Genomic DNA, 144,179 nt, shown 5'->3' on the forward strand with positions numbered 1-144,179 from the left:
CCCAATAATATCCAAAGTGGTATATCTGTTAGAAAGGATGATGGCCACAAGGGCCTCCTGCACTACCTGCCTTCCTCTATCCTGCCTGATGGACACCTATTCCCTTTCTGCCTTTGCAGCATTTGCCTGCAGTGTGACCACCTCATTAAACTTGCTATCCACGACGATCTCAGCATTGTGGATGCTCCACAGTGAATCCACCCACAGTTCCAGCTCTGTAATGCGGGTAGACAGTAGCTGCATATGTATACACTTACTGCACACATGGTCGTCAGGGACACTGGAAGCGACCCTGATTTCCCACATAGCGCAGGAGGAGCATATCACGGGTGCGAGCTCTCCTGCCATGACTAACCTTTAGATTAATATTGATGACCCCTTCCATTACTTTGCTGATTATTGAGAATGAACGGTTATCAAACAGAAATGTTAACTCTGTTTCTCTCTCCACAGATGCTGCCTGATCTGCTGAGCATTCTAGCATTTTCTGTTTTTATTCAGGCCTTACTGTTATCTCCCTAATTAGACTCCATTTTGAGAGCCTTACCTTGCTGAATTTACCTTATAATATTCATTGTCCATATTCCATTATATATAAATAAAAAATCACTGTTTTTCTGTCTTCTGGGAAAGTCTTCTTCTTGTTAAACTCTTCTACAACTCCGCATATACACACACCTGCTACATCATTTCCGTTGAAACAATGATAATACTTATAAATTTCAAAGAGGCATCAAAGATGTAAAAGGTGGCGAGAAATTGGTGATGAGGAACACACAAGGATAAAGGCTGTGATGTTAACTAAGAGATGCTTTGGGGTATGGGGGGATGGGGGAACGCAGCCACATCATTAACATTTTACTTTCGATATTAGCATCAATTGTGCAGTAGTGGGCGTGATGAGGATCCCTATGATGCAATCTCAACTTCAGTATTACGGGACCGATCCAAAGTTGGAACTTGCAGGAGCTTGCATTTGGAAGCAGTGGAGAAAAAACTCTCAGTATGAAATAAGAATGATCAACAGTTGCATTCCATATTAATGACACCTTGCTTGATTTGCTGCTGGGAGCAGTGAGGAGCTGCAGAAAGATACACTTCCTCAGAAATAGGAGGAAGCAACCTGCTGCTGACATGCTATGGGCATGGCTAGACATGGCCCAGGAGATCAGTAGCAAGAACGTAGTGCCACACTACTGGATTCAGTGCAGGAAGCACTTTAATGAGCTAAGCAGGTCAGGAAGGGTGAACACAGCTGCACATTCACTTAAATTCTTATCTCCAACAGGGCCTTCATGCATGCAGCAGCAGATGATGAACATTGTGGATGATGATTCCTCAGAGGAGCTGATTCTTTCTGAAGGGACACAGGACTCATGCTGCACCAATTCAGATACTCACACTTTTGTGAGACTAGTTAGACAAATATTTGGGTTTTCATCTGGTGACTCACACTACACAAGTGAACAGGGCAGGTGGTGATGACGGGGACAGCAGTGGACTGTCCGCATTGGAAGGCACAGCCTGTTCTAAGCTCTGTTTAGCTGGACACATATGCTGTACCCTGGTGGCCATTGATGAAAGGGAGAATCTTTGAGCAGCAATGGAGAATGTGTGAAGGCCTTCCAAACTCACTGACTATGATTGCAGAGAGAGAGGGAGAATCTGCCTCAGGCATGGGTGACTTGATGTCACAGGGGATTGTGATAAAGTTTTTCTCGATGGTTAGAGTGGTCTACTCTGTGGAACATAAAATGTGGCAATCAGATGAGTCCAGGAAGGCTTTGAGCATAGTCATGCACACTCTGGATACCAATATGTCTGCCACCTTAAATAAGACGACAGACACCTTAACCTTTAGCCTTACAGCACAATACCAATCTGCACCAAAGTACTCTCCAGCAAAGTGATAGCCATGAAGTACAATTAGGCCATGAGGGGGATGATGGCGAAAGGGGACATGGAAATGTGAACAGTACTCTAAGCGCTTCTACTTCACACCCATTGTGTACCCCCTCCCCCTCCCCGTTTTTGTAGGACAACCTGAAGAGCGGACCACCTTAAGGAGCTGCAAGTGAAGGTCACCGGAGGAAATGATGTCACGACACACATAACCATTAGTTGTGGGTGGAGCCTGACAGAGCAAGACGTGTTTAGATGTAGCTCATGCAGTAACTGTTTTTTTATACTTTAACTGGAATATATCTTACAAACACATTTTCTTTGGATATAACTTGTCCTGTGAGTCTTACAATAGATCTCACACCAAAAGGATCAAGTAATATTATAGAGTGGCAATGTTTGGGATATAATTTTTCTGAAGACCACTGAAAATTGCATCATGGCAACATTTGATTTTTTTTTTCCTGAAGAACATACCAACAAAGAGAGAACAAAGAACAGCAGGCTGCCTACCTGGAGTGGCTGACGATCCTGGATAGCAGTCAGCAGGAAACTGCACAACAATGCAGAAAGCTAGACTACAGACAGGACCCTGGGAGGTGTTGAAACTCTGTGAGTACAGTGGGCAATTTGCCAGGAGACCAGAGATTTCACCTATCTGGCAGTGGGTCGAATAATTTGAAAAGCAGCAGCTGAAGCCATTAATGTTTTAGTTTTCTGGGGGTTTTTTGCTCTGTGGTTGGGGTCTGAGCCAAAAAGGGCAGGAAAAACCCAACAGTGCCACTGGAGGTCCAGCACAAAATAAAAGGCTGGCTGTGACAGCTGCTGGTACTGCAAGCTCCAGCCCCCTTAACAAAACTGTTCTTTTTTTCAAAAAAAAGGCAGCTCACAGTTGAAAGAAAATGAACCAGCCTGTGTAAACACAGTAGTCTATCTTTTTAAAAGAAAAACAATGCAGTCTCTCACTCCTAAAAGGGGCAGGTCTGCAATAACACTAACCTGTCTTAAAAAGGAAACAGAAAGAAGTGTGACAGTGAAAAAGCCTGTACTTATAAAACAAAATCATTAGGACAATGGCTTTCAGATATTGTTATAGATTGCAATTCGTCGGACATAACATCTGAATTTAAATGGTTTTCACAGTGAATGGAGCTATGTTTTCTAGATAAAGAAGTGAGCAAACCAGAGAAACAAGCTACGAAAATTAAGATCACACTGGGCAATGAGGGCCTGAAACCTTGAAAAATCAGGTGTCCTCAGAGGCGGATGGAGCATAAAATGGCAAGTGATGACGTCAGGTTGAGTCCCTGACGTCCTGACGCAAGAACACCATTTTACGCTCATCGGATGGCAGGCAAGATGGGAACCTTGCTTGCCATCCGATTAAAGCCAATTAAACGCTCTCCATAAGAGTTGCCAATCTCTCAATGGAGGAAGCCAGACGCGCAGATGAGAGGGACATGGCAGCACCCATGGCCTGGATGGATTCCTCCACATTCCCTCTGGTATCTCCACTAGATCTTCATCAGCTCACACTGCACCTGCAGAATCTGCCACCTAATGGTTGACTCCAGAGGCTCGTCATCAGCCTGGGGTTCAGCATTGGCCTGGTCTCCCACAGTCCTCCTAGTATAAGAGACCTCAGCTGAAATTGCCTCCGACAGCTGGTCCGGTATTTGTGCCATGCTAGAACCAAGTCGTGACCACGACCCTCAACGCGCAATTTGCCCAACTGAGGAGACTCTATCTGAGCTGGTGATCAGTGCGGGGCAAGGATGTGTTGCTGCACCCTCTGAGGTCTCCTCCTCCTCCTCAGAGGTGGTCAGGTGCCCCAAGAGATGTCATCTGGCAATAGTTGGGATTCACCTGCAGTAGAAAAGAGAAAGATCACGTCTGTGTGACACTCCAGACTGAAGGGTGTATCATTGGCTGTAGTTTGGCCACATGTCTGTGACTTTGAACGGGCATCCAACCTTCATGATAGTTTGTTACTCCTCCCATGCCCGTAATCTGTGGTGCTCACCCTCCTGGCCAGGTGCTCTGGCCTCACCATCCGCGATTGACTGGGATCCATGGTCACCAGCCAGTAGCATTGCTTCCTCCTCCATAGGTGTAAGAATTGCCAGCATTGGAACGCTGCCACCGGTCCATGCCCTTTCACGGGTATTCTGGGCCCTCTTATCCTTGTAGAGATACATAAGAATCATTTCAGTTATTGGACCCAAAAGACCATCCACTCATCGCTCTTGCTGCATGCTGCCTTTGGGGCCATTACTGGCACACATCTGCATCCTTGTGCGGGTCAGATGTGCCAGGCATATGTCTCATGACAAAGCTGCGGCTATTCACTCCATCTGGAGGGTTTCCACTTTCCAACATCAACACCTGCATATCCACCCATCTGAGTACAAAGCAACGAGGACTGAGGTTGGCCACGCACACTGGCAGAGTGGAGAAGGTTGTTGATCTGCTTGCAGTATTGCATCCATGTTTTCCTTACAACCCCCCCCCCCCCCCCCATGGCTGCTGACCTCCGCTGCAGCCTCCTCCAGGAGGCAAGCTGAGGAGGTCTCCTCCTTCTGTCATGTGAGAAGAGCCCTTCTGCCTTGCTTCAACCGCCTGGAGGAGGACATGCAGGGAGTCATCGGTGAACCATGGGACCACCTGGGCTGTTCTCTCTGTCATGACTACAAGCGGGTACTGGTCCTCCAAAGGGGTCAGAGTGGGATGCCTTACGGTCTGGTGGGTTGCCCATATGGTCAAAAGCAATTTTGGTAATGATCAGATTGGTTCAGAATGCCCATTCCTTTGCTTCTTGTTGCTCTTATTTTCCTCCGAGGAGCCTACAGTGTTCTCAGAGCCACTGAAGGTGCTAGCAGCCCCCACTCCAAGCCAACGTCGACCCTCCCGACCACATGCACCTTTTTTTTCAGAACTCCACCAGCGGGCCACTAATTGGATAGTTAGCGCGCAATCAAGGCGACAGTTGAGGTCAGAGTGGGAGCACCTTCGCCACCCGCTTCCACTTCCTAGACTGCGAACCAGCTGGATCCCATAAAATTCCGGCCCAAGTTTCCGATCATTAGGCAGCAAAGAGATATGTCAAGTGCAGTGGTTGCTGATACAGTCAGTGCCCTGTTCAGCCTATTTAGCGTGCCGGAAGAAATCATTTCTGATAATAGGCCGCAATATGCAGGAATACCATTCCAAGACATGTGTGCCAGATGGGGAGTCCGTCACATGGCATAGTTGCCACACTATCCAAAGTCCAACGGCATGACTGAATGCAAGGTGTGCACCATCAAATCACTAATTTTAAAGGCAAACAGGACAAGGTCTCAAGATTGCAATGCTGCATCTCTCAGTTACTCCATCGGACATGGGCTTACCATTGCCTGCAGCGTTGGTGTTTGGCAGACAGGTAAAAACTACCCTGCCTAGTCATCATCTCTCTAAGTTTTCCGCAGCAAAGAATATACTTCTGTCTAGACAATAGAAGAGGAAGGCATTGCACAACAGGCACACAGGACCAGAATTAGCTCAACTGTGAGTAGGACGGAAGGTCAGAATCCTCAATTATGCATCAGGAATGTGGTATCCTGCAGAGGTTGCGAGGATACGCGACCAGTACAGATTGTATGAGGTCCAGACACCCAATGGTGCGACTCTCAGATGGAACCAAAGTCAACTCAGAGAGATGTATGACAAAACTATATATGTGACAATGCTTAAGACAAAGTCTTAAGGTGAATGTAGAGAGGCTACGGGCACAGAGGAAGGACATGCTAACCAGAGTTCTGAGTCTCAGAGGAGTGGTCAAGACAAGCTCAGCTCTGGGAAGAGGTTCACGATGACAAGATCAGGACGAATACGCAAACCTCTTCTACCTGTAAATAACATTCTGTTTTAATCATGTATAGTTAGTCCAAACCGCATCATCATTGTATATGGTACACATGTTTTTATCTTTGGAAAAAAGCGGATATTGTGGGACTGCCTTAACAGCAGACCACCTGAAGGAGATGCAAGCAAAGGATCACTGGAAGAAGTGACTTCCCGACACACATAACATGTGAGGATCCTGACAGAGCAGGGTGTGTTTAGATGTAGTTTATGGAGTAGCTGTTTATATATATATATGTTCCAGTTAAAGTATATTAAAACCCACATTTTCTTTGGATATTACTTGTAGTCCTTACAATAGATCACACATTAAAGGAAAAATTAATATGTCACCATCCCAATGCCTCGGTCAGTACCGACTTGCTGCATCGTGTCCCGATAGCTGAGTCTGCCCCTGCACAAGTGCAGGTGGAGCAGTCTTTGGCAGGACCTTCATGGGCTCCAAAACCCAGAGGATGTTACCCAGAGCATCTCAGAAGTCAGCGTAAGGATCTGAGCAGCCTGCCTCTACCTCTGCTGAAGCCACAGTGTTTGCACCACATAGAAGAGATAGGAAAAGGGAGAATAAATAATTGTAGTGTAAGGAAAGGGTTAATTTGCTCAAAGGCTTGGCAAAAGCATTTATAACTAACTAACATTGTTTGCTGCTATTGTGCAGAGGCTAGCAACGTCAGCAAACTGTATCCTGATGGAAGCCGGAACAAACCTCAGCTATATCGCTAGGAAGACAGGACATGATCAGGAATTTGATTGTTGCAGGCATGTATGCACAGTGGTAGTGTAGTCAGAGCAGGAATTTTAAGTAAAGTAAGTGTGGTACATGCTGATTGGATTAGGCTTTTGTGTAGTTCCATTTTCTAGTGTGTAAAGGACGAGCACTCAGACTATTTAGTGTAGAAGAGTGTAAAGGCATGAAGAGAAACATCCAGAAGGAAGGGAACAGACCTATTGCATAACATCAAGCAACACATTCAGGTTGGAGTGGGTAATATATTTTCTGCTTGGTTCTGTAAACTATCCCTCAAGTACTGTAATGCACTAAGTTTTACAAGTCTTATATAAAGTATCATTGTATCCAATTGGAGTTCAATTGAATTCCCACAGTAGTTGCACAAGCATGGGTTTATGTTGTGTTGTGAAGTGTCTCTTCTTTAGTTCAATCACATACATTTTGTTCTTTTGCACCACTCTTCTGTCTTTCCCAATCTTGGTTGCTAAGTGGCAAGTTGCCTTTTAAGTTGCTTGATGTTGAATAGGAAAACATGAATTGACAGCGACCAATGGTGAATGTGCGAAGAGTGGTTGCAGGACTGCTTTGTGTCAGTGGCAATGGGAGGATGAGGTGGGAAGAGTGGTCATTGTTTGTGCTTCTGACATTGGTCCACTGGTACAACCTAAGTGAACCTTGAATTAACAGGGACATTCCTGGCATCCAGGGCAGCAATGTGAGCAGCTGGTGGTGCATTGTCTTCATCACCCTCCTCCCTCTCATCTTCGTCCTCTTCAGAATCGTTCAAAGAAAATTTGCGCTCTGCGTTTGTTCCTCCTGCAGGTCCAACGTCACTGCTGAGTAATGTTGTGCAGAGTTTGGCACACCATGACATTTCTGGAGACCCTGGCTGGAGCATACTGAGATGCGCTTCCAGATCTGTCTAGGCATCTGAAGCACATCTTCAGCATGTCGATGGCTTGTTTGATTGCACATCTAGTGGTCATATGGCATTTGTTTCATCATTATTGAACTTCATTGTTCTCTTTCTGATGGATTACATCAGTCAAATTTGAAGTGAGTCTCCCTGATCTGCTAGCAATCACCTCATCAGTGTGTTTGCAGGTCCAAAGAGTTCAGGAAGCTTGGACTGCTGCAAGACAATCATCATTACAGCTCCCCAAGAATCTTGTGTACACCTGGAGAAATCTATTTCTATTGTTATACATTAGCTGCACATTGGGGAGGCGGTGGCATAGTGGTAATATCACAGAACAAGTAATCCAGAGGCCCAGGCTAGTGCTCAGAGGACATGGGTTCGAATCCCACCATGGCAGATGGTGACATTTAAATTCAATTAATAAATTAAAAAAGCTAGTCTAATGGTGACCATGAAACCATCGTCAATTGTTGTAAAAACCCATCTGATTCACTAATGTCCTTTAGAGAACGAAATCTGCCATCCTTACCTACATGTGACTCCAGACCACAGCAATGTGGTTGACTCTTAAATGCCCTCTGAAATGGCTTAACAAGCCATTCAGTTCAAGGCCAATTAGGGATGAGCACTAAATGCTGGTCTAGCCAGCGACACCCGCATCCCACGAACGAATAAAAAAAAATTCTTCCTTCTCAGATAACAATCCAATTCCCACTTGAAGGTCTCAATTGAAACTGCCTCTCCAACACTCTCAGGCAGTGCATTCCAGATCCTAATCACTCGCTGCATGAAAAAGATTTTCCTCTTGACACTGTTGCTTCTTTTGCCAATTTCCTTAAATTTGTGCCCTTTGGCTCTTGATCCTTCCACCAGTGGGAACAGTTTTTCCCTATCTACTCTGTCCAGACCCCTGGGCCGGAATTTTACGCCGCCCCAGCGGGTCAGATGGTGGCGTGGGGGTGGCATAAAATTGAGCAGCAAGCTCCGGTAGGCCTAACCACCCCGATTCCGCCTCCGACCAAGTTTACGGAGGTCTGGTGGGGGGTGAGAAGCAGCCCGCCCGCCCGAGGCCAATCAAAATCCTTAAGTGGCCACTTAAAGGCCAATTAAGGGCCCTTGCCCGCCTCCACGGGTATTTTACCCGTGGCAAGCGGCTGTGCCGGGGATGTGAAAGGCCGCCCAGCTATAGATGCCGGCCTTTTCGCACCCCGGGGGGGGCCTGGCAATTGGGCACAGGGTGCCCGACTGAGGGCTGCCCCCACCTCCCAATCCAACCCCGGGATCCAAGACGCCCTCCTCCCCCCAAACGACCACCCTAGCCTCACCAGGGCATGACCGATTTCCCTGGTGAGGCAACCCAAACTTACCTTCAGTCCCGGCTCCTTGGTATCCTCCTCGTTCAGCTGGGCTGCAGTCCCAGCAGTGGCCACCACTCCTGGTGGCGTTGCTGAAACTAAGAGCTGCCGGCCTGCTGATTGGCTGGTAGCTTACTGAGGCAGGACCTTCTCCCTCAAGTGGGTGGAAGTCCCACCTTGGGCCAATTAAAGCCTGGGAATCCGTAAAATACGGGACAGATCCCCAGGCTGGGCAGAAGTGGGTTCGGCACCGACATTTACGTCGGAGTCCGGCTCCCGTCCGCCCACTGTAAAATTCCGGCCCTCGTGATTTTGAATACCTTCATCAAATCTCCTCTCAACCTTCTCCGAGGAAAACAGTCCCAGCTTCAGCAATCTATTGACGTAACTGAAGTTCATAATCCCTGGAACAATTCCCATGAAACCTTTCTGTACCCTCTCTAATGCCTTCGCATTCTTCCTAAAATGTGGTTCCCAGAATCGGACACAATACTCCTGTTGAGGCCAAAACAATTTATTTGGGTCAGGTCCATTCTTTCCCATTGAAGTTGGCTTTCCCCCCGTTGATTATTCTTACTCTGGTTTGTTCCTTGTCCTTTTCCATAGCCAACCTAAACCTTATGATATAACGAAGACTGTCCCTTAAATTTTCTCCGACTGACACTTGACCTACTTTGCCCACCTCATTCCCAAGAACCAGGTCAAGCAATGCCTTCTTTCTCTTTGGACTGGAAACATACTGCTGTAGAAAATTCTCCTGAACACACCCTTGCCCCTCACTGCCCTTTACAGTACTACTATCCCAGTCTATAGTCAGATAATTAAAGTCCCCCATTGTAATTCTTGTACCTTTATGTAATTTCCTTGCAAATTTGTTCAACTACATCCTTCCCACTAGTTGGTGGCCTATAGACTATACTGAGCAATGTAATTGCACCTTTTTGTCCCTTAGATCTAGCCATATAGATTCTGCCCTTGACCCCTCTGAGACATCCTCTCTCTCCAGAATTGCAATGTTCTCCTTAATCAATGCTGCCACCCCTCCCACTTTCCTATCTTTCCTGAACACCTTGTATCAGGAATATTTAATACCCAGTCCTACTTTTCTTTGAGTCAGGTCTCCATTATAGCTACAACTTCATATTTCCACGTGGCTATCTGCACCTGCATTATTATTTATTTATCACACTCCATGCATTCTTATTCATGTACAGTAAACCTAACTTAGACATTATTACTTCCTCATTTACTCTGAACCTAACTAATAACTTACTATTTCGTACTCTATTGCTATCTGCCTCTCTCAGTATTCTGTGCACCTTGGTAATCCTTTCTAGTATTACATTCTGGTTTCCACACCCCTGGCAAGTTAGTTTGCACTGTCCCAAATAGTATGAGTAAACCACCCACTCCCCCATTCTTTCTCCATAGCCCAGCAAATTTTCCTTTGCAAATATCACTGGTGTTGCCATGTGGTAGACTGCAAAGTATACAAATGTTGATCCAACCCAACCGTATCATCTTCTTCTTGAATGGAGGTAAATGACTGTTCATCAATGACTCGGTCCTAACAGCCACCAATGTGACACAGACTCATTGTGGTACCTTGACCTCCACCCTGTCGCAGCTGCCTCATCAACTCCAATACTGCTACTCATTCACCATTCTCTCTTTCCTACTCCATATCACTTTACTTTCTCTTAGTGAGTATATGTGTGCAGTGTGCAAGTATTTGTTTCAGGTAGGTAAGGGAGAGCTAGTCTATAGGTGAACACTGCTTTTCAAATGTTCTTTGTAGACCATTGGGATAGTCTTTCTTTGTTAAAAAAGTAGGTGGGGCATGAAAAGATAAGCATAAGTATCTATTTGAGTGCTGTATTGTCAATACATACACTATTATGCACATGCATAATATTATTTATTAATTATTAATAATATTTTGCACCTTAAGTAGACAAAATGAGCAAACATTTTGTACATATCATAGATTATATGATTGACATTGTAAATACTAGTAGTTCCCCACAGCCCTCCAAACTATGCAGTATCAACAACTCCCAAAGTACTCAGCTATTATTTCCTCAGATTTAGTGATCTGTTGCTGGTCTTGGAGATCACCATGTCTTTGAAATCATGCCTAGCTATTATACATGAGGTTTTCCTTTAAACAATATAGAAGACTAGACTGAGACAGGGTTATTTGGTCCAAGGAAATTCCTTCTGCAATACATTCCATTTCCCATCATGGCATGAAAGACACAATTTATACCTTTACATAACAAAAGCAAAATACTGCAGATGCTGGAAATCTGAAATTAAAAAAAAAGTGCTGGAAAATACTCAGCAGGTCTGGCAGCATCTGTGGAGAGAGAAGCAAAGTTAACATTTCAGGTCAGTAACCTTTCATCAGAACTGGCAAAGGTTAGAATTGTATTAGGATTTATGCAAATAAAGTGGGAGTGGGGCAAAAGAGAACAAAAGGGAAGGTATTGAAAAGACATAGGGTCACAGAGAATAATTGACAAGGAGGTCATGGGGCAAAGGGTAAGAGTGTGTTAACAGTGTGGTGAAAAACAAAGCGTTAGTGTGGAGAGGGTGTTAAATGACAGAATAATGAAAGCCCGAGTCAAAAGCACAAACATGAAAAAAAACAGTGGGCAGGCACATGGTTAAAAAAAATTTAATGATGAAACAAACTAAAATAAAATGAAATAAAAATAAAATATAAAAAGTAAAGCTAAACATAAAAAAGGGGGCAGTCATGCTCTGAAATTATTGAACTCAATGTTCAGTCCGGCAGGCTGTCGTGTGCCTAATCGATAAATGAGGTACTGTTCCTTGAGCTTGCATTGGTGTTCACTGGAACACTGCAGCAAGCCGAGGACAGAGATGTGGGCATGAGAGCAGTGGTGTGTGTTGAAATGGCAAGCGACAGGAAGCTCGGGGTCATGTTTTCAGACTGAGCAAAGGTGCTCCGCAAAGCGATCACCCAATCTGCATTTGGTCTCCCCAATGTAGAAGAGACTGCAATTGTGAGCAGCGAATACAGTATACTAAATTGAAAGAAGTACAAGTAAGTTGCTGTTTCACCTGAAAGGAGTGTTTTGGGCCTTGGATAGTGAGGAGTCAGGACGTAAAAGTGCAGGTATTGCACCTACTGTGATTGCATGGGAAGGTGCCGTGGGAAGGGGACGAGGTGTCGGGGGTAATGGAGGAGTGGACCGGGGTGTCGCGAAGGAAACAATCCCTTCGGAATGCTAACAGGGAGGAAAGGGGAAGATGCATTTGGTAGCGGCATCACGCTGGACGTGACGGAAATATCCATGCTACTTTTACTTCCATTACCTAATAAATTAAAAAAACTTAATAATAATGGATAATAAAGAAATGTCAGACTTTTTATTTAGAGATACAGCACTCAAACAGGCCCTTCGGCCCACCGAGTCTGTACCGACCATCAACCACCCATTTATACTAATCCTACAGTCATCCCATATTCCTACCACATCCCCACATTCCCCTATCACCTACTTATAGCAGGGGCAATTTATAATGGCCAATTTACCTATCAACCTGCAAGTCTTTGGCTGTGGGAGGAAACCGGAGCACCCAGCGAAAACCCACGCGGTCACAGGGAGAACTTGCAAACTCCACACAGGCAGTACCCAGAATTGAACCTGGGTCGCTGGAGCTGTGAGGCTGCAGTGCTAACCACTGCGCCACTGTGCCACCCACTTGTTAAATTAGTACTCTGCATCAATTTTCACAATGAAGCAAGAGGACACAAAAAAGCCATACAAGGGATCGTAAAAATAAGTCAAGAAGAGGAAACTAATGGATTTAATGGCTAGAATTTTACGCCCCCACAGGAACAGGCTGGAGGTGGGGGGTGGGGGGGTGCGTAAAATTGAGTGGGAGGTGGGGGATGCTGTTCCTGTTGCCTTCCAGTCACCGCTGCAATTTTACAAGTGGCGGGAAAGATGACAAATGACCCGTCCTCCCCAGGCCAATTAAGGCCCTTAAGTGGCCAATTAATTGTGAATGGTGCTAAACATAGAAACATAGAAAATAGGAGCAGGAGCAGGCCATTCGGCCCTTCGGGCCTGCTCTGCCATTCAACAAAGATCATGGCTGATCGTCTAATTCAGTACCCTGTTCCCGCTTTCTCCCCATATCCCTTGATCCCTTTGGCATTAAGAAATATATCTATCCCCTTCTTGAATATATTTAATGACTTGGCCTCCATTGCCTTCTGCGGTAGAGAATTCCACAGGTTCACCAACCTCTGAGTGAAGAAATTTTCTCCTCATCTCAGTTCTAAATGGCATACCCCGTATCCTGAGACTATGACCCCTGGTTCTGGACTCCCCAGCCATCAGGAACATCCTCCCTGCATCTAGCCTGTCTAGTCCTGTTAGAATGTTATAGATTTCTATGAGATCCCCTCTCATTCTTCTAAACTCGAGTGAATATAGGCCTAGTCGACCCAATCTCTCCTCATACGTCAATTTTGCCATCCCCGGAATCAGCCTAGTAAATCTTTTTTGCACTCCCTCCAAGGCAAGAACATCCTTCCTCAGATAAGGAAAGCAAAACTGCACCCAATACTCCAGATGTGGTCTCACCAAGGCCCTGTATAACTGCAGTAAGACATCCTTGCTCCTGTACTCAAATCCACTTGCAATGAAGGCCAACATACCATTCATCTTCCTAATTGCTTGCTGCACCTGAATGCTTGCTTTCAGCGACTGATGTACAAGGACACCCAGGTCTCGTTGCACCTCCCCCTTTCCAATCTATCACCATTCAGATAATAATCTGCCTTTCTGTTTTTACAATCAAAGTGGATAACCTCACATTTATCCACGTTATACTGCATCTGCCATGCATTTGTCCACTCATCCAACATGTCCAAATCACATTGTGCAGTCATCAGCAAACATCCCCACTTCTGTCCTGATGGTGGAGGAAAGGTCATTGATGAAACAGCTGAAGAAGGTTGGGCCGAGGACACTACCCTGAGGAACCCCGGAAGTGATGTCCTGGGACTGAAATGATTGACCTCCAACAATTACAACCATCTTCCTTTGTGCTAGGTATGACTCTAAACAGTGGATGGTTTTTCACTGATTCCCATTGACTCCAGTTTTGCTCGGGCTCCCTGATGCCATACTCGAAAAATGCTGCCTTGATGTCAAGGGCAGTTACTCTCATCTCAGCAGTTCTTGGAGGTGGGACTTCCTGCCTCAGAGGTGCTGAAGTCCCACCCAAGGCCAATTCAGGGCCTGGACGACGTAAAATCACAGCTTGGCTTCCAGGCCTGGTGGAGGTGGCCTCGCCCCTGACATTTTCGCGTGTGGGCGGGGCCTCTACCCCGACGTAAAATCCCAGCCAATATGCATAAACAATTTTAATGGGGAAAATAATGAGACTTCAGATAAACAAATATCCAGGAACTGATGGTGTCCACCCTCGGGTACTAAAAGAAATAGGAGAGGTAATTGCAGGTGCTTTGGTTATGATTTCCGAAAGCTCTTTACATTCAGGAATGATGCCTTTGGATTGGAAAATTGTAAATGTCACTCCATATTTAAGAAGAGAGAGAGAAATCAGGTAATTACAGACCTGACATTTACTGGAATCAATTATCAGAGACAAAGTCAATCAGAACCTGAACAAGTATGAGCTGATTAAAGCATGAGGAATAGGTGATCTATGACTAACCTAGTTGTATTTTTCAAGGAGGTCTCTGGATTTGTGGAGTGTTTATGGATGTAGAAATAGACTTCCACGAGGTAAGATAAGACTCTGTACATAAATTCATTTGCAAAAGTGAGAGCAAACAAGAATTGGAGATAATCTTGTGACATGCGTTGGTAATTGATTGGGAGGTAGAAGGCAGAGATTCGTTATAAAGGGCCCATTCTCTAACTGGCAGGCTGTGACAATTGGTGCTCCCCAGGGATCTGTACTGGGACTTTAGCTTTTAATCATATTCATTAATGATTTGGATAGAGAGCTATACATTCACGTTTGCAGATGACACTAATTTAGGAGGTACTCAAATTCAGTGAATAGGAGCAAGAAGTTACAAAGGAACATGAACAGAATAAGTGAGTGGGAAAAGCTGTGGCAGATGGAGTTCAATGTGGGGAAGTATAAGATTAGACACTTTGGTGTGAGAAAAACAAATTGGAATATTTTCTTAATGGTGAAAGATTAGGATATGTGGAGAACCAAAGGGATTTAGGTGTCCATGTACATGAATCAATAAAAGCTAATATACAGGTACAAAAAGTAAACACAGAGGTCATTGGATTGTTGGCCTTTATCTCAAGGATGTTGGAATTCAAATGTGAATCCAGAACAAGAGGGCATAATCTTAAAATTGGAGCTGGGTCATTTAGGAGTGAAATTAGGAAGTACTTTTTTCACACAAAAAGTAGTGGAAATCTGGGACAACGGCCCACAAAAGACTGTGGATGCTGGGTTTATTGAAATTTTCCAGACTGAGTTGGATGCATTTTTGTTGGGTAAGGGTAACAAGAGATATGGAATAAACCCACACAAAATTGAATAACAGAAGTCTTGATGGGCTGAATGGCCTATTCCTGTTCCTTCTATGGGTGAGTTCAACTTTTTTTCCAATATTTTTAACAATTACAACTTTATTCCAATTAAAATCCTGAACTGCTGGTGTTAACTTGACTCAGTGGTCGCACTTGACTCTGAATCTGAAGATTACAGTTTCAAGCCTCACCCCTGGACTTGAGCACACAATTTTACCTGATACTTCAGTGTAATACTGTGGGAGAGCTGCATTGTCAGAGGTGCCTTCTTTCGGATGAGACATTAAATCACAATCAGTTTTGGTGAATGTAAAAGATCCTTTGGCATTATTTAAAGACAAGCAGGAATTTGTCCCAGTCATCTAACCCTCAACAAACACCACAAAATCAGTGTTACTGGTCATGTATTATATTTACTGTTTGTCGGATCTTGCTGTGTATAAATTGGCTGCCACATATGTTTTTTATTCACTTCATGGGATGTCGGCATCGCTGACAAGGCCAGAATTTGTTGCCAACCCTAATTGCCCTTGAGAAGGTGGTGGTGTTGCCTTCTTGAACCGCTGTAGTCCATCTGGTGCGGTACACCCTCAGTGCTGTTAAGGAGGGAGCTCCAGGATTTTGATCCAGCGACAGTGAAGGAATGGATATATTTCCAAGTCAGGATGGTATGTGGCTTGGAGGGGAACTTGCAGATGGTGGTGTTCCCATGCGTTTGCTGCTCTTGTCATTCTAGGTGGAAGAATTGTGGGTTTGGAAGGTGCTGTCGAAGGAGTCTTGGTGAGCTGCTGCAGTGCATCTTATGGATGGTACACACTGCTGCCACTGTTCGTTGGTGGTAAAGGGAGTGAATATTGAAGGTGGTGGATGGGTGCTGATAAAGCAGGTGGCTTTGTCCTGGATGATGTTGAGCTTCTTGAGCATTTTTGGAGCTGCACCCATCCAGACAAGTGGAGAGTATTCCTGACTTGTGCCATGTAAATGTGGACAGTCTTTGGGGAGTCAAGAGTTGGGTGACTTGCTGCAGAATTCCCAGTCTCTGACCTGCTCTTGTAGCCACAGTATCTATGTGGCTGGTCCAGTTCAGTTTTTGGTCAATGCGAACCCCCAGGATGTTGATAGTGGGGGATTCAGCAATCGTAATACCTTTGAATGTCAAGGGGAGACAGTTATTGGAGGTCATCATTGCCTGGCATTTGTGTGGCGTGAATGTTACTTGCCACTTATCAGCCCAAGCATGAATATTGTCCAGGTCCTGATGAATATGGACACGGACTGCTTGAGTAACTGAGGAGTTGCGAATGGCACTGAACACTGTGCCGTCATCAGTGAACATCCTCATTTCTGACCATATGATTGGAGGAAAGGTCATTGATGAAGCAGCTGAGGATGGTTGGACCTAGGACACTACCCTGAGGAACTCCTGCAGCGATGTCCTGGGGCTGAGATGATTGGCGCCCAACAACCACACCATCTTCCTTTGTGCTAGGTATGACTCCAACCAGTGGAGAGTTTTCCCCTTGATTCCCATTGACTTCAGTTTAGCTAGGGCTCCTTAATGGCACACTTGATCAAATGCTACCTTGACATCCAGGGTACTGACTCACCTCACCCCTTGAGTTCAGCTCTTTTGTCCATGTTTGAACCAAGGCTGTAATGAGGTCAGGAGCCGAGTGGCCCTGGCAGAACCAAGATTGAGCATCAGTGAGCAGGTTATTGCTGTTTAAGTGGTGCTTGATAGCACAGTCAATGACACCTTCCATAACTTCGCTGATAATCGAGAGTAGACTGATGGGATGATAATTGGCTGAGTTGTATTTGCCCTGCTTTCTGTGGAGAGGACATACCTGGGAAATTTTCCACATTGTTGGGTGGATGCCAGTGTTATCACTGTTACGGAACAGCTTGGCTAGGGGTGTGGCTAGTTCTGGAGCACAAGTCTTCAGTACTATTGTTGGAATGTTGTCGGGACCCATAGCCTTTGTGGTATCCTGTGCCTTCAGCCGTTTGTTGTCTCATGTGGAGTGTATCAGATTGGCTGAAGATTGGCATCTGTAATGCTGAGGATCTCAGGAAGAGGGCGAGATGGATCATACACTTGGCACTTATGTCTGAAGATGGTTGCGAATGCTACGGCCTTTTCTTTTGCACTGATGTGCTGAGCTCCCCAACCATTTAGAATGGGGATATTTGTGGAACCTTCTCCTCCTTTTCAGTGTATAATTATCCACCACTGTTCACGACTGGATGTGGCAGGACTGCAGAGCTTTGATCTGATCCGTTGGTTGTGGGATTGCTTAGCTCTGTCGATTGCATGCTGCTTCCACTGTTTGGCATGCAGGTAATCCTGTGTTGTTGCTTGACTGGGTTGACACCTCATTTTTAGGTATGACTGGTACTGCCCCTGGCATGCTCTCCTGCACTCTTCATTGAATCAGGGTTGTTCCTCTGGCTTGATAGTAATGGTAGAGTGAGGAATATGGCAGGCCATGAGGTTACAGATTGTGTTTGAATACAATTCTGTGTTTCTAATGGTTCGCAGTACCTCATGGATGCCCAGTTTTGAGCTGCCAGATCTGTTCTGAACCTTTCCCATTTAGCACAGTGGTAGTGCCACACCTTGCTCTACGGCAGCGAGGCCTGGACAACGTATGCCAGCCAAGAGCGACGTCTCAATTCATTCCATCTTCGCTGCCTTCGGAGAATACTTGGCATCAGGTGGCAGGACTATATCTCCAACACAGAAGTCCTTGAAGCGGCCAACACCCCCAGCTTATACACACTACTGAGTCAGCGGCGCTTGAGATGGCTTGGCCATGTGAGCCGCATGGAAGATGGCAGGATCCCCAAAGACACATTGTACAGCGTGCTCGCCACTGGTATCAGACCCACCGGCCGTCCATGTCTCCGTTATAAAGACGTCTGCAAACGTGACATGAAATCGTGTGACATTGATCACAAGTCGTGGGAGTCAGTTGCCAGCATTCGCCAGAGCTGGCGGGCAGCCATAAAGACAGGGCTAAATTGTGGCGAGTCGAAGAGACTTAGTAGTTGGCAGGAAAAAAGACAGAGGCGCAAGGGGAGAGCCAACTGTGCAACAGCCCCAACAAACAAATTTCTCTGCAGCACCTGTGGAAGAGCCTGTCACTCCAGAATTGGCCTTTATAGCCACTCCAGGCGCTGCTTCACAAACCACTGACCACCTCCAGGCGCGTATCCATTGTCTCTCGAGATAAGGAGGCCCAAAAGAAAGAAAAAGAAGTGCCACACAACATCTTCAGCATGAAGACGGGACTTCGTTTTGTGTGGTGGTCACTCCTACCAATACAGTGATGGACAGATGCATCTGCAACAGGTAGATTGGTGAGAACAAGGTCTAGCAGGTTTTTCCCTCTTGTTGGTTCCCTCACCACCTGCCACAGGCCCAGTCTGGCAGATATGTCCTTCAGAACCCAGTCCATTTGGTCAGTAGTGGTGCTCCAGAGCCACTGTTGGTGATGGACATTGAAGTCCTCCACAGAGAGTACATTCTCTGCCCTTGCCACCCTCAGTACTTCTTCTAAGCAATGTTAAACATGGAGGAGTACTGATTCATCAACTGAGGGAGGGCAGTATGTGGCAATCAGCAGGAGGATTCCTTGCCTTTGTTTGACCTGATGCCATGAGCCTTCATGGGGTCCGGAGTCACAAGACTGAATGTTATCTTTCACTGTCCTCTAGTGGTATTTAATTGAAACATGCGCCTACTTTCCTGTGAAAATATTGTTGTAAAGAAGATAATGGGGTCTTTTGCATTCACTGATGAATAATGACCTGGATTTAGCCCATTTAGATAATGTTCACAGAGGATGTCATGTAAACAATTCACTTGCAGCAATGTTGCTTTAAGGTGTCACTCATCAGACCTCTGGAATTTTTCACAAAGGTTTGAGAGACTTTGATGTACAAACAATTGCAGCTAATTTGTGAGGCACACTGTTGTATCTCAAAATTATCACAACATGCAGTAAATGCCCTTTTCCAGTCTGGGGCTTGAATTTTAATGTGCAGGAACATGTGAGTTTGGGAGCACATGGAGTGTGAAAACTGGCAAACTGACCAGCTGACTTCCGGATTTCACTGCACGGTGTTAGACTACATGCAAGCAACCCCTCAGACGATTGTTAAGATATGTTAATAGCTCAATTAAAACAGTGTTAACATGGATTTTCCACTTTAACTTTGGGTGCCTGTGTTTCCCGGGTTTCCTGGAACTCACCAGTGTAAGCAGGTGAGATCACAATGGCAAATGAGAGGACTGAAGCCACGACCGAGACACATGCTGCTTTCTTACGCGTTTGTGTGAAAGGAATTGTTCACAGTGCTTACGCTCAGAGGTTACTCTGCACACTTTGGAAGTTTCTTCAACACTTTGAAGGTATCAAAGAATCATAGGGCTGGAATCTGATGAAGGGTTGCAGACCTGAAACGTTAACTCTGTTTCTCTCTCCACAGATGCTGCCAGATCTTCTGAGTATTTTCAGCACTTGTTCTTAATCATAGGGCTGGATTTTGTTCTGCCCTTGGAGGTGGGCACGGAGGCGGGGGGCAAACAAAAAGGTAGGGGTTGCTGTTCCTGACGTTGCCTGGGCCCCCTGCCATTTTGTCCGGGGTGGGAAGGGCTGTGATCCTTAAGTAGCCAACTAATGGCTACTTGAGGACCCCTTCCTCCCTCCACCTCAATTTTACTGAAGGCAGACGGGCCTGTCACCGCATGGAGATGCCACCAAGTAAAACCTGCCTCCTAGTGGGGTTGTGTGGGGTTCCTCCTCCCCCTAGGCAGCAATCGCTGCCTCCTCCGCTCCCCTGCAGGAAGATTCCCCACACCCTCACCAAGCCCCGGCCCCCCCCCCACAACCTGTCGCCGGGGCCTGTCTGCCTAGCCGTGGCAACCCCAACTCCACTTACTACTCCTGTGGTCTTCTCCAGTCTTCATACGACAGGGCCTCCTGCAGTACTGGCAATGGTGACCACTCCAGTTGGCACAGCCAGTACTACAGAGCAGTGGCCTTCTGGTTGGCTGATAGCTCTGGAGGTGGGAGTTAGTCCCTTAAAGGGAGGGCATCTCCGACAAGGGGCAGTTAATTGCCTGCCCGCCATGAATAGCTACATGGGTTCAACGGAGGGCCGAGGCAGGTTCTCCCACCGACTTCCGGCTCATCGCTGAGACCCCTATCTCCGAAATAAAATTCAGCCCATACAGTCCTATAGAGTCATAGAGTCATCTACACTTTGGAGGTTTGGAGGTCTGATCTGCACTTTAGATATCCGAGCTATCAGATGAATTATATTGAACCTTGAAGATTATCAGCAGCAACAACCTGCTGCTCACAGACTTGTAGCTCTACAGCAGAGAAGGGAGTAGCAGAGAGGTGCAGCTTGCAGCAGGCCATTCCCAGCATTCCTCTACATGTCTGAACACCTGTGTCTCATGAGGATTAGGGTGTTGCGTTAGGTGGTGGCAGACATTTGCAGCTGTCTGGAACAAGACCTGCTGCCAGACGGACTGGTGGCCATGTTGTCAAAGCCACCACTGCCCCAATTAGCTGGTTTGACCATGTCCGTTTGTGTATTTGGCCATCTTAGCAGTCAATCTGGAATGCGAGCTCCCCCACCTTCAATGCCTGTTGATCAAATGTCCATTGTGGGTTCTAGTCAGGGTATGGCTACTTTGTTCTTCCAAACGCTGCCTGTTAATATGCAAATGTATTTTCCATCCGTAGATGTTCTGTTCAACAAGTCCTCCTCTCACTCCAGTAACAGTTTAAAATCAATGTTCATAACAAAATTAATGTGCCTCATTCTTGGCAGTTGGGGGCCTAGCATGACAACAAGTAGTCAATGTTTGCCTGCAAACTTGTGTAACAATGCAGAGGATTCCAGATGGTTGTTCATCTGTCAGTTTTGACCTTGATTGCTCTTTCTCCCTCCTTTCTCTCTGTCTGCCAGTCTGTCTCTCTTCCTCATCTGTGTTCCCCCCCTCTGTATTGTCCCACCCTCTCTGTGTTGTTCCTCCGTGCGTTACTCCCTCCCCTCTGTGTTGTTCCCTCCCCATGTCATCCCCTGCTCCCTCTGTCATCCCCCTCACTGTTGTCCCCCCGTGTCATCCCCCTCTCTCTCTGACCCCCACCTCTCACTCTCTTTCTGTCCCCCACCTCACCCTCTCTCTGCACCCTCCCCACTCTCTCTGTCTCCCCACCTCTCTCTCTCTCTCTCTGTCCCCCCACATTCTCTCTGTTCACCCCCCCCCCCCCGCTCTCTCTGTCCCCCGCTCCTTCTCTGTGCCCTGCTCCTTCTGTGCCCCCTTTCTCCCCATCCTCTTTCTCCCCCACTCTCTCTTTCCCCAACCTCTCTCTTTGCTGCACTCTCTCTCTCTCCTCCACTCTCTCTCCCCCCTCACTCTCTCTCTCTCTCTGTTCCCCTCTCTCTCTTTTCCACTCTCTTTCCTCCACTCTCTCTCTCTCTCTGCCACTCTCTTTCTGTTCGCCCTCTCCCACTCTCTCTCCCCCATCTCTCGCTTGCTCTCTGACTGTTGCTGAGAGCAGGAACAGTGCTTCCAAATTCCGGACAGATTTGGGGTTGTCTGGTGGAATTTAAAAAAAAAAAATCAGAAACTGCGAGAAAACTCCAAAGATGTCTGGAGTTCGGAACGTGCTGTCCTGCTTCAGCATCTGTCAGCTGTGAAACTGACATGTGATTTTCTTTTAAAAGCCGGTCTGAAAAAGCCAATTATCATTGAAATTACCAGTCACGGACGCCAAAATGGTTTACCATGGACACTGGTGTCAATGTACGAACACATTGCTGACCCCTGGCGATAATTGGACAGGTTGGGTTTATCCTACTTTTTGTGTGAAAGACATACTGGGTAGATGCCAGTGTTGTAGCAGTACAAGAATAGCTTGGCTAGGGACGCAGCCAGTTCTGGAGCACACGTCTTCAGTACTATTTCCGGAATGTTGTCAGGGCCCATTGCCTTTGCAGTATCCAGTGCTTCAGCACAATGCTGCCTGGGATGCCCTCATTCTTGCGAGGTTCACTTAGATTCTTCCAGTGCACCCATCTAACAACCATCAAGCCACTTTTGGACAAATATTCACTCCCTCCACCACCGATGCACAGTGGCAGCAGAGTGTACCATCTACAAGATGCACTGCAGCAATGCACCAAGTCTCCTCAGACAGCATCTTCCAAACCCGTGACCTCTACCAACTAGAAGGACAAGGGCAGCAAATACATGGGAACACCACCACCTGCAAGTTCCCCTCCAAGTCACACACCATCCTAACTTGGAACTATATCGCCGTTCCGTCACTGTCGCTGGGTCAAAATCCTGGAACTCCCTTCCTAACAGCACTGTGGGTCTACCTACCCCTAATGGACTGCAGCGGTTCAAGAAGGCAACTCACCAGCACCTTCTCAAGGGCAATTAGGGATGGGCAATAAATGCTGGCCTGGCCAGGGTCGCCCACATCCCATGAATGAATAAAAAAAAAAATAACAAAATGCCACACGCCTGTGCAGTTACAAATCTTTATTCTTCCTTTTCCTAGCATTTATACATGGTGCAACCCTGCGGTTTAAGCAAAATAGAGGCAAGCTGCTCAGTTCCCTTCTCTGACTGCTGAGATGCTCTTAGCCGATGTCCTCTGGGTTTTGGAGCCTGAGTAAATGTTCAATGTAAATGTTATTTTTCATTAGAACTGGATGCGCTGAACCAAAAATATATAAAGATTACATATCTCTGTAACAGGGACCATCACAGAATTATATTGCTGCATGATTGCTTCGAAGTTTTTTTTAAATTATTCTGATACAATAAATAATAATGGTTTTAGTAAAATGGTACATTGTTCCACTGATGGGGTTCAGTGATCAAAATAATAATCTGGTATTTGTCGAATCAATGATCGTGTGGTCTATTGATGGGAGAAAAGTAGGGTCAGCCATGGCTCAGTTGGCAGCTCTCTCGCCTTTGCTTCAGAAGGTTGTGGATACAAGCCCCAATCTAGGGGCTTGAGCACACAATCCAGTGCAGTACTGGGTCTTTCGGATACCCACTCAGCTAGACGTAAAAGATCCCACTTCATTATTTCAGAGAAGAGTTCTCCCTGGTGCCCTGGCAAAATTGATCTTTCTGGTCATTATCAATTTATTTTTTGTGGGATAAAAACAAGAAATGCTGGAACCACTCAGCAGGTCTGGCAGCATCTGTGGAAAGAGAAGCAGAGTTAACGTTTCGGGTCAGTGACACGGTTGAGGGCCCTGTCAACAACAGTGGGGGAGAATCCTCGGTTGAGGAAAGAGGAGGTCATATCAGAATCACCGTCATGGAAGGTAGCATCATCAGAGCAGATGCGTCGGAGACGGAGAAACTGGGAGAATGGAATGGAGTCCTTACAGGAGGTAGGGTGTGAAGAACTGTAGTCGAGGTAGCTGTGGGAGTCGGTGGGCTTATAATGGATATTAGTAGACAACCTATCCCCAGAGATGGAGACAGAGAAGTCGAGGAAGGGAAGGGAAGTGTCAGAGATGGACCATGTAAAGGTGAGAGAAGGGTGGAAATTGGAAGCAAAGTTGATAAAGTTTTCCAGTTCAGGGCGGGAGCAGGAAACGGCACCGATACAGTCATCAATGTACCGGAAAAAGAGTTGGGGGAGGGGGCCTGAGTAGGACTGGAACAAAGAATGCTCGACATATCCCACAAAAAGACAGGCATAACTAGGACCCATGCGGGTACCCATAGCGACACCTTTTTCTTTAAGGAAGTGCGTGGAGTTGAGGAGAAGTTGTTCAATGTGAGAACAAGTTCAGCCAGGCGGAGGAGGGTAGTGGTGGATGGGGACAGGTTAGGCCTCTGTTCCGGGAAGAAGTGGAGAGCCCTCAAACCATCCTTGTGGGGATTGAGATGTAGAGCGATTGGACCCTCAACCGTGTCCGACCCATTTCCCGCACCTCTACCCTCAACACTTCGCCTCCCTCCTAGAACTGTGACAGGGTTCCCCTTGTCCTCACTTTCCACCCCATCAGCCTCCATATCCAAAGGATCATCCTCTGCCATTTCCGCCACCTCCAGCGTGATGCCACTACCAAACGCATCTTCCCCTCCCTTCCCCTGTCAGCATTCCAAAGGGATCGTTCCCTCCGCGACACCCTGGTCCACTCCTCCATTACCCCCACCACCTCGTCCCCGTCCCATGGCACCTTCCCCTGCAATCGCAGGAGGTGTAATACCTGCCCATTTACCTCCTCTCTCCTCACTATCCCAGGCCCCAAACACTCCTTTCAGGTGAAGCAGCGATTTACTTGTACTTCTTTCAATGTAGTATACTGTATTCGCTGCTCACAATGTGGTCTCCTCTACATTGGGGAGACCAAGCGCAGACTAGGAGACCGCTTTGCGGAACACCTCCGCTCGGTCCGCAAGCAGGACCCTGAGCTTCCGGTTGCTTGCCATTTCAACACTCCCCCCTGCTCTCATGCTCACACCTCTGTCCTGGGATTGCTGCAGTGTTCCAGTGAACATCAACGCAAGCTCGAGGAACAGCATCTCATCTACCGATTAGGCACTCTACAGCCTGCTGGACTGAACATCGAGTTCAATAATTTCAGAGCATGACGGGCCCCCCATTTTACTTTCATTTTTAGTTATTTTTTTTCTTTTTTACATTTTTTACAATCTTTTTTTGGCATTTATTTCATTTCATCTTAGTTTGTTCAGTTTGCTTACCCACTGTTTTTTTTTCATGTTTGCACTTGCTGCTGTTCAATATTCAGTCCGTTAACACCTTATCTGTACTAATGCTTTGTCTTTCAACACACCATTAACATATTGTTTGCCTTTGCTCCATACCTTTTGGTCAGCTATGTGGCCTTGTCCAATCTACACCTTCTCCTTTGTTACCTCTTGCCCCACCCCCACCTCCCTTGCTTATAACCTGTGATATTTCTAATATTTGTCAGTTCCAAAGAAGGGTCACTGACCCGAAACGTTAACTCTGCTTCTCTTCCCACAGATGCTGTCAGACCTGCTGAGTGGTTTCAGCATTTCTTTTTTCTATTTCAGATTTCCAGCATCCGCAGTATTTTGCTTTTATTTTTTGTGGGACCTTACTATGCACAAAATGGCTGTTGCATTTCCTGCATTACAACAGAGCCTCCACTTCAAAAGTACTTCATTGGCTGTAAAATACTTTGGAACATCCTGAGGTTGTGAAAGGCATTATATAAATGCAAGTCTTTCTTTTGTTCTTTTACATACATTATGTCTTAACAGACAGCTGTCGTCAGAGAGGATTAAGTACTGTGCCGACTGGAGCCTCTAAAATTTCTCAATCTGTGGAGTTGGCTGTACATTGGCCAAAATATTCAGTCATTTCCCACTGTAAACAATGTTTTATTGTCCTTTTGGGCACCAGACTAGGAGTGTGACTCTGAAGAGAATCTGGTAGTAAGGTACGGGTGGGGACTTGCATCATTGAATGATGCTCATCTTTCAATGATGCTCATCTTTCATTGAATTCAGCAGTTCAGCTCACCAAGGATCTTTTGTTCTTAGTTGCACAGGTAATTCACTGGGTCCCTTGCTAAAATTAGCAGTCAAGGTGCAGTTTCATGGAATTAATTCTTATTGCAGCTTAAAACATCCCTGAGTCTTCACAATTACCATTCATAGAGGAGGCAAAAGCAATACTGGCCAATTTCTAAACCTCTTTTGGCTTTTCTTTTTTTTTGAAGCCAAGATATAGTTGATTAACTTAAAATATTCAGCAATTCTCCAAACCTAATGTACATCAGAGGGTGAAAACATGTTAGTTGCAAAAGGCAAGAATAATAAAATGCTGGAGGAAGTGAAAGTTGCTTATTGGCTTCAGGCTGTGACATTGCAGCAGTGTTGACTGTACCAACAACCTAAGCATCAAACATCACACCTCAGACACCTGGGGGACCACCACATACCCTGCATCTCCTCCCAGACCACCACCTGCTGACTACAGGTGGCCATGCTTGCCTGGTGATTCAATACCCTGCCGTTCACCAGTCTGGTCCTCTACAAGCATCTTTGTACCACTGACCATTGTACAGCATTAGACCATAAAGAAAGAAAAGATCTGTATTCAGAACATCCAAAAGCACTTTGCAGCCAATTGATTACTTTTGAAATGTAGTCACTTATTATTTATACATCAATTTGTTTTTCTTTTGATGGAACACCACCAAATACTCATCATCAGAGCACCAAACCAATGTGGGCTGCTAATCATCACACCAGCTTGGACCCCAATTTCAAGACAGGTTAGGATTCTTAAATACTCTTCTACCTCCATCTCTGGATGTCCCTCCAGAACATTCACTCACTAATATGCAAGGTCCTTCCCATTAAAAATTCATCCTCGCTGGTCAATTGTCATTGGATGTGATAGAAATCTTGTCCATGGACAGTGGCTCCTTTTCCCTCCCCAAAACCCATCCGTCCAAGCTGTAGCCTTCATAATGGCTCATTCCCAAACCACCATTAGCGGCAGGTTCCATCTTAGCCTCTCCCCTTACTCCTCTGGCAAGTTTGCCTTATTCAAACACGAAATGAATGCTCAACCTTAATGGTTTCAATCTTTCCTTGCCCCCTCTGCTGAACATTTTTAGCCCTCCCGACCTCAGTCAACCTTGCCTTGTACATCAACTTCGTCATTCACTCCAGTCATGCAATGACTCACCATCTATTTGATAACTGCACCTGTAGCTCATTGCACCTGATGCAGATTACCTCTTGGAGGGGGACAATGTTCAGGCACTTGGCTTCCTCCTGAGGTTTTCAGCCACTTCCATGTTGCTGTGTATCCTACAGCATTTACTTTAGTATGAAAGTGACAAAATAAATACAGCTCTCAACAAGAGCATCTTGCATTTATTTACCTCTCTGGTAAGGGTAAATATAAAAGAATGATTCCTTGTAAGGTAAACAACTAGGTCATTTTTAGAATTTGAGTTTCTGTGGAGAATGATCGGAAAAATCAAGTGCAACAATTACCTGACTTTCTGATACCTGGTAGCAGTGGGTAAAGCGTCTGCCAGCAATGTAAAGTTAAAATATGACTTTAAAGACAGACTGGATATTATACTGATACTTTAAAAAAACAACACTGTTCATTGTTTTGGAGCTTACTTTAAATATACCTCCAGTTCTAATGAAAGGTCACTGACCTGAAACGTTAACTCTGCTTCTCTCTCCACAGAAGCTGCTAGACCTGCTGAGTATTTCCAGCATTTCTTGTTTTTATTTAAATATACCTCCTTTTGAGACACATTGTTCTGAAATGGCTTCTCTTCCCACTCCTGCATTGTTGCTTCTGGTGTCCCACAAGAATCTATCCTCGGGCCCCCTCCTATTCCTCATCTACATGCTGTCCCTTGGACGTCATACAAAAACCCAGCGTTGTTTTCACATGTACGCTGATGACACCCAGCTCTTCCTCACCACCACTTCTCTCCACTGCTTCCAAATTAGTTGACTACTTGTTTGACAACCAGTACTGGATGAGCAATAATTTCCTCCAATTAAAATTGGGAAGATCAAAGCCATTTTCCTTGGTTCCCGCTATAAACACTGTTCCTCCTATTGATTCCCTCCCTCTCCCTGGCAACTATCTGAGGCTGAACCAGACTGTTTGCAAACTTAATGTCATATTTGATCCGAGATGAACTTCTAATCATATATTCATGTCATCCATCACTAAGACCGCCTATTTCCACTTCCATAATATCGCCTGACTCCATCTCTGCCTCAGCTCATCGGCTGCTGAAACCCTTATCAATGTTTTTGTTACCTCTACACTTGACTATTCTAATGCACCCCTGGCCAGCCTCCCACATTCTACCTTTTGTAATCTTGAGGTCATTCAAAACTTTGCTGCCCGTGTCCTTACTCGTGCCAAGACCCGTTTACTTATCACCCCTGTATTTGTTGACTTACATTGGGTCCCAGTCAAGCAAAACCTTGATTTTAAAATTCTCATCATTGTTTTCAAGTCTCTCCATAGCCTCGCCCCTCCCTATCTCTGCAATCTCCTCCAGCCTCACAACCTCTGAGCTATCTGCACTCCTCTGATTCTGGCCTCTTGAACATCCCCAATTTTAATTGTTCCAGCCTTCAGTTGCCTCGGCCCTAATCTCTGGAATTCCCTCCCTACACCTACACTACTCTACCTCTCTTTCCTCTTTTAAGAAGCTCCTTAAAACATACCTCTTTGACCAAACTTTTGACCATTTGACCTATCACCTTATGTGGCTCAGTGTCAAATTTTGCTTTACACTTTGCGATCTGGATACAGTGATCACAAATCAATAGGGCACAAAGACCAAATCCATGATCAGGGTCTCTTCACATAGAACAGTGGTCACAGGCAGAGTTGGTCAGGAAATTAATGGATGGAAAATCAGGCAAAGCAGAAGAACGCTTTCTCAACTAGTGCTCCCTGTGAGTTCCAATCCTCATATGAAGCTTCCACTTAGAGTGTCTGCCCTCAAATGTCATCTTTACCAAAAGATATTGTAGCACTTGTGCTGTTTTATTTTAATCAAAGATATTCCATTAACTAAGTAAAAATAAATCTGAGTGGCATGAAAAAAATGGCTTGGTAATTGTTATTAAATTACACGTGCCAGCACATTTTTACTCTGTCCTTATTTAAAGATAATCTGGACTGAGTAATTTATCAATCGCCAATAGATGGCACAGTACTCCTAAAGTTTTCGAAAACTATTTACATTCTGACACCACTTGGAGGTTTTATTTGCTCTGCATGTGAGATCTGATGCACAAATAGTTGTGCATTAAAGTACAGTAATTTTGAGATTTGACTTTAATTCAGTAGATGGCAACTTTTGCCCATTCTCCTTGGGGTAACTATTTCCAATGCATATTAGCACACATAGCTGGTGATAATGCTGTTTAGCTTGTTAACTGCTTGATTATCACCAATGAAAGTGGAATGTTAAGGCTCACTCAGGATTTACTGCATTTCCACACTGTGTTAATTTCTCCCATTTAAAGTTGGTGTTAAAGCAGGCAGAGTTCCTGTGATCCAGTACTCCCAGCAGGGAGTGACATTGCAGGTAATAAATTGTGTTCACATGAATTTTAATGGACAGAAAACCTCAGCCTGTGTGCCGGCAACTTCTTAAGGGATACAACCCACAATTGCTGGGAATGCCAGATTCCAGAATCATCCTTCTTTTGCCCCTCTCGAGCCCTTCTCTCCTATCTCTTTCCTCTTCCTGCCATGTAGCCATTCCACCTTTCATTTTTCCTTTCAGCTACTTTGCCTTCCAATCCTTACCCTAACCTATCATTACTCTTCTGCCACAGACCTTATTGTTCAACATACCTCCTGGTAGGTAGTCTCATCCTGCTAATCTCTGTATAACTGTGCCTTTGGACTCTGCTAGTGGAGCAACAATAACCACCACCACCCACCCCCACCACAGCACGTTTCTCTCCAGAATATCCATACAATAGTAAACAAAACTTTTGCCATCCACAACTTTATTGTGGACAATTGACATCATGACTTTGACTGAAACTTGCCTTACTGCTGGCAGCAACTTGCTGCCCCTTACTGAAGCCTTTTTGCCTGACTATGTTTTTCATTGCCTGCCCTGCCCAAACCCCTGAGGTGGCATGGCTGCATTCATCAAATCACCAATTGAACTCTCCCCCTACTTTACTGGCACCTTCTTCTTTGAACACCTCACCATATTCCATCCCTCTTGTCTCTCCTTTACGATCCATGTTTACAATCATCTCTGCAAACGCTATCTTAAGTTTCTCACCAAGATATCCTCGTACCATCATCCTTATCCTCAATGATTTTTAATCTCCATCTCAACTCACCTAATACTTTCTCTCTTCTGATTCCATTTTCTCCTGCCCTCCCTAAACCTTTCCCTCCATTTAAACACTCCTACAGATTTTTATAAAACGGGACAGGTGCTCTGTGACTTGTTCAATAGTCAGGGTACGTTCCTTAAATTTTCAAAAAAAAAGGGACCAGTCAAAGTGAGAACAGCAGGCCCATCAGTCAAACAACCATTATTGGCAAGATAATAGAAGGAATCATAAGAGAAACCCTATATGATCACTGGGAAAGGGAAGACACCATTAGAAATATATGGCATGGCTTCCAGAAAAACAGATTATGCCATACAAATTTGATTAAGTATTTTGAGGAAGTTATTGGGGTAGTAGATGAAGGAAATCACAGGTGACCTGGACTTTCAGAAAGCATTTGGTATGTTGCCTCACACAAGGTTACTTCACAAGATAGAATCTTGTGGTATCAGTAAGAATATGATATGCTAGTTTAGAAATTGGCACCAATCTCGCAATTTGGAGGTGCATTAAAAGTAGTTTCCCAAGAGATTGATCTGATGCCTGCTATTGTTTATTGTCTTCATTAATGTCCTGGACAGTCGTGTTGAGAGTACGTCCAGTAAGTTTGCAGAAGACTCCAAAATCGATAGAGTGGTTAACATGGTAGCGGAGTGCAATCAAATGCAATGAGATCTAGATGTGTTAATGGAGTTGCCCACACAATGACAAATTACATTTGACTTAGATAAATGTAGGGGGCAATTTTAACTTAGCCCACCTATTGGGAAACTGACGAGATCATGTGCAACACTGGTTTTACACCCCGCCCAATTTTACTCTCCATTAAGGAGTAAAACTGGTATTCCACCCAAACCCATGTTTTATTTAAACCAATCCCATAATTTGTCACCCAGAAAATTAGGTTAAAATTGATCTGGTAGTGTTGTGCATATTGTTAGAGCCAACACTGAATACATCTATCACTTGCAGGGTACTACATTTAGAGATTGAAAGTGAAAAAGATCTAGATGTTATTGTGCACAGAACACTGAAGGGTCGTGACCAATGTAGAGGAGCCATAGCTAAAGCGAACAGGATATTGACTTGTATTAAAAGAACCATTCAGTATAAATTAAAGAATAGCATTTTGTCACAATACATGTCATTGGTCAGACTAAAACTGGAGTATTGTGCCAGCTTTGGATCACATATATAGTGAGTAATATACTGGCTTTGGAAAAGGTCCAGAGGAGTGCAACAAAAATGATTCCTAACTGAAAGAACCTTAGCTACTTAGGTAGGCTTAAGGACCTGGGTTTATTTATTTAGAGCAGCATAGAATTAGAGGCGACATGTTTGGGGTCTATAAAATAATTAAAGGACTGGATAGCATGCCTATTTATAGTTTATTCCAGTTTAACAAATTAAGGAGGACCAGGGAACATGGCTTCAAACTATGTAAGAGTAGGAATAGACTGGATATTAAGACACCCTCGCCGAAAACACATCAGTTTTCACATGTGCGCTGATGACACCCAGCTCTATCTTACCTCCACCCCTCTCAACACCTCCACTGTCTCTAAATTGTCACATTTCTTGTCTGACATCCAGTACTGGATGAGCAGAAATTTCCTTTAATTAAATATCGGGAAGACCGAAGCCAAGATATTCGGTCCTCATAACAAACTCTGTTCCCTAGCCACCAATTCCATCCCTCTCTCTGGCAACTGTATGAGGCTGAATCAAATTGTTTGCAACTTTGGTGTCATATCTGACCCCGGGATGAGCTACCGACTACATATTTGTGCCATCACTAAGACCGCCTATTTTCACCTCGGTAACATTACCTGACTTCGCCCTTGCTTCAGCTCAACTGCTGCTGAAACCTTCACCTATGCTATGCCTTTGTTACCTCTAGACTTGGCTATTCCCATACACTCCCAGCTGGCCTCTCACATTCTCTGTAAACTTGAGGTAATCTAAACTCTGTTGCCCACGTTCTTACTCGCACCAAGTTCCATGCATGCATCACCCTTGTGCTCACTGAATTTCCTTGGCTCCCGGTTAAGCAACGCCTCCATTTTAACATTTTCATCCTTGTTTTCAAATTCCTCTATGACCTAACTCCTCCTTATCCCTGTAACCTCCTTCAGCCCCACAGCCCTCCAAGATACCGGCCCTCCTCGAATTCCAGCCTCTTGAGCGTTCCCCAATTTTAATTGCTCCACCATTGTTGGCCATGCCTTTAACTGCCAAGACCAGCTGGATGTTTGTGTGGCTATTGCTTTGACCTTGTCATCTCAGGTAGCTTCTCTACTCCCATGGTCACATTCATAAATGAAGTTATCTGAGCACTTCCCTCATCAAACAACTATTCTCCATTCCCTTCCAACTCCATTTTCTTCTGCATCCAGCCCAGGAAAAAAACCTCTCCTCCAATCACTCACAACTGCACTTTCAAATTCTGAACTGCCTATTCTTTGGCCTTTTATTCGCCACAACACTTTTGCAGCTGGTAATCTGCTCAAGATTTGCTCACCACCACCTTTGATACCCTTGTCAGCAGCAAAACCTTTACTCCATCCCATCCTGGTTGGTCCCCTGAGTATGGCCTCCCTCCCTTTGCTTCCTCAAATCCCAGGGACAGATTAAGTAAATCTGTTCCACAACTGGTTTAGTCATCCATCACCAGATCTGGCTGGACCACATCAGGTATTACCTGGACTCGTTCTCCTCTGCCAAAACAGTCTTTTATTCCAGGATCACCTGAGAGATCAAAGATAACTCACAGCTTCCTTTCTTTTCAAGTATCAACTGTCTCCTTAAAACCCTTCCACTACCTCCTCCCCTTATTCAAAAAGCCAAACTTCCCCACAAGCTTCCCCTGTCTATCCCTGAACCCATGGCTTTCCCTAGTTTCTATCCTATCTCTTTCATGCTCTCTTCAAGCTCATCTCATCCTTAAGATCCACCTCTACTCCACTGGCTAAATTCTCCCCAAACTGCTATGGAATGTTCTTTGCTGAGGTCATATACTAGCTGATATTAAAAATGGTTCCCTCTCCTCAGGAACTGTTTCCCTCCCTTCAAAAAACTCACCTTTGACTCGACTGACCTTGAAAACTATCACACCAATGCCAATCCCCCTTTCCTTTCTAAAGTCTTTGACTGTGTTGTCACCTCCCAAATTTATGCCCATCTTTCCTGCAACTACATGGTTTATATCTTTCCAATCAGGTTTGTACTTCTGCTCGGCACTTAAATAACCCGTTAATGTAAGAAAAGACATCCTCTGTGACTGTGATCATGGTGCATTTTCACTTCTCTTCCTCTTCAACTTCTCTGTAGACTTTAACATGTTCAGTCACCATCCTTCTCCAATGTCTCTCGTACATTGCCCAGTTGTTGCCAGAGCATTTCTAGAAATGGCTTCTTATTCCAGCCTGCACCATTACCTCTGGAATCTACCATGGATTTTTGCTTGGCCCCCTACTCTTCCTGGTCTACAAGCTTGCCTTCGGCTCCATCATCTAAAGACATGGGCTAGAATTTCATCCTGGACCCCACAGGAACAGGTTAGGAGGTGGGAGGGTGGGCATAAAATCCGCAGGGGGGGGGGGGGGGGGAATAGCGGAGGAGCACCATGCCCATTCACCTACCCACCCGCATTGCTCTTTCACCAGCGGCAGGGGAGGTGGCAGGCAGCCCACCCACTCTTAGGACAACTGAGGCCCTCAAGTGACCAAATAATGGGCACTTAAGTGCCAGTTCCCACTGCTGCTGGTATTTTACCAGCAGCGAATGGGAATCTCAGCACCTAGGAGGCTGCCTGGTATGACCTAGTGGCCTCCTTGCAGGCTGGGGGGGGGGGGGGGGGGGGAGGGGCCCTCCTGATCCCACCCCCATCTCCCCACCACCCCCCCCACCCCAAGCAGCACAGACCTCCCCCACTGACACAACTCCATCCCTTGTCGGGACCTAGCAAGGCCCGACCCCACTTCCTTTTCAGAGGCTGATGTCCATGGTTCCTCTTCCGGCTGGGTGCTGTGCCAGTAGGGGCCACCGCTCCAAGTCGTGCTGCTGGGACTGAAGACCTGTTGGCCCGCTTGGAGGCGGGATTTCCTGCCTTAGGAAAGTTCTGACTGCAGCCAGTTAAGGGCCTGAGCCACGCAAAAAAGCAGTGTCGTTTCTAGGCCCAGCAGGCTTTCCCACGGCTTTCTAGCCAGAGGGCACGTCCACTGCTTCATTGTTAAATTCCGGCCATGGGGTCAGTTTCCATATTTAAACTGACAATATTCAGCTCTAACTCTCCACCACATTTCGCGACCCCAGCACTGCCATTCTGCTATCAGACTGCTTGTCTGACATCCAATCTCCAGTTTCCATTCTGTTAAAATTTGGAAAGCCCAAAGTCATTGTCTTTAGCCCCTGGCATAACCACCATGTCTGTTCGCCAGGTAGGAGTTCCCATGTTTCAGAAAATAATTTGGGTTCAGGCCTGTCAAATTAGACATGACTAAAGATATTTGGATATATCAAATATAAGCTTTATTTATGATAGAATTCAAAATTAACAAGTTCAGAAACATTTCATAAAGTGAGGATTATCTTACTACTCATTGTTATGAGGCAACATTAACTAGCACTTTTCCCCCCCAAAAATATACTTTGTTCATAAAAATCTGTAAAAAAAAAAGCAGTACAAAACAGTTCAAAACAGCACCAAGTTGGCATTCCAAAAAGTGCAAATGAAATCAGTTTTCTTTGATACAGGAGTGAGTTGTTGCACAACCCTTCCATTCTACATGCCATGTACATTTTACTGCAAACCCATATCTGGTGTGTGCAGCCCGAGGGGTTTCCCATGGGTCCAGCCCCTCAGTTCACTTTGGTAGGAGGACCTTACACAGTGGTCTTTCCCCATTGAGCTTTTGCAGCGGCTGCCCCAAGCTTTAGTGCGTTCCTCAGCACGCAGTCCTGGAACTTGGAATGAGCCCGTCTGCAACACTCGGTCGTGGACAACTCTTTGCGCTGGAAGACCAAAGAGCATCTTTCACCGAATCGATGGTCTTCCAGCAGCAGTTGATGTTTATCTCGGTGTGCGTCCCTGGGAACAGCCTGTCGAGCAGACTCCTGTGTTACAGAGTTGCTTGGGATGAACCTCGACAAAAACCACTGCATCTCTTTCCACATCTGCTTTGCAAAGACACATTCCAGAAGGAGGTGGGCAATTGTCTCTTCCCCACCGCAGCCACTTCGAGGGCAGCGTGTGGAGGGGCCGAGACTCCGGGCATGCAGGAAGGATCTGACAGGGAGGGCCATTCTCACTGCCAGCCAAGCTACGTCTTGGTGCTTGTTTGAAAGTTCTACTGATGAGGCATTCTGCCAAATGACTTTGGCAGTCTGCTCGGGGAACCATCCGACAGGAAACACCATCTCCTTTTCCCACAGGGCCTTGAGAACATTCAGTGCAGACCACTGCCTGATGGTCAAAGGTATTTTCCCGCAGAAACTTTCCCACGAAGGTTAGATGGTACGGCACAGTCCAACTGGACAGAGCGTTCCGCGGAAAGTAACACTGCGGACAGCTAAAACCTCAGCATGTAATGATACTTGGTGTTTGCGTACTGGGGCTCTACGCACAGCTTGATGCAGCCACACAGAAAGTGGTCATCAGGATGAGGGCGACGTTGGGTACATTTCTCCCGCCCATATCCAGAGGTTTGAACATCGTGTCCCTCCGGACCCGGTCCATTTTAGATCTCCAGATAAAGCGGAAAATGTTTCGGGTGACCGCCACGGTGCAGGAGTGGGCTATGGGCCAGACTTGCGCCACATATAACAATAACGTGAGCGCCTCGCACCTGATGACCAGGTTGTTACCCACAATGGCGAGAGATCGCTGCCTTCACATGCTCAGTTTATGCTGTACCCTGGCTCCTCGCTCTTTCCAGTGTTTTAACATTACCTAGCATAGGATCCGAGGTTTAACCATGGAGGATTCCCACAATCCACCTTTGAGGTAGAAACTCACTATTTTATACTTTTCCTTATCATTGTTCCTCTTTATATGTGACTTAGTATTTCTCACCGGCTGCAACTCTTCCTGTTCCCACTCTTTGATTCACAGAAAGTGTCAAATCAGATGTGGCTCTTCCTGCAACCTAACCCCTCAGGCCCTGTTCTTTTTACTTTGACACCTCATTGCCCAGGGCATACTTTTGTGCAACTGGCCAATCATCCATCACAGGGAACTTGGCAGCTTTGACATCCCTTCCTTAATTGCATTACTCACTTGATACTCGTGTGTCTGTTCCTTGTTCTCTTTCCACCTTGATGTTCCCACACTACTGTGTAAAGATAATAAACAGGCTTGTTTGTATTCTGCTTTTTATCTGTTCTTTTGGGTCAGAAAGCTATTTGTTCCAAATATTCCCATTCCCCTCACATTGCAAGTGACTCTTTGTTCTGGTATTCTTTGATATGGAAGTTACACTATCATGTTGACAGGCAGGTGCTGAGAATTACCCTTCCTCCACTCATGCAGCTAATTGTCAATGAACTTTCATAAACCTACTCTAATTCAGCTACAGGATCCCTGCTGATGTTGCTGTTGTCCTAGCGAGTCCAACTATTACTTAACTTCATCAGGTTTTATTTTATCATAGTTTACTTAAATTCCCAATATATCCCAGCTACTGACTCCATTCCCTTCCCTGGTAAGTCTCTACCAACTCTTACTCTGAGCCTGTCAACTTTAACATCCAGTGATTCATTTATTAACCTCATTATCCTCGGCTCATCACCATTCTGTCAGTTTCAATACATGCTTCAATTAATTCCCTTAGTAATCTCTTCCGAAATGCTTCCACCATTCACAATGCCTGTAATGAAACAACAGTAATTAGTGCCAAAAGAAAAATTTTGTTACACCAACTACGCTAAATTGAAATAAACTCTTCAGATATCCAAGAACACTCAATTGAACACTTCTGTTCCACTCTATTCTGGCATGTCATTGTTCATTCCATCAGTTTTAACCATCCTATTTGGATGTGCTGTAGAAAGCCTGTGGATTTGAGCATTCCACACCTTTTTTTAAAGATCTGTATGTTGTCTCCCCTCAGATTTTCCTGCAGTGAAAGCAAGTTTAGTAACTTGACCCTTTCTTCATAACCTAGTCCTCCTCTAAGGGTGACAAAAACTATGCATCATATTCAAGATTTGGCCTGAACTTGGATCTGTACAGTGTCAGCATAATTTATTCCGACATACAGTCTAATAACCTACAGATGCGCCCCAGTACTCAATTTGCTTTGTTAACAACTACCTCACACTGACTAGGTATTTTGAGTATGATTAATTATTACTCCCAAAATTCTTGTTCCTTTTCAGCCTCTGCCAACAAAGGCTCTTTCAGGTAATACATAGGTTTCCTCTTACATATTCCTAAATGCATTACTTTAGATTTATCCACAGCAAAATCCATCTGCCATATCTCAATCCATCTAAATCACAGAATCATAGAATGATGCAACTCAGAGGAGGCCATTTGGCCCATCATGTCTATGCTGGGTCTTTGGTAGAGTTATTCAATTAATCCCAGTCCCGTGCTCTTTCCCCATAGCCCGGTCATGTTTTTCCCTACAAGTATTTATTTAATTCTCTTTTGAATGTTACAATTGAATCTGCTTCCACTAACTTTTCAGGCACTGCATTCCAGATCACAACTCGCTGTGTAAAAAAGTGTTTCCTCATCTAGCTTCTGGTTCTCACCTTAAATCTGTATTCTTTGGTTACTAACCTTCTGCCATTGAAAAGTTTCTCCTTATTTACTCCAGCAAAACGATTCATGATTTTAAACACCACTCTCAACCCTCCTTTTATCCTTCCTTGCCTATATCCTTAGAGCAGAGAAAGTTAAGAGGAGAACTAATAGAGGTAGTCAAGATTATGAGGTGCTTCGATAGAGAAAGTAGGGAGAAATAGTTTCCTCTGGCAAGGGCGGCACAGTGGTTAGCACCGCAGCCTCACAGCTCCAGCGACCCGGGTTCAATTCTGGGTACTGCCTGTGTGCAGTTTGCAAGTTCTCCCTGTGCCTGCGTGGGTTTTCGCCAGGTACTCCGGTTTCCTCCCACCACCAAAAGACTTGCAGGTTGATAGGTAAAATTGGCCATTATAAATTGCCCCTAGTATAGGTAGGTGGTAGGGGAATATAGGGACAGGTGGGGATGTGGTAGGAATATGGAATTAGTGTAGGATTAGTATAAATGGGTGGTTGATGGTCGGCACAGACTTGGTGGGCCGAAGGGCCTATTTCCGTGCTGTATCTCTCAATAAATAAATAAAATAAATAAATAAAGTGGGTCAGAAGCTAGAGGTCATAGATTTAAAATAATTGGCAAAAGAATTAGAGGAGAAATGATAATTGTTTTCATTCAGGGCTATTAAGATCTGGAACTCAACACCCGAAAGGGTGCTGGAAGTACAGTCCAAAGGAAATTTCAAAAGGCAATTGGACATGTACTTAAAGAAAACTAATTTGCAGGTGTATGGGGAGAAAGCTAGGAAGTGGAAATAAATTGGACAGCTCTTTCGAAGAGCTGACACAGGCACAATGCTCCGATTAGCCTCCTTCTGTACTGTAAGATTGTATAAAGCAATTCTAAATCATACAAGAAGCAAAAATATTGTTTAACTCGAATGCAGATTTTTTAATAGTACTTTGTAGCGGTGTTTACGAGGGAAATGGATGCTGACAAAATATTGGTAGAAGTGGAGATGGTAGAGGTAATGGATGGAGTGAAAATTGATAGGCAGAATGTATTGAAAAGGCTGGCTATGCTTAGGGTGAATAAGTCACCTGCTCCAGATGCCTTGCATCCCAGGTTGCTCAGGAAAGCCAGGGTGTTGATAGTGGAAGGGCTTGCCATAATCTTCCCTAAATACGGGGCAGGTGCCAGAAGATTGGAAAATGGCAAATGTGACACCCTTATTGAAGAAAGGGTGTAAGGATGTTCCTAGTAACTACAGCACTGGTCAGTTTAACATCAATAGTGGGTAAGGTTTTAGAAACAATAATTCAGGAAAAAATTAACAGGCACTTGGAGAGGTTTGAGTTAATCAAGGACAGCATGCGTGGATTTGTAAAAGTTGGATGATGCTTGACTGATCTAACTGAATTTTTTGATCAAGTAACAGAGAAGGTTGATGAAGGAAATGCAGTGGATGTTGTCCAAATGAGTTTTAAGAAAGCATTTGACAAACTACCAAATAAACGGTTGGTTAACAAAATTGACGTTCATGGAGTAGGAGGGTCAGTCAGCTTGGATAAATTGGCTTAAAGACAGAAAACAGGGAGTCATGGTAAATGATTATTTTTCAGATTGGAGGATGGTAGACAGTGCTATCAGTGCTATCTCCAAGGTTCAGTGCTAGGACCACTGCTTTTTTAATATATATAAATGACTTGAATATTGGAATATAGAGTAGAATTTCAAAATTGGCTGATACCAAATTTGGAGGTGTGACAAACAGTGAGGATGATACCAATCAACTACAACAGGACATAGATAGGCTAGCAGAATGGACAGACAAGTGGTAGATGGAATTTAATACTGATAAGTGTGAGGTGATGCATTTTGGCAGAAGGGACAGGGTGAGACAATATAGACTTAATAGCACAGTTCTAAAGAGTGTACAGGGACAGAGGGACCTGGGGGTTCATGTGCATAGATCTTTGTAAGTGGCAGGACACATTGATAGAGTAATTACCAAAGCATACGGAATCTTGGGCTTCATAAATAGTGTTATCGAATACAAAAGCAGGGAAGTTATGCTGAAACTTTATAAAGCTCTGCTTAGCCCACAACTAGAGTATTGCATCGAGTTCTGGTCACCACACTTTAGGAAGGATGTGAGGTACTTGAGAGAGTTTGGAGGAGATTTACCAGAATAGTTCTAGGGATGAGGGAATTTAGCTACAAGGGTAGGTTGGAGAAGCTGGGATTGCTTTCCTTTCAGCAAACAAGATTGAACGGAGATCTGATAGAAATGTACAAGATTATGACAGGCTTAGAGAAGGTAAACAAAGAAAAGCTGCTCCCATTAGATGATAAATCTGTGTCCCCTAGTCCTTGCACTAAATCCACTGAAGACACGTGAACCCCAAGAGAGAAAAGTCTCCTACAGCGACAAGGTGGATGTGAGCAAGAACGTTGTTATGTAGCAACTGGTAATAGTCTGGAACTCACTGCCTACATGGGTGCTGGAAGGGGAGATGATCAATGATTTCAAAAGGAAAGTGGATTGGCACTTGTGGGAAATAAACTTTGCAGAGCTACGGGGAGAGAGCGGGGGAATGGGACTGACTGGATTGCTCGAGAAAGCTGCCATTGGTTCGATGGGCCAAATAGCCTCCTTCTGTGTCATAATGACACAATAACAATTAGAACATAGAACAGTACAGCACAGTACAGGCCCTTTGGCCCACAATGTTGTGCCGAACCTTTAACCTACTCTAAGATCAAACTACCTACATACCTTTCATTCTACTATCATCCATGATTGTTTTCTTTACAAAGTTATGGTTTATGTATAAGGTTTCTTTAGACAAAACTGCCCATTAAGTTAAATATAAAATTAAATGTGTGAGGACAAAAAGGTGCTTTGCCAAGTTAAAGAATAACACCACATTGTGCCAGTTGCCCCACAATGTCTATGTACTGTTAGGACCAGGTGAGAAAGGTGTCTGGGTTCCCTTTCAGCTTTCACCTGGTCTTACGTAACAGGGTTTGATTTGTAAAATACTGTGTTTTTAGCTCCCCCTTGATGAATCCTTGTTCACCGCTTTCCAAATATAAGGCAAAGAAACCAGCACAAACAGGTTTTCTTAGGTTTAAAGAAGGAAGGTTGAAATTTATTAAACTTAAACTCTAATTCGGTTAATGCCTACGGATATACAACATGCCCACGCTAGCATGCATACGCGATACACACATGTAGATAGAGACAGAAAAGAGAAGAAAAATAAAGTGGAAAAGTTTGAAGCAATCTCTGAAGGGGGGTTTTGTTACGGTTCTTCGAGCTTACTGTAGAGTCTTTGATTGTAGGTAGATCTTGCTTTTCTTTGGGGCCCAGTATTCTTCTTAAACCTTGTCGCTGTAGGAGACTTTTCTCTCTTGGGGTTCACGTGTCTTCAGTGGATTTAGGGTTCTGTGAGAAAGAGATGGAGAGCCAGCCAGGAGAGATCTGTTTCAGTCCTGGAGCATTCTGCAATCTCTGAGTTCAAACTATACAATTCAGAAAAACTAGGTTGCCAAGCAAGCTAGCCACGTGATCAGCTGGTCTGACCACGTCTGGTTCTCTGGTATTAGCCGACCCTGGGACGTTTCTTCTTACACATAATACCTGGTTATCGAAGTCTATTGTGGGTTAAATTGGATAAAGGAAGTAACCCCTTTGTCTCCACAAGCGCTGTCTGTTAATATGCAGATGTCTTTCCAGGCAAGGGCCTGGTGATTTTTAAACAAGTCCTTTCTTCACTTCAGCAACAGTTTTCAAATCAATGTTCAATGAATATGCCTCATTCTTGGCAGGTGGGGGTCCAGTATGACACCTCCACACCCAGCGAATGAAACATGATTTGAGAAAAGTGCGTTTCATTCAAAGGGTTGAGAGAAAATATGATACAGAAACAAAACAGGCATTCCTCTCAGTCATTCCCATTCATTCATAAATCCTAAAACTTAATACAGCCTGTCTTTTTTTAGTGGCAGTGCTGCTTTAATTGCCCCTTTTTAGGCATCCCAATAAACAGGTGGCTTTTTTGGGGAAGTTTTTCTTCAGTTTGCCCATTTCAATGACTGCCTAGGGTGTTTGAGATGGTTAGGTTTAATTAGCCCCGTGTTGGAAATTTTTTTTTTCTGAAGAGTCAGTAGGGTCTATCCTGAACTCTCCTTCAGTGCTTTGCTGAGTCACGCAAAGGCTTTTGACTTCGGGGATGCGCGTTCTCTCTTCATCTGACTGTAGGGGTGGATTCTTTGCTAATCTCCCCTTTGTCCTCTGGGACACTACTGCCTGCAGGTATTTGTGCAAACTCTACTGCACTCCCCTGTGGCACTTTGACTAAGTGAGGTATTGCCCTCACAGTTTCACTACCCCCTAGGAGGAAATGGCGGAGGATGATCCTTTGGATGTGGAGGTTGGTGGGGTGGAAAGTGAAGACAAGGGGAACCCTGTCGCGGTTCTGGGAGGGGAGGGGGGGAGGGGTGACGGTAGACATGTGGGAAAGGGGCCGGACACGGTTGAGGGCCCTGTCAATCACAGTGGGGGGGAATCCTCGGTTGAGGAAAAAGGAGGACATATCAGAAGTGCTGTTGTGGAAGGTTGCATCAGAGCAGATGTGTCGGAGACAGAGAAACTGGGAGTAATCGGAGTCCTTACAGGAGGCAGGGTGTGAAGAAATATAGTCGAGGTAGCTGTGGGAGTCGGTGGGCTTATAATGAATATTAGTAGACAGCCCATCGTCCGAGATGGAGACAGAGAAGTCGGAAAAGGGAAGTGTCGGAGATAGACTATGTAAAAGGTGAAAGAAAGATGGAAATTGGAAGCAAAGTTGATAAAGTTTTCCAGTTTTCCAAAGTTTTAAGAATAATACTGGGCCCCAACGAAAAGTAAGACTACTTACAAAAGCACTACAGTGAGCTCGAAGCACAGTGACAAGAAACTGTACTGATATTGCCTCAAACCTCTTTTTTTTTTACCTTCAGCTCTTTTCTGTCTCTATTTGCATGTGCATATTGTGTATGCATGCTAGCGTGGGGCACGGCGTGTATCCGTAGACGTTAACCGAATTAGAGACTAAGGTTAAGTTTAATAAAATTTCACTTTTCTTCTTTAAACCCAAGAAAGCCTGTTTATGCTCACTTCTTTGCCTCATAATTGGAAAGTTACATCATCACCCTCGATAAAAACAAAGGTGACCGCGGTGACTGCAACAACTACCGTGGAATCTCCCTGCTCAGCATAGTGGGGAAAGTCTTTGCTTGAGTCGCTCTAAACAGGCTCCAGAAGCTGGCCGAGCGCGTCTACCCTGAGACAGTGTGGCTTTCGTGCAGAGAGATTGACCGTTGACATGCTGTTCTCCCTTCGTCAGATACAGGAGAAATGGTGCGAACATCAGATGCCCCTCTACATTGCTTTCATTGATCTCACCAAAGTCTTTGACCTCGTCAGCAGACGTGGTCTCTTCAGACTACTAGAAAAGATTGGATGTCCACCAAAGCTACTAAGTATCATCACCTCATTCCATGACAATATGAAAGGCACAATTCAACATGGTGGTTCCTCATCAGACCCTTTTCCTATCCTGAGTGGCGTGAAACAGGGCTGTGTTCTCGCACCCACACTGTTTGGGATTTTCTTCTCCCTGCTGCTTTCACATGCGTTCAAGTCCTCTGAAGAAGGAATTTTCCTCCACACAAGATCAGGGGGCAGGTTGTTCAACCTTGCCCATCTAAGAGCGAAGTCCAAAGTACGGAAAGTCCTCATCAGGGAACTCCTCTTTGCTGACGATGCTGCTTTAACATCTCACACTGAAAAGTGCCTGCAGAGTCTCATCGACAGGTTTGCGGCTGCCTGCAATGAATTTGGCCTAACCATCAGCCTCAAGAAAACGAACATAATGGGGCAGGACGTCAGAAATGCTCCATCCATCAATATTGGCGACCACGCTCTGGAAGTGGTTCAAGAGTTCACCTACCTAGGCTCAACTATCACCAGTAACCTGTCTCTAGATGCAGAAATCAACAAGCGCATGGGAAAGGATTCCACTGCTATGTCCAGACTGGCCAAGAGAGTGTGGGAAAATGGCGCACTGACACGGAACACAAAAGTCCGAGTGTATCACGCCTGTGTCCTCAGTACCTTGCTCTATGGCAGCGAGGCTTGGACAACGTATGTCAGCCAAGAGCGACGTCTCAATTCATTCCATCTTCGCTGCCTCCGGAGAATACTTGGCATCAGGTGGCAGGACCGTATCTCCAACACAGAAGTCCTCGAGGCGGCCAACATCCCCAGCTTATACACACTACTGAGTCAGCGGCGCTTGAGATGGCTTGGTCATGTGAGCCGCATGGAAGATGGCAGGATCCCCAAAGACACATTGTACAGCGAGCTCGCCACTGGTATCAGACCCACCGGCCGTCCATGTCTCCGTTTTAAAGACGTCTGCAAACACGACATGAAGTCCTGCAACATTGATCACAAGTCGTGGGAGTCAGTTGCCAGCGTTCGCCAGAGCTGGCGGACAGCCATAAAGGCGGGGCTAAAGTGTGGCGAGTCGAAGAGACTTAGCAGTTGGCAGGAAAAAAGACAGAGGCGCAAGGGGAGAGCCAACTGTGTAACAGCCCTGACAAACAAATTTTTCTGCAGCACCTGTGGAAGAGCCTGTCACTCTGGAATTGGCCTTTATAGCCACTCCAGGCGCTGCTCCACGCACCACTGACCACCTCCAGGCGCTTACCCATTGTCTCTCGAGATAAGGAGACCAAAGAAGAAGAATTGGAAAGTAGTGAACAAGGATTAACCAAGGGGGAGCTCAAAACACGGTTTGTTTAAAAATTAAACTCTGGTACAATAAGACCAGGTGAAGGCTGAGAAAGGCCCTTAGACACCTATCGCACCTGGGTTGTAACAACTTCAATGGCTGCAAAGCGCTTTGAAATATCATAATGTTGTGCAAGTGCAATGGAGATGCAAGATTTTTCTTTTCTGCAATTAGTAACAGATTTCACATTGATCCAGATCTTCTTTTACACTGTTCTGAAAAATATTCTCGTATTTCCTACATCTACAAAAAAACATAATACATAGCACAATTTGTAATGCAAAATAATTTCACAACTGTTTCAATAATTCAGTTGGAAAATTTTAACGAGGGATTAATATAAAAAAGTAATTCAGTACATTGTCACATTAAGGTCACATTAACATTTAAAGGAGTTAGGCTTTGTCTGTTAAACTGGAAGCAGTTCATCTGGTTCTAGGCTGAAATTATAAAAACTGAGTAACTGACTGAAAGCAGATTTATTCCTGTAGTTAGGGTCGCAATAAAGGTTGTTAGCCCTGCAACACCGGCCTGGATTTCACAGTGAGCAATGAAGCAACGCCACTCGCTGATGACCTTGAAGAAAGCTGCCCACAAAGAACTAGCAATCGCTGTGGTGTGGATTTCACCTTTCTGTTCGTTAGATTAAATCTGGTGCAAAGTCAAGGGTATTTCCAGATGTCCAGTGATGTAATAAAGCAAGGCAAGCAGTCGATCACATTGGACTAACAAGGCATAACATTTTAGGGGTTCTTAACAGCAATATTCAAGCATTAAGGGGAAGTTCTCTTCAGTTCATTGATTTAATTGCAGTCTGCTGGAACTTCAACAGCGCACCCTTTGAAGATGCATAGAATCACTCAAAGCAATTTCTGTGTTTAACAGCACGTCTGGACTCCAGAAATTGTTGTCTGTTTCAGAAGCGTAATGACAGTGAACTATTGGAAAGTCCAGGCTAATAACTTCCAAATTATTCTGGCCCAAGTAGTTTCAAACATGTATTGCCGAATAACAGTATGGTCCATATAAAACTGTTTTACAGTATTACATCACAGGACAAGCAATTAATGCAATCTGTTCTTCCCAGAATTTCAAAATAAACAGCCTTGACCTTCGTGGGCTGCCACAAGGCAAAGGGCTTATGACAGTCTTGAGAGCATTCGAAGTTTTGGGACAGATCAGGCTTTATATGTACAGTTCTGATGAAGGATCACTGACCTGAAACATTAACTCTGCTTCTCACTCTACAGATGCTGCCAGATCTGCTGAGTATTTCCAGGATTTCTTGTTTGTGTTACTATGTACACTATTTGGTTACCTTGCGCTGCATCTTTAGTCTCATCTCTTGGTCATTAATCCTATCCTCATGGTGACTTTATGTTAGCTGACTTCACAGGCCATGTCCTGCGGGTGGGGGCGGGGGTGCGTGGAAATGGTGTGGAGTATCGTGGGGACAAGCATTTCCCATAGAATGTGAAGCAGTACTGAATGAGGAGAAGCCAGGAAAGGGATATGTAAAACCTAGGGACCTTGCTGTGGATAAAGTGAAAGATTGTTTCCATTGATAGGCTAACGGGGAGTTAGGGAATGGAGACAAAAGATTCCAATTGAAAAAAACCAAGGGGGAAAAGAGAAGAGGAGGTTTCTTGAATTGAGGGCTATTAGACTGAGGAATCCTTCAACACATGTGCCAATTGAGTGATTGAGGTGGAAACTAAAATTTAATTTAAGGGGAAGTGGATAATTATTTCAAAAGGGAGAATATAAACAGTTCTGAGGGAAATGGAATTGTGGGGAGAGCTCCAGCATTTCTGGTCAAATGGCTTTTTGTGCTGTAATTTCTATAATTCTATGAACATTTTCCTTTGAGACTGAGCCCAGGGACTGGTTTAGAAAGATTGGTGCTGAGCTGAGTTTAAGATGATGTGTCCAATGAAAAGTGTCCCCAACACTGAGCCTATTGTCTTTTTGTGCATTACATATAGTTTGTTTTAAGTCAGTTTGTAACAGCCAGTTTAGACATGTGAAATTTAGGTACAGATCACTCAGACTAGGATTCCAGTTCACAGTTGTCACCTTCACACAAAATCACATCAACTGCACTACCCTCATCTATCTTCCTTGTTACTTCTTCAAAAAATTCAATCAAGTTGGTCAGACAAGATCTTCCCTTAACAAATCCACGCTGACTATCCTTGAATAATTTGTGCCTTTCTAAGTGACAGTTTATTCTGTCTCAGAATTGATTCTAAAAGTTTGTCCAGTGAAGTTAGACTGACTGGCATTTAATTATTCAGCCTATCCCCTGCTCCCTTTTTAAACAGAAGTACAATGTTAGCAGTCCTCCACACCTGGCATCACACCTGCATCAGTGAGGACTGAAAAATGATGATCAGACCTTCTGCTACTTCCTCTCTTATTTCTTTTAACAGCCTGGGATGCACTTCATCCAGCCCTGGTGATTTATCAACTTTCGAGGATGCTAATCCCATTAATACTTCCTCTCTCCCTATGTTTATCACATCCAATACTTAACACACCTCTTTCTTAACTACAATATCTGCATCGTCCCCCTCTTTTGTGAGCAAACTTACTTATAAAGTAATAGTAAGTTATTATATTACTGCTCTTCATAAAGCAACTTACTTTTACTTATCAGGGCAAGTTCAGTAATTTATCATTTGTTACTGATTGGAAACAATTATTCTCTCTTTGCCTGCTCATGAACGATTTCCTGGTTCTTGGAGCCATGGGCAAAGACAATGAACTACATATACCCAATCTTTATAAAGGTAAATGTAACCACATTTGTAGAAGTCAGGTGATCAGGCATCACTAGATCAGGTCATGCAGTCAGCACATCACAGCTCAAACCTCCAGCAAAGCCTCAAACAGTAGTTGACAACCCTATCTAAAGGATGGGCTGAACTCAAATACCAACTCCAACAGATCACGACAACCATTCCCGGTACTTGGACAGTTCTACATCCGTGCTCTGTAGTTCACAACACCCATTACCTGCTGAGATATCCGTAATTGGACTCCAACTTTAACCACAACACTAAACTCAACTGCCCGGTTGCCACCTGCGATCCGGGTCAGAGGTCGACCTCCCATGCCCGGATGTAAGTGATGTTAAAACGGCAATGTGCAAGCAGCGGCTTTGCTGTTATGGCTCGGTCTCATGAATATTAAGCGCATGGCCCCTCCCCCGGGCTTATTTACACTCAACGCATGGGCCCCCCCCCCCTAAACATATTAATATTCAGAAACGAGCTCCACCCCCTTTCCAGGCTTATTAATATTCAGTATTTTGCTCCCCGCCCCTCTCCAGATATCATGGCGGCTGTTGCGATGAGTGGGTTGCTGGGCTTGGTCGGTTTGAGAAGTGCAGCTGTGTGGCGGCGGGGACCCAGGTTTCCTCATTATGTGGGTAAGTTGGTGAAGATTTCTGTGGTTGTGCTTGGAAGCTATTCGACTATGGTAGCGGCATGGTTTATTTAAAGCAGGAACAGGAGGCGCAGCGGGGTCTGGCAGTTGGAGCTGAATTTGCTCTCCTTACACTTGTACCCACTGAACATTGTTCAGGAGGAAGCCGATTAGCCTGTATCGTAAGTGACAAATGGGGAGGGATTGATGTGCTGAGACATGCCCTGTTAACATTGTAGTGCCCATATTCTATCACCCAGCATCTGGTAAGACAACATTGTACAGGCCAGTTGTGAGGGGAAACAGCAAAGCCAGTTAGACCCAAACTTTTTGAGACGGAAAACTCTGTAAGCTATGAGAAAGTGGAGTGCTGACTTATACTAATTCGTTGAGTGCCCTGAGGAACTGGCACCTTATTTTGGTTGGGTAGCAGTTTTTACTTTGCTCTTAGTGCTCTGTCTTTGGCAAAAGTTAGCTCATCATGTAGATCTTAGTACATCTAGTGCTTCCTCACAGTAGATATTTAAATCCAGTTGTGGCCATTTTATTATTTGTGAATGTTCTCTGTCTGGCTTTCATGGTTGATTATTGGCTAAATATTCCTACATAAGGGGTGATGTAAGATCCTAAGAAATCGGAGCAGGAGGAGGCCATTTGGCTCCTTGAGCTTGCTTTGCCATTCAGTAAAATCATGGCTGATCTGATTGTGACCTTAACTCCACTTTCCTGCCTGCCCTCAGTAAACCTTGACTCCCTTGTAGATCAAAAATCTGTCCAACTCTGCACTGAACGTATTCAATGATCCAGCCTCCACTGCTCTCTGGGGAAGAGAATTCTAGTTGCTAGTGACATCAAAGAATATGGGAATAGTGTGGGAATTTGACTTTGAGGTAGACAATCAGACATGATCTAGAATGGCAGAGTAGGCTTGAAGGGCTGAATGGCCTACTACTCCTATGTTCAAAGATTAATGACCTTCTGCTAGAAAAAAATCCTAATTTCTGTCTTATACTGGAGACCCCTTCTTTTGAAACTGTGGCCCCTTATTCTACATTCCCCCACGAGGGGGAACATCCTCTCAGCATCTACCCTATCAAGCCCCCTCAGAATCTTTATATGTTTCAATAAGATCACCTGTCATTCTTCTAAACTCCAATTGGTTTTGGCCCAACTGCTCAACACTTCCTCATAAGACAACCCCTTCATCCCAGGAATCAACCCAGTGAACCTCCTCTGAACTGCTTCCTGGTTGGCATCCTACCATCTACAAAAGATGATGGGCATGCAGCAAACAATCCATTTCGGTGGGATTTCTTGGTGTACCTTTGCTGATAGCGGTGAAGGCCAATCCTTGAGAGGCAGGATCTGCCACAATTGCTGCACATGAAGCTGCCAAGTGACTCTGAGTTGTTTTTGGCATTGGCGCCTGTTGCCAAGCTGCTGTAGTCACTGGTTGTGGTGGTGGTGCATGCCCGGCCACAGGATGTGTTGCCATTTCCCTCTTTCGCCAGCTAGTGACTTCCAGTTGCGATAGCCAACATTTAGGGCCTTCATGTTACGCTTGCAAGCATCCTTGAAGCAGAGCTTTGGGCATCCCGTTGGTCGTCTGGTCCCGGCTACATCACCATACAGAGGGTCCTTGGGTGTGCCACCGTCTTCCATCCGGCGGATCTGTCTAGCGAAGCTGCCTCTGTTTGATGCCAACACATATGATAGCTCTGCCTTTGAGAGGCTTGTCGCATTTGTGATTTTTTTTTTTCCTCCTGCCAGGATATACACATAATGCGCTGCAGACAATGAAGATGGAAATTACTGAGTTTCTTTTCCTGGTAGCTGTTCATGTTTCACAGCCATACAGCAAGCTACTGAGATCACAGGCTTTCTAAACCATCAGCTTGGTCCAAAGGGTCAGTTTAGTGTTGTCCCATTGGTGTCTCGTGAGTCGGCCAAAGGTAGTCACTGCTCTGCAGTGTATCGAGCTCTGCATCAAGGGGCACCATGGACCCAAGGTAGCAGAAATTTCTAATCACTTCCAGTAGGGTGTTAGTGTGATCTGGGTGGAGATGCAACACCTTGTCCCATGACCACAGTTTACTTAATGCATATAGTAAAGGAGGACAAGTTACAGGCATGAGAGAGTCAGTCCATTAGTCTTTGTAGACGAGTTTCCGTGAGAGCATCTAGCACTGCATCATCAGCATAGAGGAGTTCTCTGATCAGGATGTGCATCAGGTGTGATGATGCAATATCAACAGAGTAACTCTGAAGAGTTATGAGAAAATTGACTTGATAAGAAAAAAATGAACTTTTATTTTTTTTAAAGTGAACAGTGGTCCAAAATGGCCAACGAAGAAAAAGGGGATTAACTTTTATATATTCAAACAGTCTGACAAAGACAAAGGACAAATCTTCAAAGCCAAAGAGTGTTAATGAAACCTATCTCACACCTATCCCAAAAACATTCCAGAGTTAAATCTCTACTTCACACCTCGTTTGTTTTAGAAGAAACAATGTCATGGGCCATTGTGCGATCACCATAGGAAAGAAACCAGAATGTCTCTTAACCTGAGATGAGAAGTGAGAGTTTTACCTTTTTTTGAAAAATCAGGCACAGAGAGGGACTGACCCAGAAGGTGAAACTACTTGTAATAGCTGGCATTCCAGCAATCCAGAAAGCACCTGCCCTGTGAAAAAAAAAATACAGCAGAGAGAGAGAGAGAGAGCTGGAACTGACCCGTCCTCTTCAACAGCACCTTCAATCAATAGAGAAATCTACAATTATCTTAGGCCTGCATCTATCTGGACTTCGCATCTCAAGAGAATTCAACAGGTTTATTGTAACCCTTCTCCCCCACAAAAACCCACCTAACTCTTTGTCTTCTCTGTCTGTTTCTTCGTGTGTGTACGCGGGCGTGTAGAGCGAATGAGGTGACAATTTTGGGATCAGGCATAGTGATCAATAAGCAATTGACTTTCTGTTTTTTAAAACCTACAAGAAGACCTGTCACTGTCTGTTTATTTGAAAAATAAAATCCCAAGGGGCTAAACACTTACTACAAATGCACTTGTTAGGGTCAGGGAGGGAGTTGAACAGTGGGAACCACCCACGTCGCACAACGTGGCCATAACAACGTGATGTGATTTTGTCTTCACTTTGAGCCTTGATAAATTGTAGAGCTTGCCATCTGACCTAATGTGCAAGTAGACCCCTTCCATATCTGTAGGGAAGGTGAAGGTCAGGAGCATGGAGAAGATGATGTCAGACAGAGTCGGGGCTAGGACACAACCCTGTTTCACGCCATTCTTCATTCCAGAATTGTCGGAAGTGGAGCCATCAAACTGTACGGTGCATGTTGTCATGGAAGGAGCGGATGAGGCTGAGGAGCTTCGGTGGACAGCCAATTTTTCCCAAAATCTTTTAGAGCTCTGCTCTGCTGACTTTGTTGAATGCCTTAGCAAGCGCTATGAAAGTAAGGCAAAGGGGTATACTGTGTTCTTTGCACTTCTCTTGTAGCTGGCATATGGAGAAGATCATGTCCACAGAAGATCTGTCAGCATAGAAATTGCACTGTCCATCAGGGTACACTTGATCTGCAAGTAAATGGAGTCTTTTAAATATGAGCCCTGCAAAGGCCTTCCTTAAGGACTGAGATGCCCTGTCGCTGCAGTCTCCTCTGTCATCTTTCTTATTGTATCGTGTGATGATTTTAACGTTCTGCATCTCCTGTGGAACAGAGCCTTCTTTGCAGCAGAGAAGGAGAAGGTCATAAAGATGCGACCATAGATGGGACTTTCCATGCTTGAGCAGTTTGGCTGGGATTCTGTCCTTGTCAGGTGCCCTTCTGTTCACTAGACGTTCAATGGCCATCTCGAGCTCCGTTGATGAGGATTCGTCATCTAAATCATCCATGACAGGAAGTTGCAGGAGAGTGTCAAGCGCAGACTGGGAGATTTCTGACTCTCAGGAGTACAGCTCATAGTGGTGTTCAGCCTAGCGGGACATCTGTTTACTTCTGTCGGTGGGTACATCACCATCTGCCAACTTCAGGGGAGCAACTTTAGTGATGGCAGGGCCAAGTGTCCTCTTGGTCCCTTTGTACATAGTTCATAGTTGAAACACTTCTGTTCTTGTAGAAACTATATTTAAAGTGCTAGAAACCTAAATACAGAAATGTCTGGATGCCAACTGTGGCTCAGTGGTGGCTTTCTACCTGAGTCAGAAGGCCTTGGGTTCAAGTCCTACTCCAGAAACAAGCAAATAATTTGGCTGTCATCTTATTTGCATCTTGTAGGCTGGGAGGAGGAGGAGGCCTGTGATTGGAACGGCTCAAGGCGTTGGTAGTGGAAGGTCGGGGGGTGGGGTATAGGCTGGAGATTAGGTCTGGGGCGAGCTGAAAGCTTCCTAGAGGGGTCCAGTTGGCACACTGCTGCATCTCCTGGCCCGCAAGGAGTGTTAAAAGAATCCGTTGCCTTTGGGGAGAGAATAGCTTTTGACTCTGTTTCACTGCCAAGTCTCCCGATTCCCCAGGAAAACCATACAGCACCAGTTAATTTTGAATTGGGCTCTCAATTGCATTATAGGATCCCGATTTAACTATGTTAATAAGTGTCCCATCTCTCTATGACAGGACACTTTGATATGCCGATGTGGTGGCATGCTTGCCGTGTTGGGCACGGGTTACACATTTTACCTTAAAAACCTCACCCCCAACCCTCCCTTACGGGTGGGGAGTTCATAGCAAGGGCATTATTTCTGTTGTATGCTAATGAACATTTTCTGCCATGTAAATGCTTGTTTTCCTTTGAGAAGGCCAGAGAATCTCTGGAAGGGTGTCAGTAACTGCAAGGATTCCCCACACAGTACTGCATTTTAAGTACTGTGAGCTAAGATTGTGTGCTCAAATGCTGAGTTAGACCTTGAACCTGCAAGCTTTTGACTCTGAGGCAAAAGTACTACCAACTGAGCCAAACAGTATGAACACCATGGACCCATTTTGAGGCAAGTGAGGGGAGCAGGGGACAATGCCTGAGCCTCCTCCGATATTTGACCTGGGGCCTAATTTCAACAAAGTGGATGAAATGTGGAGTGTAAGAGGCATCTGACCAGTGAAACATTACTGAAGGTCGGGCAATTGTCAAGGTCAAGTAAGTCAGAAAAAGGGACCAGTTGATGGCCACGGGTGGGGTGTTTGCTAGGTGGAGTGTAGATTGATGATTGGGTAAGGCTGATCAGTAGCTGAGTTGTGGGGAGTGACCTGCGTTCTTTTAATGTGGGGTCACGAGGAGCACTCCTGCCAGTTAGCATCACATTGTGCTGTGCAAGTGCAGCACAAGGCGAGTGAAACACTCGGCATTTCAGATGTGTAGATCCTTAATTTAAAGAAATTAGTTCCACCTTTGAATGTCCTAGATGTGCACTCATGATGCCAGCACAAGCACTTCACCCAATATAGTGGGTGGCACGCCTCCAATCAGAAATATGTGCATGTGTAACACGCGAAATGCAGATGCTGTACAGCTGAATTTCTCTGTCCATGATGTAAATTATGAGGAACACCAGGTTTTGGCAGGAGAAAAACATTTTCTTACTTTTTAAGCAGGTTTCATACAATTCTAGGTAATGCTGCAGGATACATAGATATAATATTTGTGTACCTCCGTAGCTATCAGTAAGTTTAAAGCAGACAGTTAAATATTGTTTGAGTAAGTTTGCTATGTTACTGTGCTTATTTAGGTTGCAACAAGACCATAGTGAATGCCAGAAATCATTGATCAGAGCACATGTTACTTGTGAGTAATGCCATAGGAAATCATGTGTGCATAAATACAGGCCTGTAATTTGCTGTTATAAAGATGGCAAAACTGTCATCGCTTGTTGGCATTACTGCGTAAAACTGACGGCAACTTCTGGCATCCGCACATGTACAGATAGACACGGAAATACGGAAGTGATACTATGCTTCTCCATAGGCAGTGTGCTGTTGTACTCTTCACAGATGCAGTCAACACAGAATTAACATGATTTCTAGCTGTTTATGCACTATTCATACTGTAAAGGTGTAACTGAGTTTTTAACGGCCCAATAAGTCAAAATTACTGCTGATTAGCCTCTCTAGCCCTGAAAAAACTAATTATACAGATGTGGAGTGTCATTCCCTCAAGAACATTCAAAAATTCCATTTTAAAAATAATTTTTTAATGTTTGTGATATTTCAGCTGCTTTCTTAATCCCATCTGTATGCCTCAATCATTATTTTGATTTCTGCAAAATGATCAATATGTGAATTATAAAACCTGCTTTTTGCTCCCTGTTTTCTCCCTCTCCTCTCCCTCTCCATTTAGAAACATAGAAAATAGGAGCAGAAGTAGGCCATTCGGCCCTTCGGGCCTGCTTCGCCATTCAAAAAAGATCATGGTTGATCATCTAATTCAGTACCCTGTTCGTGCTTTCTCCCCATATCCCTTGATCCCTTTGGCATGAAGAAATATATCTATCTCCTTCTTGAATATATTTAATGACTTGGCCTCCACTGCCTTCTGCGGTAGAGAATTCCACAGGTTCACCACCCTCTGAGTGAAGAACTTTCTCCTCATCTCGGTTCTAAATGGCACGCCCCGTATATGAGACTGTGACCCCTGGTTCTGGCCTCCCCATCCATCAGGAGCATCCTCCCTGCATCTAGCCTGTCTAGTCCTGTTAGAACTTTATAGGTTTCTATGAGATCCCCTCATTCTTCTAAACTCGAGTGAATACAGGCCTAGTCGACCCAGTCTCTTCTCATACGTCAATCCTGCCATCCCAGGAATCAGCTTAGTAACTCTTGCCCTCCATGGCAAGAACATCCTTCCTCAGATAAGGAGACCAAAACTGCACACAACACTCCAGATATGGTCTCACCAAGGCCCTGTATAACTGCAATAAGCCACCCTTGCTTCTGTACTCAAGTTGGCCTTCATTGCAAGAGGATTTACCATTCACCTTCCTAACTGCTTGCTGCACCTGAATGCTTGCTTTCAGCGACTGTTGTACAAGGACACCCAGGTCTCGGTGCACCTCCCCCTTTCCCAATCTATCACCGTTCAGATAATCCCCCTTTCTGCTTTTACAACCAAAGTAGATAACCTGACATTTATCCACATTATACTGCATCTGCCATGCATTTTCCCACTCACCCAACTTGTCCAAATCACTTTGGAGCCTCTTTGCATCCTCCTCACAGCTCACATTCCATGCCAGTATATTGCCCCTAATCCCATGTGCTTTAATTTTGCACACTAACCTCTTATGTGGGTCCTTATCAAAAGCCTTCTGAAAATCCAAATACACCACATCCACTGGTTCTCCCTTATCTATTCTACGAGTTACATCCTCAAAAAATTCCAGTTGATTTGTTAAGCATGATTTCCCTTTCATAAACCCATGCTGACTTTGTCCAATCCTGTTTATGCTTTCCAGGTGTTCTGCTATCACATCCTTTATAATAGATTCTAGCATTTTTCTCAGTACTGATGTAAGGCTAACTGGTCTGTAATTCCCTATTTTTTCTCTCCCTCCTTATTTAAATAGTGGCGTTACATTTGCCACCCTCCAATCCAGAGTCTATAGAATTTTGGAAGATTACCACCAATGCATCCACTATTTCCAGGGCCACTTCATTTAGTACTCTGGGATGTAGATTATTAGGCCCTGGGAATTTGTCAGCCTTTAACCCCATTAATTTCCCTGGCACTTTTTTTTTACTAATACTGATTCCCTTCAGTTCCTCCCTCTCATTAGACCCTTGGTTCCCTAACATTTCTGGGAGGTTATTGTGTCCTCCTTTGTGAAGACAGAACCAAAGTATCTGTTTAATTGTTCTACCATTTTTTTGTTCCCCATTATAATTCCCCCCTTTTCTGACTGTAAGGAACCTATATTTGTCTTCACTAATCTTTTTCTCTTCACAGTGGTGCAATGGTTAGTACCGCAGCCTCCGCTCCAGCTCCAGCTCCAGAAACCCGGGTTCAGTTCTGGATGCTGCCTGTGCAGAGTTTGCAAGTTCTCCCTGTGACCACGTGGGTTTCCGCCGGGTGCTCCGGTTTCCTCCCACAGCCAAAGACTTACAAGTTGATAGGTAAATTGGCCATTGTAAATTGCCCTTAGTGTAGGTAGGTGGTAGGAGAATTGAGGGAAGATGGGGATGTAGTAGGGAATATGGGATTAATGTAGGATTAGTATAAATGCATGGTTGATGGTCGGCACAGACTCGGTGGGCCGAAGGGCCTGTTTCAGTGCTGTAACTCTCTATGACTCTGTGACAGATTTACAGAAGCTTTTACAGTCAGTTTTTATGTTTCCTCCAAGTTTACTCTCATGCTCTATTTTCCCCTAATCAATCCCTTTGTCCTCCTTTGCTGAATTCTAAACTGCTCCCAATCCTCAGACTTGCTGCTTTTTCTGGCAATTTTATATGCCTGCTCTTTGGATCTAACACTGTCCCTAATTTCTTCTGTAAGCCACGGTTGAGCCACCTTTCCAGTTTTATTTTTGCGCCAGACAGGAATGAATAATTGTTGTAATTCATGCACACGTTCTTTAAATGTTATCCATTGCCTAGCCACCATCAACCCTTTTAGTAAAGTTCCCCAATCTACCATAGCCAACTCGCACCTCATACCTTCGTAGTTTCCTTTATTTAGATTCAGGACCCTAGTTTCAGATTCAACTGCTTCACTCTCCATCTTAACGAAAAATTCTAACATATTATGGTTGCTCCTCCCCAAGGGACGCTGCACAACAAGACCGTTAATTAATTCTTTCTCATTGCACAATACCCAGTCTAGGATAGACTGTTCTCTCATTGGTTCCTCAAAGTATTGGTCTAAAAAACAGTCACGTACACACTCCAGGAAATCCTCCTCCACGGTATTATTGCTAATTTGGTTTGACTGGTCTATTTGTAGATTAAAGTCACCCCTGATTATAGTTTTACCCTTGTTGGATGCATCTCTAATTTCCAGTTCAATGCCATCCCTTACATCTCCACTACTGTTTGGGAGCCTATTGACAACCCCCACCAATATTTTCTGCCCCTTGGTGTTTCTTAGCTCCACCCATACAGATTCCACATCATGATTTTCCGAACCAATATCCTTCCTCACTATTGCATTGATTTCCTCCTTAACTAGCAATGCTATCCCACCTCCTTTCCCTTTTTGCCTTTCCTTCCAAAATATTGAATACCCCTGGATGTTCAGTTCCCATCCTTGGTCTCCCTGCAGCCATGTCTCTGTAATCGCAACTATATCATAACCATATATATCTCTTTGCACTGTTAATTTATCTACCTTGTTGCGAATGCTCTGTGCATTAAGAGACACAATGCCTTTAGACTTGTCTTTTTAACATTGTTAGTCCTCTGAGCTTTATTTTGCACTGTGGCCCCATTTGTTTCTCGCTCTTGTTTTCTCTGCCTTTCACTTTTGTTCCTTACCTTTCTGTCCTTCATTTATATTCTTGTTTCCCCCTCCTCTGTCTCCCTGCTCAGATTCCCATCCTCCTGCCATTCTAGTTTAAACCCTCCCCGACAGCACTAACAAACACCACCACCCCCCCACCCCCAGAGGAAATTGGCCCCAATCCTACCCAGATGCAACCCGTCCAGCTTGTACTGGTCCCACCTTCCCCAGAACCAGTCCCAATGTCCCAGGAATCTGAATCCCTCCCCCCGACACCATTTGTCCAGCCACTTATTCATCTGATATATCCTGCTATTTCTGCTCTCACTGGCACGTGGCACAGGTAGTAATCCGGAGAATACTACCTTTGAGGTCCTACTTTTTAATTTATATCCGAACTCCCTATATTCAGCTTGTAGGACCTCTTCCCCCTTTTTTACCTATGTTGTTGGTAACGATATGTACCATGACAACTGGCTGCTCACCCTCCTCCCTCAGAATGCCCTGCAGCCGCTCCATTACATCCTTGACCCGAGCACCAGGGAGGCAACATACCATCCTGGAGTCTCTTTTTCCGGCCGCAGAAACACCTGCCTGTTACCCTTCCAATTGAATCCCCCATCACTCTTGCCCTGCCACTCTTCCTTCCCTCCTGTGCACCAGAGCCACCCATGGTGCCATGAACTTGGCTCTTGCCGCTTTCCCCTGAGCCATCTCCCCCAACAATATCCAAAGCAGTATATCTGTTAGAGAGGGGGATGGCCACAGGGGACTCCAGGCTTCCTGTACTCTGCCTGGTGGTCACCTATTCCCTTTCAGCCTTTGCAACATTTGCCTGCGGTGTGACCAGCTCGCTAAATGTGCTATCCACGACGATCTCAGCATCGCGGATGCTCCACAGTGAATCCACCCGCAGCTCCAGCTCCGTAATGCGGGTAGGCAGTAGCTGCAGATGGATACACTTCCTGCACACATGGTCGTCAGGGACACTGGAAGCATCCCTGATTTCCCACATAGCGCAGGAGGAGCATATCACGGTGCGAGCTGTCCTGCCATGATTTGCCTTTAGATTACTTAGTTACTCCCTTTAATTAAAAAATACTAATTACGCTTGGGGCCTTGTTGTACTCCAAACACTACCCACTACAATCTAAATTCCTTACCGTTACTTTTGAAGCTAATTTACTCCCTTCCTATGAAAATTCTTCACTCGGTTTAGCTGAGCAATCTGCCTGCTACTTACATAGAAACATAGAAAATAGGAGCAGGAGTAGGCCATTCGGCCTTTCGAGCCTGCTCCGCCATTCTTTATGATCGTGGCTGATCATCCAACTCAGTAACCTGTTCGCTCTTACTCCCCATATCCTTTGATCCCTTTACCCAAGAGCTATATCTAACTCCTTCTTGAAAACATAGTTTGGCATGAACTGCATTCTGTGGTAGTGAATTCCACAGGCTCACCACACTCTGGGTGAAGAAATTTCTCTTCTTCTCCATCCTGAAAGGTTTACCTCGTATCCTTAGACTATGACCCTTGGTTCTGGACTCCCCCACCATCGGGAACATCCTTCCTGCATCTACCCTGTCAACTACTGTTAGAATTTTATAGGTTTCTATGAGATTCCCCTTCTTCTGAACTCCAGCGAATATAATCCTAACTGACTCAATCTCTCCTCATACGTCAGTCCTGCCACCCCAGGAATCAGTCTGGTAAACCTTCACTGCACTCCCTCTATAGCAAGAACATCCTTCCTCAGATAAGGAGACCAAAACTGCATGCACTATTCCAGGTGTGGCCTCACCAAAGCCCTGTATAATTGCAGCAAGACATCCCTGCTCCTGTACTCTAATCCTCTCGCTATGAAGGCCAACATACCATTTGCCTTTTTTACCGCCTGTTGCACCTGCATGCTTACCTTCAGCGGCTGGTGTACGAGAACACCCAGGTCTCGTTGCATATTCCCCTCTCTCAGTTTATAGCTGTTCAGATAATAATCTGCCTTCCTGTTTTTGCTACCGAAGTGGATAACCTCACATTTATCCACATTATACTGCATCTGCCATGCATTTGCCCACTCACTTAACTTGTCCAAATCACCCTGAAGCCTCTCTGCATCCTCCTCACAACTCACCCTCCCACCCAGTTTTGTGTCGTCTGCAAATTTGAAGATATTACATTTCGTTCCCTCATCTAAATCATTAATATATATTGTGAATAGCTGGGACCCTAGCACCAATTCCTGCGGTACGCCATTGGTCACTGCCTGCCATTCGGAAAAAAACCCGTTTATCCCAACTCTTTGTTTCCTGTCTGCCAACCAATTTTCTGTTCATCACAATACACTACCCCCAATCCCATGTGCTTTAATTTTACACGCTAATCTCTTATGTGGGACTTTGTCGAAAGCCTTCTGAAAGTATAAATAAACCACATCCACTGGCTCCCCTCATCAACTCTACTAGTTACATCCTCAAAGAATTCTAGTAGATTTGTCCAGCATGATTTCCCTTTCGTAAATCCATGCTGACTTTGTCCGATCCTACCATTTTTCTCCAAGTGCTCTGCTATAAAAGCTTTGATAATGGACTCTAGAATTTTCCCCACTACTGACGTCAGGTTGACTGGTCTATAATTCCATGCTTTCTCTCTGCCTCCCTTTTTAAATAGTGGTGTTACATTAGCTACCCTCCAAACTGTAGGAACTGTTCCAGAGTCCATACAATCTTGGAAGATGACCACCAATGCATCCAGTATTTCTGGGGCCATTTCCTTAAGTACTCTGGGATGTAGATTATCAGGCCCTGGGGATTTATCAGCCTTCAATCCGATCAATTTCCCCAACACCATTTCTCTACTAATACTGATTTCCTTCAGTTCCTCCCAATCACTAAACCCTGTGTTCCCCAACATTTCTGGTATGATATTTGTGTCCTCCTTTGTGAAGACAGAACCAAAGTATGCATTTAGTTGGTCAGCCATTTCTTTGTTCCCCATAATAAATTCCCTTGTTTCTGACTGTAAGGGACCTGCATTTGTCTTCACCAATCTTTTTCTCTTCACATACCTATAGAAACTTTTACAGTCAGTTTTTATGTTCCCCGCAAGCTTACTCTCGTACTCTATTTTCCCCTTCTTAATGAGTCCTTTGGTCCTCCTTTGCTGAATTCTAAACTGCTCCCAATCCTCAGGTCTGTTGTTTTTTCTGGCAAATTTGTATGCCTCTTCCTTGGATCTAATACTATCTCTAATTTCCCTTGTAAGCCATGGTTTGGCTACCTTTCCCGTTTTACTTTTGCGCCAGACAGGAATAAACAATTGTTGCAGTTCATCCATGCGCTCCTTGAATGTTTGCCATTGCCTATCCACCGTCATCCCTTTAAGTAATATTTCCCAATCCATCATAGCCAACTCGTACCTCATACCTTCGTAGTTTCCTAAGATTCAGGACCCTAGTCTCAGAATCAACTACGTAACTCTCCATCTTGATGAAGAATTCTATCATATTATGGTCGCTTATCCCCAAGGGGTCTTGCACAACTGGATTGCCAATCACCAACGCAAGCTCGAGGAACAGCATCTCATCTACCGATTAGGCACACTACAGCCTGCCGGACTGAACATTGAGTTCAATAACTTCAGAGCCTAACAGCCCCCCATTTTACTTTCATTTTTAGTTATTTTTTCTTCCTTTTTTCTACATTCTTTTTTACAATCTTTTTTTGCATTTATTTCATTTCATCTTAGTTTGTTCAGTTTGCTTACCCACTGTTTTTTCCAGGTTTGCACTTGCTGCTGTTCAGTATTCAGTGTATTTACACCTAATCTGTACTAATGCTTTGTCTTTCAACACACCATTAACATATTGTTTGCCTTTGCTCCGTGACCTTTTGGTCAGCTATGTGGCCTGGTCCAATCTACACCTTCTCCTTTGTTATCTCTTGCCCCACCCCCACCTCACTTGCTTATAATCTGTGACTTTTCTTATATTTGTCAGTTCTGAAGAAGGGTCACTGACCCGAAACGTTAACTCTGCTTCTCTTTCCACAGATGCTGCCAGACCTGCTGAGTGATTCCAGCATTTCTTGTTTTTATTGCCAATTATTCCCCTCGCATTACACAATACCCAGTCTAGGATGGCCTCTTTAGTTGGTTCCTCAACATATTGGTCCAGAAAACCATCCCGTATACACTCCATGAATTCCTCCTTTACGGTATTGTGACTAATTTGATTTGCCCATTCTATATGCAAATTAAATTCACCCATAAATACAGATGTTCCTTTTTCGCATGCGTCTCTAATTTCCTGTTTAATGCCATTCCCAACATCACCACTACAGTTTGGGGTCTATATACAACCCTTGCTTATATTGTTGCTAGATGCCACAAATGTTGCCAAACTCAACGTCATGATGAATTAAAGGAAAATGATACTCTAGAGCCCACTAAATCTTTGTGGAGCTTTTCTCGGGGTCAGCGGTAAGCGCTGTCTCTTAGCTGCTGACTGCAAAATTCGGGCCCTTGTCTTCAATACAGTGAGAGAAGAAGAGACTTGTCGTCTCTAAGAGGGTAATAAGAGTTGGAGACAGACACAGAGAGAACACTGATAGAGACTGTGAAAGACATAAAGAAAGGAGGCTTGAAATGCAAACAAAAACCAAGCCAGAAGGAAACTTTACGGGAAGATACAGTTTTCTTTTCCCATTTTGTGCATAAGCAATGTCATGAGTGATCACGTAACAATAAATGTGGAAAATTCTGTTTTGAACTGCTGAAATGTAAGCCTTTCAAATGTGTTGCATATCAACAAGTTTGAGCCGATTTGTATCTAACCAGTGTGAAGATTGCTTGTATATGTTGATCCATGTTTTACTGTTCTAGAGTGCCGGAAGAAGTCAACCAAATACCTAACTCGTTCAAATCAACCAAAATTAGCATATAGGAAAATAAAAGGTAGAAGCCCAGGAATCATTTTCCTGCCTGGTTTTGCCTCGACTATGCAGGCACACAAGGCAGTGGCAGTTGAGGATTTCTGCAAATCAATTGGGCATTCGTTTGTAAGGTACTGTATGGAAAATGTACGATCGATGTCTCTTAGTGCACTTTAAGTACAATATTTGGTGTCATTGGATGCATATTATTCCAAAATTGAAGTGTGGTTAATCTCAATTTACAATACAATATATTTTCCCCTCTAGGATGTATTTTCCCTCTATTCCCTGTTGCAATGATTTAAATTAGAATTCATGTCTCGAATGTAAAAAAAAAAATCAACATTGTACAGTATAGTTCTGATGGTTTCATTTGTAGTTTGCTTTGCCAACTAGAAACAGTGAGCTTTATTTTGTGACCCTGCCCCGATGTGAGGAAAGGCAGTGGGGCCCATAGAATCGTAACAGGGCATGGCGGGCCCGTCGCCGCCCCACCACCAAGCGATGATAGGCTGACAACGGACTTCTTGCCGAGAGGCCACTTGTGGCCCTTAAGTGGCCTATTAATGGCCAGTTAAGGGCCTCTTCCCGTCGCCACTGGGATCTAACCAGTGATGGAAGGCATCTTGTAAAATGAGGCACCCTCCCTGTAGGCTTAGAGAGGGATGTGCCTCCTCTGGGCAATCTGTGGCCCATGGAGGGCTCTGGCTGGGAAACAATACACCTCCCAGAATTCCCCTCCCCCTGCGCTTTACAAACATCCCGCCCTCACCGGGGCCTTCCAGACTGGCCTCGGCGACCTCACCTCATTTACCTGAGGTCCGGGGTTCCATCGCTGGGCCTGGGTCCAAGGTCTCTAATACCGGCAGTGGCCACTGCTCCTGGTGGCACTGCCGATACCGCTGAGCTGCTAGCCCTGATTGGCCAGCAGCTTTTGGAGGTAGGATCCCTGCCCTTAAGGGGAAGGGATCCAAGCACGGGGCACTTGGGCAAAAAAAAATGGAGGATCACTCCGGGGTGTGGGGGGGGCGGGGGCATGGAAAGGCCAAAGTGGGGTTCCCCCTGTCTTCTTTGTCTGGTGCTGGGAGCCCCGCCTCCTACACAAAATCCAACCCAGTGTGTCAGAAACAGTAGGAATGTAGCAAGATGTGTGCTGTCTAGCTCTCCTTTCTGTATAATTCAGGATTCTTTTCCTCTTTTTCCAACCCCCACTACAAAAAAAAATGTAAGGATCACTTATTGCTTTATTGAAATTCTGAATGCATACAAGCCAATTTCTTGTATACCTCTAGAATATAAGTTGTAAATATTTTTTTCCTTTTGTATAGGATTGTTCCATTTATAAAGCATAGATAGTACAATTTTTTTTTTAAGATTTGTGTGTAGCATTGAAACAGCATTAAGTATATTGTTTGCTTTCACTCAAAAATCTTTACCACAGATTTGCTGGCAGCCAGTGCTAAGCCAATAAGAATCTGTTGCTATCAATTGAAGTTGCATAATACGCTTGCTTTGCACACTTGTGCTTGAGATACTTCTTTTTGTCCAATGCCCTATCGTTTTCGTTATTAACAATTTTTATTACTTGGGCTTTAATCCTATCCCCTGTTTTGTTATTGCTCATCTAAAATTCTAGTTGCCCATCTTCTCTCCCTTTTCCTCCAACCCCCAGTCCCCACAGTTATTCCTTGGTACACTTCTCATCAACTTCTTCATTCCCAAAAAGCCTTAACTTTTCTTGTGTTTCTGTTATTCTGTTACAAAGAGTTGTTCCTTGGTTACAACAATAACAACTTTTATTTATATAGCACCTTTAACATAATAAAACACAGGAGCATTATTAAACAAAATTTGACAGTGTACTACAGCAAGAGATGTTAGGGCAGATGACCTAAAGTTTGGTTAAAGATATAAGTTTTGAAGAATGTCTTTAAAGGAGGGAAGAGAAGTAGAGCGGCAGAGACATTTAAGTTGGGGCTAAAGAGCTTAGGGCTGAGGCAGCTGAAGGCACAACCAGCAATGCTGGAATGATTGAAATTGGGGATGTTCAAGAGGTCTGAATTAGCAGATATCTCAAAGGGTTATGGGGCTGGAGGAGATAAAGAAGGGGGAAGTCATGTAGTAATTTGAAAACCAGGATAAGAATTTTAAAATTAAGGCGTTGCTCAACCAGGAACCATTGTAGGATACGGGTGCAGGCTGAATGGGGCTTGGTGAGTCAGAGCATCAGAGTTTTTATGACATCAGGTATATGGAGGATAGCACAGCACAGGCTGGCAAGGAGTGTATTGGAATAGCCACATCTTAAGGTAACTAAGTCATGGATAAGGGTTTCAGCAGCCGATGAACTGAAGTAGAGGTGAAGTTGGCCAATATTATGGTGGTGGAAATGGGCTGTCTTAGTGCTGGCATGGATATGTGGTTGGCAGCTCATCTTGGGGTCAGATGTGACGCCAAGGTTGTGAACAGTCTGGTACATCTTCAGCCAGTTGCTAGGGAAAGGGATGGAATCAGTGTCTAGGGAACAGAGTTTGTGGAAGGGGATGAAGACAATGGGTTTGGTCTTCCCAATATTTAGCTGGAGGAAATTTCTGCTCATCTAGTAATTCATGACAGACCAGAAATCTGATAATTTAGAGACAGTAGAGGGGTAAAGCTGGGTGGCATCAGCGTACATGTGGATACTGACGCTGTGTTTTCAGATGACATGACTGAAGGACAGCATGTTGATGAGGAATAGAAGGGGGCCAAAGATAGATCCTTGGGGGACACCAGTGGTAACAGTGCAGGAGTGGAAAGAGAAACCATTGCAGCTGATTCTCTGGCTATGATTAGATAAGAATGGAGTCAGGTGAGTGCAGCCCCACCCAGCTGGACAACAGTGGAGCAGCATTGGAGAAGGATTGTGTGGTTAACCCTGTCAAAACCTGCAGACAGAACAGGAAGGAAAAGTTTACCTTTGTCACAGTCACTTGAATGTAATTTGCGAATTTGATAACCATTTCGGTACTGTGGCAGGGGCAGAAACCTGATTGGAGGGATTCAAATATGGAGTTCCGGGAAAGATGGGCATGGATTTTGGACGCAACGACCATTCAAGGACTTTGGGGAGGAAGAGAGTTGGAAATTGGCTTTCATGTGCAAGAATGGAGAGGTCAGTGCTTTTTTGAGGGGAGGGATAATGTTTTCAGATTTGCAGGAGAGGGTGATAGTGGAGAGAGAGCTGTTAACAAGAGCAGTTAACATGGGAGTCAAGTAGGGAAGTTATATGGTCAGCAGTTTAGTCAGAATAGGGTAGCGGGAGCATGAGGTGGGTCTCATGGACATGATGAGCTCAGAGAGGGCAAGAGGGGAGATAGGCGAGAAAGATGCAAGTTCAGGGTTAGGCCAGGGGAGAATGTTGGGTGAAGTTTGGCCCAGTAGGCTACGAGAAGGGAGGAAGTAGACAGAGACAGCTGATGGAATAGTCTCAGTCTTTGTGATGAAGAAATCTGTGAGCTCCTTGGACTTGTTCTTGGAGGTGTGGGTGGAGGAGATGGGAGATGTGTTTAAGAAGGTAGTGTGCAGCAGGGAAGATAATCTGGCAGTTATCTTTGCATTGCAAGATGATCCTGACAAGTGTAACAGAGGGCTCAAATGCCAAAGGATACAAATTAAAATGTTGAATTTTAAGAGTAAGAAACAATGTGAAGGGGCAACTTGTAAAATAAGTTTCCAGCATTGATCTGAACAGTTTAAATGGGTTTAAGAGGACCTTTGGGTGAGTGAAGAAATTGGGGGATTATGGTGATTAAAGTAGAATTGTGATCCATTAAAAAATATTGGGCTGGTTGAGTTAAATGGACTTTTCTTACTCCTTGTTCACCTGTTGTAAAATTCAATTTGTTCCAAAAAGAAATTCATGTTGCTGTCTTATGATGGAAAATTTGTTAGCCTCACTGCATATCATACTTTCTGTGCTCTGAGAACCTTCTGAAATGTTTTTGAATACTGAGCTGTGACTGTCCTTTTTAACAAATGGTCCAAAGTTTCTTTAAATTGTTCACCTTTATAAAGCTGCTGAATTTACTGGTAATGTACTCTTTGATATGTCGGGTCTTCAGTAATTCATTAAGCACCTTTTTAGAGGAAGTTGGTGAATCACACCTCTCGACCTTCAGAGAAGTTAACACTTAATTTGAATCACTGTTGTTATTGCCAGGTCAGTCATTTCCAAAAGATTTGAGGATTGATTCAAACAATAATCTTTTTTTCAATTTCACAGGTGTCCTAGGTAGTGGTTATACTTTTTTATTGCATCTATTCAAACAAATGCAATTACACCAAATACGGGATGGAATTTTATGCTCTTCCCCTGTGGCGGGTTTGGAGGCGGAGAAAGCATGAAATCAGGTGGGATGGTGGCATGGGGGAGAGTGGGGGGGTACCCCGAAACCACCAACCATCCTGCCTCCGCCGAAATTTAGTCTGGGCCGGAAGGCCTGTGTATTGCCTTCCTGCCTCATCATAATTGAGGCCCTTAACTGGGTAATTAACCCCTAATTAAGGGCCTGTTCCCACGTCAGTTGCAGTTACCTATGCAGTGGGTGGGACTGTCACCACACTGGAAGCACGGCATGAAAAACCATGTGGGCTGCTTCCCGGCTGCGGGGTTGGGTCGGGGGTGGGGGGAGGGCGGTGGTGGTCCCTCATTCAAAGGCACTTAGTGTTTGAACGAGGGACCCGGCATCGGGAAGGGAGGGGCCCTGCTGAGGGCCACTTCCCTGCCCTTTGTGCTGACCCCCCCCTACCCTCCTCCTCCGAGACCCCTCCCACCCTCAGCTGCCTTGAGCCTGGTTCCAGCGCCGTTCCTCGGTGTCTAGTGGCTGCAGCTACAGCAGCAGCCACCGCCTCTGGTGGGGCTGCAGCTGCCAGCCTCTGATAGGCTAGCAGCTCTGCAAGGCTGGGAATACTGGCGGCGGGGTCCTAAATCGTACGGAAGACCTGCCGCTGTCCAGTTAAGTGCCTCATGGGTACTAAATCTGACGGGCCTTCTGTACAAGAGCTGGCGCAGGGATCTCTGCGTTGGGTTCCCCCGACGTAGAGACCCCCAGCGCCAGCACAAAGTTCCACCCACTGTTTACGTAGAATTGCATGGAATTTACAGCACAGAAACAGTCAGCGCAACTGGTCTATGCAGGTGTTTGTGTTTTGCATGAGCCTCCTACCTGAATTCATCTAACCCTATCAGCAATTTCTTCTATTCCTTTTTCCCTCGTACTTTTCCAGTTTCTCCTTGAAAGCATCTATGCTATGCGATTCAACTGCTCCATGTCTTGGTAAGTTCCACATTCTCACCACTCACTGGGTAAAGAAGTTTCTCCTGAACAGCTTATTGGATTTACTGGTGGCTATCTTCTTTTTCTGACCTCTAGTTTTAGATTTTAGTGGAAACATCTTTACGTCTACCCTATCAAATCCCTTCATAATTTTAAAGATCTGTTATTGTCATCACTTGGTTTTCTCTTTCTCTGGAGTAAAAAGTCCCAACCTATCCTAATAAAGGCCTGCTACCTGACCTGAACCTGACGGGACCCGACGACATGTGTTGGGCTCGGGACGGGTCGCTCTTTCGGGTCTGGCTTTCGAGGTCGGGTCCAGGTAGGGCCGGGGCCAGGTCTGGATCGGACACGCACAGTACTACCTTTTGCTCTGCTGAGAGGAAAAGGGAAGTTGAGTAAGTTAGCGTCAAAATTTGAAAAGCCTGCCTGAGCTGGGAGTCCGGGACATCAAGGAAGGAAACGTGCATCTGGACTCCACAGACTCTGAGCCTGCACAGTGCGCGTCTCTATGACGTCATCGCGCTCAGGCTGCAGCTTCCTTCCATTCCATCCATCCAACAGTGGTAAGTACAGTGAGTGCGCTACGGATGTAAAATGAATGTTGTCAACTGGAGAAAGTGAACATTCTGGTGGTTGGGTCAGGCATGGGGAAAAAATGGAAGGACTTGGGCTGGGTTGGGCTCGGGTCTGATGTGGTTCGTTCGGATTGGGGTTTTTTTTTCCGGACTCGAGCAGGCCTTTATTTCCTAATAGTTGCAGTTCCGGTATTTTCCTTGTGATTTTTGATTTTTTTTTTTTTGCACCTTCTTCAGCGTCTCTGTACCATTTTTGTAATTCTGGAGACCAGAACTATACAGTTTCATCTAATTAAGGTTCTTTTATAAGTTCAACATAACTTCTCTGCTTTTCAATTCTGTTCCTCTAGAAATTAACCCAGTGCGTTGTTTGCATTTTTTTTGTGCCTGTGTTAACCTGGGTTGCTGCTTTTAATGATTTGTGAATCTGTACTCCAAGATTCTTTTGCTGCCCTCACATTTATCCATATTGATCTTCATTTGCCATTTACACACCCATTTTGCAAATTTATTAATGTTGTCTTGTATCTTGTTGCAGTCCTCCTTAGTATTAAGTATGCCCTCCAATTGTTAAGTATAATTTCAAAATTTGTTCTGATTCCTGAGACCAAATCATTTATATAAATGATATACAACTGTGGTCCCAGCATGGATCTCTGTGGAACTCCACTTCCACCTTCTACTGGACTGAGTGGTTACATTTAGCCCCAAATCTGTGTTCTATTTTGTAGCCAGCTTGTTATCCATTCTGCTACTTGTCCTTGGCATCAGGTGGCAGGACCGGATCTCCAACGCAGAAGGCCTTGAGGCAGCCAATAAGCCCAGCATATACTGAGCCAGCGGCGCATGTGATGTCTTGGCCATGTGAGCCAAGGAAGTATTGTACAGCGAGCTCGTCACTGGTATCAGACCCAACGGCCGTCCATGTCTCCGCTTTAAAGACGTTTGCAAACGTCCTGTGACATTGACCACAAGTCTTGGGAGCCGGTTGCCATTGATCGCCAGAGCTGGCGGACAGCTATAAAGGCGGGGCTGCAGAGAGGCGAGTCAAAGTGACTCAGCAGTTGAAAAGCGACAGAGGTGTAAGGAGAGAGCCAACTGTGTAACAGCCCCGACAACCAACTTCACCTGCAGTGCCTGTGGAAGAGTCTGTCACTCTAGAATTGGCCTTTATAGCCACTCCAGGCACTGCTCCACAAACCGCTGACCGCCTCTAAGCGCTTACCCATTGTCTCTCGAGACGAGGCAAAAAACGAAAGGAACTTGTCCCCTGAACTCCATATTCTGACCTTACTTGTGTCTACTTGAGGCCTTTTCATTCTCCAGATATATTACATCTACTGCATTACCCTTATCTGCTCTTTCTGTTACTACTTCAAAGGATTCAGTAAGGCTGGTCAAGCATGACCTTCCCTTTTGAAATCTGTACTGACATTTTTTATGTCTAGGTGTTTTCTGTTACATCTTTGAATAAAAATTCCATTGCCTGCCTTACCACCAACATAAAGCTAACTGGTCTGTAGACTTGTTCTAGTACCCTCTTTTTTAAACAAGGGAAATTTTGTCCGAATTTTAATTAACAGGGTTGACCATGCGATGCTTTGCATGTGTGGGTCTGACATAGATTTTTACAGTAGAACACGTGAGTTCCTGAAATGAAAACTTTTTTTAAATCTGAAAGATTATCTGAAACATAAATCAACAAACAAATGCAGTCTAATGTTATATGCAATTTGAACATGTTTCAATGAAACAAACTGCAGACAGAGAAATATAGATGGTTATTTTAAATTTCTCTTGTAATCATCATTCATGGTAGCTAAATTTTCAGATGACACAAAGATAGGTAGGAAGTTAAAAGCAAAATACTGCGGATGCTGGAAGTCTGAAGTAAAAACAAAGGCCAGAATTTTACACCCCCGCGAGATTGGGGTGGGGGCATAACATTGCGTGGGAAGCGGGGGTGCCATTCACGTTGCCTCCCCGCCCCCGCTGCAATTTGACAAACGGCTGCTGCTGCTACTGTTATTTTACCAGCAGCGTCCAGGACATTTCACCTGTACCAGGCGGCCTCCTTGCAGACCCGGCGTGGAGGGTAGGGCCCTCTTGATCAGGCACCCTGTGCCCCACAGAAGACCACCCCCCAGCAGCACAAGTTGCTCCCACTGGAGCACCTCCCCCTGCCCAAATGAACGACCCCCACATCCCTCGCCTGGGCCCAGCCGATTGTCTGGTGAGGCCCAAAACCCCACTCCCCTTTATGGAGGCTGATGCCACAGTCTTCTTCTGGTTGGGTGCTATCCCAGCCGTGGCCACCCGCTCTGGAACTGAGGAGCTGCCAGCTCATTGATTGGTCAGCAGCTCTTGGAGGTGGGATTTCCTACCTCAGAGGGGCAGACGTCCCACTGGGACCAGTTAAGGCTCTGGGCCACGCAAAATTGTGGAGTGGCATCCAGGCCTGGCAGAGGTGGGCTTGCCTCTGACTTTTTGGCCATTGAGCTGAGTCTTCACACCGACATAAAAATTCCGGCCAATCTGCTGGAAATGTGCAGCAGGTCTGGCAGCATACGTGGAGAGAGAAACAGAGTTAATGTTTCAGGTCAATGACCTTTCATCAGAACTGGCAAAGGTTGGAAATGTAATAGGTTTAGAACAAGTGAAAGGAGGAGGTGGGGAAAGGAGAGCAAAAGGGAAGGTCTGTGATTGGGCAGAGGGCAAGAGAGGTACGAAAGTAAGTTGTCAATAGGTGGTGAAGAGTCTACAAAGTGAGTAGGCAAAACTTTGGCAGATGGAGTATAATGTAGGGAAGTGTGAACTTGTCTACTTTGGCAGAAAGAATAGAAAGAATATTATATAAATGGAGAGAGAATGCAGAACTCTGTGGTACAGAGAGATCTGGGTGTCCTGGTACATGAATCACAAAAAAGTCAGTATGCAGATAGAGCAAGGAATTGGGAAGGCAAATATAGTGTTGTCATTTATTGTAAGGGGAATGGAATATAAAAGTAGGGAAGTTTTGCTACAGCTCTACAGGGCCTTGGTGAGACCATGTCTGGAGTGCTGTGTACAGTTTTGGTCTCCTTACTTAAGAAAGGAGAAAATTGCATTAGAAGCAGTTCAGAGAAGGTTCGTTCAACTGATTCCTGGGGTGAAGAGGTTATTTTATGAGGAAAAGTTGAACAGGTTGGGCCTATGCCCATTGGAGTTTAGAAGAACGAGAGGTGATCTTATTGAAACATTCAAGATCCTGAGGGGACTTGACAGGGTGGATACCAGAAGGATGTTTCTACTTGCGGGCGAGCCTAGAACTAGGGGACAGAGTTTAAAATAAGGTGTTAACTTTAAGAAGGAGATGAGGAGAATTTTTTTTTTTCAAGTTTGTTTGTCTATGGAATGTGCTTTCTCAGAGAGCAGTAGAGGCTGGGTAATTAAATATATTCAAGGCTGATTTAGATAGATTCTTGATTGACAAGGGAGTCAAATGTTATGGGGGACAGGGAGGAAAGTGAAATTGAGGCTGCAATCAGATCAACCATGATTTTATCAAATGGCAGGGCAGGCTCGAGGGGCCAAATGGCCTACTCCTGCTCCTAACTCGTATGTACATATTTTAGATGCAGACATGCCGAATCTTGCAAATTTATCCTGAGAGTTGTGACTTCTCCATAAAATTGAGCCTGCTCACAATCTCATGAGAGGGCTGTGAAATGTTGGAATTTTTGCCAGGGGTTGAAAAACCCACCTCTCCTAGCCTGCTGTGTACTGTTTTTTCCCCCAATGGATCGTGACCACTTCAGTGTGGACACAAGGGAAATGAGCTGCAGGTTCATGAATGCTGGAGCAAAAATTCCAGTTCACAGGCTGAGTGTGGCCATGTGAGTGACCGGGAATTGGGGGAAGGTAGCAGTCTGGAGTTTGGTGCTGTGTGGACAGGTATCTACTGGATCCTTGGTGTTAAACAACTGGTACTTTTATGGAGAAGTCACAACTCTCAGGATAAATTCGCAAGATTTGGCTTGTCTGCATCTAATACTAGCATACAAGTTGGGAGCAGGAATAAGCCATTTGGCCCCTCGAGCCTGCCCTGCCATTTGATCAGATCACGGCTGATCTGATTGTGGCCTTAACTCTACTTTCCTGCCTGCCGTCCATAACATTTGACTCCCTTGTCAATCAAGAATCTATCTAAATGGGCCTTGATTGTATTCAATGACCCAGCCTCTACTGCTCTCTGAGGAAGAAAATTCCACAGACCAGCAAACATCAGAGAAAATTTGTCCTCCGCTCCACCTTAAATGGGAGACACCTTATTTTTGAACTGTGTCCCCGAGTTCTAGTCTCCCCCATAAGTGGAAACATCATTCTAGCATCCACCCTGTCAAGTCCCCTCAGAATCTTGAATGTTTCTATAAGATCACCTCTCATTCTTCTAAACTCCGACTGTACACGCAGCATTGGCACCAAAGCTCTTTAAGAATAATCTGAATTTGCAGCTTTCTCTAGGAGTACATCAGGGACACAATGGCCAGTATCCTATTGCGTTTGAAATAAAAACTGAAAAGGAAAAGGAAAGGGAACAGTCAATTATAAATGCACTTTACTGAGACAATTTCAACAAGTTAACAAGGGAGGTAGACCAGATACATTGGAAAGAAAAGATGGCAAATAGCACAAACCCTGGGAAATGTTTAACTAGCGATAATTAGGAAATGAAGTTTCACAATTTCATTTACAACTGACAGAGATACACAAATGCACTGATCAATAACACATAGATTAGTACATTCATAAAACAACACGCATACAGGTGACATCAAATGCTTAAACTGAAACTGATACACACACATGCAGTTATAAATAACACACATAAAGTACATTCATAACTAAGAAAAGTGCTCAAAAGCTATAAAAGAATTAAGATTTTCAGCCCAATTCATCCAAGCATAAAAGAGATACATCGAACTAACTAACAGACTAATATATTTAAAGGATGAATCCTCTTCCTCAATGCAAAAGCAAAATAGTTTATGCTAGAAGTCTGAAATAAAAACAGAACATTCTGGAAGGACTCAACAGGTTTGGCAGCATCTGTGGAGAGTGAAACAGAGTTAACGTTTCAGATTAGTGACCTTTCATCAGAACTTATGAAGGGTCACAGACCTGAAATGTTAACCGATCTGGAACCATCTATAGAGACAGAAACAGAGTTAAGTATCTCCAGCATTTTGTTTTTATTCCTTTCCTCTCCCTGCCTGGCATCCAGCAGCTGTGAGGCCTGAGTTTTGCATCCGGTGTCTTTTGCTGCAGGCTCATTGGCCTCTGAGAAGAAAATGTGACACTGGACCTCTCTGCCTCTGGTGGCGCCATAATCATACGGGGTTAAGAGGTAGGATTTTTTTTATAAGATTTTTTTTTTTATAAAGCATTTTCAGATGCATTAATATAGTTTTTGTAAAGAGCTCTGACCTGTTGGAGATTAAATAAGTCATTATTGAGGTTTATAAATCAATTGTGAATCTGTATTGGTTTATGTTTGAAAAAGAGCAACCCATGATTTTTTTGACCAAATCGCTTGATTTTTAAGAGTTTGTCTCATGATTTATGAGATGGTGGTGCTGGCATCACTAGATGTAACTTGCTATAATTTTGTCTTTTAAAGTAATTTATAAAACTGGCAGTTTGAAGTCTTGTGTCTCAAAACATTTGGTTTCGCCTCTATAAGGTTTGATTATACGGGATGTGGTGCTTCTGGAGGAAACTTCAGTGAGTCTACAATAGGACAATGGAAGAAGGATGTTTTGACTGTGCTTGATGAGCTCACAGAAGGACCGCAAGTAAGATTTTACAGCCTAAGTAAATTATCGGGAACAGGCTTGCTTTCCAGTAAATTCAGAGGTATACAGGGGAGCTACCATTGGCTGTAACTGTAAAAGGCAAATGTTCATATTGCCAACCAATCCAGTTGGGGATGCAGGAACCGAATCTAACCACTTGTACTTTTGGAATGATAACTAGCAAATCTGTAAAAACTTCATCTGTTGAAGGGAAAAAATGCCTAATTAATTGGCTATTTAACAAATCCCTGCCTTGTACCATCACTGCACTCCTGTTCATAGATGTAGCTTTCCTATACCATATCCTGGGCACACGTTCTTGTTCTCAGCATATCTTGAACCAGACTGTTTGCAACTTAATGTTCTCTTCAATCCCGAGCTGTGATTCTACCCCCAAATCCGCTCCAACACAAAGACCACCTATTTCTACCTCAGTCTATCTGCTGCTGAAACCCTCATCCAAACATTTGTCACCTCTAAACTTGGCTATTCCAAGGCCTTTGTGACCTGCCTCCCATCCTGTAACTTTTGTAAACTTCAGCTCATCCAAAATTCTACTACTTGTATAAATAGAACAAAAGACTTGCATTCATATAGCACCTTTATTTTTTATTTATTTAGGGATACAGCACTGAAACAGGCCGTTTGGCCCACCAAGTCTGTGCCGACCAACAACCACCCATTTATACTAACCCTACAGTAATCCCATATTCCCTACCACCTACCTATGCTAGGGGCAATTTACAATGGCCAATTTACCTATCACCCGCAAATCTTTGGCTGTGGGAGGAAACCAGAGCATCCGGCAAAAACCCACGCGGTCACAGGGAGAACATGCAAACTCTGCACAGGCAGTACCCAGAATTGAACCCGGGTCCCTGGAGCTGTGAGGCTGCGGTGCTAACCACTGTGCCACCCTTCATGACCACTGGACACTCCAAAGCTCTTTATGTCCAATGAAGTGCTTTTGAAGTGTAGTCGGTGTTGTAGGAAACACAGTAGCCAATTTGCTCACAGCAAACCCCCACAAACAGCAGAGTTATACTGACCAAATAATCTCTCTTTGTGGTACTGATTGAGGGATAAATGTTGGCCAAAACACTGGGTATAACTTAGGATAAAGAGTTCTGATGAAAGGTCACAGACCTAAAATGTTAACTTTTTTTCTGTCTCCACAGATGCCGCCAGATCTGCTGAGTATTTCCAGCATTTTTAGTTTTTATACTGGGGATAACTCCCCTGCTCTTCTTTGAATTAGTGTCTTGGGATCTTTTTATGGCCACCTGAGCGAGCATACGGGCCTTGGTTTAACGTCTCATTCGAAGACAGCACCTCTGACAGTACAGCACTCTCACTTGAGTGCACTGGAGTGTCAGTGTAGATCATTGTGCTGAAGTCCTGGAATGGGAACTTGATCCCACAACCTATTGACTGAGGCGCGAGTGCAACTAACTGAGTCATGGCTGTATTCCATCCTGCACCAAGTCCCACTCAGTCTTCACCTCTGTCTCTCTGACCTATATTGGCTGACTGTCCCTCAAGCCTCCAGTTTAAAATTATATCACTGTTTTTATATTCCTTCATGTTCTTGTCCCTCTCTATCTCTCTAACCTCCTCCAGCACTACAATCCCTACTCACAAAGCTCTCCATTCCTCTGACTCTGGCCTTTTGTGCAACACCACCACCCGCCCACCCCCCACCCTTTGCTCCAGCATTGAAGGCAGTGAATTCAGCTACATATACAATCTGGAATGTCTCCCCTAAACCCTGCCACCTCTCTATTTTCCTCTCCTTTAAAATCATCTTAAAACCCACTTTTGACTAAACGTTAGGTCACGCTTCCCAATTTTTTTCCTTCTTTGGCTCTGCATCCATTTTTTTCCACCCTTACACCTCTGTGCAGCACCTTGGGACATTTTCTCTACGCTAATGACTATATAAATGCAAGTTGTTGTCAGCTCTTGCACAAGAAGAACTTTAAATTCCATTTCTCAGTTCATCTTTTTGGCGGGGGGTGGGGGTGGTGTTGGTGAATAAAGCCTTCCTGCAATAATCTTCACTTCTGGTGCATTTTTCAACTTTTTCTTTGTTACTTTGGAGATACAAAGTTTTATTGCTGGCATTTGGATATGAAACCACCACAACCTTCCCCAGTCAGCTATGTGGCACTACCTGATTATGGTTACCCAAGTAAAGGCAGAACAATCATTTAGAATAGGGGTGTCCAACCTTTTCACGTGAGGGGCCACGTTACTAATTTTATACTACAAAGGGGCCAGTGAGCAAATCTCAGAAGGACAAAGGCATGAGAAATTTATTTTAATATTAATCAGAATAACGAAAAAGTGCATTTTTGTGAACAAGCTTTAAATGAGAAGTAAAAACAAGAAATGCTGGAACCACTCAGCAGGTCTGGCAGCATCTGTGAAAAGAGAAGCAGAGTTAACGTTTCGGGTCAGTGACCCTTCTTTGGAACTGACAAATATTAGAAAAGTCACAGGTTATAAGCAAGTGAGGTGGGGGTGGGGCAAGAGATAACAAAGGAGGTCTAGATTGGACCAGGCCACATAGCTGACCAAAAGGTCACGGGGCAAAGGCAAACAATATGTTAATGGTGTGTTGAAAGACAAAGCATTAGTACAGATTAGGTATTAATACACTGAATATTGAACAGCAGCAAGTGCAAACCTGAAAAAAACAGTGGGTAAGCAAACTGAACAGACTAAGATGAAATGAAATAAATGCAAAAAAAAAAATTGTAAAAAAGAATGTTTTAAAAAAAAAAGGAAGAAAAAATGACTAAAAATGAAAGTAAAATGGGGGGCTGTCATGCTCTGAAATTATTGAACTAGACTGTGTTGAATGCTGATTTAGTGAGATACCTGGCATTGTTTTTTGCTGACAAGTAGATTATAGTGGCTGTTTGTTTGGGAACTGTCTTGCCACAGTTGACCTAAGCAAAGCATAATTCCATATCAGGATTGTAGATTTCTATAGGAAGTAATAATGTAAATATGGAATCAGAAAATGCCAGTTTCACCCATCGAGGTCGTTCCTTTCGTGGACCATGCAGACTGTACTCTGCCAAGCACTTTGCCCAATTTCTTTCATCTCCTTGTGGAAGGATCCTGCAGGATATCTTTTTGATACCCAAAGGTAAATTTGAAAATGCAAATAATGAATGGCTTTCATTTACCATCTTTGTGTTCATCCTTTCCACCTTTTGTACAGTGTACTTGCTGCATTTCTCAAAAGTTGCTGCAGAAGTGCTTGCTCTATCCAATAACTAAACAATGGAATTTGCATTCATGTACAGCTCCATAACCTAGCAGTAGAATGTATTTTCATTCAAAGTACTTTGAAGTGCATGTCATTTGGGATACTTGCTGTAGTCCTCTCCATAGACAATTAAACAACTAACTGGAGGAGGTGGCTCCACAAATATTCCCATCCTCAATGATGGAGGAGCCCAGCACATCAGTGCGAAAGATAAGGCTGAAGTATTTGCAACAATCTTCAGCCAGAAGTGCCGAGCTGATGATCCAACTCGGCCCCCTCCTGAAGTCCCCAGCATTACAGATGCCAGACTTCAGCCAATTCAATTCACTCCGCGTGATATCAAGAAATGACTGAAGGCACTGGATAGTGCAAAGGCTATGGGTCCTGACAATATTCCGGCAATAGTACTGAAGACCTGTGCTCCAGAATTTGCCGCACCCCTAGCCAAGCTGTTCCAGTATAGCTACAACACTGGCATCTACCCAGCAATGTAGAAAATTGCCCAGGTATGTCCTGTACACAAAAAGCAGGACAAGTCCAACCCGGCCAATTACCACCCCATCAGTCTACTCTCAAATCATCAGTAAAGTGATGGAAGGTGTCATCAACAGTGCCATCAAGCAGCACTTGCTTAGCAATAACCTGCTCAGTGATGCTCGGTTTGGGTTCCGCCAGGGCCACTCAGCTCCTGACCTCATTACAGCTTTGGTTCAAACGTGGACAAAAGAGCTGAACTCGAGAGGTGAGGTGAGAGTGACTGCCATTGACATCAAGGCAGCATATGACCAAGTATGGCATCAAGGAGCCCTAGCAAAACTGGAGTCAATGGGAATCGGGGAAAACTGCTGGTTGAAGTCATACCTAGCGCAAAGGAAGATGGCTGTGGTTGTTGGAGGTCAATCATCTGAGCTCCAGGACATCACTGCAGGAGTTCCTCAGGGTAGTGTCCTAGGCCTAACCATCTTCAGCTGCTTCATCAATGACTTTCATTCAATCATAAGGTCAGAAGTGGGGATGTTCGCTGATGATTGCGCAATATTCAGCACCATTCGCGACGACTCAAATACTGAAGCAGTCCATGTAGAAATGCAGCAAGACCTGGACAATATCCAGGCTTGGGCTGATAAATGGCAAGTAACATTTGGGCCACACAAGTGCCAGGCAATGACCATCTCCAACAAGAGAGAATCTAACCATCTCCCCTTAACATTCAATGGCATTACCATCACTGAATCCCCCACTATTAACATCCTAGAGGCTACCATTGATCAGAAACTGAACTGGAGTAGCCATATAAATACCATGGCTACAAGAGCAGGTCAGAGGCTAGGAATCCTGTGGCAAGTAACTCACCACCTGACTCCCCAAAGCCTGTCCGCCATCTACAAGGCACAAGTCAGGAGTGTGATAGAATACTCTCCACTTGCCTGGATGGGTGCAGCTCGAACAACACTCAAGAAGCTCGACAGCATCCAGGACAAAGCAGCCCACTTGATTGTCACCCCATCCACAAACATTTACTGCCTCCACCGCTGACGCATAGTGGCAGCAGTGTTGTACCATCTACAAGAAGCACTGCAGCAACGCACCAAGGCTCCTTAGACAGAACCTTCCAAACCTGCAACCTCTACCATCTCGAAGGACAAGAGCAGTAGATGCATGGGAACATCACCACCTGCAAGTTCCCGTCCAAGTCACACACCATCCTGACTTGGAACTATATCGCTGTTCCTTCACTGTCGCTGGGTCAAAATCCTGGAATTCCCTTCCTAACAGCACTGTGGGTGTACCTACCTCACAAGGACTGCAGCGGTTCAAGAAGGCAGTTCACCACCACCTTCTCAAGGGCAATTAGGGATGGGCAATAAATGCTGGCCTGGCCAGTGACGCCCACATCCCATGAATGAATAAAAAAAAAAGTCATTGCTAACGTAACCTGTGCATTAACCAATTTTCATCCAGCTCTTTCTTAGAAGTATAAATCAATGCAAGGGAAGAGAAGAAGCTGAAGTCTTGCTTGAGGCTTTATTAAAATGTTAAATTCTATATCAGGGATGTCCAAATTACAGCTTGTGTGCCCTGTCCAGACCAATATTGCAAAGCGCAATCATTTTTCCATCCATTAAAATTAATATGCAGAAAATGGCAGCGCCATGTGTGCAATGCCCTAACAGCATTGGATTGCTGAATCACCCTTCTATTATTAACTGCTTGTTTGTCCTGTTTGAATTTTGTATGGAGGTTTTGGAAGCATTTTTCCTTAATGCTCTAAGAAGAGGTGAGATTGAGAATATTATGCCAGTCTGGACAGATGATTTTATAAATTTGTCCAAGAACAAAGGTTCAGTAACTACACAGTAGAGTGGGATTCACCAAGGAAAGTTATTGTGTTCACGCTGAAAAATTGCCATTGTTGTGAAGTGATTTTCACTTTGTAATAACATTAAACATGTGTCATTTAACCAGTGTGTTGAGACTTATACTGCCAAAGTGAAGCAGTCTCCTTCTCCTGGGAATCTTACTCCCCTTTGATCCAGTATCAGATCAGGCTCTGATTCCAGATTCAGGCTGCATTTACCACAGTACTGGTACAGACCAGATGGGCCAATTGGCCTCCTCCTGCATTATTCCATGGTTTTATCCATGCAAAGCAAAACCATATCTGTTCTTCAGATGTACCATTAATATGACTTTTATACACTGAGACTACATTTGTAAAGTAACTACACTGAGTGCACCCTACTTGTGCACTCTGGCCAACATGCAGAGTAATCCTTTAAGCTTCTGGAAGGTAGTAACCTAGAACAATATTCATTTTCCTCACTAAGAATTGCTGTCCTGATTTAACTGCACAGGGTAATAAACATTTTCTGCTGTGATCCAAGCTGCTGAATATGTAGATCTTCAGGTTCTTATTGAAAGTGTTATTTTGTATTCCCCTCTTTGTAATTGAAGGTTAAGCAAATGGGCAAGAATGCTAGATTGCCTGTTTTATTTGTTATCGGAATTGTGAATGACTTTGGCAATTTATTGTCCAACCCTGGTTGCTACAGGGAGGTTGTGGTAGCCTCCTCCATGAAGCCTGCTGTAATCCTCATGGTGCTCCCATAATGTGTTAGACAAGAAATTCCATGTTGGTGACCTAGCAACAATGAAGGGATGGGTGCTGCTCTTGTCCTTTTTGCTGGTAAAGATCACTTGGGAGAAAGGTGCTGTCACATGGTGAGTTTTTGCACTGTGTTTTGTAGATAACCTATGCTGGAATTGCAGTTTTGGTCTCCTTGCTCAAGGAAGGATGTAAATGCATTGGAGGCGGTTCAGAGGAAGTTTACTAGATTGATGCCTGTAATGATGGAGTGGATGTTGAGTCTACTGGCAGGAGGGGGAAATAGGAACAGCAGTAGGCCACCTCTAACCTGCTCCGCCATTCAACCAGATCATGGTTGATCTTCTACTTCAACACCATTTTTCTGCATAATCCCCATATCCCTTGATAGCTTTAATATCCAGAAATCTACTGATCTCTGTCTTGAACATACTCCATGACTGAGCCTCCTCTGGGGTAGAGGATTTCAAAGATTCACCACCCTCTGAGTGAAGAAATTCCTCCTCATCTCGGTCCTAAATGGCCTACCTCTTATTCCGAGACTGTGTCTTCTGGTTCTAGACATCCCAGCCAGGGGAAACATCCTTCCTGCATCAACCCTGTCGAGCCCTGTAAGAATTTTGTGTGCTTCAATGAGATCACCTCTTGTTCTTCTAAACTCCAGAGAATACAGGCCCAGAATCCTCAATCTCTCGTCATAAGACAATCCTGCCATCCCAGGAATCGGTCTGGTGAAGATTTGTTGCACTCCCTCTATGGCAAGTATATCCTTCCTTAGGTAAGGAGACCAAAATTGCTCTCAATGCTCCAGGTGCAGTGTCACCAAGGCTCGAGATAATTGCAACAAGACTTCTTTACTAATGTACTTAAATCCTCTTGCAATAAAGGCCAACATACCATTTGCCTTTCTAATGTCTTGCTGCACCTACAATGTTAGCTTTCACTGGCTTATGAACAAGGACACCCTGGTCCCTTTTGGACATCAATACCTTTTACTTTTGTTATCTCTTACCCCACCCCGCTTTATTTGCTTAAAACCTATTACATTTCTAACCTTTGTCAGTTCTGATGAAGGGTCACTGACCTGAAACGTTAACTCTGCTCTCTCCACAGATGCTGCCAGACCTGCTGAGTATTTCTGGCATTTCTTGTTTTTATTTCAGATTTCCAGCATCTGCAGTATTTTGCTTTTATCAACAGTCTATATGTAAGTATTAGTACTCTTAGTTAAAACTGTTGATGTTCTAGGAAGTTAAGTCACTCAGTCACCAAAAAGAGAATAATACTTTGGTGGAAGATATTCTGCCACAATACAATGAATAACTATTCTAGACGCAGGGTTACTGCGGGGGTTAGTTTTGTATGTTGCATTGAAGGACACTTAAAGCTGAAGTAATGTCACACAAACTATTCACCAGCTTCTGTGAGGTTGCTGCAATCATCCATGTGACTACTGTTGGACACAGTAATTAGTTTTGATGTACTTGGCTTGAAACTGCCCTGCAGTGCAGGAGGTTTTGCCCATCACATCTGCTCAAATGAATGCTCAGCAAACCGCACCATTTAGATACTATGCAATTAAAGACATTTACATGTTGGTGATCGATTTAAAAACATCTAAAACAAGTTGATTGGTTTTGGGAAATGGAACTTTAGACACTCAATGTCTGCCTTAGGCATTTCTATATCTGGTATAGGGATCTATGCTGGGAGCTTCATCTTTTCAACATTTATTTGAATAACTTGGATAAAGGAATAGAAAGTTGTATGTCCAAGTTTTCAGATGACACTGTTAGGAGGCATAGTAGGTTGTGCAGATGAGAGAAGGAAGTTACGAAGGGACGTTGTCACGACAGAGGCAGGAGGAGTGCACGGTTTGTTCTAGTTCCACTTATCCACGGGCCACAATATATATATTTAAATTTTTCGCACTTACCGATACTTTTTACAATTTACATCAATGACTTAGATGAGGGGAGCGATGGCATGGTAGCTAAATTTGCAAATGACACAAAGATAGGTAGGAAGGTATGTTGTGAAGAGGACATAAAGAGCTTGCAGGAAGAATAAAAATGCAATTATTTAAATGGAGAATGAATGCAGAATTCCGAGGTGCAGAGGGATCTGTGTTCTAGTGCATGATTCACAAAACGTTAGTTTGCAAGTACAGCAAGTAATAAAGAAGGCTAATGGAATGCTATCCTTTTATTACGAGAGGAATTGAAAATAAAAGTAAGGATGTTATGCTTCAGTTATATAGGCATTGGTAAGACCACATCTCAAATACTGTGTGCAGTTTTAGTCTCCTTGCTCAAGGAAGGATGTAAATGCATTGGAGGCGGTTCAGAGGAAGTTTACTAGATTGATGCCTGGAATGAGTGGGTTGTCTTATGATGAAAAGTTGGACAGACTGGGCTTGTTTTTACTGGAGTTCAGAAGAGTGAGGGAGGTTTGACTGAAGTATATAAGATCCTGAACGGTTTTGACAAGGTGGATGTGGAAAGGATATTTCCTCTTGTGGGTGAGTCCAGAACTGTTTTAAAATTAGGGGTTGCCAGAAATTTTTTCTCTGGGAGTTGTGCGACTTTGGAACCCTCTACCTCTTACCTTCCGGGAGCGGAGAGGAGCGGAGCGGACCTGATCTGTGGGAAGAACGCTGAGAGCGGAGCCTTTAAATCGAACCCGAGGATTGAGGCCCAGTCTCTTGCCTTCCAGGAGCGGAGCAGTCCTGTGGGGAGAATGCCGAGAGCAGAGTCTATAAATCGAACCCGAGGATCGAGGCCCAGTCTCTTAACTTCTGGGAGCGGAGAGGAGAGGAGCTCTTCCAGCACGCCGGGGTTTTGAAAAAAAAAGCCAATAGTGACGTCACAGGAGAGCTGCAAGCAAGGTGATTGGTTGGTGAATCACTGCTGTTAGGGAATAGCTCTCAATAGCTGGGTAAGTTTCTCAGGTAAGAAAAGTTTTAAAGTTTCTTTCAAATATAGTAAGTAGTGTTTTTTTTTAGGGAGTTCTGTAGTAACGAGGACCAGGGAAGAAGGGCCTTAGAGTAACTGATACTATTGGACATTAAGATCTTCCAGAAGGTTTAATTTAATTTAAAGGGTTAAGTCATGGCAGGAGAGTTCAAAGCTGTGGTGTGCTTCTCATGCTCCATGTCGGAAGCCGGGAACATTTCCATGTGTGCAAGAAGTGTGTCCAGCTGCAGCTCCTGGAAGCCCGGGCTTCGGAGCTGGAGCAGCAGCTGGGGACAGTGTGGAGCATCCACGAGGTGGAGAGTATCGTGGATAGCCTGTATAGAGAGGTGGTCACACCGCAGGCTCAGACCCCACAGGCAGGAGGGGAATGGGTGACCACCAGGCAGAGCAAGAGGACTAGGCAGGCAGTTCAGGAATCTCCTGTGGCTATTCCCCTGCAAAACAGGTATACTACTTGGCATACTGTTGGGGGGAATGGCCTCTCGGGGGAAAGCAGCAACAGCCCAATTCGTTGCACCACGGTTGGCTCTACACAGGGGAGGAGCAAAAAGTGTGGGAATGCAATAATTATCGGGGATTCAATTGTAAGGGGAATAGATAGGCGTTTCTGTGGCTGCAAAAGAGACTCCAGGATGGTATGTTGCCTCCGTGGTGCTAGGGTCAAGGATGTCTCAGAACGGTTACAGGACATTCTGAAGGGGGAGGGTGAACAGCCAGTGGTCGTGGTACACATTGGTACAAACGACCTAGGTAAAAAAAAAAAAGGATGAGGTCCTAAAAGCAGAATATAGGGAGCTAGGAAGTAAGTTGAAAAGTAGGACCTCAAAGGTAGTGATCTTAGGATTACTACCAGTGCCACGTGCTAGTCAGAGTAGAAATAGCAGGATATATCAGATGAATACGTGGCTGAAGACATGGTGTGAGGGGAAGGGTTTTAGATTCCTGGGGCATTGGGACCGGTTCTGGGGGAGGTGGAAGCAGTACAAACTGGATGGGTTACACCAGGGCAGAACCGGGACTGATGTCCTTGGGAGAGTATTTGCCAGAGTGGTTGGGGAGGATTTAAACTAAAATGGCAGGGGGATGGGAATCTTTGCAAGGAGTCAGAGGAGGGGGCGATCAAAGACCAGAACAAAAGACAGTAAGGGGAATCAGAAAAGTGATAGGCAGAGAAATCAAGGGCCAGAATCAAACAGGACCACAGTGAAAAATAGTGGGCAGAGAACAAGTAATGTTAAATACAAGCCTTAAGGCTTTGTGCCTTAACGTGTGAAGCAGTCGCAATAAAGTGGATGAATTAATCACGCAAATAGATGTAAACGGGTATGATATAGTCGGGATTACGAAGACATGGCTGCAAGGTACCCAGGGATGGGAAATGAACATCCAGGGATATTCAGTATTTAGGAAGGACAGACAAAAAGCAAAAGGCGGTGGAGTTGCATTGCTGGTTAAAGAGGAAATTAACGCAATACTGAGGAAAGATATTAGCTTTGACGATGTAGAATCTGTATGGATAGAGCTGAGAAACGCTAAGAAGAAAAATATGTTGGTGGGAGTTGTATGTGGACCCCCAAACTGTAGTGGTGATGTTGGGAATGGCATTAAACAGGAAATTAGAGATGCATGCGATAAAGGAACATCTGTAATTATGGGTGATTTTAATCTGCATATAGATTGGGTAAATCAATACGTCACAATACTGCAGAGGAGGAATTCTTGAAGTGTATATGGGATGGTTTTCTGGACCAATACATTGAGGAACCAACTAGAGAGCAGGTCATCCTAGACTGGGTATTGTGTAATGAGAGGAATAATTGACAATCTAGTGGGACGAGCAACCATAATATGAAAGAATTCTTCATCAAGATGGAGAGTGACGTAGTTGATTCTGAGATAAGGGTCCTGAATCTTAGTAAAGGAAACTACGAAGGTATGAGGCGCGAGTTGGCCATGACGGATTGAGAAACGTTACATAAAGGGATGATGGCGAATGGCAAACATTTAAAGAGCGCATGGATGAACTGCAACAATTGTTTATCCCTGTCTGGCGCAAAAGTAAAACTGGAAAGGTAGCCAAACCATGGCTTACAAGGGAAATTAGAGATAGTATTAGATCCAAGGAAGAGGCATATAAATTTGCCATGAAAAACAACAGACCTGAGGATTGTGAGCAGTTTAGAATTCAGCAAAGGAAGACCAAGGGATTAAGAAGGGGAAAATTGAGTATGAGAGCAAGCTTGCGGGGAACATAATGACTGAGTGTAAAAGTTTCTATAGGTATATGAAGAGAAAAAGATTGGTGAAGACAAATGTAGGTCCCTTACAGTCAGAAACAGGGGAATTTATTATGGGGAATAAAGAAATGGCTGACCAACTAAATGCATACTTTGGTTCTGTCTTCACAAAGGAGGACACAAATATCATACCAGAAATGTTGGGGAACGCAGGGCTTAGTGAGAGAGAGGAACTGAAAGAAATCAGTATTAGTAGAGAAATGATGTTGAGGAAATTGATGGGATTGAAGGCCGATAATCCCCAGGGCCTGATGGTATGCATCCCAGAGTACTTAAGGAAGTGGCCCTAGTAATAGTGGATGCATTGGTGGTCATCTTCCAAGATTCTAAAGCAGTGAATTATAGACCAGTCAGCCTGACATCGGTAGTGGGGAAAATTGTAGAGTCCGTTATCAAAGATTTTATAGCAGAGCACTTGGTAGAATTGGGCAGAGTCAGTCTGGATTTATGAAGGGGAAATCATGCTTCACAAATCTGCTAGAATTCTTCAAGGATGTAACTAGTCGAGTTGATGAGGGGCAGCTAGTGGATGTGATTTATTTGAACTTTCAGGAGGCTTTCGATGAAGTCCCACATAAGAGATTAGCATGAAAAATGAGGAGAAATTTCTTCACACACAGAGCCTGTGGAATATGTTACCACAGAAAGCAGTTGAGGCCAAAACATTGATGATTTCAAAAAGGAGTTAGAATTAGCTCTTGGGTCAAAAGGGATCAAAGGGTATGTGGCGAATGCCGGAACAGGCTACTGAGTTGGATGATCAGCCATGATCATAATGAATGGCGGAAAAGTCTCGAAGGGCCGAATGGCCTACTCCTCCTATTTTCTGTGATGGAGGCAGGGTCATTGAATATTTTTAAGGCGGAGGTAGATAGATTCTTGTTAGGCAAGGGAATCAAAGGTTATCAGGGGTAGATGGGAGTATGGAATTCGAGACACAACCAGATCAGCCATTTTCTTATTGAATGGCGGAGCAGGCTCGAGGGGCCGAATGGCCTACTTCTGCTCCTAATTCATATGTTCAATACGATCAATCATAGACTCTATTTTTCCCAGAATAAAACACACGAACCAGGTTTCTTTAACAAACAGCAAAATTATCGGTTTATTATAAAACAAGTCTTAACCAGTAGTGAAGTAAAGCATAAACACAGATCGAAATATTAAAATTCCCTTTTTACCTTAGCCCCTCACACACACTCTCTCGCTCTCTCTCTCTCGCTCTCTCTCGCGCTCTCTCTCTCTCTCTCTCTCTCTCACACACACGCACAGATTAACCGGAACAATAAAGGGCATTTTAGAGCTCTAGTACAAAAAAAAAACTTGGGTTAAATACTTGCTATTTTTTGATGAAGAAGAAAGAGAAGATATGGGAAGATGTCCTTTGTTTTGGTTTGGCGTCCCTAATGCTTATAGACGACTGTCAGTGGGATCCTACTAGAACATAATAAATAAAAGCAAAATACTGCTGATGCTGGAAATCTAAAATTAAAGCAAGGGATGCTGGAAATACTCAGCAGGTCTGGCAGCGTCTATGGAGAGAGAAGCAGAGTTAACGTTTCAGGTCAGATCCTTCATCAGAACTCTTCCTAGAACAGTTCTTTTCAGGTGACGTTGAAGGTTAGTTTGAGTAGGCTTCCAGGAAATGCATCAACAGAAGTTTCAGACACAGGCTTTACAGGAGAAATGCAGCCACAGTTTCAGTCTGCTTCTTACACTTGCTTTTCAGCTCTTCGAGAGATGGAAAACTGGCTGGCTTTTTCCAAACTGCTGGAACAGACCGAGTTGGGGTGGTTTGTTTTTCTTGGCAAATTTTTTCCATTGTCCATATCCCAACTCACTGTCCAAAGTGAAACCATAAACAATGTCACAAGAGACAAGCCTCCTGACCCCTATAAATCTTGACCTGTCACTTCTCTGCAAACATCTTTCCCCAAGTCAAAACCAACCCCTGCTGGGTAATTGTCTGCACACAGGTGCCTTCCAATAATTGTTTGTTTTCAGGCTCAGTCCAAAATCCTTCTGGTGACCCCCCTTTTTAAAAAAAAACACACAAAGTTCCAGCATCTATGGAATCTTTTCAGTTTTGAAACACAAATCTTCAACATTTACCAAAAAGAATGGAAGTAATTGGAACAACATAGACAGACTAAGTGGACTAAAGAATAGCAGTAGTTCAGTGTAGGGAAGTGTAAAGTCACCCAGTTTGGATCTAAGAAAGACTAATCAGAATCTTCTTAATGGTGAGAGGCTAGGAGTTGAACAGGAGCAAAGGGATTTAGGTGTTCATGTGCACAGATCTTTTAACCTAGTTTTCAGGTACAAAAAGTAATCTAAATCGTTAATAGAATTTTGGCGTTTATTTCAAGGGATTTGGAGTACAAAAGTGTGGATTTATTTTTTTTATTCATTCATGGGATGTGGGCATCACTGGCTTTGCCAGCATTTATTGCCCGTCCCTAATTGCCCTTGAGAAGGTGGTGATAAGCTGCTTTCTTGAACTGCTGCAGTCCATGTGAGGTAGGTATACCCACAGTGCTGTTAGGAAGGGAGTTCCAGGATTTTGACCCAGTGACAGTGAAGGAACGGCGATATAGTTCCAAGTCAGGATGGTGTGTGACTTGGACGGGAACTTGCAGGTGATGTTCCCATGCATCTGCTGCTCTTATCCTTCGAGGCGGTAGAGGTCGCGGGTTTGGAAGGTGCTGTCTAAGGAGCCTTGGTGCGTTGCTGCAGTGCATCTTGTAGATGGTACGCACTGCTGCCACTGTGCGTCGGTGGTGGAGGGAGTGAATGGCACACCATGCACAAACAATCAAGTGGGCTGCTTTGTTCTGGATGGTGTCGAGCATCTTCAGTGTTGTTGGAGCTGCACCCATCCAGGCAAGTGGAGAGTATTCCATCACACTCCTGACTTGTGCCTTGTGGATGGTGGACAGGCTTTGGGGAGTCAGGCGGTGAGTTACTTGCCGCAGGATTCCTAGCCTCTGACCTGCTCTTGTAGCCATGGTATTTATATGGCTACTCCAGTTCAGTTTCTAGTCAATGGTAACCCCCAGAATGTTGATAGTGGGGGATTCAGCGATGGTAATGCCATTGAATGTCAAGGGGAGATGGTTAGATTCTCTCTTGTTGGAGATGGCCATTGCCTGGCACTTGTGTGGCCCAAATGTTACTTGCCACTTAACAGCCCAAGCCTGGATATTGTCCAGGTCTTGCTGCATTTCTACACGGACTGCTTCAGTATTTGAGGAGTCGCGACTGGTGCTGAACATTGTGCAATCATCAGCAAACAGCCCCACTTCTGACCTTATGATTGAAGGAAGGTCATTGATGAAGATGATTGGGCCTAGGACACTACCCTGAGGAACTCCTGCAGTGATGTCCTGGAGCTCAGATGTTTGACCTGCAACAACCACAGCCATTTTCCTTTGCGCTAGGTATGACTCCAACCAGCAGAGAGTTTCCCCCCAGATTCCCACTGACTCCAGTTTTGCTAGGGCTCCTTGATGCCATACTTGGTCAAATGCTGCCTTGATGTCAAGGGCAGTCACTCTCACCTCAACTCTCGAGTTCAGCTCTTTTGTCCATGTTTGAACCAAGGCTGTAATGAGGTCAGGAGCTGAGTGGCCCTGGCGGAACCCAAACTGAGCATCACTGAGCAGGTTATTGCTAAGCAAGTGCTGCTTGATGGTACTGTTGATGACACCTTCCATCACTTTACTGATGATTGAGAGTAGACTGATGGGGTGGTAATTGGCCGGTTTGGACTTGTCCTGCTTTTTGTGTACAGGACATACCTGGGCAATTTTCCACATTGCTGGGTAGATGCCAGTATTGTAGCTGTACTGGAACAGCTTGGCTAGGGGTGCGGCAAGTTCTGGAGCACAGGTCTTCAGTACTGTTGCCGGAATATTGTCAGGACCCATAGCCTTTGCAGTATCCAGTGCCTTCAGTCGTTTCTTGATATCACGTGGAGTGAATCGAATTGGCTGAAGTCTGGCATCTGTAATGCTGGGGACTTCAGGAGGGGGCCGAGATGGTTCATCAACTTTGCACTTCTGGCTGAAGATTGTTGCAAATGCTTCTGCCTTATCTTTCGCACTGATGTGCTGGGCTCCCCCATCATTGAGGATGGGGATATTTGTGGAGCCACCTCCTCCAGTTAGTTGTTTAATTGTCCACCACCATTCACGACTGGACGTGGCAGGACTGCAGAGCTTAGATCTGATCTGTTAGTTATTGGATCGCTTAGCTCTGTCTATTGCATGCTGCTTATGCAGTTTGGCATGCAAGTAGTCCTGGGTTGTCGCTTCACCGGGTTGACACCTCATTTTGAGGTATGCCTGGTGCTGCTCCTGGCATGCCCTCCTGCACTCTTCATTGAACCAGGGTTGGTCTCCTGGCTTGATGGTAATGGTAGAGTGGGGGATATGCAGGGCCATGAGGTTACAGATTGTGGTTGAGTACAATTCTGCTGATGGCCCACAGCGCCTCATGGATGCATTGCTAGATCTGTTCGAAATCTATCCCATTTAGCACGGTGATAGTGCCACACAACACGATGGATGGTGTCCTCAATGTGAAGGCGGGACTTCGTCTCCACAAGGACTGCAGTGGTCACTACTACCAATACAGTCATGGACAGACGCATCTGCGGCAGGCAGATTGGTGAGGACAAGGTCAAGTATGTTTTTCCCTCTTGGTTCCCCCACCACCTGCCGCAGACCCAGTCTAGCAGCTATGTCCATTAGTACTGCGCCAGCTCGGTCAGTAGTGGTGCTACTGAGCCACTCTTGGTGATGGACATTGAAGTCCCCCACCCAGAGTACATTTTGTGCCCTTGCCACCCTCAGTGCTTCTTCCAAGTGGTGTTCAACATGGAGGAGTACTGATTCATCAGCTGAGGGAGGGCGGTCGGAGGTTACCTTGCCCATGTTTGACCTGGTGCCATGAGACTTCATGGGGTCTGGAGTCGATGTTGAGGACTCCCAGGGCATATCCCTCCCTACTGTATACCACTGTGCCACCACCTCTGCTGGGTCTGTCCTGCCGGTGGGACAGGACATACCCAGGGATAGTGATTTCAGTGTCTGGGACATTGTCAGGTATGATTCCGTGAGTATGACTATGTCAGGCTTTTGCTTGACTAGTCTGTGGGACAGCTCTCCCAACTTTGGCACAAGCCCCCAGATGTTAGTAAGGAGGACTTTGCAGGGTCGACAGGGCTGGGTTTGCCGTTGTCGTTTCCGGTGCCTTGGTCGATGCCAGGTGGTTTATCCGGTTTCATTCCTTTTTATTGACTTTGTAGCGGTTAGATACAACTGAGTGGCTTGCTAGGCCATTTCAGAGGGCATGTAAGAGTCAACCAGAGAAACATGTAGGCCAGACCAGGTAAGGACAGCAGATTTCCTTCCCTAAAGGACATTAGTGAACCAGATGGCTTTTTACAACAATCGACCATGGTTCCATGGCCATCATTAGACTAGCTTTTAATTCCAGATTTATTAATTAAATTCAAATTCCACCTTCAGCTGTGTTAGGATTTGAACCCATGTCCCCAGAGCAATACCCCAGGTCTCTGGGTTACTAGTCCAGTGACAATACCACTACGCCACCGCCTCCCCTCCGATGGAATGGTGTTTTCAGTTGTTTTGAGCTAGTTAAGAGTGAAATCGGGAAGCAGTTTTCACACGGAATCGAGAGTCCGCTCGCCAAAAGGTTATGGATTCTGAGTCAATTGAAATTTTCAGTACTTGAGATTGATAGATTTTATTATCTAAGGATCACGAGGGATATGGATAAAAAAATTGGTAAATGGAGTCCAGGTATTGATCAACCACGACTTCGCTGAATGGCAGAACAGGTTTCAGAGGCTAATGGGGCCTACCCTTGATCCTATGCGATAGTCCGAACAGAAGTAACAACCAGTGTACCCTTAATTGTAACCAAAGGAGCACCAGCTCCTGAACCAATAACATTTTTATCATTTTCAATACTAGTAAGTCATAGAGCGTTCTGAGTGAAATGTAGGTTGTAAATAGCCAGTATTCACTGAAACTGTATCAAAACTGCCCCATGAAATTATGCATAGGATCTTTTACAGCAAACAGAAAGAAAGATGATTCCTATCCTATTGCTCTGTACCAGGTTGAAGCACAAGACTAGGATCTATATCCTGAGGCCAATTTTTCTGACATTTGCCTTGGGGAATGTTAATTCGCTGGGTGCAAAGATAAGGAAAAATGGGACAGTACCTAGTCCCTACTCTCTTTACATCGTTCTGAACTTTCTGGGGCTACACGGGGGAGGGTAGATGTGTATAGAACTAAATCTTTGCTCAAAATAGGCATAGGGCCATCATTGCCCACCTCCATTAGAAAGGAGGAAGCATTCTCAGCTTCCCGCCTCTCTCTCTTGCTTTGGCGCTAGGATGCCTAAACACAGGAGTGTCCGGTAAAGTTGGCATTGGTCTTATGCTGGCACACCCCCTCAGACCAACACACTTGAGGGGATGCAACAACAAGCTGGAGGACTCCAGAGGGTAAGTTTCAATTTTTTTATTCTTTGATCTTCAGACAGCCAGGAGCACAGTCACACAAATTTAATTCCTCCTGTTTCTGACAGTAGACTTTGCTGGGGGATGTATCAGAAATGCCTCCAAGCCATGTTATTGGCATGAGACAGGAAAATCTCATGCACTTAGACAGGAACAGTACAGTTTGAGCATTTGGTGCTGGAGATCGACTGACTCCACTGTTTGAAGAGGATGTTTGGTACACGTCTGGAATAGTAAGCAGTTTCTGTAGATGAGAGCAAGGCTAGGGTCAGTTGATTTTTGGATACTAGCGAATCTCTCAATTTGAGGATCGGCTAAATTTGGAGTTGATGTCAGAGATCAGCCATGATCATATTGAATGATGGAGCAGGCTTGAGGGACCATATAGCCTACTACCCCTTCTATTTCTGGGAAGCTTTCTAGGACACTTGGTCAAGACCAACACTTTATCAATATTTATTCTGGCAATTCAGAGGACTTCACCTAAAGAGAGTGAATGCTGTGCAGATGTACCTTATTGGAGACCTTTATAGGAGTCACCAAGAGAAAGCAAATGGTTAGTCGTGGGATCTTTTTGGGAGTCCTCCTTGATCTGGATGAGGCGATAAGGCCAGGCAGAGCAGCACCAGTTGCTAGAAGACGAGAAGGGCTACAGAAAATGAGAAATAGAAGGAGCAGTAGGATATGTGGCCCCTCGACCTGCTCCACCATTCAATATGATCATGGCTGATCTCCAACGTCAGCTCCAATTTCCCAGCTGATCCCCAAATTCTGAGCTGCTTTTCTCCACTGCAACCTGTCAACTTAAACCTCTTTCCGTGCCTCCTCTTCCCTCACCTCCCAACAAGTGTGAGGAGCTCATGGATTTCCTTATCACCAAGAATGAGACCATCCGTTCAGCTGCCTTTGTCACTCCCCTCCCTTTCACTAGCCCACTGGGCCAAACTTCCTCCAAGGTTCCCCTGCCCAGGCCCTGAACTTATTTCCTTCTGTCGTTTCTCTCAGATCCCCCACATGCCCTCTCCGAGCTCATCTTGCCATGAGACCCACCTCCTATTCTCTCGATCCTATTCCCACTTAAACTACTGATCACCCAACTTCCCTTCCTGGCTCTCGTGTTAGCTGATATTGTTAACTGTTCTCTCTCCTCAGATTCTATCCCTCTCTCTCCTTCAAATCTTCTGTCATCACCCCTCTGAAAAACCAACTCTTGATTCCTCCGTCCTTGCCAAATACCACCCCATCTCCAACCTCCCTTCTCCAAAGCCCTTGAACATGTTGTCGCCTCCCAAATTTATGACCATGTTTGAATCTCTCCAATCAGGTTTTCACCCTGCCACAGGTACTAAAACGGCACTTATCAAAGTCACAAATGGCATCCTATGTGACTGTGACAGAGGCAAGCTGTTCCTTCTCGACCTGTCTGCAGCCTTTGACACAATTGATGATGCCATGCTTCTCTAATGTCTCTTCACAGTTCTGCAGCTGGTTCCATTCTTATATATCTAATCATGGCCAGAGAATTGCCATCAATGGCTTCTTTTCACATTCCAGCACAGTTACCTTGGTATCTCCCAAGGATCTATCCTTGGACCCCTCCTATTTCTCACCAACATGCTGCCTTTCAGTGACATCATCAGAAAACACAGCGCCAATTTCCACATGTGCGCTGAGAACACCCAGTTCTACCTCACTTCCACCTCTCTTGACTCCACTGACTCCAAATTGTCAGACTGCATTTCTGGCATTCAGTATTGAATGAGCATAAAATTGCTCCAATTAAATATTGGGAAGAATGAAGCTATTGTCTTTGGTCCCTGCCGCAAACTCTACTCCCTTGCCACTGACTCCATCCCTCTCCCTGGGAACTGTCTGAGGCTGAACCAGACTGTTTGCAACGTCGGTGTCATATTTGACCCTGAAATAAGCTTTCAACCATATATCCGACTTCATCCCTGCCTTAGCTCTTCTGCTGCTGAAGTCCTCATCCATATTTTTGTTACCTCTGGACTTGATTATTCTAAAGTACTGCTGGCCTGCCAACTTCTTCAAAACTTTGCTGCCGATGTCCTAACTCGTACCAAATGTCATTCACCCATCACCCCTGTGTTCACAGCCCTACACTGGCTCTCAGATCAAACAATGCCATGATTTTAAAATTTTTATCCTTGTTTTCCAATCCCTCCCGATCTCTGTAATCTTCTCTAGCCTACAACATTCTGAGATATCTGCACTCCTCTAATTCCAGCCTCTTAAGCATCCCCAATTTTAATTGCTCCATTATTGTGGCTGTGCCTTCAGCTGCCTAGGTCCTAAGCACTGGAGATGCCCCTCTATCTTGATTTCCACCTGTAAGACACTCATTAAAACCGACCGATTTGACCAAGCTTTTGGTCACCTTAGCTCCTTATTTGGCTTGGTTGTCATTTTTTTATAATGTCTCTGAAGTGCCTTGGGACATTTTATTAAGTTAAAGGCCCTATATCAATAAAAACAAAGTGCTGGCAATTCTCAGCAGGTCTGGCAGCATCTGTGGAGAGAGAAACAGAGTTAAAGTTTCAAGTCTGTGACATTTTGTTAGAATTGTGATGAGCTTTGAGCAATGAAAGTGGGGGGGTGGGGGGGAGAGAAGAACAAAAGGGAAGGTGAGTGATCGGGCAGAGGGCAGGAGAGATTAACAACAGAGATGTCACAGAGCAAAAGGCAAAGGGAGTGCTAATAGTTGTACTAAAAGACAAAGCATTGGTCCAGAGAGAGTGTTAATGGCAGAATAATGAACAGCACTGTCCAAAAGCAAAAATCTGAAAAACAAGTTGAAAACATGCCCATGGTGAAAAAAATGGGATAATTTTTTTTTTATTCATTCATGGGATGTAGGCGTCACTGGCCAGGCCAGCATTTATTGCCCATCCCTAATTGCCCTTGAGAAGGTGGTGGTGAGCTGCCTTCTTGAACCACTGCAGTCCATTTGGGGTAGGTAGACCCACAGTGCTGTTAGGAAGGGAGTTCCAGGATTTTGACCCAGCGACAGTGAAGGAACGGCGATATAGTTCCAAGTCAGGATGGTGTGTGACTTGGAGGGGAACTTGCAGGTAGTTGTGTTCCCATGCATTTTCTGCCCTTGTCCTTCTAGTTGGTAGAGGTCGCAGGTGTGGAAGGTGCTGTCTAAGGAGCCTTGGTGCATTGCTGCAGTGCATCTTGTAGATGGTACACACTGCTGCCACTGTGCGTCGGTGGTGGAGGCAGTGAATGTTTGTAGATGGGGTGCCAATCAAGTGGGTTGCTTTGACCTGGATGGTGTCGAGCTTCGAGTGTTGTTGGAGCTGCACCCATCCAGGCAAATAAATAAGTTTAAAAAAAAAATTAAAATGGCAGTCATGCTCTGAAATTGGTGAACTCAATGTTGAGTCCAGAAGGCTGTAGTGTGCCTAATGGGAAGATGTGGTGCTGTTCCTCAAGCTTGCAGTGAGCTTTATTGGAACACTGTAGCAGGCCAAGGACAGAAACGTGGGCATGAGAGCAGGGTAGTGAATTGAAATGACAGGCACCCAGAAGCTTGGAGTCATCCTTGCGGACTGAGCAGAGGTGTTCCACAAAATGGTTGCCCAATCTGTGTTTGGCCTCCCACTGTAGAAAATAATGCATTGTGAGCTGCGAATACAGTATACTAAATTGTAAGAAGTACAACTAAATTGCTGCTTCACCTGGAGGGAGTGTTTGGGGCCTTGGATGGTGAGGAGAAGGGAGATAAAAGGGCAGGTTTCCATCATAAGGTCAGAAGTGGGGATGTTTGCTGATGATTGCATGATGTTTAGCACCATTCGCGACTCCTCAGATACTGAAGCAGCCCACATCCATATGCAACAAGACCTGAACAACATCCAGGCTTGAGCTGATAAGTGGCAAGTAACATTCCTGCCACACAAGTGCCAGGCAATGACCATCTGAAACAAGCTGGAATCTAACCATCTGCCCTTGATTTTCAATGGCATTACCATTGCTGAATCCCCAACTATCAACTTCCTGGGGGTCACCATAGAACTGGACCAGCCACAAAAATACTGTGGCTACGAGAGCAGGCCAGAGGCTGGGAATTCTGCAGTGGGTAACTCAACTCCTGTCTCCCCAGAGTCTCTTCTCCATCTACAAGGCAAAGTCAGGATGGGTGCAGCTCCAACAACACTCAAGAAGCTCAACACCATCCAGGACAAAGCAGCCTGCGTGATTGGCACCCCATCCGGCACCTTCAACATTCACTCCTTTCACCACCGACGCACAGTGGCAGCAGTGTGTACCATCTACAATTCACCAAGACTCTTTCAACAATACCTTCCAAACCTGCGACCTCTGCCACCTAGAAGGACAAAGACAGCAAATGCATGGGAACACCACCACCTGCAAGTTCCCCTCCAAGCCACACGCCATCTTGGCTTGGAACTATATCGCCATTCCTTCACTGTCGCTGGGTCAAAATCCTGGAACTTCCTTCCTAACAGCACTATGGGTGTTCTGAAGATTTGCTCATTAAGGACTGAGATGAGAAATTTCTTCACTCAGAGGGTTGTGAATCCTTGGAATTGTTACCCAGAGAGCTGTGAGTGCTCAATTGTTGAGTATATTCACACCAAGGACTGCAACAAAGGCAGCTCACCACCACCTTCTCGAGGGCAATTCGGGATGGGCAGTAAATGCTGGCCTAGCTACTGATGCCCATATCCCATGAACGAAAAAAAGATGCTGCCAGACCTGCTGAGTATTTCCAGCAGTTTGTGTTTTTATTTCAGATTTCTGGTATCCGCAGTGTTTTTTGTTTTTATTTTTGTGCCCTATATAAATGTGCTGTTGTGATGTTGAATATACTCAACAAATACAGCCAGTATACTTCACACCTTCAGTGGAAATGTGTGCATGCAGACGACATACACCATTCCTCAAAAATTGCTCCTCGTCAGCGCTTGGATGCTAAATATTTTAGCACCTGCAGGCAAGTTTAAATCATGGTAATCATTAATTGGGCCCCAAATTACAAGCTAAAACCAGACTTTTAAACAGGCGTGTTATATTAGCATTGCTTGTTTTCATTCTTTCCCCCAAATAACCCTGTTAATCTCTCTCTTTGATGATAGGACAGTTAGGAGGAAAAAAGCTCGGTATGACCAAGTAATCAACATATTAATTCTGAATAGTAAATGCATTTCTTTTTTTTAAAGATTCTGGTGGGTTCCAGTATGGGTGGATGGCTGATGCTCCTAGCTGCGCTAGCACGTCCAAATAAAATAGCTGCACTTGTTGGCATAGCTACGGGGGCTGATTATTTGGTGACTGCTTTCAAGCAGCTTCCTTTGGAGGTAAGTGCACTGCACTTTTAACTTGTATTCTACTCATTTTTGTTTCATGTGGTCATTTGAAATCCACAAACTCTAATATACTTCAAGCTTACCGATTTAGCTTTGTCCTTTATCTTCTTTCCACCCAACCTTTTTTCAAACTGATAAAGTCTGAATAATCCATAACCTTCTATTAAAACAATCATATATTCAAAATAGAGGACTGCTGTTGGAGCTAACCGCTAATGTGAATCCTACTGGTGGGAAATCTGGTACAATTTGCAAGCATCTGTAATTCCATTACAGATGACATGGGGGAAACTGAAGAAGAGAAATTGCTGAGTGTGTGAAATTTGTGCACATAAAACTGCCTGAAGCTGGCTCCCTTGCCTAACTTGCTAATGTCAAACACAATGACAAGCTCCAAAACAACACACCAGCCTGTTTAATATATGCTCTTTCAGATACAGTCGCGTCACAGTGTGTAACTGAAATATGGTTAGGCCACAGTTGGAATATTGCGTACAGTTCTGGTCACCACATTACAGAAAGGACATAGGGCTGGATTTTATGTTGGGCAGACGGGAGCTGGCCACCAACATAAAAGTCAGTGGCGAGCCCGCTTCCACTTAGCCTGGGGATCCGTCCCGCATTTTACAGGTCCCCGGGCTTTAATTGTTTCAAGGTGGGACTTCCACACACTTGAAGGAGGAAGTCCCGTGAGCTGCCGGCCAATTATAGAGCTGGCAGCTCTTAGTCCCAGCAGTGCCGCCGGGAGCAGTGGCCACTGCTGGGACTGCAGCCCAGCCGAGGACATGGTGCCAGGACTGCAGTTCAGCTTGGGTTGCCTCGCCGGGGTTATCGGTCAGGCCCCGGCGAGGCAAGGGTGATTGCTTTGTGGGAAGGGGGGCATCTTGGGTCCTGGGGGTGGTTGGGGAAGCGGGGGTGGCCCTCATTTGGCCCCCCTGCCCCCCCCACAGCGCGCGAAGAGGCCGACAACTCTCATCGGGCGGCCTTTCCCAGCTCCAGGACGCCTGCTTGCCATGGGTAAAATCCCTGTGGAGGAGGGCGAAGGCCCTTAAGTGGCCACTTAAGGGTCTGATTGGCCTGGGGCGGGCAGCCCCTTTTTCGTCCCGTAAGTGGGGCTGAGGCGGGAGCGGGTCGGGAAGGCCTCCCAGAGCATCCCACTCAATTAATTGCTGCCCCCCCCCCCCCCCCCCCCCCCACCGTCATCCGGCTCGCTGGGGTGGCGTAAAATTCTGGCCTTAATTGCTCTGGAGAGTGTACAGAGGAGATTTACAAGAAAGTCACCAGGGCTCGAAAGTTGCAACTATGAGGAAAGATTGGATAGACTAGGGTTGTTTTTCTTAAAACCGAGGAGGCTGAGGAGTGACTTAATTGAGGTATACAAAATTGTGAAGGGCCTAGATAGAGTAGACAGGAAGGATCTGTTTCCCTTAGCGGAGAGGTCAATTACCAGGGAGCACAAATTCAAGGTGATTAGTAGAAGGATTAGAGGGGACTTGAGGAAAAACCTTTTCACCCAGAGGGTGGTGGGTGTCTGGAATTCACTGCCAGGAATGGTGGTGGAGGAAGAAACCCTCAATTCTTTTAAAAGATACCTGGACATGCACCTGAGGTGCTGTAACCTGCAAGGCTGCGGACCAGGTGCTGGAAGGTGGGATTAGATTGGTCGGCTAGTTTTTTCAGCCGGTACAGACACGACGGGCTGAATGGCCTCCTTGTGTGCTGTAATTTTTCTATGGTTCTATGGTAACCAGATCAAAAAAGCTTAAAAAGTCCCATCAGAATGAATTTCAGGTTTCCTTCCACAGCGCAGATCAATATTTTTCCTGGACAGTTCATGTGTTGTAGTCAGCACTCACTGTAAATAAAATTTTTTGAAAAATCAAATGAAAGATGGAAAAGGATATTCATTAATTATGGTTTTTATTTTGAAAATGTTGTAAATTTACAAAGATCAAGTGAACACTAAGATAATCATGCTATATACTGGCAACACCTATGCAGTCATAGTCAGCTGGCCTCAGACACCGGAAACGTCAGAGGAATGTATGATGGCATTAAGAGAGCTCTTGGGCCAACCATCAAGAAGATTGCCCCCCTCAAATCTAAATCAGGGGACATAATCACTGACCAACGCAAACAAATGGACCGCTGGGTTGAGCACTACCTAGAACTGTACTCCATGGAGAATGTTGTCACTGATACCACCCTCAATGCAGCCCAGCCTCTACCAGTCATGGATGAGCTGGACATACAGCCAACAAAATCGGAACTCTCTGATGCCATTGATTCTCTAGCCAGCGGAAAAGCTCCTGGGAAGAACAGCATTACCCCTGAAATAATCAAGAGTGCCAAGCCTGCTATACTCTCAGCACTACATGAACTGCTATGCCTGTGCTGGGACGAGGGAGCAGTACCTCAGGACATGCGGGATGCCAATATCATCACCCTCTATAAAAACAAAGGTAACCGCGGTGACTGCAACAACTACCGTGGAATCTCCCTGCTCAGCATCGTGGGGAAAGTCTTTGCTCGAGTCGCTCTAAACAGGCTTCAGAAGCTGGCCGAGCGTGTCTACCCTGAGGCACAGTGTGGCTTTCGTGCAGAGCGATCGACTATTGACATGCTGTTCTCCCTTCGTCAGATACAGGAGAAATGCCGCAAACAACAGATGCCCCTCTACATTGCTTTCATTGATCTTTGACCTCGTCAGCAGACATGGTCTCTTCAGAGTACTAGAAAAGATTGGATGTCCACCAAAGCTACTAAGTATCATCACCTCATTCCATGACAATATGAAAGGCACAATTCAACATGGCGGCACCTCATCAGACCCCTTTCCTATCCTGAGTGGCGTGAAACAGGGCTGTGTTCTCGCACCCACACTTTTTGGGATTTTCTTCTCCCTGCTGCTTTCACATGCGTTCATGTCTTCTGAAGGTATTTTCCTCAACACAAGATCAGGGGGCAGGTTGTTCAACCTTGCCCGTCTAAGAGCGAAGTCAAAAGTACTGAAAGTCCTCATCAGGGAACTCCTCTTTGCTGACGATGCTGCTTTAACATCTCACACTGAAGAGTGCCTGCAGAGTCTCATCGACAGGCTTGCGGCTGCCTGCAATGAATTTGGCCTAACCATCAGCCTCAAGAAACCGAACATCATGGGGCAGGACGTCAAATGCTCCAACCATCAATATTGGCGACCACGCTCTGGAAGTGGTTCAAGAGTTCACCTGCCTAGGCTCAACTATCACCAGTAACCTGTCTCTAGATGCAGAAATCAACAAGCGCATGGGAAAGGCTTCCACTGCTATGTCCAGACTGGCCAAGAGAGTGTGGGAAAATGGCGCACTGACACACTCGGACTTTTGTGTTCCGTATCAGGCCTGTGTCCTCAGTACCTTGCTCTATGGCAGCGAGGCCTGGACAACGTATGTCAGCCAAGGGCGACGTCTCAATTCATTCCATCTTCGCTGCCTCCAGAGAATACTTGGCATCAGGTGGCAAGCCCATATCTCCAACACAGAAGTCCTCGAGGCGGCCAACATCCCCAGCTTATACACACTACTGAGTCAGCGGCGCTTGAGATGGCTTGGCCATGTGAGCCGCATGGAAGATGGCAGGATCCCCAAAGACACATTGATGCCAGTGGCGAGCTCGCTGTACAGACCCACCGGCCGTCCATGTCTCCGTTTTAAAGACGTCTGCAAACGCAACATGAAGTCCTGTGACATTGATCGCAAGTCATGGGAGTCAGTTGCCAGCGTTCGCCAGAGCTGGCAGGCAGCCATAAAGGCGGGGCTAAAGTGTGGCGAGTCGAAGAGACTTAGCAGTTGGCAGGAAAAAAGACAGAAGCGCAAGGGGAGAGCCAACTGTGTAACAGCCCCGACAAACAAATTTTTCTGCAGCACCTGTGGAAGAGCCTGTTACTCTAGAATTGGCCTTTGTAGCCACTCCAGGTGCTGCTCCACACACCACTGACCACCTCCAGGCGCTTATCCATTGTTTCTCGAGATAAGGAGGCCAAAGACGATACTGCACACCAGAGTAGTTGTATTGCAAAGCAGAACAAGGATCAATATCTGAAAGTAAAACTGAAAATGCTGGAAATACTCAGCAGGTCAGGCAGCATCTGTGGAGAGAGAAACAGAGTTAACATTTCAGGTCAATAACCTTTCACCTCTTATAAGCAACAATGCACAAAAGGGAGTATGGGCTCTGAAAAGATGTACTTAAAATTAATCCATTATCTATGAGGGTAAAGGAGAAAATGACGAAGGATCAGTATGTCCTGTTTATATAAGTTGCCCATTCCAAATTACCAGCAAAAACCTTCTGTGTCTGTCCAGTGTAAATTCCCAGAGTGTTAATTTAGGTTATCAAACTAGAGGATGATGGGTAGACTTCTTCATGCTGCCTTATTCAGACACTAAGACAGATGGGATACTAGGAGGAGAAGGCTGATGTGGTTTGAAAGAAATTTATTGAGGGAGAGCAACAATGCAGAGGAGGGAGTGTGGGCTCTGGAAAGATATGCTTGAAATTAATTCATTAACAATGAGGGTGACCCTGGGATATACAGTATCATTGAAAGAAAAATGTGACTTAGAAGTTGTTACAATTTAATTAAAGTGATTGACAAATGTGCAATTAGAATGAATCAGTGGTTGTATCTAGTTAACTTGTGTTCAACATGGGGCGATAAGAGGTCCAGGGTGACCCTGCATGCATGCTAAGCTAGAAAACTAGCAAAAGCTGACTGACAAAAAAAATGAATGTTTGCCTCCATTGAATATTTTGCTTTGAATTCTTCCTGACTAGAAATACCAGGTAAGGGACTAATGCAATATATGTAAAGTTGTCATGGCTAGTTAATTCTAATTAGCAAATAATGAGTATTTCCTGTCCTGTAGATGTCTTAAGTATCCTATTATGCGATGTAGACTATTATCCGGATCATGACTGTTGACAATCTATTGTGATAATCTGTTGTGATATTTTGAAACAATTTCTAAATTTCTTGTTGTTTCGCTTAGACAAAGAAAGAAATAGAAGCAAAAGGGGAATGGTATTTGCCAAACAAGCACAAGAATGCAGAATTTCACAAGATCCCCTACACCTTTATTAAAGATGCTGAAAATCACTGTGTGTTGCATAGCACCATTCCAATAACCTGTCCTGTGAGGCTCATCCACGGTTGGAAGGACAATCTTATTCCTTGGCAGATCTCCCTGAATGTGGCGGAAAATGTTCTTAGTTCAGATGTTGACCTTATCCTTCGTAAACAGGGTCAGCATCGAATGAATGAGAAAGACGATGTCAAATTAATATTAAACACAATCGATGATCTGATCGATAAACTTACAACACTGGCGTAAATGGGATAGGTTTAGAAATTGGTGCCATATATGTATATAATTAGCAGTACACTGAACCAGTTGGAGCCATTTGCATCATCGCTTCCTGCGATGTCAATACCCTTTGCAGAATTATTTTGAACTGGTCCTAAAAGTGTTTTTGGAGCATGTACCTTCGAGCAAAAAATCTGTTATCAACAGAAACTGATGCCAACATTTTGGTGAATGCCCAACATGAGGCATTGTATGATCACATGCAGTTTAAGCAGTAAATACTGTGTAACATGTAATCTAAATACTAAAGATGTAGAGCTTTCTTTTTGCATCAGTGCTAAGGCTTGCTGGACAATGATTTTAATTTTCCATTTTCTAGCCATTTAAATGGAATTACTGTATGCCTTGCATGCGATTAATGGGATATGTCTCAAAATGCTGCATTTGTACATAGAAATTGTTGCGTCTTCTAGCAGTCTTGATCAAAAGAATCTTGTACTGTTGCCAGACATATTTGCCAATTACAATTCAGTATTACAGTTCTGTGTTCCTGTGTACATACTATGTTTTACTTTGTTAAAGTGATCTTATGTGACTGATTTCTATAATATCTGTGCTGTAAGTCCCAAAATTTACATTGTATAATAGTTGTGTTTTCTACTGCAGTATGCTAGGATCACCCATGAAAAAATAAATTGGTAATGCTATTATCCTATCAAACTGGTTTTAGAAGTTACATGAAAAACATTCAGTATTTCATAAATTCTTTATTGGAAATATATCCCTACTTCTTTCTCATTACCTTGTAGGTTGGTGCCTTTTCAGGAGTGTTATATTGAGGAACTATTGAAGTGAGAGGAAATACTTAATACTAAAAGTCTACAATGGATTCTATATTCTATAATATATCTGATATTTTTATGAAAGCTCCGGTGTAGCATCAAAAATTGCAGCATAACATGTCTTCAGAGGCTTAGATTCGGTTTTACACCAGAGTGCTGGTAAATGAACAAGTCAAGGTTGGCTGCAGCCTGTACTGCTGTTTCTGATCAGAGCTATGCCACTTTGATTAAATAGGAAAACTTTTACAGTCGTCATTGTAAACTGGAATGTCAGCCCTGTATGAAAGTAAGTTATCTGTTAATTTTTTAAGGATGTCTTGTTTCATAACTTTATGGATAGTAATCAATGCAATTTTAAGCATTTTGTCAAAATGTTAATTCAATTTGTTTATCTATTGATAGTTAAGATTTAGCCTGTTTATCATTACTCCCTCCCCTCCCCCCAGCAATTGTGACTTTTTGCTACTATTTTCAAATAATTAAATGGGAGAAGAAATAAACTGAGCTTGCACTGATGCTGTTTTTGTTTTTTGCTGTGGTCAGTTTGTTTTGGAGCATATTGATCTTTATTGGTTCATGAATGAAATGTGCCTTCACATGATCAAACTGAGATCAAAAGAGTACATCTTATTTTAAAATGTTTTAAAGCAGGGCAAAATTTGGACAAGTACAGAGAAAAATTAACCATTATAGTTCTGGTTGTGCAGAAAACAACAAAAGGTAAGAAAGCTAAAAATTTCAAGAACAATGCAGTATTAACCTGGGAGTTTCATTTGTTAAAAAATAGAAATTCGAGCACAATTAAGTATTGTGTTTGAAAAGTTAATTAAATAAGTTTTGATTCCTAATGTCTACCATTGCACAATATAGCACCTTGTTTGGGTAATTTATTGCTGGTGATACTTTCTCAATGAAATTGTGGGACTACATTATTTTAATTGAGAATAAACAGTCTGGTATGTAATCAATCAAATGAAATTTTCGGTGGCCTTTGCCCATTTATATCCCTATAATCTCAATCCTGTTCCTAAAAACATCACAAAGAGCGCGCGCAAGCTGAGTACAGACATGTGGAACAAGGACATACCTAAATGCAACAGGAGTCAAGTAGGAAAAAAAGCTTCAAAAGTGAATTAACAGAAAAGTTGAAAAATGACTCATTTATGGCACAGATGGAGACCATTCGGCCCATTGAGTCCACGTCGTTCCTCCACAGAGCTATCCAGTCAGTCCCATTGCCTCTGTTCGATCCCCGCAGCCCTGCCAGCTTATTTCCTTCAAGTGGCCATCCAATTTGCTTTTGAAGTCATTGTCTCCGCTTCCACCACATTTGTGGGCAGCCAGTTCCAGGTCCTTACCGTTCTGTGTTTTAAAAAAAAGTTCTTCCTCATATTGCCCCTCCCCCCAAGCATTTCTTGCCCAAAACCTTCAATATGTGTCCCCTAGTCCTTGTACCATTAGTTAATGGAACAGTTTTTCCTTGTCTAACTTGTTCAGAAGGAAAATGAATGAATGGGTTAAGTTTAAGAGTATAGAGGCAGGTCAAAAAAGAGATTAGCAGGATAAGGACATGGCTGTTAATTGTGTATCAGTTGTTTAATTATATTCAGGTGGATGGTGTTAATTGGGGTCTTACTTGAGCATATATAAGGAGACTGAGACTGGGTTGAGGTTTTAAGTAAGGAGCTATATATTTATAATCCTTTTACTCTTTACAATAAATGTAACACCGAGTAAAGATTGGCTCCAGCATCATCCTTCAACAACAAGCTTTCTGGAATTTAACATGGTAGCAGAGAATGCTTACCTAAAGGTAAAGGTTAGTAACTAGGAACTTGTTGCTACATATAAAACTAAAATCTCAGTGCCTATTGTGGAAAAATGGCAGAAAGCAAATATAAATTGTCTGGGTATGATTTTTCTCTGATGTGCTGAGTCTGAATCATATGACCAATGGAAGAATATAGTGGCTATGTGGGCACGGGTTACATACCTACCAAAGAGGAAATAAGGTACGGCCTTGGCGTTGTCACTTCCTACCAAATGTAAAATCAGAAGTAGAGTTTTATGAGATTGATCATCAGTTGGATACTGATGAAGATTTCAATCTTTTAGAATTCTTGGAAGAGATTTACAAAAAGGATGATCTATTAAATGCCTAATGAGCTATGGTCAGACTTTGATAGATTTCAGAAAACAGATGGTTATTCAATGGAGGAATATAATGCACTTTAACAGACTGTATAGAAGATAGAAGAAATTCACTTTGGAGATCCCTGGTTCAGTGCTAGCATTTTAAATTGCTAGATTGTGCTAGGATGCCGAATATGGACAAGCTTCTGCTTCTTACTCTGGTTCAGTTCTCTGAAAAAAGGCCCCCCATTAGATCAGATGTCTGCTGCCTTAAAGAAATTCTTGGGGAAATAGTTATTTCCTGCAGCTCTGGTAGAACAAACAGGACATTTAGTGCTGACAAAGAATGAGGTACTCAATAATTGCCAGATTTCAAGAAGGTCCAATTACTGGACACAGGCATAAGTACAATGGAAAAAGGAGAAGAGGAATGTGGATGAAAGCACCTTTAGCAGGTGTCACACTTATGAGAAGTGTGATTATGCAAAAAATACAAACTGAAACCGAGGACTTGTAAAAATCGACTTCTCATTTCTTTAAAAAATTGGACAATGCTGCAAAAGATGGCCGCATGTATATTCGATCATTGCCACACTGTTTAGATCAAAGGATGCCTAATCGGGTTGGGCAGCGCAGTGGTTAGCACCGCAGCCTCACAGCTCCAGCAACCCAGGTTCAATTCTGGGTACTGCCTGTGTGGAGTTTGCAAGTTCTCCCTGTGGCCGCGTGGGTTTTCGCTAGGTGCTCCGGTTTCCTCCCACAGCCAAAGACTTGCAGGTTGATAGGTAAATTGGCCATTATAAATTGGCCCTAGTATAGGTAGGTGGTAGGGGAATTGAGGGAAGATGGGGATGTGGTAGGAATATGGGATTAATGTTTTCTTTCTTTTTTCTTTTGGGCCTCCTTATCTCGAGAGACAATGGATACGCGCCAGGAGGTGGTCAGTGGTTTGTGAAGCAGCGCCTGGAGTGGCTATAAAGGCCAATTCTGGAGTGACAGGCTCTTCCACAGGTGCTGCAGAGAAATTTGTTTGTTGGGGCTGTTGCACAGTTGGCTCTCCCCTTGCACCTCTGTCTTTTTTCCTGCCAACTACTAAGTCTCTTCGACTCGCCACAATTTAGCCCTGTCTTTATGGCTGCCCGCCAGCTCTGGCGAATGCTGGCAACTGACTCCCACGACTTGTGATCAATGTCACACGATTTCATGTCGCGTTTGCAGACGTCTTTATAACGGAGACATGGACGGCCGGTGGGTCTGATACCAGTGGCGAGCTCGCTGTACAATGTGTCTTTGGGGATCCTGCCATCTTCCATGCGGCTCACATGGCCAAGCCATCTCAAGCGCCGCTGACTCAGTAGTGTGTATAAGCTGGGGATGTTGGCCGCTTCAAGGACTTCTGTGTTGGAGATATAGTCCTGCCACCTGATGCCAAGTATTCTCCGAAGGCAGCGAAGATGGAATGACTTGAGACGTCGCTCTTGGCTGGCATACGTTGTCCAGGCCTCGCTGCCGTAGAGCAAGGTACTGAGGACACAGGCCTGATACACTCGGACTTTTGTGTTCCGTGTCAGTGCGCCATTTTCCCACACTCTCTTGGCCAGTCTGAACATAGCAGTGGAAGCCTTACCCATGCGCTTGTTGATTTCTGCATCTAGAGACAGGTTACTGGTGATAGTTGAGCCTAGGTAGGTGAACTCTTGAACCATAAATGGGTGGTTGATGGTCGGCACAGACTCGGTGGGCCGAAGGGCCTGTTTCAGTGCTGTATCTCATTTTTTTAAAAAAAGGTGTCAATTACACCTAGCCTGAAACATTCCTGAATTGAATGGGTTCTACTGAAACAAAGAAAATATGAAGTGGAAACATCATAATCGTATTATTCTCATCCTGGGCCATTGTGTGATAACCACAGGGGAAAGACCAAAGCATCATCTACCGGAAGCTTATGTGACAAAACATTTCACCTTAAAATGCCAGCCAGAGAGAGAGACACTTAAAGAAGTATCACCAAAAAGCTTGTCCAGCTAAAAGCTGGGAGAAAATCCAGAAATCCAAAAGGGAAGGCACGCTGATGTGAATTCTATATTTTTAACTTGTGCAGCAGTGAATTGGAAGTGATCCTCTGCCTTCAAACTGAACTTTCAACGAATAGAGAAATCTACAAACACCTCAGGCCTGCAACCAACGAGAACTTGACTTCCAAGAGAATTCAACAGATTTAGCGTGAACCCAGAAACCCTACCTCACTTGAAACCCACTTACCTCTTTTCCTCTCTAACTGTCTTTTTTGTGTGTGTGTGTGTGTGTGTGTGCAGGTAGGTGCGAGTGAATGCGTGAATGGATGTGGTTGTGACAATTTTAGTACAAGGCATATTACTCAATAAATAATTTAATCTTCTGTTTTAAACCCACAAGAAAATCTGTTGCTGACTGTTTTTGTCAAATAAACAACAAGGTGGTTAATAACAAGACAAAACCAAGCATGCTTTCTGCGGTCAGGTTGGAGTTGAACAGTGGGAACCACCCACACCCATCACCATGTGGCCGTAACAAATTGGGGGCTCTAAGCCAGGATCTGAACCACCAGACAAATGAGAGATTAGGAAAACAGGAGGAAAATTGGCCTCTGAAATCGTGGGAAAGTAAACATAGGTTTTTTTTTTCTATTCCTCCTGTTTTTTTTTTCTCTACGGTGCTAGCAACAAAAGAGATGGCTGCATTTAATGCTAAGGAGTTTGTCGAGCAGGGAGACATATCCCATAATTTAAATAAAATAAGTATTAAAGATTTAAAATGCTTAGTTACAGAGGTCAGAATCACTTTCAAACAAAAAGCAAAGAAACCTGAACTGCTGAAGACTCTAGTTAACCATTTTAAACTTACTCCTGAGCCTGAAGAGGCAAATATGGAATCTGAAAATGAAAGGATAGCTCTAGCTAGAATTCAGAAGGAAAGGGAGGAGTTGCAGTTGAGAAGAGAGGAAATGCAATTGCAGAAGGAAAGAGAGGAAGCAGCCAGAAGGTTTGAGTTAGAAAGTTTACAAGCACAAGGTGACCCTGATACAAGACACTCAAACCTTATCCCCAATTCAAAACAAAGCTTTGATGTACTGAGACACTCACGGTTAGTCCCAAAATTTAATGAGGAGGAGGTTGAGTCACATTTTATCTCATTTTAGAAAATAGCTATCGGGCTCAAATGGCCAAAATAATTTTGGACTCTCCTCTTAAGGCGAGCTTGTGGGTAGGGCTGATGAAACTTTTTTCCTGGTATCAGAGGAAAGTACCTCTGACCATGAACAAACTAAAACTGTAATTCTAAATGCATGTGAGCTGATACATGAAGCATATCGATAGAAATTCAGTCACACCAGGAACAGACATGCATAGACGTTTTATTTGTTCATGGGACGTGGGTGTTGCCGGCTAGGTCAGCATTTATTGCCCATCCCTAATTGTTCTTGAGAAGGTGGTGCTGAGCTGCCTTCTTGAACCACTGCAGTCCTTTGGGGTGTAGGTACACCCACAATGCTGTTAGGAAGGGAGTTCCAGGATTTTGACCCAGAGACTGAAGGAAAAATAATATAGTTCCAAGTCAGGATGGCATGTGGCTTGGAGGGGATCTTGCAGGTGGTGGTGTTCCCATGCATTTGCTGCCCTTGTCCTTCTAGGTGGTAGAGGTCGTGGGTTTGGAAGGTGCTGTCAAGGAACCTTGGCTGTAGTGCATCTTGTAGATGGTACATACCGCTGCCACTGTGCGGTGGTGAAGGGAGTGAATGTTGAAGGTGGTGAATGGGGTGCCAATCAAGCGGGCTGCTTTGTCCTGGATGGTGTCAAGCTTCTTGAGTGTTGTTGGAGCTACACCCATCCAGGCAAGTGGAAAGTATTCCATCACACTCCAGACTTGTCGATTGTGGATAGGCTTTGGGGAGTCAGGAGGTGAGTTACTTGTGACAGAATTCTGAGCCTCTGACCTGCTCTTGTAGCCACGTTATTTATGTGGCTGGTCCAGTTCAGTTTCTAGTCAATGGTAACCCCCAGGATGTTGATAGTGGGGATTCAGTGATGATAATGCCATTGAACATCAAGGGAAGATGGCTAGATTCTCTCTTCTTTGAGATGGTCATTACCTGGCACTTGTGTGGTGCGAATGCTACTTGCCACTATCATTCCAAGCCTGAATATTGTCCAGGTCTTGTTGCATCTGGACACAGACTGCTTCAGTATCTGAGGAGTTGTAAATGGTGCTGAACATTGTGCAATCATCAGCGAACATCCCCACTTCTGACCTTATGATGCAGGGAAGGTCATTAATGAAGTAGCTGAAGATGGTTGGGCTGAGGACACTGTCCTGAGGAACTCCTGGGACTGAGATGATTGACCTCCAACAACCACAACCATCTTCCCTTGTGCTAGGTATGATTGCAACCAGCGGAGAGTTTTCCCCTTGATACCTATTGACTCCAGTTTTGTTGGGCTCCTTGATGTCAAACTTGGTCAGATGCTTCATGTCAAGGGCAGTCACCCTCACCTCACCTCTGGAGTTCATCTCTTTTGTCCATGTTTGGGCCAAGGCTGTAAATGAGGTCACGAGTTGAGTGGCCCCAGTGCAACTCAAACTCAGCGCCAGTGAGCTGGTTATTGCTGACTTAGATTGAATTCAAAAGAATTAAACATATGGCTTTTGATTGCTGGATACGATCTCTCAAGCTAAACCCTCCTATGAAAATTTGAGAAAAGTGATGTTGCTGGAAGAATTTAAAGCTAGCATCCCAGTTAGTATAAGGACCCACATTGAAGAACAGAGTTACAAGAGTAAGAGAGGCAGCAAAAATGGCTGCTGATTATGAATTCTTGCACAAATCCCTAACTCAGAATAAATTTGGGATTTGGATCTAGTAACTCTTAGAGGCTAGGGAGAAAAGCAGAAATGGGCTCAAAAGAAAAGGAGAATAGGGAAGGAAAACCAGACCAGTCTCCAACTTTTAAAAGAAGGAATCCAGATGGTAAACCACTAGGGGTCGATGTGAGCTGTTTCCAGTGTGACAAATATTTGCATGTCCAGGAAACTTGTTCGGATTCTAGAAAACCAACAGGAGGAGCTGCAATCAAACCAGTGTCTGTGGCTATGAATGTGGTAAGCATGTGATCTAATATAACTCAAAAACAGAACACATACCAGAACTTTTTACAAAAAGGAAAAATGATTCATTTTGTATCCCAGACACCAGGTTAAGAGAGAACCATCCTCCAGGATACCAGTTGTTTTCAAACCCTACTGGCAGCCAGGTTTACAGAAATGATATCCAAAAGCAGAACAAATATGATGGTATTGGTAAAAGTGCTTACTAGCAAATGCTTAAAGTTTCCCTTAGTTAAAGTTTACCTGTGGAGTAAGCTGGTCACTGGTATCATGCTGGTCAGGATCATTCTGAACTTACCAATGCAGGGGATTGACATATTGCTGAGCAATGACTTTGCAGGAAGCACAGTATTGTACCCAGAGGGTCCAGAGCAGTCCACAGAGACTGGAGAAACTGAGGGGAAGAAACAAAACTCTGCACATAGCAGAGCGCTGAGGAAATCCCAAAAATCCCACGGGTGGGATAGGGCTAGTAAAGATTAAAGAGGCTAATGGAAAGCCAGTAGACTTTTAAAAGGCCAAGATAGAGGAAGAAAAATGTAAAGAGGCGAAGATAAAGTCAGAAGAATTTAAAGGAGGTGAGATAAAAGCAGCAAAGGTTGAAGGAAAAGCACCAGAGATATGGTTAACTGAGAACTTCTTTCAAGATTTCCATAGGGTCAAGGAAAGTTCCCAAACAGAAAGCCAAGAGTGAGGGAGATGCCTCACATGGTTGAAGTGACACAGGGCATTGCTGTGGAAACTAGACAACACCTGTGAGCAGGAGTGTCCCAGAGCACATGGGGCAGATTAGGGGTGTCACGGAACCTTTTTTCTTTATTTAAAAACAGTGCACCTTTAAGACAGAGAGATAAGTTTTAGATTTCTGAGAATAGTGTGCCACAGCTGCACCTGTTACGTAGGCAACAGCAGGAGAGTGAGGTCACTTGGTTTCAATTTAATAGTGTGGAAAAATCAGCTAAATCCAGTTTTGAGAGATACCAGTGAAGCGTGCTTGTCTTGAAAGAAGAGAATTCTCTCAGCAGAAATTCTACAATGAGCCACAGGCTGTTTTAATTGACTAAGGAGAAAAAATCCGTTTTGAAGAGAACAGTTGTATTGCTGGAGGTAGCAAAATTCCTTTTTCTTTACTTCCAATTTAAGGAGGCTTTGCTTCAAGATTGAATCTCTCTTGACTGATTATGTTTTCTGGAATTTGCAGTAAAACCTCGACTGAAATCTACTAGTTTTAAAATCCAAACATAGACCTGTCATTATACCCTGTGTGGAAAGAACTGTTTGACGCCTGCTGCAGCTGAAGTGCTTTGAATGCTGATCAAGAAAAGACTTTCATCAACTTTGCGTGGAGACTTGGTGTGGCATCTGATCACCCATCAGGAACACAGAGTCATAGAGTCGTACAGCATAAAAACAGGCCCTTCGGCCCACCGCGTCCATGCCGACCATAATGCCTATCTATACTAATCCCAGCTGCCTGCATTAATTCCATATCCCTCTATGCCTTACTCATTCAAGTACCTGTCCAGATGCCTCTTAAAATGTTGCTACTGTTCCTGCCTCCACCACCTCCTCAGGCAGCTCATTCCAGATACCCACTATTCTTTGTGTGAAAAATTTACCCCTTTGATCCCCTTTAAACCTCCTCCCTCTCACCTTAAATCTATGCCCTCTAGTTTTAGTCACCCCTACCATGGGAAACAGACTCTGGCTATTTACCCTAACTATGCCTCTCATAATTTTATATATGTCCATCATGTCCCCTCTCAGCCTCCTTCGCTCCAGGGAAAATAGAGCCAGCCTATCCGATCTCTCTTTATAACTCAAGCCCTCCAAACCAAGCAACATCCTTGTGAATCTTTTCTGCACCCTCTCTAGCTTAATCACATCTTTCCTGTAGTGCAGCAACCAGAACTGCACACAGTACTCCAAATGCGGCCTAACCAATGTCATGTACAACTGTAACATGACGTCCCAACTCTTGTATTCAATGCCTCGGCCGATGAAGGCAAGCATGCCATATGCCTTCTTCACCGCCCTGTCTACCTCTGTTGCCACTTTCAGGAACTATGTACTTGCACCCCAAGGTCTCTCTGCTCAAGAACACTCCCCAGGGCCCTGCCATTCACTGTATATGTCCTGCCCTGGTTTAACTTCCCAAAATGCATCACTTCACACTTGTCTGCATTAAACTCCATTTGCCACTCCCTTGCCCACTTTCCCAGTTGATCTATATCCTGTTGTAACCTTAGACAAACTTCTTCACTGTCCACTATACCACCAATTTTGGAGTCATCTGCAAACTTATTAATCATGCCCCTTACATTCACATCCAAGTCATTAATATATATGACAAACAGAGGGCCCAGCATAGATTCCTGCGGCACACCAGTGGTCACCGGCCTCCAATCTGAAAAACAGCCCTCCACTACCACCCTCTGTCTCCTATCACCAAAGCAATTTTGTATCCAGTTTGCTTGCTCATCCTGGATCCCATGTGTTCGAACCTTCTGAACCAGCCTACTATGCGGGACCTTGTCAAAGGCCTTGCTAAAGTCCATGTAGACAACGTCCATCGCTGTGCCCTCGTCAATCCTCTTGGTCACCTCCTCGAAAAACTCAATCAAATTCGTGAGACATGATTTCCCACGTACAAAGCCATGCTGACTATCCCTAATCAGACCATGCCTTTCCAGATGCATATAAGTCCTGTCTCTCAGAATCCCTTCTAATAACTTTCCCACCACTGATGTAAGCCTCACCGGCCTGTAGTTCCCTGGCTTATCCCTGCTGCCCTTCTTAAATAAAGTCACAACATTAGCTATCCTCCAGTCCTCTGGTAGCTCACCCATGGCTAGCGATGATGCAAAAATCTCTGCCAGGGCCCCAGCAATCTCCTCCCTTGCTTCCCATATCATCCTAGAATACACCTGGTCAGGCCCTGGGGATTTATCCACCTTAATGTGCTTCAGTACTTCCAACACCTCCTCCTTTGTAATGTTGATATGCTCCAGGATATCGGTGTTCCCTCCCTTGAACTCACTAGCTTCCATGACCTTCTCCACGGTAAATACAGACGAGAAATATTCATTTAAGACCTCGCCCATTTCCCGTGGCTCCACACATAGATTGCCACACTGATCCTTAAGGGGACCGATTCGCTCCCTAACTACCCTTTTACTCTTAATATACCCATAGAATCTTTTAGGATTCTCCTTTATCTTATCTGCCAGGGAAATCTCATGGCCCCTTTTCACCCTCCTAATTTCCTCCTTAAGTGTAGTCCTACATCCCCTATACTCCTCGAGGGACTCGCTTGATCCTAGCTGCGTATACCTGACATATGCCTCCTTCTTTGTCCTGACCAGACCCTCAATATCCCTCATCAACCAAGGTTCCCTAAACTTGCCATCCTTGCCCTTCCATCTAACAGGAACATGCCAGCCCTGAAGTCTACCTATCTCACTTTTAAAAGCCTCCCACTTGCCAGACGTCCCGTTACCTGTAAACTGCCTCTCCCATTCAACTTTTGAGAGTTCCTTTCTGAGGCTATCAAAATTAGCCTTCCCCCAATTTAGGCCTTCAACCTGAGGACAAGTCCTATCCTTTTCCATAACTATCTTGAAGCTACTAGAGTTATAGACACTGGTCCCAAAGTGCTCCCACACTGACACATCATCCACCTGCCCATCCTCATTTCCTAAGAGGAGGTTGGGTGTTGCCCCTTCTCTAGTAGGGCCATCCACATACTGCTTCAGAAAACTATCCTGGACACACTTAACAAATTCTTCCCCATCTGATCTCTTAGCACTAAGGTACTCCCACTCAATATTAGGGAAGTTAAAATCACCTACTATTACAACCCTATAATTCCTACACCTACCTGTGATTTCCCTACATATATGCTCCTCCAATTCCCTCTGACGATTGGGGGGCCTATAGTATAATCCCATCAAAGTGATCACCCCTTTCATATTTCTAAGTTCTACCCATATGGCCTCACTGGACATTCCCCCCCCCCGGGATATCCTCTCTAAGTACTGCCGTGATGTTCTCCCTAATCAATAGTGCAACTCCCCCTCCTCTCTCACCACCAGCTCTGTCACGCCGGAAGCATCGGTACCCCGGAACATTGAGCTGCCAGTCCTGCCCATCCTTCAACCACGTTTCCATAATAGCTATAATATCACAATCCCATGTACCGATCAATGCTCTGAGTTCATCTGCCTTACCTGTAAGGCTTCTTGCATTAGAGTAAATGCAGTTTAGCCTATCAGACCTTCCACGCTCCCTGTCCTGCCCCTGCCCAGCCTGCCTACTGGACTTGTTTGCTTTAACCTCTACATTTGCCTCAACTATCTCATCTGAGAGATTACTACGTTGGGTCCCACCCCCCTGCAAGACTAGTTTAAACCCTCCCGAGTAGTACTAGCAAACCTCCCCGCAAGGATATTGGTCCCCCTCCTGTTTAGATGCAACCCGTCCTTCTTGTACAGGTCACCTCTGCACCAGAAGAGATCCCAATGATCCAAGTAGCTGAAGCCCTCCCACCTACACCAGCTCTTCAGCCAGGCATTCATTTGCCTAATCCTCCTATTCCTACCCACATAAGCCACAAAGACTTATAACCCAGTTATTTATTTATTCTTAAGAAACAGCTAATTTTTCAAACATTAAGAAAATGGTTAACCATTGATTTTTGAGTATGTGTGTGAATCGGGGAGCTAGGTTAAAATAAGAAGTTATAAGGTTTTTAGACATAGGTTTATTTTAATAGTGTTTTAAGATTTACTTTTTCATAAATAGTTAATTTGTTGTTGTCTAGAGATACCTGGTTTGGTCTGTTTTATTCTGGGGGGCGGGGGTGGGGGAGAGTTGTTACCAGAGTGTTTAACTTGGCTGTTTTCCGGTTAGGTGGGAATCCTTTAATAATCTGTGACCTGTGGAGTGATGAGACTGAATTGACAGTGCATTGCTCCTGCCTCGGTCGTAACATATTAATTGGGCATCTTGTCCAGAATCAGATTAATTGGGGGCCTTACGTTTGCAATCATATTAATTGCTCATCTTTGGGATAACATATAAATTTGGGTCTTGCATCTGGCATCATATTAATTGTTGTTGCGCCTGGGATCATATTAATTGGGGTGCTCGATTGTTGGGATCTAAATCTAATGCCAATTACAAAAAAAAGATAAAAGGAACCAGGTTTCTTGTGTAATAAGGTTCAGTCTCTACCATCAGAACGGCATTAGCAATTGCAGCAGTTTTTCTGGGAAAGGGGAATGTGTCCCTCAGTGACTTGACAACTTTAACTAAGAATATACCATAAGAACTAGAACGATAAAACAATTGGGGTTGGGATTGAAATCAGGTGCTAAACAAGCAGAGATAATTGACTTCCCTGGGAGTGGAGCGGCGGCTGGCGGACCTGCGTGCAACCTGATCCGGAGCGGCGACTGGAAATAAAGAGCGGGGCTCGAGGGCGGCCCTCTTTCACTTACCTGGCAGCAGAGCAGCGGCTGGCAGACCTGCGTGGAACCTGATCCGGAGTGGCGGCACATTCCCTGTGTCTCTCAGCACATGGCGAGACACGAAAAGAGGAAAAAAAACTTAGTGACATCACAGGAATTCTGCAAAGTGATTGGTTGGGTAAGTAACAGCTTTTAGTGCATTTAAATTGCTTAAAAAAGGGAAAGTTTTTTTTCAAAAAAACCTTAAGTGATAAGGTGAGTAGTACTACTTAAATTATTGTAATTTATTAAGGACTTTAGATTGTACTGGGTAGTGTTTGGAGTAGAACAAGACCCCTTGTGTAATTTGTATTTTTAAAATTAATTTAAAGGTAACTCATGGCAGGAGAGCTCGCACCCGTGGTATGCTCCTCCAGCGCTATGTGGGAAATCAGGGATGCTTCCAGTGTCCCTGACAACCATGTGTGCAGGAAGTGTATCCATCTGCAGCAACTGACTACCTGCATTACGGAGCTAGAGCTGCTGGTGGATTCACTGTGGAGCATCCGCGATGCTGAGGACGTCGTGGATAGCACGTTTACAGAGGTGGTCTCACCGCAGGTAATGGCAGCACAGGCAGAAAAGGGATGGGTGACCACCAGGGGGAGTAGTAGGCGCAGGCAGGTAGTACCGGAGTCCCCTGTGGCCATCCCCCTCTCAAATAGATATACCGCTTTGGATACTCTTGGGGGGGATGGCCTCTCAGGGGAAAGCAGCAACAACCAGGTCTGTGGCACCAAGGATGGCTTTGCTGCACAGCAGGGGAGAAAAAGGAGTGGAAGAGCTTTAGTGATAGGGGATTCTATTGTAAGGGGTACAGATAGGTGTTTCTATGGCCGCAAACGTGACTTTAGGATGATATGTTGCCTCCCTGGTGCTCGGGTCAAGGATGTCACGGAGCGGCTGCAGGACATTCTGAAGGAGGAGGGTGAGCAGCCAGAGGTCGTGGTACACATTGATACCAACGACATAGGTAGAAAATGGGATGAGGTCCTGCAACAAGTATTTAGGGAGCTAGGTAGCAGATTAAAAAGCAGGACCTCTAAAGTTGTAATCTTTGGATTACTCCCGGTACCACATGCTAGTGAATTTAGAAATAGGAGGATAGAGCCGATGAATGCTTGGCTGAGGAGATGGTGCAGGAGGGGGAGGGCTTTAGTTTCCTGGATCATTGGGTCTATTTCTGGCAAAGGTGGGAGCTGTACAAGTTGAACGTGTTGCACCTGAACCGGAATGGGACAAGCATCCTTGCTGGGAGATTTGCTAGTGCTGTTGCGGGGGGTTGGGGTGGGTTAAAATAATTTGGCACGGGGATGGGATACAGAGTGGGGGATAATTTAGAACAGACAGTGAGTCTGCCTGGAAGGCACAGCAAATATAGACCTGGTAAGGCACAAGGGAAAAATGCAAGGTTGGATTGCATCTATTTCAATGCAAACAGACTTACTAGTAAGGCAGATGAATTGAGGCCGTTGATTAGCACATGGGATTATGATATTATCGCTATCACAGATACATGGTTGAGGGAGGGGTAGGACTGGCAGCTCAATATTCCAGGGTTTAGAATCTTCAGGCGTGACAGGAGAGGGGATAAAAGAGGAGGTGGCATTGCGCTGTTGATCAAGGAGACAATCACTGCAGTAAGGAGGGAAGACATCTTAGAAGGTTCCTCAAATGAGGCCATTTGGGTAGAAACTTAAAAACAAAAACGGTGCAATCACTTGGCTGAGTGTGTACTATAGGCTTCCAAACAGTCAGGAAGAGATAGAGGAGCAGATACGTAGGCAAATCTCTGGGAGGTGTAAAAATAATAGGGTAATAATGGTAGGGGATTTCAACTTCCCCAACATTAACTGGGATAGACTTAGTGCAAAAGGCTTAAAAGGGGCAGAATTCTTAAAATGCATACAGAAGAGCTTTTTGAGCCAATATGGAGAAAGTCCGACAAGAGAAGGGGCAGTACTGGATCTAATCATAGGGAATGAAGCCGGTCAAGTGGTGGAAGAGTCAGTGGGGGAGAATTTCGGGGATAGTGACCATAACTCTAAGATTTAAGGTAGCTATGGAAAAGGACAAAGGTGGACCAGAAATAGAGGTACTGAATTGGGGGAAGACCAATTTCAATATGATAAAACAGAATCTGGCCAAAGTGGACAGGGAGCAGCTACTTGTAGGAAAGTCTACATCACACCAGTGGGAGTCATTCAAAGAGGAAATAGTGAGAGTTCAGAGCCAACATGTACCCGTTAAGGTGAAGGGTAGGACCAATAAGCCCAGGGAACCCTGGATGTCAAGGGGTATAGAGGATTGGATCAGGAAATAAAAGGAGGTTTACGGCAGATCCCAAGCGCTGAAAACAGCGGAGGCACTAGAGGAGTATAGAAAGTGTAGGGTGGCACTTAAAAAAAAGTAATTAGGAGAGCGAAGAGGGGACATGAAAAAACACTGGAGGGCAAGATAAAGGAAAATCCCAAGGCGTTTTATAAGTATATTAAGGGCAAGAGGATAACTAGGAAAAGAGTAGGGCCCATTAGGGACCAATGTGGCAATCTTTGTGTGGAGCCGGAGGACATTGGTGAGGTTTTAAATTATTACTTTTCATCGGTGTTCATTATGGAGAAGGACGATGTAGGTGTAGAGATCAGGAAGGGGGATTGTGATATACTTGAACATATTAGCCTTGAAATGGAGGAAGTATTAGCTGTTTTAGTGGGCTTAAAAGTGGATAAATCCTCAGGCCCAGATGAGATGTATCCCAGGCTGTTATGTGAGGCAAGGGAGGAGATAGCAGGGGCTTTGACACCAATTTTCAAATCCTCTCTGGCCACAGGAGAGATACCAGAGGACTGGAGGACAGCAAATGTGGTACCATTATTCAAGAAGGGTAGTAGGGATAAACCAGGTAATTAGAGGCCAGTGAGTCTAACATCAGAGGTTGGGAAAATATTGGAAAAAATTCTGAGGGGCAGGATTAATCTCCACTTGGAGAGGCAGGGATTAATCAGGGATAGTCAGCATAGCTTTGTCAGGGAGAGATCGTGTCTAATTAACTTGATTGAATTTTTCGAGGCAGTGACTAGATGTGTCGATGAGGGTAAAGCAGTTGATGTAGTATACATGGATTTCAGTAAGGCTTTTGATAAGGTCCCGCATGGGAGATTGGTTAAGAGGTAAGAGCCCATGGGATCCAGGGCAATTTGGCAAATTGGATCCAAAATTGGCTTAGTGGCAGGAGGCAGAGGGTAATGGTCGAGGGCTGTTTTTGCGATTGGAAGCCTGTGACCAGTGGTGTGCCACAGGGATCAGTGCTGGGACCCTTGCTGTTTGTAGTGTACATTAATGATTTCGACATGAATATCGGAGGTATGATCAGTAAGTTCACAGATGACACGAAAATTGGTTGTGTCGTAAATAGTGAGGAGGAAAGCCTTAGATTACAGGGAGATATAGATGGGCTGGCAAGATGGGCGGAGCAGTGGCAAATGGAATTTAATCCTGAAAAGTGTGAGGTAATGCATTTTGGGAGGACTAACAGGCAAGGAAATATACAATGGATGGTAGGACCCTAGGAAGTACAGAAGGCAAGAGGGATCTTGGTGTACTTGTCCATAGTTCACTGAAGGCAGAGGCACAGGTAGATAAGGTGGTTAGGAAGGCATATGGGATAATTGCCTTTATCAGCCAAGGCATAGACTATAAGAGCAGGGAGGTTATGATGGAACTATATAAAACGCTAGTTAGGCCACAACTGGAGTACTGTGTACAGTTCTGTTCACCACACTATAGGAAAAATGTGATTGCACTGGAGAAGGTGCAGAGGAGATTCACCAGGATGTTGCCAGGGCTGGAGCATTTCACCTATGAAAAGAGACTGAAAAGGCTCGGGTTGTTTTCCTTGGATCAGAGAAGGCTGATGGGGGACATGATTGAGGTGTACAAGATTATGAGGGGCATCTATAGGTTAGATAGGAAGAAATATATCCCTTAGTGGAGGGGTCAAGAACCAGGGGGCATAGATTTAGGGTAAGGGGCAGGAGGTTTCGGGGGAATTTGAGGGAAAAAAATTTCACCCAGAGGGTGGTTGGAATCTGGAATGCACTGCCTGAAGAGGTGGTGGAGGCAGGAACCCTCACAACATTTAAGAAGTATTTAGATGAGCACTGGAAACACCATAGCATACAAGGCTACGGGCCAAGTGAAGGAATATGGGATTAGAATAGTTCTGTGCTGGATGGCCGGCACAGACACGATGGGCCGAAGGGCATGTTTCTGTGCTGTATAACTCTATGACTCTAAAATTCTAAGAAAGGAACAAGAAGATAGTAAGTCAGAGGGTGATACTGTTCAATTGGCTAGAATTCAATTACAAATGAAACAACTTGAGGCTCAAAAAGAAATGAGAAAACTTGAGCAGGAAAATGAAATAGCAATAAGAAAACTTGAACTTCAGAGAGCAAGTGAAAGAGAAGAGAGGGAATTTAGGTTAAAAGAGATGGAATTAAGACAAAAAGGGTAGTATTGACTCCAGGGAAAATTCTGGTCAGGAAGCACTGGAGTGCTGACTTGGGTTGCATTAGAGTATTGAAGTGGAAGTTTGGTGACTGAGGATAATTAAGGGTTAATTTTATCTTAAGTCTAGTCTGTCTTTTATTTAGCAGATTAACTTAACAGTTGCTGTTTGGGTTGGAGAAGGTGAGTTTTAGACCAGCTTTTAGGGTGGCACAGTGGCGCAGTGGTTAGCACCGCAGCTTCACAGCTCCAGTGACCAGGTTCAATTCTGGGTACTGCCTGTGTGGAGTTTGCAAGTTCTCATTGTGTTTGCGTGGGTTTACTCCGGGTGCTCCGGTTTTCTCCCACAAGCCAAAAGATTTGCAGGTTGGTAGGTAAATTGGCCATTATAAATTGCCACTAGTATAGGTAGGTGGTAGGGAAATATAGGGACAGGTGGGGATGTGGTAGGAATATGGGATTAGTGTAGGATTAGTATAAATGGGTGGTTGATGGTCGGCACAGACTCGGTGGGCCGAAGGGCCTGTTTCAGTGCTGCATCTCTAAACTAAACTAAACTAAACTAAACTTTAAACAGGGGTCACTCAGGCTCTGCTTGCAGCTGCACCTTGTTAATTAGAGAATTGGCTTAAACCAGTTTTCAGGGGCTCGAGTCAGTCAGTATAAAAGTGGGCCATCTTACAGTGCTGACCTTGTTTGTACTGGAGTGCTGACTTGGGTTGCATTAGAGTGTTAAAGCGGAAGTTTGGTGACTGAGAAAGTTCGGTAAGGAGGGAGCGAGGAGCTCCTTTCATTTCCTACCTGTCCTCGGAGTGAGGGGAGCTGAGAGTTACTAATGAGCACAACTGACTGATGAGTAAGTCCTGGTGGGTATTTTTCAAAGTGGATTGAATTGTAAGTCATTGTTTTAACAAGACGTAGTTGTTTTTTAAAAAAATTATAATCTTCTAAAGTTTTAAATTTAAAGGGTTTAGTCATGGCAGGAGAGCTTGAAGCCGTGGTTTGCTCCTCTTGCTGCATGTGGGAATCCGGGAACATTTCCAATCCCCGGGACCAGCATGTGTGCAGGAAGTGTGTCCAGCTGCAGCTCCTGGAAGCTCGGGATTCAGAACTGGAACGGCGGCTGGAAACACTGTGGAGCATCCGCGAGTCTGAGAGCATTGTGGATAGCACGTATAGAGAGGTGGTCACACCGCAGCTGAAGGGACTTGAGGAAGGAAGGGAATGGGTGACCGCCAGGCAGTCCAAGAGAATCAGGCAGGTAGTTCAGGAGTCCCCTGGGGTCCCATTTGCAAATCAGTATTCCATTTTGGAGGCTGATGAGGCTGGTTTCTCCAGGGAGTGCGGACAGAGCCAAGCTTCTGGCACCGCAAGCAGCCTGTCTGCACAGGAAGGGGGAAGGAGAGGAAGAGCAATAGTAATAGGGGATTCTATATTCAGGGGAACAGATAGGCGCTACTGTGGCCGTCAACGTGACTCCAAGATGGTGTGTTGCCTCCCTGGTGCCAGGGTCCGGGATGTCACTGAACGGCTGCAGGGCATCCTGAAGGGGGAGGGTGATAAGCCAGAGGTCATGGTACATGTTGGTACCAATGACATAGGTAGAAAGAGGGATGAGGTCTTGCATCAAGAATTCAGGGAGTTAGGCAGTAGACGAAAAAGCAGGACCTCTCGGGTTGCAATCTCTGGATTTCCCAGTGCTGCGTGCTTGCGAGTATAGAAATAGGAGAATAGCACTGATGAATGTGTAGCTTAAGAGTTGGTGCAGGAGGGAGGGTTTTAGATTCCTGGACCACTGGGACCATTTCTGGGGAAGGGGGGACCTGTACAAGCGGGACGGTCAACATCTGAACCAGAGGGGGACTAACAGCCTTGCTGGCGGGGTTTGCTAGTGCTGTTGGGAGGAGTTTAAACTAATTTGGCAGGGGGAGGGAATGCAGACTCCTAGCAGAATAGGGACACAACTAAAAACAGGAAAGCGAACAAGTCAGAGGGAATACAGTGGAAGTAAGCTTCAAGGGAGTAAGACCAGGATGGAAGGCCTCTACTTTAATGCCAGGAGTATTGCAGGTAAAACGAATGAGTTAAGGGCAAGGATTGACACGTGGAATTGTGATATAGTAGCCATCGCAGAGACATGGTTGAGGGAGGGGCAGGATTGGCAGCTCAATATCCCGGGATATAGAATCTTCAGGCGAGACAGAGGAGGGGGTAAAAGAGGAGGGGGCATTGCAATATTAGTTAAGGAGTCAGTTACTGCAGTAAGGAGAGATGATATCTTGGAGGGGGCATCAAATGAATCTTTATGGGTAGAGTTTAGGAATAAAAAAGTGACAGCCACATTGCTAGGTGTTTATTATAAACCCCCAGATAGTCAGCGGGAAATTGAGGATCAAATATGTGCGCAATTTGCAGAGGTGTGTAAAAATAATAGGGTAATTATATTAGGTGATTTCAACTTTCCCAACATTAATTGGGATACTCATCGTGTTGAGGGCTTAGATGGAGTGGAGTTCTTAAAATGTATACAGGAGAACTGTTTAGCTCAATATGTAGAGGATCCAACAAGGGAGGGTGCAGTGCTGGACCTAATTCTGGGGAATGAAGCCGGACAGGTGGTTGATGTTTTGGTGGGGGAACATTTTGGTGATAGCGACCACAACATGGTACAATTTAAGCTGGTTATGGAGAAAGAAATAGACAAGTTGGATTGGGGGAGAGCGAATTTTAGTAAAATAAGGCAGGATCTGGCCAAGGTAGACTGGAAAGAGTTACTTGTCGGGAAATCTACAGAAGAGCAGTGGGAGGCATTCAAAAAGGAAATGGGGAGGGTACAGGCCCAACATGTTCCCTCTAGGATAATAGGTAACAGCAACAAGCCCAGAGAACCATGGATGACCAGAAACATTCAGGGTACGATGAGAAGGAAAAGAGAGGCTTTTAGCAAATACATGGAGAGCAAATCAATGGAAGCATTAGTGGAGTACAGAAAGTGTAGGATGGAGCTTAAGAAAGCAATTAGGAGAGCAAAGAGGGGATATGAGAAAGCTCTGGCTGGTAAAAGTAGGGAAAATCGCAAGATATTCTATAAGTATATCAATGGGAAGAGGATAACCAGGGAGAGTAGGACTCATTAGGGACCAAGGGGGAAATTTGTGGGCGGAGCCAGAGGACATTGGTAGGCTGTTGAACGAATACTTCACATCTGTCTTCACCCAAGAGAAAGAAGATGTAGATATGGAACTTCGAGAGAGAGACTGAGGTTCTTGAGCAAATTGTCATAGGGAGTGACAAGGTTTTGGAAGGCTTAAAAGTGGACAAATCTCCAGGTCTGGACGATTTGTGTCCCAGGATGCTGTGGGAGGCGAGGGTGGAGATTGCTGGGGCTCTGACCCTTAATTTTAATTCTTCTCTGGCCACGGGGGAGGTGCCAGAGGACTGGAGAACAGCTAATGTGGTCCCACTATTTAAGAAAGGTTGTAGAGATAAGCCAGGGAACTATGGACCAGTGAGTCTCACGTCAGTGGTAGGGAAACTATTGGAGAAAATTCTGAAGGAGAGAATCTATCTCCACTTGGAGAGGCAAAATTTGATTAGGAATAGTCAGCATGGCTTTGTCAGATGGAGGTCATGCCTAACAAATTTGATTGAATTTTTTGAGCATGTGACCAGGTGTGTAGATAAGGGTAGTGCAGTTGATGTAGTTTACATGGATTTCAGCAAAGCCTTTGACAAGGTCCCAGATGGGACACTTATCAAGAAAGCAAATGCACATGGGATACAAGATAACTTGATAAGGTGGATTCAAAATTGGCTTAGCTGTAGGAGACAGAGAGTGATGACAGACGGCTGTTTTAGTGACTGGAAGCCAGTGTCCAGTGGCGTACCACAGGGATCTGTGCTGGGTCCCCTATTGTTTGTCATTTATATAAACGACATAGATGACTATGTGGGGGGTAGGATCAATAAGTTCACGAATGACACAAAGATTGGCCGAGTGGTTAACAGTGAGGTAGAATGTCTTAGGTTACAGGAAGATATAGACGGGATGGTCAAATGGGCAGAAAAGTGGCAGATGGAATTTAACACTGAAAAGTGTGAGATGATACACTTTGGAAGGAGTAATATGACACAGAAGTATTCAGTGAATGGCCTGACACTGGGAAGTTCCGAGGAACAAAGGGACCTTGGTGTATTTGTCCATAGATCTCTGAAGACAGATGGGCAGGTTAATAGGGTGGTGAAAAAGGCATATGGGACACTTGCCTTTATCAATCGAGGCATAGATTACAAAAGCAGGGAGGTCATGTTGGAGTTGTACAGAACTTTGGTAAGGCCACAGCTGGAGTACTGTGTGCAATTCTGGTCGCCACATTATTGGAAGGATGTGATTGCATTGGAGGGGGTACAGAGGCTATTCAGCAGGATGTTGCCTGGGATGGAACATTTAAGCTATGAAGAGAGATTGGATAGGCTTGGGGTTGTTTTCACTGGAGCAGAGAAGACTGAGGGGTGACCTGATCGAGGTGTGCAAGATTATGAGGGGCATGGACAGGGTGGATAGGGAGCAGCAGTTCCCCTTAGTTGAAGGGTCAGTTACGAGGGGTCACAAGTTTAACGTGAGGGGCGGGACGTATAAGGGGGATTTGAGGAAGAACTTTTTTACCCAGAGGGTGGAGACGGTCTGGAATGCCCTGCCTGGGAGGGTGGTAGAGGCAGGTTGACTCACATCCTTTAAAAAGTACCTGGATGAGCACTTGGCATGTCATAACATTCAAGGCTATGGGCCAAGTGCTGGAAAATGGGATTAGGTAGACAGGTCAGGTGTTTTAATGCATCGGTGCAGACTCGATGGGCCGAAGGGCCTCTTCTGCACTGTATTATTGTCATTTGCGATAGTCAGCACGGTTTTGTGAAAGGTAGGTCGTGCCTCACAAACCTTATTTAGTTTTTCGAGAAGGTGACCAAACAGGTGGATGAGGGTAAAGCCATGGATGTGGTGCATATGGATTTCAGTAAGGCGTTTGATAAGGTTCCCCACGGTAGGCTATTGCAGAAAATACGGAAGTATGGGGTTGAAGGTGATTTAGAGCTTTGGATCAGAAATTGGCTAGCTGAAAGAAGACAGAGGGTGGTGGTTGATGGCAAATGTTCATCCTAGAGTTTAGTTACTAGTGGTTTTAGATTAGAGATACAGCACTGAAACAGGCCCTTCGGCCCACCGAGTCTGTGCCGAACATCAACCACCCATTTATACTAATCCTACACTAATCCCATATTCCTACCAAACATCCCCACCTGTCCCTATATTTCCCTACCACCTACCTATACTAGTGACAATTTATAATGGCCAATTTACCTATCAACCTGCAAGTCTTTTGGCTTGTGGGAGGAAACCGGAGCACCCGGAGAAAACCCACGCAGACACAGGGAGAACTTCCAAACTCCACACAGGCAGTACCCGGAATCGAACCCGGGTTCCTGGAGCTGTGAGGCTGCGGTGCTAACCACTGCGCCACTGTGCCGCCCACAGGTTCTGCAAGGTTCTGTTTTGGGGCCACTGCTGTTTGTCATTTTTATAAATGACCTGGATGAGGGTGTAGAAGGGTGGGTTAGTAAATTTGCGGATGACACGAAGGTCGGTGGAGCTGTGGATAGTGTCCAAGGGTGTTGTAGGGTACAGAGGGACATAGATAGGCTGCAGAGCTGGGCTGAGAGATGGCAAATGGAATTTAATGCGGAGAAGTGTGAGGTGATTCACTTTGGAAGGAGTAACAGCAATGCAGAGTACTGGGCTAATGGGAAGATTCTTGGTAGTGTAGATGAGCAGAGAGATCTTGGTGTCCAGGTACATACATCCCTGAAAGTTGCTACCCAGGTTAATAGGGCTGTTAAGAAGGCATATGGTGTGTTAGCTTTTATTAGTAGGGGGATCGAGTTTCGGAGCCACGAGGTCATGATGCAGCTGTACAAAACTCTGGTGAGGCCGCACCTTGAGTATTGCGTGCAGTTCTGGTCACCGCATTATAGGAAGGATGTGGAAGCTTTGGAAAGGGTGCAGAGGAGATTTACTAGGATGTTGCCTGGTATGAAGGGAAGGTCTTACGAGGAAAGGCTGAGGGACTTGGGGTTGTTTTCGTTCGAGAGAAGGAGGAGGAGAGGTGACTTAATAGAGACATACAAGATAATCAGAGGGTTAGATAGGGTGGATAGTGAGAGTCTTTTTCCTCGGATGGTGATGGCAAACACGAGGGGACATAGCTTTAAGTTGAGGGGTGAAAGATATAGGACAGATGTGAGAGGTAGTTTCTTTACACAGAGAGTATTAGGGGCGTGGAACGCCCTGCCTGCAACAGTAGTAGACTCGCCAACTTTAAGGGCATTTAAGTGGTCATTGGATAGACATATGAATGGAAATGGAATAGTGTAGGTCAGATGGTTTCACAGGTCGGCGCAACATCGAGGGCCGAAGGGCCTGTACTGCGCTGTAATATTCTAATTCTAATTCTAATTATTCTGTGATTCTGTGACCCAGCAAAAAGCTGTTTAAATTTATACAGCTCTTCCTAAGTTTGAGGAAAGGGATATAGACACATTTTTCATATCTTTTGAAAAAATAGGATAAAAGATGAAATGACCGAAGGAAAGCTGGACACTGCTCATGCAAAGCAGGTTAATAGGCAGAGCTCATGAAGTTTATGCCATGCTTCCTGAAGAGACTTCTGCAGATTATGGGATGGCAAAAAAGGCTATTCTCGCTGTGTATGAGGTAGTTCCTGAAGCTTACCGTCAGAAGTTTTGGAACTTGGGGCAATTAGCTGGACAGACGTGTGTAGAATATAAGAGGGTGAAGCAAATTAATTTTGACCGATACGGGCATTAAAGATGGAAACCACATATGAGAACCTTTGAGAATTGATTCTCTTGGAAGCGTTTAAAAATTCCATTTCTTCAGTAGTGAGAACTCATGTAGATAACCTGCAAGTTTTGAAAGCTAGGCAAGCAGCAGAGATTGCTGATGATTTTGAGCTTGTGAATAAGCCAAAACCTTTTGTCCGTCACCCCATAACCTGAGACGGATAGAAAGTGGGAGAGGGAAAGTAGCTGGGGACAGGAAGGAACAGCTGGGAATGCCCCAAGATCACCACCTCAGGCCAGAAAGGAAAGTGCTGAGGGTAGAAGTGAGGTTCACAAGCCGATGTCTTATAATTGCCACAAAATGTGTCATCGTCTTTCAGAATGCTGGAAATTCCAAGGCAAACCCATAGGACTTGTTGGGATACGCAAAGCTAATGCAAAGGACAAGACACTGACTGAGAGTATAGCAGACCAGGCTATAGCTTTAATGGCTGTTGTAAAACCAGATACAAAAACTAAAGTGAGTGTAGATGTTAAGGATACCCGAAAGTTGTAATGAATTTTTGTCCAAGGGAAAAGTAACTCCATATCCTTTAAGTGAGGCAGGAAAGCCTATCATTATATTCAGGAATACAGGAGCAACCCAAACACTCTCTAAATAAAAAAATAAAAAAAAACTCTCGCTGGGGAAAGATATAACGTTTCCACCACAGAGCACCTTGAATGCTAAAGTTTTAGTTAATGGAATTGGCGGGGAGGTGATACACTTCTTCTTCTTCTTCTTTGTCCTCCTTGTCTCGGGAGACAATGGGTAAGCGCCTGGAGGTGGTCAGTGGTTTGTGGGGCAGCGCCTGGAGTGGCTATAAAGGCCAATACGAGAGTGACAGACTCTTCCACAGGTGCTGCAGATAAAATTGGTTGTCAGGGCTGTTACACAGTTGGCTCTCCTATTTATTTATTTATACAGCACTGAAACAGGCCCTTCGGCCCACCGAGTCTGTGAAGACCATTAACCACCCATTTATACTAATCCTATATTCCTACCACATATCCACCTTCCCTATATTCCCCTACCTATACTAGGGGCAATTTTTTTTATAATGGCCAATTTACCTATCAACCTGCAAGTCTTTGGCTGTGGGAGGAAACCTGAGCACTCGGTGAAAACCCACGCGGTCACAGGGAGAACTTGCAAACTCCACACAGGCAGTACCCAGAATTGAACCCAGGTCGCTGGAGCTGTGAGGTTGCGGTGCCAACCACTGCACCACTGCGCTTCTGTCTTTTTTCCTGCCAACTGCTAAGTCTCTTCGACTTGCCACACTTTAGCCCCGCCTTTATGACTGCCCGCCAGCTCTGGCGATTGCTGGCAACTGACTCCCACAACTTGTGATCAATGTCACAGGACTTCATGTCCCGTTTGCAGACATCTTTAAAGTGGAGACATGGACGGCCGGTGGGTCTGATACCAGTGGCGAGCTCGCTGTACAATGCGTCCTTGGGGATCCTGCCATCTTCCATGTGGCTCACATGGCCAAGCCATCTCAAGCGCCGCTGACTCAGTAGGGTGTATAAACTGGGGATGTTGGCCGCCTCGAGGATTTCTGTGTTGGAGATACGGTCCTGCCACCTGATGCCAAGGATTCCCCGGAGGCAGCGAAGATGGAATGAATTGAGACGTCGCTCTTGGCTGACATACGTTGTCCAGGCCTCGCTGCCGTAGAGCAAGGTACTGAGGACACAGGCTTGATACACTCGGACTTTTGTGTTCCGTATCAGTGCGCCATTTTTCCACACTCTCTTGGCCAGTCTGAACATAGCAGTGTAAGCCTTTCCCATGCGCTTGTTGATTTCTGCATCGAGAGACAGGTTTACTGGTGATAGTTGAGCCTAGGTAGGTGAACTCTTGAACCACTTCCTGAGCGTGGTCGCCGATATTGATGGATGGAGCATTTCTGACGTCCTGTCCCATGATGTTCATTTTCTTGAGGCTGATGGTTAGGCCAAATTCGTTGCAGGCAGTCGCAAACCTGTCGATGACCTCGAGAGTGACTTAATATCTGGGATGGTAACTGTAAGAGTCATCCACAGTTTGCCAGCAGAGGGAATTGATCTACTCCTGGGAACTGATTTGGCCAGATCAGAAGTATCGGTTTCTCATATAATTACAGAGGAACCATGTGAAGCTAGGAAAATGGAACAAATACAGGAACAAGTTCCAGGTATATTTCCTGCATGTGTTGTCACCCGAGTAATGGCTAAACAGGATCCATTGTTGGAAGTAAAAGTGGCACCACAAACAAATAGCTAACTACCTGAAACCTTATTTGTGGAGTTAGATAATCCAAATGAGATGTTTAACAGATCTTCCATAATTGTAGCGCAGCAAGCTGCACCAGTTGTTAAACAGATAGTGGTGCCACCTAAATATCACCAGAGATTATTAAGGCTAGCACATGACATTCCTTTTGCAGGACATGGGGGAATTCGGAAGACCAAATCATGTATAAGCCAACATTATTACTGGCCAGGCCTTACAAAGGATGTGAGGCAATTTTGAGGGACATGCCATACATGCCAAATGGGGTAAATCGCAACCTACCATAAAACCGGCACCACTAATTCCCATACCAGTGATTGAGGAACCATTTAGCAGAGTATTGGTAGACTGTGTAGGACCCTTTCCAAAAACAAAAGCAGGACATCAGTACATACTTAGTATCATGGATATGGTTACTTGATTTCCAGAGGCCATTCCTTTGCGGACAATTACTGCTAGAATAGTAGTAGAAAAGTTAACCCAATTCTTTACGAGATATGGGTCACCACTTAAAGTTCAAACAGATCAAGGTTCTGATTTCATGTTTAAGATATTTCAAGAAGTCATGGGCAATTTGGGCATTAGACAGTTGAGATCTTCAGCATATCATCAACAGTCACAGGGAGCTTTAGAGAGGTACCACCAAACTCTCAAAACAATGACTAGAACATACTGTCACGAGTATCCACATGACTGGGATAAAGGACTGGACTTTCTTTTATTTGTCACGAGAGACTCACTGAGTCTACAGGCTTCATTCCTTTTGAACTGGTTTACGGACATGACGTAAGAGGTTCTCTAAAACTCATAAAAGACAGATTCATAGAACAAAAGAATGAATCTTCGATACTGGACTATATATATCTCTTCCGGGAAAGGCTCACAAAATCTTGCGGTGTGGCTTAGGAACACCTTAAAGCATCCCAAGCCAATATGAAAAAATGGGCAGACAAGAATGTAAAAACCCGTAATTTTCAACCAGGGGATGAAGTATTGGTGGTTTTCCCATTACAGGGGAAATCATTAAAAGCACAGTTCTGCGGCCCATATAGAGTAATCAAAAGAGTGGGTCAGATAGATTACTTGATTGACACCCCTGATCGCCAGAAGAATCATCGGTTGTGTCACATCAATATGTTAAAGCAATATTATTGTAGGGAGGAGGATAAGCCAGTACAGTAATCGGGATTGTTGAGAAGGAAAAGGATAGTGAGGATGAGGCAGCAGGAAGCCTAGACAATTCTCAGATTGAACCTCCAACTATCAGATTAACAAATACAGAATGGCTAGGAAAATTGGACAACATGCTTTTGCACTCAGAAGTAAAACAACGTGAAGACATAACCAGGCTTTTCATAACATTTAAAAGAGTCTGTAGGGATAAGCCAGGATGTGCAACCACAACCACACATGATGTGAATATAGGGGAATCCATTCCTTTAAAGCAACATCCTGACCGCTTAAGTCTGGACAAACCGGCCCAAGTAAAGGCAGAGATCCAATACATGCTGGAAATCAACTTGATTGAACCTAGTCAAAGCAATTGGAGTTCACCAATAGTTCTAGTACCTAAACTTGAAGGACCATCTTAATTTTGCATAAACTACAGAAAAACTACAGAAAATGCAGTAGCAAAGGGAGAATCAAATTCCGAACACAATTCCACGTATCTGTAAGACTGTATTGACAGAGTGGGCAGAGCTAGGCTGCTTACCAAGATCGACTTGTTAAAGGGATACTGGCAAGGTCCTTTGACTCCTTGAGCCAAAGAGATATCAGCTTTTGTAACACTTGATAGTCTTTATCAGTGCCGGGTGATACCATTCGGGCTAAAAAAATGCTCCAGCCACTTTTCAAAGATTAATGAATCAGGTAGCAGCCAGTGTCCCCAACTGTGTAGTGTATCATGACCATGTATTAATATACAGTAATACTTAGCAAGAACACTTAAACAAGCTAAAAAGTTTGTTTAACAAACTACAAGCTGTGGACTTAGTGATAAATCTGGAAAAAATTGAATTGGGAAAAGCAAGAGTAACTTACCTTGGACACGTGGTGGGGCAAGGACAAGTATTGCCAAAAATGGCAAGGGTACAAGCCTTAGTAGCGGTCCCTATCCCTAAATCTAATTGGGAAATAACGAGGTTTTTGAGGATGTGTGTTTATTACAGGAAATTTGTACGGAATTTTAGTACTGTGGCTGCTCCATTAACAGATTTGCTACAAAAAAAACCAAGTAGTATGGTCAGATGAATGCCAGGCAGCATTTGAAAAGCTAAAGGCAATCTTAACTACTGAACCAGTGTTGGCTGCTTCAAATTTTGCTAAATCCCTTAAAATAGCGATTGATGCTAGCAACCTGGGGGTTGGCGCAGTCCTATTGCAGGATGACGAATCGGGCATAGAGAAGCCAGTATGGTACTTCTCAAGAAAACTAAATTGCCATCAAAAAAAAATTCCACTGTGGAAAAAAAAACATTGGGACTTTTGCTGGCTCTCAAACATTTTGATTTATATGTCCACCAAGACCATAAAGAAACATTAATATACACTAACCATAACCAATTAACGTGTGTGGAAAAATTTAAAAACCAAAACGCTAAAATATTTAGATGGAGTTTGTTGTTACAGCCTTATCATTTGAAAATTGTACATATTTCAGAGAAAAACAATGATATCGCTGATAGTTTGTCATGAATTTAACCATGATAAGTCATATGGATGGCGATGGTACAAAGAAAATTCTGTAAATTATCAATCGAGTGAATGGGGGCATGAATGTGAAATTTTTTTTAGTGTTTTTTATCCCAGTTTATTTTTTTTTGCATTTTAATGAAATACATTTTAAGAATGGCATTTCATTTCGCCAAGGGTGAAGGTGTCACCAAACTGTTTTTTTTCCTCCTCTTTAAAAACTGTGTACCTTTAAGACAAATAGAGAAGTTTTAGATTTCTAAGGACAGTGTGCCACAGCTGCACCTGTTACCTAGGCAACAGCAGGAGAGAGAGGTCACATGGTGTAATGTTTAAATATAACTGTGTGGAAAAAACAGCTAAAACCAGTTTTGAGAGAAATCAGCGAAGCGTGCTTGCCCTCTCAGCAGAAATTCTTCAATTAACCACAGGCTGTGTTAATTGCCTAAGGAGAAAAAAATCCCTTTTGAAAGTAACATTCGTATTGCTGGAGGTAGCAAAATTCCTTTTTCTTTGCTTCCAAGCTAAGGAGTCTTTGCTTCAAGATTGAATAATTGTGTTTTCTGGAATTTGCAGTAAAGCTTCAACTGAAATCTATGAATTTAAAAATACAAACATAGACCTGTTGTTATACCCCATGTTGAAAGAACTGTTTGACCCCTACAGTAGTAGGCTATTCGGCCCCTCAAGCCTGCCCCACCATTCAATAAGATCATGGCTGATCTACCGCAGACCTCAACTCCTCTTTCATGCCAGCTCCTCCTAGCCCTCAACTCCCCGAGATTTCAAAAATCTATCTACCTCCTCTTCAAATACTTTCAGTGATCTAGCCTCCACAACTCACTGGGGTAGAGAATTCCAGACATTCACTACCCTCTGAGAAGAAATTCCTTTGCATCTCAGTTTTAAATGAGTGTCCTCTTATTCTTTAACTATGTTCCCTAGTTCGAGATTCCCCCATGAGTGGAAACATCTTCTCAACATCTACCCCATCAAGCCCCCTTAGAATCCTGTATGTTTCAGTAAGATCACTTCTCATTCTTCTAAACTCCAATGAAAAAAGACCTAACCTGTTCAGTCATTCTTGATAAGTCAACCCCTACATCCTCAGAGTGAATCCCTTTTGAACTGCCTGCAATGCCAGTATATCCTTTCTAAAATATAGGGACCAAAATGTACACAGTACTCCAGGTGAGGCCTCGCCAACACCCTGTATAATTGGAACAAGACTTCCCTATTTTTAAACTCCAACCCCCCAGCAATGAAGGCCAAAATTCCATTTGCCTTCTTAATTACTTGCTGCACCCGCATGCTAACTTTTTGTGTTTCATGCACAAGAACACCCAGATCCCTCTGTGCTGCACTTTTTTGGAGTCTTTCTCCATTTAAATAATCGTCTGCCTTTTGATTCTTCCTACCAAAGTGCATGACCTCACACTTTCCTACATTAAACTGCATCTGCCAAGTTTTTGCCCACTCACTCAACCTATCTATATCCCCTTGCAGATTCCTTATGTCCTCATCACAACATGCCTTCCCACCTATTTTTGTATCGTCAGCAAATTTGGCTATATTACACTCTGCCCCCTCCTCCAAGTCATTAATATAGATAGTAAATAATTGAGGCCCCAGAACTGATCCTTGTGGCACTCCACTAGTTACGTCTTTCCAACCTGAAAAAGACCCATTAATCCCGACTGTCTGTCTTCTGTGAGTTAACCGATCCTCAATCCATGCTAATACATTACCCCTAATACCGTGAGCTCCTATTTTGTGCAATAATCTTTTATGTGGCACCTTATTGAATGCCTTCTGGAAATCCAAATACACTACATCTACCAGTTCACCATTATCAACTCTGTTTGTTATATCCTCAAAGAACTCCAGCAAATTTGTCAAACATGATTCCCTTTCACAAAGCCATGTTGACTCTGTTTGATCTAAATGTCCTGCTATTTCTTCCTTAATAATGAACTCTAGCATTTTCCCAACAACCGATGTTAGGCTGACTGGCCTATAGTTTCCTGCTTTTTGTCTCCCTCCCTTCTTGAACAGGGGTGTCACATTAGCAGTTTTCCAATCCACTGGGATCCTCCTGGAATCCAGTGAGTTCTGGAATATTTCGACCAATGTCTCCATTATCTCTGCAGCCGCTTCTTTTAATACCCTTGGATGCAGGCCATCAGGTCCTGGTGACTTGTCTGCTTTTCGTCCCATTAGTTTGTCAAATACTTTGTCCCTCATCAAAGAGACTGTTACAAGATCTTTCCTCCCACTAGCTCCTTACTTATCTGATATCTGTTGGATGTTTATAGTGTCCTCCACCATGAAGACTGATGCAAAATACTGATTTAAATTATCTGTTATTTTTCTGTTCCCTGTCACAATTCTCCAGTCGCATCCTCCAAGGGTCCCATGCTCACTTTAGCTACTCTCTTTTTATATACCCATAGAAGTTCTTGCTGTTTGTTTTTATATTTCTTGCCAATTTACTTTTATAATCAATTTTCTCCCTCTTTATTAGCTTTTCAGTCATCTGCTGCTGGTTCCTAAAAAAAATTCCCAATCCTCTGGCCTACCACTAGTTTTTGCCAATTTGTGTGCCTTAGCTTTTTATTGGATACTCTCCTTGACCACCTTTGTTAACCACGGGTGGTTCATCCTTCTCATCGAGTCCTTCTTTTTGACCAGAATAAATTTTTGCTGAGCATTATGAAATATCTGCTTAAACGTCTGCCACTGCTCACCACTGACTTTCCCTTTAGTCTATTTTCCAAGCCCGCTTTTGACAATTCTTTCTTCATACCTCTGTAATTGCCCTTGTTTAAGTTGAGGACACTGGTTTGAGATCCGAGTTGCTCACCCTCAAACTGAATTTGAAATTCTACTATGTTGTGATCGCTACCCCCTAGAGGATCCTTAACTACGATATCTCTTATTAATCCTTCCTCATTACACATTACTAGATCTAAAATAGCCTGTTCCCAGGTAGGTTCTGTAACGTATTGCTCTAAGTAACAATCCCTGATGCACTCTACAAATTGGTCTTCCATGTTGCCAATCTGATTTGTCCAGTCAGTATGCAGATTAAAATCACTCATGACAATTGTAGCACCCTTCTTACACACCTCCATTATTTCCCTACTTATACTTTGTCCTACCATAAGGCAACTCTTCGGTTGCCTATAGACGACTCCCACCCATGACTTCTTCCCCTCGCTATTCCTTATTTCCACCCAAACTGATTCAACATCACGATCTATTGCACCTCACCACCGCACTGATACCTTCCTTTATTAATAAAGCTACCCCACCTCCTTTTCCTTTTTGCCTATTTTTCCAGAATGTCGAATACCCTTGAATATTGAGTTCCCAGTCTTGGTCACCCTGCAACCACGTCTCTGTAATAGCTATCAAGTCACATTCATTTATTTTTATTTGTGCCGTCAACTCATCCATCTTGTTACAAATGCTGCATTCAGATAAAGAGCCTTAAGCTTTGAATTTTTACCATTATTACTCATTCTGGTTCTAATTTCTGATGCACTCTTCTGCTTATATTTTCTGCCCCTTCCTGTCACACTTTGATTACTGTTCACCTCATCACTACCTTGTTTCTCTTATTTCTTTTTGTTTTTTTAAACTTCCCTTCAATTGAACCCTCCACCCCACTAATTAGTTTAAAGCCCTACCTACAACCCTAGTTATACGATTTGCCAGGACACTGGTTCCAGCATGGTTCAAATGAAGCCCTTACCAGCGGAACAGCTCTCTCCTTCCCCAGTACTGGTGCCAGTGCCCCATGAATCAGAACCCATTTCTTCCACACCAATCTTTGAGCCAAGCATTTATGTCTCTAATCTTTTTACCCTAAACCAATTTGCACGTGGCTCCGGTAGTAATCCAGAGATTATTACCTTTGTGGTTCTGCTTTTTAATTTAGCCCTGAGCTGCTCGTAGTCTCTCAGCAGAACCTCTTTCCTAGTCCTACCTATGTCATTAGTACCTACATGAACCACGACAACTGGCTCCATCCCCTCCCACTCCAAGTTCCTCTCCAGCCCAGAAGAAATGTCCTTAACCTTGGCACCACCTAGGCAACACAGCCTTCGGGACTCCCTGTCTTTGCTGCAGAGAACAGTATCTATTCCCATAACTATGCTATCCTCTATTACTGCATTTTCCTTTTATCCCCCCACAGACTGGTGCTCTGAACCACGGTGCTGTGGTCAGTTCGCTCATCCTCCCTGCAGTCTGTGCCCTTGTCCACACTGGGAGCAAGAACCTCGTACCTATTGGATAAAGGCACTGGCTGAGGCTCCTCCAAAGCTAAATTCTGGATCCCCTTACCTGCTTCAATCGCAGGCACATGCTCCTGTCCCTGATCACAGTCCAAATTTGATGTAATTAATCTAAGGGGTGTGATTGTCTCCTGAAACACAGTGTCCAGGTGACTCTCCCCCTCCCTGATGTTTCACAATGTCCGCAGCTCAGACTCCAGCTCATCAACTCCGTGTCAAAGATCCTTGAGCAGTCAACACTTGCTGCAGATGTGGTCACCGTGGATCACACTGGGGTCCACCAGCTCCCACATACTACAGCTGCAACACATCGCCTGCCCAGCCTTCTCTTTTCTGTTTAATTAATTAAATTGGATGTTAAATATTTGGATGTTTGATGTTATGTTTGATTTAAATTAAATTAAAAGTACTTGTTTAAACAATCAATTGTAATTTATACTTCTAGTCCTGCTCTGTGTTTATACTGTTATTATAATGCTTACTGTTATACACCACGATTGAAAAAAATTTAATTACCCAGCTCTTAATTTGAACCAATACCCTCCCTGCTGGTCCCGCTCTCTCTCAATCAAGTCTTATTTTATATTTGATTAACTTAGATTAAATTAAAAGCTTATCCCGGCCTGTTTCCCCACGCTCTCTTGATTGTGAAGGACGAATAGCGGCCGTAAAATTGGTGTTGGACAGCCACCACCTGCAGGTAAGTTAATTGACATGTCTTTATTGTTAATGTGAATGTTCAGATGAAGATCCCTCCACCAGGTGGTGGGTGGGGGGGGGGAGGGGCAGGGGGTGTGCACCAAGGTCTCCCCACCACCAGTAATATGCCACGGGCCCTTCTCTACATCGTATGTCGAGGCAGGCCTCTCCATGCAGAATTTTACCCGCTGCAACCCACGGCGTCAAGGGCCTGATAAAATTCAGGCCTTCGTGTAGCATCTGATTATTCTAACACTCAGATACCTCACCCACCACAATCGTAACCCACAAACAGTTAAAACCCAGTTATTTATTTATTCTTAAGAACAGCTAATTTTTAAAACATCATTTTATGTATGCCAGCCAAGAGCGACGTCTCAATTCATTCCATCTTCGCTGCCTTCGGAGAATACTTGGCATCAGGTGGCAGGACTATATCTCCAACACAGAAGTCCTTGAAGCGGCCAACACCCCCAGCTTATACACACTACTGAGTCAGCGGCGCTTGAGATGGCTTGGCCATGTGAGCCGCATGGAAGATGGCAGGATCCCCAAAGACACATTGTACAGCGAGCTTGCCACTGGTATCAGACCCACCGGCCGTCCATGTCTCCGCTATAAAGACATCTGCAAACGCGACATGAAATCGTGTGACATTGATCACAAGTCGTGGGAGTCAGTTGCCAGCATTCGCCAGAGCTGGCGGGCAGCCATAAAGACAGGGCTAAATTGTGGCGAGTCGAAGAGACTTAGTAGTTGGCAGGAAAAAAGACAGAGGCGCAAGGGGAGAGCCAACTGTGCAACAGCCCCGACAAACAAATTTCTCTGCAGCACCTGTGGAAGAGCCTGTCACTCCAGAATTGGCCTTTATAGCCACTCCAGGCGCTGCTTCACAAACCACTGACCACCTCCAGGCACGTATCCATTGTCTCCCGAGATAAGGAGACCCAAAAGAAAAGAAAGAATTTTAAAAAAAACAGTTAACCATTGATTTTTGAGTGTATGTGTGTGAATGGGTGAGTTAGGTTAAAATAAGAAGTTATAAGGTCTTTAGACATAGGTTTATCTTAATCATGTTTAATATTTAGTTTTTAATAAATAGTTAATGTGCTGTTGTCTTAGGATACCTGGTTTGGTCTGTTTTACCCTGGGGTGGATGGGGAGGGGGTTGCTACCAGAAAGTTTAACTTGGCTGTTTTCTGGTTGGCTGGGACAACTTTAATAATATGCTGCAACCTGTGGAGTGATGGGACTGAATTGACAGTGTATTGTTCCCACCTCGGTCATAACAGGGGAAAACAGGACATGTGAAAATCACAAGAAAACTAAAAGTGTGTTCTGTGTGAATCGAGCCACTGAACAATCAAATAATCAAGTTCCAAATTCAAAGCTAATCAAATAAATGGTTCATTCTCAGGATGGCAGGCTTTTACTAGTGGAGTACTGCAAGGATCAGTGCTGAGATCACAGCTGTTTACAATCTATATAAATGACTTGGATATGGGGACCAAGTGTAACATTTCCAAATTTGTGGGTTACACAAAACTAGGAGGAAATGTAAGTTGTGAGGAGGATGCAAGGAGGCTTCAAGGGAATTTGGACAGGCTAAATGAATGGGCATGAACATGGCAGATGGAATATAGTGTGAATAAGTGTGAAGTGATCCACTTTGGTAGAAAAAAACAGAAAGACAGAGTATTTCTTAAATGGTGAGAGTTTGGGAAGTGTTGATGTCCAAAGAGACTTGGGTGTCCTTGTTCATGAGTGACTAAAAGCTAGTATGCAGATGCAGCAAGCAATTAAGAAGGCAAATGGTATGTGCTGGGGCCTCAGCTTTTTACAATTTACATCAATGACTTAGATGAGGGGAGCGATGGCATGGTAGCTAAATTTGCAAATGACACAAAGATAGGTAGGAAAGTATGTTGTGAAGAGGACATAAGGAGGTTGCAGACTGATATAGATAGGTTGAATGAGTGGGCAAAAATCTGGCAGATGGAATGTAATCTGGGAAAATGTGAAGTTGCTGAATACTTCTGAGGTGCAAAGGGATCTAGGTGTTCTAGTGCAGGAATCACAAAAGATTAGTATGCAGGTACAGCAAGTAATAAAGAAGGCTAATGGAATGCTATCCTGTATTACGAGAGGAATTGAAAATAAAAGTAAGGATGTTATGCTTCACTTATGCAGGGTATTGATGAGATCACATCTCCAATACTATGTGCAGTTTTGGTCTCCTTATTCAAGGAAGGATGTGAATGCGTTGGAGGCAGTTCAGAGGAGGTTTACTGGATTGATACCTGGAATGAGCGGGTTGTCTTATGATGAAAGGTTGAACAGACTGGGCTTGTTTTCACTGGAGTTTAGAAGAGTGAGGGGAGGCTTGCTTGAGGTTTATAAGATCCTGAATGATCTTGACAGGGTGAATGTGGAAAGGATGTTTCCTCTTGTAGGTGAGTCCTGAACTAGGGGGCGCTGTTTTAAAATTAGGTGTCGCCCTTTTAGGACAGAGATGAGGAGAAATTTTTACTTTGAGGGTTGTGCGACATTGGAATTCTCTGCCTCAGAAGGTGGTGGAGGCGGGGTCATTGAATATTTTTAAGGCGGAGGTAGATAGATTCTTGTTAGACAAGACAAGCAAAGATTATTGGGGTAGATGGGACTGTGGAATTCGAGACAGGAACAGGTCAGCCATGGTCTTATTAAATGTCAGAGCAGGCTTGACGGGCTGAACGGCCTCCTTCTGCTCCTAATTTGTATGGTCGTATGGTTGTATTGCAAGGGGATTTGAGTACAGGAGTAAAGATATATTACTTCAATTGTATAAAGATTTGGTGAGATGGCACCTGGAGTTTTGTGTACAGTTTTGGTCTCCTTATCTACTTGCCATTGAGGGAGTGCAATGGAGGTTCACAAGACTAATCCCTGGGATGGTGGGATTGTCTTATGAGGAGAGATTGCAGAAGCTGGGCCTGTATTCTCCAGAGTTTTGAAGAATGAGAGGTGATCTCATTGAAACTTACAAAATTCTTACAGGGCGCGATAGGGTGGATGTGGATAGGATGTTTCCTCTGGCTGGTGAATCTAGAACAAGGGGACACAATCTCAGAATAAGGGGCAGGCCATTTAAGACTGAGATGAGGAGGAATTTCTTTACTCAGAGGGTCCTGACTGTGGCAGCTCAATCATAGAGCATGTTCAAGACAGAAATGGATAGATTTCTGAATACGAATGACATCAAGGGATATGGGGATAGTGGGGAAAAATGGCATAGAGGTAGATGATCAGCCATGATCTGCTTGAATGGTGGAGCAGGCCCGACGGGCCAAATGGCCTGCTCCTGCTCCTATTTCCTATGATTCAAACCCAACCATTTAGATTCAGAACTCAGCAAGATCAAGGGGCAGGAGGAAATCTCAGATGCCTCACAGGGGATAAAAAATAGCAATTTATCACCCACTATCACCCGAGAGATAAGAATTTTCAATGTGCCAGAACCTGAGTGGTTAAAGCCATGAGTTGTGGGAGAAGCAGTTAAGGATTTAAAGCTTGTACAGACTGGGAAGCTTGCCACCAACCAAGAATAATACAGTATTGACAATTTGCATATTGCAAGCTTCACCAACAAGCACATGCTTATTGAGATTAATGTTTCTAAAGTACTACAAACTAATGCTAGAGAAACTCCAACCCATTTGACAACACATAATCAAAATAAATGCAATTATTTAATGGCACCTCATCCAAAGGAAGGATGTTGAAAAAACTCCAAACTTGAACAAGAAATGGATGTTTCAGGCAATGCCAGCTGTACCAGTTGTAATATTGAGGTGTAAATGAATGGTGTGACTTTGTTTTGTTTTAGAAAGAAGGAAGATACAAACGTTAAAAAAAAGGTATCCGAGGAATTTTGTTTTTTCCCCTTTGTTACGACTGAGGTTGGAGGAATGCACTGTCTTTCTCTAGTTCTACTAATCCACTGGTCACAACATATATTTAAACCTTTTACCCAGTTATCGATACGCCAATTATATGCTTTATCTATATTAGTTTCAGAATAAAAATCTGCCTACCAGGTTTCTTTAATAAACAACAAAATTGTTGATTCATTATAAAACAAGACTTAATCAATAAAGATGCAAAGCTTATTCACACAGTTTGAAATATGAAAGTATAAATATCTACCCTTCTAAAATAACCTAACACATGCGCGCGCGCACATGCCCATTAAAGAAAAAAAAAGAAAAAACTGGCTCTGCAGAGATCAACTTTAAAAAAAAACTTTTGCCAAGTTATTGTCAATTCTTAAAGAGAAAGGATAAGGTATGGATTGTTCCAGATGACTTTCGGTCTGGTATCCTGATACATATAGAAGGGTGTCACGAGATACATGTGGTTGTCACTGGGATCTTTTTAGAAGCAGTTCGTTCAGGAGATGTCACGAGTAAGTCTTCCAGAAGCTTGTCAGGAGAAATGCTGCATCAGTTTCTCCAGCTCTCGTACTGAATTCTCAGGGTTTCTCAAAGAAGTGGAACAGGATGGGTTGGTTACTTCTCTCTCTCTGCAGGCTGCAACCCCAACTGAGCAATCAAACAGTCCAGCCCCAAAACCGAAAGCCAAAAACTCCTGACAACCATAAACCTGGACATGTGACTTCTCTGTAAATCACTCCAATAGCCAGCAAGGCTCCTTATGTTTATTTAGCCCTTGATTGGCTCTTCCAGTAAGTGTTTTTTTTTAATCCGGTGTCCTTCCAGTAACCTTTTTAAAAACAAAAAAATCAAGGCATCTCCTCAGTCTTTCAAATAAACCAATTTTCATAATCTTTAAACACAAGTCCTCAAAAACATATTAATAATAGAAGGATCTTTATGATACCTTTTGTGGTGGTGTCACATTTACGAGAAGTGCGACAATGAAAAAATACAGACTCAAACTGAAGAGCTATAAAAATTGATTTTAACTTTTAAAAAAAATGGACAATGCTGCAAAAGATTGGTGCATCTCTATTCGAACATTTTCACAATGAGTGTTTAGAACAAAGGATGCCTAACTAGGTTGAGAAGTGTCAATTACACCCACCCTGAAACATTCCTGAATTGAAGGGTTCTACTGAAACAAGTGGAAACATCATAATTGGATGATTCTCATCCTGGGCTATTCTGTGATCATCATGAGAGAAAGACCAAAGCGTCACCAACCATAAGCTGATGTGACAAACTTTTTACCTTAAAAAGTTAGCGTGAGAGAGAGACAGAGAGACCCAGAAAAAAGCATCACCAAAAAGCTTGTCGAGCTGAGAGAAAATCCAGCAAGTCAGAAGGGAAGGCACCCTGCTGTAAATTCTACATTTTTTAACTTGGGCAGCAGTGAATTGGAAATGATCCTCTGTCTTCAAACTGAACTTTCAACCAACAGAGAAACCTATGAATACCTCAGGCCTGCAACTAAGAACTTGACTTCTGAGTGAATTCAACTGGTTTACCGTGAATCCTAAAACCCTACCTCACTTGAAAACCACTTACCCCTTTTTCTCTCTATCTGCCTCTTATGTGTGTGTGTGTGCGAGTGAATGTGTGAGTGGATACGGTTGCGACGATTTTGGGATATGGCATATTGCTCAATAAATGATTAATCTTCTCTTTTAAACCTACAAGGAAACCTGTTGCTGTCTGTGTTTATTTGACAAAACACAAGCGGGTTAAACTCTAATAACAAAAACCACTTGCTACAGTCAAGTGGGAGCTGAACAGTGGGAACCACATACATCCCTCACCATGTGGCCATAACACAGGTCTGACTATTAAAACAGAAGACAGAATTCAAACAACA

General features: G+C 44.3%; 1 protein-coding gene across 2 annotated transcripts; it reads left to right on the forward strand.

Annotated features, from left to right (window-relative positions):
* The first annotated feature begins 48,199 nt into the window (after positions 1-48,199).
* abhd10a (abhydrolase domain containing 10, depalmitoylase a) lies at positions 48,200-104,697 on the forward strand. 2 transcript variants are annotated; one of them, XM_068032905.1, is made up of 5 exons: positions 48,200-48,327; positions 62,641-62,821; positions 65,709-65,844; positions 97,848-97,985; positions 103,025-104,697. In XM_068032905.1, exons 1-5 carry the CDS (start codon positions 48,234-48,236, stop codon positions 103,364-103,366), a joined length of 891 nt encoding a protein of 296 aa, XP_067889006.1. In that variant the 5' UTR covers positions 48,200-48,233; the 3' UTR covers positions 103,367-104,697. The 2 variants fall into 2 exon arrangements, with proteins under 2 accessions (XP_067889006.1, XP_067889007.1); XM_068032906.1 differs by lacking the exon at positions 65,709-65,844 and adding an exon at positions 74,309-74,420 and having other exon boundaries at positions 48,201-48,327.
* Positions 104,698-144,179: the final 39,482 nt, after the last annotated feature.

Source organism: Heterodontus francisci, chromosome 6 (assembly GCF_036365525.1).
Source record: "Heterodontus francisci isolate sHetFra1 chromosome 6, sHetFra1.hap1, whole genome shotgun sequence".
NCBI classification, from domain to species: Eukaryota; Metazoa; Chordata; class Chondrichthyes; order Heterodontiformes; family Heterodontidae; genus Heterodontus; species Heterodontus francisci.

Coding starts and splice junctions, on each gene's coding strand:
- abhd10a (XM_068032905.1), top strand. CDS start 48,234: ATGGCGGCTGTTGCGATGAGTGGGTTGCTGGGCTTGGTCGGTTTGAGA. Junction 48,328..62,640: donor CAGGTTTCCTCATTATGTGG/GTAAGTTGGTGA, acceptor TTACTGTTCTAG/AGTGCCGGAAGAAGTCAACC. Junction 65,845..97,847: donor TCATGTGCAAGAATGGAGAG/GTCAGTGCTTTT, acceptor TTTTTTTTAAAG/ATTCTGGTGGGTTCCAGTAT.